The sequence below is a fragment of the Nipponia nippon genome, unplaced genomic scaffold, assembly GCF_047370975.1.
Source record: "Nipponia nippon isolate SJK-2023a ecotype South Korea unplaced genomic scaffold, ASM4737097v1 scaffold_8, whole genome shotgun sequence".
Classification (NCBI taxonomy): Eukaryota; Metazoa; Chordata; class Aves; order Pelecaniformes; family Threskiornithidae; genus Nipponia; species Nipponia nippon.
In genome coordinates, this window is record NW_028262402.1 from 23,550,159 (window position 1) to 23,693,493 (window position 143,335).

A 143,335-nucleotide genomic window follows, 5' to 3' on the forward strand; every position below is an offset into this window, starting at 1 on the left:
GACACCAAAATTAATGACCTTTGGACCAATCAGTGTTAAATACATGCATATGTAGGAAGGTGTTGCTAATAGCCTGTAGTAAGAAGCAAGACTGAATTATACTGCCTGGGAGCAGGTTGTTAGTCAGAGTCATGAGCTTACTTTATTTTTCCCCACATTCACCCCAGGGGAAAAAAATGATCAGCTTTTGCCCCTATTCTGGCTCTTGCTCATTTGCTTCTTCTCTTCTAAGCTGGCTCTGCTGAGCTGCCTGCAGCACTGGCGATCACGAAATCACATTTCTCTCCCCTCTTCATCCTATTGCCTACAGGACTGCCAGGTTCTGGCTGACAGGCTGCTCTGCCTGGGTACTTGTGAAACAGAGAGGCTATGCCAAGGAATAAGCAATCTGTCTGAAAACTGAGCACGTGGATTAGTGTTTGGCCCTAAATAAGGACATAAAATATATTATGATGTGTGAGTGTTAGAGCTGATCCAAGTTTTCACATTCTGAAATCCTGAAGGGAATTACTAATCTAATTTCAAGGAAAAAAAAAAAGCGGGGAGAACTGTTCTTCAAAAACATTAACAATTTCTTGCCCCTTTACGCGCACCCTGTTTAAGATGCTGTACAGATGAGAAGACTGGGGTACTCTGCAAACCTCAGGCTGGGCCTGGATTAGGTGTAGGTGATGATTCTGGTGTTAGACTGAGACCAAAGCAAGATGAGGGGTCATGTTCACAGTCATCAGCCACGAGTTTTACAAGCTGCTCTCAGAAGCAGCTGCCGGCAGGAAGCTCTAAGGGCTGTTTGATCTCATAAGATTTTCTCTACCTTGTATGCTGGCAGTTCTGCAAGATAACACTTTGCTAACCTCTTGGAAGACTTTCAGGAATTTCCACAGGAAAAAAAGAAAAACAAACAGGAGGCCAGGCCCTGGAGCTGCACTGCAGCAAAAATGACAGAGGCAAGTTCAGAGGATTCACATCTGGAATTCAAAGAGGTGTCCTGACAGCAGCAGCACTGGCCTGCAGAGGTGATGTGGCCTCATCTGCACGGCTTTGGGCAAGCCACTTCCTCCTTGGGCAAGCGGCATTGGCATAAAGGTCTGTGTGCAGGAGCTCTCTCTTACCAGATGCTCGTGTGGCAACTGGCACAAGTAGTAGCTCTGTGGCTACTCTAACACATATAATAAGGCTCTGGTGCAGAGCCCTGTCCTTCCCAGTTAGAGTTTATTACCAAAACCTTTTAAGCACCCTGGCTGAACTGGAAGGAGAGCTATTGAGGAGTTCACCAATAGCTGCCAAGGTTGCAATCCCAGTGAAAGGTTGGGATCTACAAGGGTACAAAACTGAAAACATCATTAAGACAGTGAAGAGATCATTAAGACAGCTTCACTTAAAAAAGCTTTCTGGAACTCCACAAAGGGTCCTTTGCCTGAAATTGCTATATTCAGCTGCTTCCTTTTTACAGCCACTGAAAAGAAGAAATCGATTGCAAAAATAGCATGGCTAAACATCATGAGGAGGCACAGGGCGAGAGGCTAGAATGAATTTTCTTGGAGCACAGTACATCCTATGAACGAGTCTCCTACCAAAAATAAGTACAGGACATCCAGTACATGAGAACATCACCATGCTATGACCTAGGGGCGTAAGTGTATCCCAGGACGTTTGTTCCAGCCACTGGTGCCTATAAAGCTGGGAATGGCTTAGGGAAGGCCTCTGCTTTACCTCACTGGGGGGGGACAGTCCAACTGATTGTTAGCAGCAAAGGAAAATTGAAGTATGATTTACATGGGAGGTGAGACAAAACAAGTGCAGTGTTTTTTTCTGACATTGCTTTCCATGGTGCGGATTTCATCAGAAGGTTTTGAGCAACAAAACTGCTGAATGGGTATAAGAACAATCTGAAGTTATTGCTCCTGAGCTGGAAGGTGCCATCTCCCATAGAGCAGCACTGTCTGGTGCTCTGTGGCAGAGTTAGCTAAGAGTAAAATTCCTGCAAAATCTATACCAGTCAAGTAAGATACATCCAGGCATTTCCACACTGAGTGTGGCTCTATCAGACACAGCAGAGAATCAAATCGTACTTCAACTTGAGAATTAAGTGGGTAGTATTTTGTGGAAAAAAGTAAACAAATAGGAAAAGCAAAAGGGATAGTTAGGTTATCCCATGCTGATTCATGAACATTCACTCTTTCATGACTCAGGGATCAAGACTCCAAAAATCTGGGGCCTGGCAGCTTCTGTTTTGACTTCAAGACACCACAAGTGCTAGGGTGTAGAGCACAGGTTCTCTGTCTGTGTGAGATGGGGAAAGAGAGGAGCTCTTACTAAGCAAGGGAAAGAAGACTGTGCATGGCACAACATTTATAGTTCTATTCCTTATAGCTCTCTTCCTAGAGAAATGGTGTGCCAGATTCCTGCTTGTGTTCCAGGAAGAAAAGCATGCAGGAATCAGACATATGATAGCACGGGGCCCACCTAGATGCTAAGCAACTCTCTTGTACTCCATCTTTATTCAGACCTTCAACAACTGTAACTGTCTAAAATAGGAGACATCTTTTTTTATGGTGAGCCAGCTTTACTACATACCAAACCAAATCCAGCAGAGATTCTAAACTCATTAAGATTTTCAGAATGTGATTTTTTTTTTTTTTAAATGCAGGCTCATGAGATTGTCAACATTGGCCATACAATGGTTATCATACATCTGCTACTCTGCACCAGCTGTCAGTATGTGTGCTCTTTCCATGGCATTTTGCACCAAATGAAATTGCTCACTTTTCTTCTGATGTAGGGTACTTTGTATTACCTTGCATTTACTGCAGGTAAAAGCATCCAAACAGGCCATCAACACAGAGCATGGCAACTTGTGACCCTTTGGCAACTGGTAGCTTCGGGCTATTACACCGCTGAATAAATGGAAATTAATCTTAATTCCCTGTCTTAGGACCTCTGGCAGGTGAAGCAGGCATTGTTGTATTGATTAATGTCTCCTTCGTGTCTCAGAGAATTTCTCCATAACTGAAAGGGCTGGAATTTGATTTCTCTACAAGAGGTTACTGCCCACATTATGGGAGAAGGAGACCAGAGCATATGTCTGTGCCTCCGCTGTTCTGTTCTCGGTCAGGGTTTTAGCTTTGCCTGCCAGGAAACCCGCTGGGCTGTGAACGGTGGCAGCTGAGACAAAGACACGTGCCCCCTCCTACTGCCCCTTCCACTGAAGCAAAAAACCTTTGGTAGCAGGGGATTGGAAGTAAGCAGCACCTCAACCCCTGCCCAGCAAGGCTGGAGACGGGGCACCAGTCAGAGCCCCGACAGTTTCTGAATAAGAGACCAGTGTCAGGCAACAACAGCACAGAGGACTAGAGAAGAAATTGCAGGTCGTGGGTTCGATTATGCAGGTACTGCACATTAAGCAAAGTGTATTGATGCCGTGGAGAGCCCACTGACTTCCCCCATAGTGGTTTTGTACTTGTAAAAAGCAGCTGAATGTGCACTACTGGCTACTGTTCAAGAAGTGTTTTGCTCTAAATAGACAATCTCTGATGCCTATGAAAAGTTCTGCTGAACGTGTTACTTTGACAAATATTGTGAAATATGATTCCATTACCACTGACATGTGGTTAGAAAGTAATACCACACAATCTATTCTGGGGTGCTTCAGCTTAATCTGCAGCCACATTTTGCTAGACAGATGCAACTTCCAGATTTGCACCTGCAGAAGTGAAACCAGAGTTCAGTCCAAGTCAGTCACTAGAACAGTTGTGCTGCGTAGTTAAACCTGCACTTGCTGCATGGTGAAACCAGCATTTCAGTGCATTTCTGGATGCTGCGGAGTATGAAAGCCAGCACAATCCAAATGAAGAAGGACAGGATCAGATCTTAGAACATGCTATTTGTCCAATGCTGTTTTATTAAAAATAGTTTATTTTTATTATAGAAAAGAATGCATAGCAGACAGAGAAGTCAGCAGGTTTGGGACCAGAATTATGATCAAAAGAGCCTGCTCTTTGGAAAACCAGTACCCTGGGTAGAAGCAGACACTTTTTTCTTTCAAGATTGGGAATTCTGCCCTCCCCAAACTGCACAGCATACTCAGAGATCTACACTGGACCACGTCTAAAATGTCATTAGTTTTTTGCTATCTGCTCACCTGAACATCTGCTGGAATATAAATAGACTTGCTGTCTCTTGCCCTGAACAACCTCACTGTCGATTTGTTTACTTATTCCCAAGGGCAGAATGAAAGAACAACTCCTGCTTGATTCAATGCCACCTCGTAAGAAGAGCTCCCTGCCCTACAGGACAAGACAAAAGCTGACCTGTACCTAACCCTCATCAGCCTGACAAGAGTCACTGCTCTTTCAGCAATGGGCTTTCTAAGACTTCGAGCCTTACAGCTCTGGGACAGTGGAATCTATTTTCGGCAAGTTATAATACACTAGATCAGAAGAAAAAAGAACTCCATATCAAAATGTTGCACCTTTGCTCTGAATTTCATTTCTTTCCTGCTTCATTTGGATCCAAACCACTTTCAACCAATAAGCCTCGCAAGTGAAATGGCTGAAGAAAATATGCAGAACTCAGTTAAACCTGGAGGAAGTAAAACGTTACTGAGGAAGAGGAAACCACAAAGGAAACCTGCACGTACAGTGCAAATGAAGGATGCTGCCAAGACTTTCAGGTGGTAGGACCCCTTGTTTTCTGCGGGGGCAGTTCTTCATTGGCTGTATTGATAGCACAGTGCCCTCTGAAGGCACCACCCCAGACGATCTTTCAACAGCAGTGTCCCCTCCCTTGTACACTGCAGCAGCTCTGTCATCCAGAACAGGGGTTATCTGCATGGGTGTGTCGTGTCCCATCCTATTCCTGCCTGCAAGCTCATCTTTGTGCAGTCTGCGGGCTTTGCTTGTACTTCTCTGATGATTATTTCAAGCAGAGTGGGGTGCTCCTTTGTGGGTTTTCAGAGAACAGACTAGAACTAGAGGAGTTCACAGACCAGCTGTGGCTCAGGCCTTTATCTCTTCCAGAGCTTGCACCAAACCACTGCCACTTTGGTCAAGGGGTCAAGCGCACCCGTCACATCTGTGGACAGGAGCAGGGCTCTCAGTGGGTGGGAGGAGCAGGGTGCTGAGCATGGTGGCTTTGGCCATGTGAGCCTGGTCCTAGGCATCCCTGGAGGTCCTCCACAGCCAGGTGTCTCCCAAGGCAGAGTTATGCCGTTCCACACTTTTGGCAGAGGTGGAGTAGGTTGATAAGGAGCAGAGTACCTTCCAGGCCATTGGATCTTTACCAGCCCGTGGACTGCTCCGAGCTTTTGCTCATTGATTCTCATAGCAAGATGCTGAGAAAATATCTGCAGGTAAGTTTAGTTCCATTACTTCTATCAGTTACACATTTTTTTCATCACACCTGCCCAATTGTCCTTCATCTAACAAAAATTACATCCCTAACAACAACACAGCAACATACAGAAAGTCAAAATGTGGGCCTCCTTTGTCTACTGAAGTACTTGACCAATGCCAGCTCTGTCGGCGAGGACTTAGCAGCATAGACAAGAACATACAAACCAGTCAGAAATGCTGGCAGAAATGACCATGAAACAATGGTTGCTATCTATCCAGCTTAGCCTTTCTTGTCTATTAACATCTGCTAGACAAGATCTCAGATCTCATATGCTGCCAGTTTCCATTTAAAAGGAGCACTGAATTTTGCTCTGCTGATTCTTGTCTAGTATATCTGGTAGGGCACACCTTTCTCTTCAGTGTTCTCTAGTTCTAATTTGTTATATTCCAGAGTTTTCAAATTCCACACTCACTCGGCACTCTGTAGATGTAAATCAGATTTTTCACTGATTCTAGGTCATTACAACATCTGAGGGTCTGTCCTTTTAAGCTGACCATCTCAGTATTGCCCTTCTATGTCTATCTGTTGGTTTCTGTTCTAAAAACACTCCTGGGATAGACAAGATTATTTCATATTGGTAAGATGTGGCTTTTCCCTAACGACCAAATTAAGATGTGATATCTGATGAAATGCAAGGCCTGATATTGGCTACATGAGAACGATACCTATTTTAAATGTCAATTCATAACATCTTGACTATAAATCACTTGGACAACTGCAATTGCTTGGTTTTGTTCCCATATAAAGGTCAAAGTGTCCTAGTGAACACAAGTTCTCTACAAATAGTAGGAGCTAATACTCTGCATGACTAAATGCCTGATAGAGACAACACATCACTTAGAGCAGATCTGGACATAGCAGCAGAGTTTATAAAAATCTTGGATCAGATTTTCTGATACGCCTGTCTGCAGGCAGCATGCCTGAAGGGCAGCAGAAGTGGCATAAATGGCTTTTTGCCATCATCTCACACTATATCTTCCCCACGGCTTTATCTCAGACCTCATCTTATCTGAAAAGCAATAGCACTTATGACATTGAAAGCATGTGTGTTTGTATCTCAGTTTAGTCTTGAGCTCCCAAACAGTTGCTGCTTTTAAAAAAAATCATCTTAGACTGTTGAATGGTCACACAAATGACAAAACAAAAAGAAAGGCCCAGTTTTGATCTCACATTTTTTTTATTTTAATCATCACGAAATTCATGGTTCTGAAGAGACACAGGGGAAACCAGAATTAGGACTATTGGGGTGTTTGTTGTTTTATGGCACTATTTAGACCAGCTTTATCAGGAAAGCTGAACACCAAATTGTATTACAGAACGCTTCCAAGAGCATTTTTTTGTTTTAAGACCGTAAAAGGCAAAAATAAACTGCCTTTTTCTGTGTGATCAAAGACCCAGCATAAAAAGTGTCAGGAGGACTTTAAATGCCAGTTCCTGTACTCCCAATGTGTGTATCTTGGACTTCTTCCAACATGGGAGCAAGATGGACTTTTATTTTTATTTTCTTTTTTAATGGAAGAAAGCTGCCAAAATACATAAGGAGAAGGATTAGAGCCAGTTGCTTTTTGTTGGTTCTTGTGTGGGAACAATGCCAGGCAAAGCCACATGCTGAATTCCCAGGGAATTTCACTCTCAAAAGCCAGCTTCTGGATTTCCCTCATTTGGGAAGCTCTCCCTGAAAGGGATATTCATATCTAGGAATCAGCTCAATGCAGAATTGTTGTGCTGGCAAATTGGCTGTTGGCTCTTCAAATGCTGCTCTGCATAGCAGACTTTGCTTTTTTTTTTTCCCTAGGTTGGGATGACTGGTGAGCCGGGCATGTTTCAAAAGCAAGATTGCAGAGCACTCTGGGTAATCCAAAGCATACTCTTACAAAAGCAGGAAGAGAGCGTTGCTCTTGGTATCAATAGCTCCTAACACTGAATCTCCAGGGTCCTTTGCCAAGGCTGAACAATTGACCACAGACACATTATTTCTGTCTTCTTGGAGCTTGTGACAGTATTGCAGCTGTTATCCTATAAAGAGACAGAGGGCTATCTCTTGCTACTAATCTACCTTGTGACAATCATTTTCACTGTCCTGTATCTCTCCTTTCCTCTCTTAGGTGGCCACATTAGCAGGGGAGAAAGGGATGTTTTTAAAGGAAGCTGCACCTTCACAAAATCTTGCTGTCTGCATAAGCAGAAGCAAATGGTGTGAAAAATCAGACAAAAGATGCAATTCTGAGAACTGTTTTGAGATGGCAATGGTTTTTTCAACTCAAAAAAATAATCTTGGCAGGAATCACACTTCATATTTTTCATACGTCAAGGAGACATTAGAGATCTTGACAGAGTTCCTTGAGGCTTTGCAATAAAATTCTGTACTGTAGAAAGGCTAGACCCGTGATTAAAGTATTAGACAGGGCCTCTGGATTTCTCTTCCTAGAAGAGTAACATATTTTTTACATGTCTATGGATCACTTCAGGCCTCTATATTTCTGCCTGCAAAATGGGTGCAATAACATCTATGTACCATGGGTAAATTCTTAAGCTGTTTTGAGACATTCAGAGGCTACAGTGATGAGAACAACAAAAAAAAAAGTGCAAAGAAATAACAGTGTATACTACAGATATTGCACAGAAAAACTAAGCAACTTGTCAGACATTTCAGTTGGCTTCAGCAGATAGCAGAGAAAGAAAGCAAGAGCATGCATCATTAGCCAAGCATGAAAGCCACATAATTCACCTTTAACCTACAAACTTCTGTGATTTTGAAATAAATTATTTCACTGTTCATTAGTACGAGGCATTATTTAACTTTGTAATAAAGTCCAAATGTTCTTATTATTGCTGAGCCCCGATGCTGAAATGTAGCTCTTTTAAAGTTAGCAGTAATCATTTGCAATACACTAAGCAGATGGAGACCCCATCAGAAATCAATGTCCCATTGTAATAGGTCCTGTGCGTCTAGACAGTCAGAGACAGTCCCAGCCTTTGAAAAGATTACAGGCTGAATAGACAAGAGAAACAAAAAATGTGGAGAAGAAGCCAGCAGACCACAAATGAAGTGTTGTGCTCAGGTTCCCAGTGCTGGTCCCCGGTGAAACAGAGATGAGGATATGCCTGGGGGTGCTGTGGCTGAGAGCCTTGCACATTACCTCCCACTTAGGGCCCAATGTAAGGACTGCTGAAGGGTTTCTGCTGCCAGTGAGAATAACAATGAAAGAAAGATAACAGGATCAGCCAGAGATTCTGCAGCTGAGGAGAGCTGACATGATATTTATCAGCTGTCTGCAGGAGGGAATCATATTTCTTTTGCACAGATGGATGTGCACATAATCAACTTCTGAAGATGCAAACAACAGTTTCTGATTCCCACCCAGGTTTACCTAGTGATTACATTAAATCCAAGGATGTTTGTACCTGCATCTGAATAATTATAATTAGCAAAAATGAATTAGTTCATGTACACAGAAATACCTGCAGGTGTAGCAGACCTGCTTCAACTAGGTCTTGTTAGTATTAAGCTTCTGTGAAAACAGTCTGTATGACCTCCAAAACTGTATGCCAATTTCATCCAAACTTGGTAATGGTGTTCCCGTGAGATCTGTGAAAATATGTGGGTTGATAGGGCAGACAGAAACAGTGTTAGTATCTCTCCAGCTGCATGACTTTATCCCACTGGATATTGGAGCTTCCATGCAGGCAAATACAATAGGAACTGGGGTTTTGTTTTTTCATGTTATGACTTGTCTGTAAATGCACCCATTGTACCTCATTTCAATGCTTCGTTACCTAGCTTTCTTCTCTTTAAGGTCAATAGGATTGAACATTGGCTAAATCAAATTTGTTTTTTTTATATGTGTGTTTTGACTGTGAGGGGGGGTTTTATAGAGATTTTTTTTTCTTCTTAGCATCTTATCCTGAAGCCTTGAGAAAACCCCAAAGTCCAGAAACAGTCCTGTCAATCCTGGTAAAGTCACTTATGAACCAACAAAAATCAGTCATGATCTGAAAATGCATGGCTTGGGCTTACCTCGCTGGTTCCAGGACCTTCACAGTGAGTAAGTACCTAATGAGCACACTCTAAAAAATCTGTCCTTTGAACTGGGAACATTCCAGGGCAAGGAACACGCCATTACATGCATGGGCAGTACCTACCTATTGCAGATGCCAGAAGAATGTGATGAATGATAGCATCTTTTTCTTCATTAATCTGAACATAGAAGGTCTTCAATGATTCAGTTTTCTCATAAAGAGGACTTTGGTTTGATGAATCATTGCTTGGCTGTTTGCAATATCAAGGAATGCAGGAGGGACTGCTTTGCATGCACATGATTGATTTAATAGATCAGATCTACACTCCAACTGTAAAAGTCACATCAGCGCTGTTGCTGATCATCCACAAACATCTGCTGAAAGCTTTGCTTAACAGATTGTGCTATAGGGACATCGTGATTTCTTTTCTAAACAAGACACTGAACCATCGACATCCTTTCCTGATGTGCTCAAATGTGCTGGTCCAGACTGTAGATTAATTGCCCACAATGTTTCAGTCCAAGACTTAAAAAAAAAAAATCTTCAATTTTATAACAGTTTCAACAGCTGAGTTACATACATATAAAACAAAACGTGGTATAGACACATTAAAAACAGACTATGCCTTTTTTAATGAGGCTTTTTGGGGGGGTAAGTTACAAATAGATAACAAATGTCTACGTTATGGGAGATGGATTTGGGGAAACAAACACTTTTTCTTATAAGAATCTTAGTCATAGATGAAGAATCCATTTTCCTGAGCATATAACTTTGTATTTAAGAGTTTGCATCAATCCAACTGGATTGTATACTAAATAAGAGGGGCTTCTTAATTAGGAAAGACGACACAGTTCTTACAAGCAAGTCCATTTTGCAGTTTTCTGATTTGTGTGTTTGTGTGTGTGTGCAAAACAACCTGTTAGCCACTCTGCTTGTAAACTTTGTTTGATATTAGGGACTGTCTATACTATTCTATATCACATTGCAAGTTCTGTTCTCATTGTTGTGCCTGCTTGTCTCCTCTGTGACCTTTTGTCTCCAGATTCAGCTGAAGTCCCCTGGGAGGTGACAGAAAGAAAAAAATCGTTAACTTGGCTAGATATAACAGTGGAGGGTCATTAAATCCTGGTGATCAGCTATTCAATTACAGCCCATTTAATCATACAGCAGCAAAATAATTGGCAACGGCTCAAGGCAAACTAATTGTTCCAATCTGAAACTCGGCAGGGTGACAAGTGAGCTGCGGATGAGGCGGTGATGGATTTTGAACATCTGACAGGTCTGATCTGGGAGGCTCCTGACAAGGAGACTACTGACAATCTGGGAAGGGTTCTCTCTTCAGTCATATCAAAAAATGAGGAAAGACTAGGGGGAACAAAACAGCTGCTGGAAGGAGAGGAAAAGAGCACTTTCAGGAGGAACAGGGGAGAGGAAGAAGGGTGGACTCTTTAAAAGCCTCTAATCTAAAACTTAAGGTTGCTTTGCAACAAGGGCACAGAGGCAGGCCAATGTGCACCCTTTTTTTATTGGTGTTTTTTCCCCCTCTGTATTTCTTGCATCAGCCAAAAAGTAATTAGGCTTGCTGGAACTCACGTGTGTCCTGGGAGAACATGTGGTGAGCTCAGAGAGCTCCTGGGCTTGCAGCTGCGGGAAGGAATTAGCTGGAGCACACCGGGTATCAGCACCAGTCCTGGAGGCTGGCCTGTGAAACTCTTGCCACAAAGGTTGTAGCATGTCCAAGAGACAGAGGCAGAGCCTGAAATCGCACCAGTATTGACTCATCCCATGGGGACTCAAAACACAACAACCGGTGAGTATCTGCAGGTTGGTGACAGCACAGCCTTTTCCTATAAGGAAGGCAGGCACACCAGTGCTGTCAGGTGAGACCCTCATTGGCTCCAATGTGCCTTAGAGAAGCACACGTTATTCACTACTGGAAAAACATAGAGGTTAGCTGGATATTGTTCTTGTTCAGGCTGGAAATTCAGATGTTCCTCACAAAGACCTCAAAAGTCAGGAGACATGCCAAAATGTTTGAGGGAGAGTTTTGAGGACTGAATTTCCTGGAACAGAGGTACAAATGCTTGCTTCGCTCTTTCCATGTGGTAGCACAAAAGCTTTCCAAAACGCAGAGATGGATGTACCCAAACAACAGAGTGATAAAGTAGAAATTATTCAAGTGAGAGCTATGAAGAAGTTATCACATCTTGTTCTATAAGGCATAACCCGGTGAGTAGCTGCAAATACCAGAAATTAAAACAAATTTTTACTATTAAGAAAAGATGTTTTTTGACTGACCCCGAAACAGAAGGCAATAGCCATTGCCAGAAGCCAAATGTTGGACATTATGAGTAAATCATTCAGAATAAAAATTTCAGTGTTTTGGGGGACAAACTCTCTCTCTTTACAGCATCTACTGTGATTTTTAGTGGAGGGGCAGAGGACTGGGAGGGATGCAATAAAAGTGAAATAAAGTGTAAGCCGAAGGCATGAGTTATGTATGCGTGTTTATTAACGTGGTCGCTAGAGATTGAGGACAGTTTTGTAATCAGATCACTTGTTTCTCATTCACTCTAATCCTGCTCCAGAAACCTGAGAGGATCATAAAAATGACAGAAAGGTCCAGGTTGGAAGGGAACTCCAACCTTCTGTGGAAAGCAGCGCCTGAGATTAGGCTATCCAGACTGTATTGAACTGTCTTGAATACTTTCATCAAGGCGAAGTCCACCACTTTTCTGCTCCCATGTCTAATTGTTCTTATGGTGAATTTTTTTTTCGTATATCCAGACAGAATTTCCCCTGAAATTGGGGAAGGTGTCTATAAGTATATAATTTGTGGAGATGGTCCCTAATTCAACTTTCCTCCAGTATTGGTAGTTGGATGTTTGTATGTCATTGCTTCTCAGTGTAGAGACTTGGGAGGCTGATCTCACCCATGATGACTGAGGCAAAGAAGGCACTGAGTACTTTGGCTTTTCTGTGGGCATTTTTAATTAACTTTCCAGCCCCATTCAGCAGCACACCTACAGCTTCCTTGTACTTCTACTTGGTAACATAGCGATAATAGCCCTTTTTGCTAGGTTTGACAGCTTTTAATGCTCTCGCTTGAGCTCTGGCTGAGTTTTTGCTTTCCTAACTACATTTCTGCATGCAGGAGTAATACTTGTATATTTCTTTGTGGGATTCTCACCTCTTCCATCTCTCTCATATTTCTCTTCTGTATTTGAGCTCCCTCAGTCACTTTTTAACCAGGCTGTTTTCTTATTATGACTGTTCCTTTTTCTGATGAAGGGTGTAGACTGCTTTTATGCTTTGAGAAGGCTGTCTCTGAAAATCTCGTGGTACTCCTGAGCTCCTTTTGCCCTCCAAGGCAGTCTCCCATGGGATCTCTCCTAACACTTCCATGAGGAAGCTAACATCTGCCCTTCTTGGATTCAGGGTCTTTATTCTGCTACTTGTCTTCCTCAACCCCTTAGGACCTTACACTTCACAATCTTACAGTCACTGTAGGCAAAGCTGCCAAAAAGCCTTCATTACTGGTAAAGAGTAGGTCCAGAAGGGCACCATTCCTGCCTAATTGTATGCAGCAATTGCCTTAGGACACACCATGACCTCAGGACAGAAATGTAGATTGCTTGTGTACCACGGTGTTGCTTTCCCAGCAAATATCAGGGTAGCTAAGGATGGATAGCTGCTTGCATGTGTCACTTGAGTGAACTGCTGATAATCAGATGAAGCCTCTTCCAACAAAGGGATGTTTTTCTTGCAAAAGGGATGGGAACAGAGCCTGTCCTGGATGTCTGTGCAGGGTTTGCTGTGAGTCTATATGCTATTTCTCTAGTAAGCTGAGGTAGAGAGACAAAGAATTAGTCAGGTGTTTTTGAGAGCCGATCATTAATACAGAAGATAGACCTAATCCAAATTTTATGGCTGCAGGTGAACACCTGAGACTTCAAAATGTGCAGGAGAAAAAGATCCTTTTCACTGACAATTAGGGTAGGAATAGGAGGACACCGAACTAAAGCTACCAGCTGAAGGAACAGACAAGGCCTTTTAATTGTCATTTACTTTGTACAGCTGACATTGAAAGAGACAATGAAAGCTGACTGAACCTTGCCTTCTAAGCTTAGTCATAGTCAGGCTGCACTGCCTCCATGACAAAGAAAGAAGCTGGGGACATAAGTACAATTTGGCTGCAAGCAGGCCTCACCTCTGTTTGACCCTCCCTACCATTTCAGTGACTTTGATGATGGCAAAGAAAGAGCCCGCAGCTAAAATGTGCTCGCAAACTCAACTTGTTCTCCTGAAGCAGAATTGGCAATCTGGGTATTATCACCCTCCATTTTGTAAAAATGTGAGCTTTAGGAGATCCATCTGAGCAGGAATTCTGCTGAACAATCGAAAGCCCATTGTTATTTGTACTGCAGCAGCAACTAAGGGCTCAGATGGAGCTCTCTGCCCATTCTCAGATGGTAAAATCCATGTCCCAGGGAGCCCGCCATTCAGAGCGAGCAAGCAGACCGTGCGAGCGGTGTTGGAGGGGAGCTGCCCTGCCACAGGGGCTCACACACTTGGAGCTCTGAGAAGGTTTCAGACAGACCAGTGGCCCTGGTCTGGGCCACTCGCAGTGACTGCAAGCAGTGAGACCTTGTCCAGCAGCCTGAACCAAAACATGATTCTGATGCATGTCCCCACTTGTCATTCCTTCTTTTTCAGAACTGCGTGTTGTTCTGAGAATAAACTTTGGCTTCCAGTAGCAAACTACTGAATCAGTCACATGATCACTTACACTGATAATTTTCAGTACTTACTAAATATTTAACAAGCAGCATTTCGCATTATGCTTTCTACAGCTGTTAGTTTTACTTACCTCAGTGGTGGAGTATCAATGAAATGAATACATCTGTTAAATCAGTAATTAAAAAATTTAAAATATTTTAGAAGCATCTTTTAAGAATGAGTATTATTAATCTTCTTGGGAAAGTTATGCAAGTATGCAACCATCTAGATATATATTAAAGGAATATTAACAACACCTGACATATTATTGATTTACTAAGAATGTGATAAATTCTGTCATACTACATATCTGAAAAAAACCTGTTGTTAACTAGCATGGATAATCTCAGTGAAACAGAATTACGCATAGAGAATTAGAAAAAGTATAAAGAGTAGAGTTAAGAATAAACAGAATTAGAATTAATATTAGATGTAACTCTTAATGGTGTGGAAAACAATCGCAGAGGAAGACACTTGAATTGAAGAATGTGCTATATAACCTCTGCCCAAAACCTAAGCAATACTTCAAGAAATGCTTAAAGAGATACATTGATTAGAATGCATGCCACTGAGGGATATAAAAAGTTGTTGATTCGGACGTTGATGTTTTATCAACATCAGTAAATGAATTTATAATGGATAAACAGAGAACAGGCAAAAATGACTTATCCAATGTTTGGGTACAGCTTGAGCAACCTATGATTAAGAAAGTCAGGTAAAATCCCATTGCCAGAAAAGGTAGCTTGCTATCTTATTTATGGAGAAAATGGACTTCACTTCTTAAATTTCTGTTGTCTACTTAATTGTTCATTGTTACTATCAGGACAACACAAAAAGATATTTGAGTACCACAGACAGACTTGTTTAAATAGCATAGATGATTCAACGTTAAGGTTAACTCCAATCAAAGCTGAAGATATTTTACCTTTGAGTCTTCAGATTTGAAATTGAGGGGTGAGCTATAATTGCATATCCATGACTTCATCTGTACATGAGGATAAATACCTTAATACTTTTTTGCTAAAGGACTATTTGAATTGCATATTCTGGGGTTCAGAGAAAAATCTTCTACCAAACAAGACTTCCAATGAACTGAAAGAATTATTTTGACCCCCCTCATATTTAATTTAGTATTCCTATGGTTGGCAGCGTTAAAATGATTTTGTTAAAAAGAAGAACAACGGGAAAAACCCACTCATTTATCACTCATTTTATTATTATTATTATCTTGTTGTCTTCGCACCCATTAGAAGTGTTTGCTAGGAAAGAAACTGGCACAAGAGACTTTCTATGAAGATTAGCGTGTGTGGGATTAGACACAGATAGTCAGCTGTCTTTTGCCATCCTGGAAATGAAAGAGTAAAGGGATTATATCTTACTTCTTGTAAGAATTGAAGTGATAATTACAAATTCCTTTCTCCTAACAAAGTATAGAAATTGGGGTCAACTAAATAAACTTATGACTGTGCAACTGAATTTATTAGACCTTATATAGTCATAATAGTCTTCTGTATTAGCTTTTTTATTAATGCATATAAGCAATAGTTTTGAACTGAGTATTCTTAAGTTATTGAATGCTATACATAAACTGGGCCACCACTGTGAAATCGAACATCAGGAAGCAATATGATTTAGAAGTAATATTATTTCAACACATTTGATTAATGTTTGCTACGTTACCTATGCAATATTCACAATAGCCAGAACACTGCATATATTTGGAATACAGACATTAATGAACTTGAGAAATCAGACTCAAACTGAGAAATAAAACATTACCTCACTTGAAAGCAGTATAAGATAAATTCTTCTTAAATTTACTATAAGTAGACTGAAGAAGAAAATTAAAATTTCCAGACTGTTAGGCTTCAGGAAATCACCAACTTTTACAAATATATACATAAACTACCATAAGTTTTCTAAGTTAATAGTAAACTAAATTGAAGTCTCCTAAAATAATCCGGTTGGCATCATTATCTTTTAAATCGAAAATGTCAAAGAATCTTTGCAGGACCCGACAGTACGATGAAGGATGAACTTTTCTAGAGCTTCGATGCCATCTGCTGGATGGGTAAAAAGAATGCAATGAGCCTGACACATCTCAGTGTTACTTCTGTCACATGGATGTCTGAGGATGGGCTGTCCCCAGAACCGCTGGTACCTAACAAGATAACTTCAGAATTAGGAAACAAATCCTTTTTGGGACTGGGCAGCTCTCCAGCGAACGGAAGAAAGATGAATAAAAGAAGATGTAAAACAGTAAACTGACATCTCGATTCCATGCAAAGAGGGAACAATCATTTCAGGAAAGAGAAAAGTGGACACCAACTTCACATCTTTTGAAAAAGTTTCTCCACAAAGGCTCCTTTCAAGAGAGTAACCTCTCACTTTGGGCCCTAAACGTAGCATGTACATCTAGCTTTATGCAAGAGGACTTACTCTTCAAAGATGAGAGACAGAAGAAGAAACTACAACAAAACTACAAGGGCAGATGGTTTAAGATTTACATCTTGGTTGTAAACCACAGAAGACTGACAACTCAAACTCCAGGGATAAAAGGTTCCTGAAGGACTTTATGTCCTTTGAAGACCCACAAGAGTGAGATTTTTAGTCTAATTAACTGGACTCCAGATTTCTGCTCCGCAACTTTGGACTTTCACATGGACAAGCTTTAAATACTGTAACATATGCAAAACAGTAAGCCTTCTGGGATACTCCCACTTCAGAGAGCAAATAGCAATGTCACCTGGGAGAGAAAAATGAGACGGTGTAATAAGTGAGCAGTAAGATTTGGGAATCTTTTCCCTGAAGCACCAATCAGATACCTGAGGAATTTATGTTAAGGTACAACCTAACTATTTTTCCAAACCAAACACAGTCAATATTTGCATATTAAGATTGATAAAATCATCACTTATGATATTAAAATTACATTCTTACTGCAGGGGTGATCAACATTGACTTTTATCATTGTGTTCTGTGGGGAATGCAGACACGAATCTTCTAGCTAAGCCAGTTCATCTCCATTTCAGTCCTGGTTGTGGAGCTTTCTGGATCTTTTGGATGGTCCTTTGCTCTCTCCTTTTTCAACAGATGGAAATAAAGACTGTCTTCTGCATTGCTGGAAATCTCTGATGACAGCACAGCATTGCCTGAGCCATGGCAACCAACTGCAGCTATCATAGAATCATAGAATCATTAAGGTTGGAAAAGACCCTTAAGATCATCGAGTCCAACCGTTAACCTAGCACTGCCAAGTCCACCACTAAACCATGTCCTCAAGCACCACATCTACCTGACTTTTAAATACCTCCAGGGATGGAGACTGTCCTGGTTTCAGCTGGGATAGAGTTAGTTTTCTTCTTAGTAGCTGGTAGAGTGCTGTGTTTTGGATTTAAGATGAGAATAATGTTGATAACACACTGATGTTTTGGTTCTTGCTGAGCAGAGTTTACATTAGTCAAGGACTTTTCAGCTTCTTGTGCTCTGCCAGGTGCATAAGAAGCTGAGAGGGACAATAGCTAGGACAGCTGACCCAGACTGGCCAAAGGGTTATTCCATACCATATGACATCACACTCAGTATATAAGCTGGGGGAAGAAGAAGGAAGGGGGGGGGGGACATTTGGAGTGATGGTGTTTGTCTTCCCAAGTAACCGTTACGTGTGATGGAGCCCTGCTTTCCTGAGGATGGCTGAACACCTGCCTGCCGATGGGAAGTAGTGAATGAATTCCTTGCTTTGTTTTGCTTGTGCGCGCGGCTTTTGCTTTACCCATTAAATTGTCTTTATCTCAACCCATGAGTTTTCTCACTTTTACTCTTCCGATTCTCTCCCCCATCCCACCGGGGGGGGCGTGAGCGAGCGGCTGTGTGGTGCTTAGTTACTGGCTGGGGTTAAACCACGACAGAGACTCAACCACTTCCCTGGGCAGCCAGTTCCAATGCCTGACCACCCTTTCGAGGAAGAAGTTTTTCATAATATCCAACCTAAACCTCCCCTGGAGCAGCTTGAGGCTGTTTCCTCTCATCCTATCGCTTGTTACTAGGGAGAAGAGACCGACCCCCACCTCACTACAACCTCCTTTCAGGTAGTTGTAGAGAGCAATAAGGTCTCCCCTCAGCCTCCTCTTCTCCACACTAAACAACCCCAGCTCCCTCAGCCACTCCTCATAAGAGCTGTGCTCTAGACCCTTCACCAACTTCGTTGACCTTCTCTGGACACGCTCCAGCACCTCAATGTCCTTCTTGTAGTGAGGGGCCCAAAACTGAACACAGTAGTCAAGGGGCGGCCTCACCAGTGCCGAGTACAGGGGCACTGTCACCTCCCTGGTCCTGCTGGCCACACTATTCCTGATACAAGCCAGGATGCCATTGGCCTTCTTGGCCACCTGAGCACACTGCTGGCTCATGTTCAGGCGGCTGTCGACCAACACCCCCAGGTCCTTTTCCACCAGGCAGCTCTCCAGCCACTCCTCCCCAAGCCTGCAGCATTGCATGGGGTTGTTGTGACCCAAGTGCAGGACCCGGCATTGAGCCTTGTTGAACCTCATACAGCTGGCCCTGGCCCAGCGATCCAGCCCGTCCAGGTCCCTCTTTAGGGCCTTCCTACCCTCCAGCAGATCAACACATCCACCCAACTTGGTGTCATGCCTGGTTGCTGTGCTGAATAGCTGTGGCTAAAAACTGTTGGGCTTCCATACACAGCACACATACTCTGTCCTGTCTTCTCAGCAGGTATAAGCAATTTGCTGCATCTTGAGTGCACTGGGTGGCATGTATACATGCAAAAGCATGTAATTCACATGAACTGTCTGTCTCTGGTACCTCAGCTAGAAACAAGAAAGCCTTGTCTCTTATAAGAAGCAGCACACTGCTGAGGGTTATGGCCAATTTTACTTTTCTGCCTCCCAATGTGAAGTGTTATTGATCATGTACTGGTATTGCTCCACTATCATCAGCTTTGCTCCATTTACCCTTATGACCCCTCCACTGCTCGTTTTTGTAAGTGTGCACATCTATGGAAGCAGAATCCTTTCAGTCTCTCCTCTTACAGCAGCCATGCAACAGCAGTAAGCAGGAGAACAAATAATTCATAACTCCTGATAACTCCTTTCTCTCCTCAGCGCAGATTAACTTGGACAGCACAACCTCTCCATTGCATCTCACTGAAGCTTGGTTAAAGTCTGCTTGCTTTCCCTGATTTGATGTTTGCCCTTTATGCTCAACTTGAATGAGTTTATGCTCAGCTTTGCAGTTTAAAGTCCTTCTCACCTCAAACAAATTATCCCTTTCAGGCCTTTTGCATGCCTAATAATCTTATTTGTATGTGACAACTGTAGCAGAAAGTAAGTGTTACTGTAATCATCAATATTTGTAACCAGACATTCATGTGAACACTGCATAAATCCTGAAATGGAATTGCTGCTTGTTCAGTCTTCTCCTTGATCTCAGAAAACACCATTTAGCCAAGAAAGTATAAAGACAAACCCAGCAATACATGCCTAATTTGATTTTCTCCTTCACTGAACCTGTCTTCCGACAAACAATTAGTGGATGACTGTTATTTCTTGTTCTCACTGCTGGTAATTTAATTTGCTTCTTCATTTTAATTAAAAAAATATTATGAAGCTAATTTTTAAGTCATTGCACTTTGCAGATCTGTTGAGTCTTCCCCACAGAGAGGACAGAACTGCATACAGCTAAAATCAAAATCGTTAGCTGATCGGTTACTTTGGGCAGGATTAGTAGGCAGGCCTCTTTACTCACAGTCAGGCACCCTCCCCACTGCTCTGAACTACCTCTTAAACTTGCAGTAGGAAGCCTAGGAACACAGTGGTAGAAGAAAAACCAATCGGTTGGGAGTGAAGAAGGAAAAGCATGCTATTATATCTCAAGAAAATCAGCCCTCCATTTTATCCATATTTCATTTTACTGGTAGCCATGTGAAATCAGAGCCAAACTTGGTATCCTCATGCATGCTGAAATCCCTTACTACAGTGCAGACAGAGCCAGAAAAGCTGTAATGGAAAGGGGTATATGAATTAAAGGTGACATATCCCTGCTTAAGTTAGCACTAGAAAAGGCTTTACCTGAGGAGTTCGGTAGTGACCCAGTCCTAAATGTGAAATAGTCAGTTGAACAGGCAAGTACATCCATGGACTTGATGGACTCTGCAGAGCTCAGTTTGGTAACAGTACCCTTGGACATGGTATTTTGCAGGCACCCGGTATTTGCAGCGGCTACCGTGAGCACAGGAATCCTGATGATAAGCGGGATATCAGAAATGTGCAACATGCTAACTGAAAATTTGATGCTGAAGTGTGCAATGCAATCTGTTACACTGGATTGTCATTCATGGGTTTGGGAGGGAGGGAGGGTCCCTTCGAGCTAAGAGAGTTTGCTGTTATCTAGAAGCTGAATTTTTTTCTCCCCAAGGCTGGCAGGTGGAGGCAACAATCTGTTCATCTGTTTTACATTTCAGCCTTTCACAACTCTGTAATTATTCCTTCTGCCCTAGTTGAATTGCTTGCTGAACCTTGAAATTTGGCTGGTAAGTAATGCTCAACTGGAATGTGTACTACAGCCAGCTAAGAATCTGTACAGATCTTTTATAAAACATAGGACCCAGCACGCTTCTCAGTCACCTAATGAAGCAAGGCACGTTCCCAGTGAGTCTGCTGCCCCATTAGCACTCAAACACTTGCTGTGGCAGTTCGCATGCAAGTATCTGTGAATGCCTTGCTAAAAAATGACAATGACAATGTACAAGGGAAGGCAGAAGTACAGAGCAGGAATGCGTGTGTGCCTCTGTGTGTGTATCCACCTGTGTGTCAGGGAGTGTCTAGACACAACAGTATCATTCAGCCCAAGTCCTCTGAAGCAATCCAAAACCTGTGCTTGCTAGCACAGTCTAGCCTGTACCACCTTCCGTCATAGTCATATAAAAACAGCCTTGAGTGCCAAGTGCCATCAAAAAATATTGGATGTCCTGCTGATGCCCTTTGCACAGCAGAAACAGTATCCATTTGACTTGATGTCATCTTAGAAATAATTAGTGGCAGTGGCAAAAATGGGGATTAGTACCGTTGGTATAGCAGGTAAGAAGCTGATTATAGGAAGAAGCAGCTCAGAGGGATCTGTAATGACAGCAGGGGACCATTAGCTTGGAAGTAGGTTATTTGAGAAATTCTTCAGGGGCTGCTCTCCGGACTCACCTTACTGGAAATTTCCTTTAATGACCGTGTTGCAAAAAGTGGAAACACGATGCAGAAACTTAGTTATTAGCTCAAAGTTTACAGGCACTGACCATGTGGAAAAAGATATGATGCTGAGAACTGGAAGAAGGTATATAAATGTAAGCAGTATAGACTCCAAAGTCATCCCTTCAGCAACAATAGCAAGAATTTCTGCTCTAAGGTGGAGATCAGTGCTTGAAAACTGCCAAGACAGCCAGGCAAGTGTGCGTAACTGGTCCTAATGTATCTACATGTCACCAAGAAGACAGTGCTGTGAGGAGGGCAACTGCTTTCGCAGGTCAGGTGCAAAGCAAGATCCGTAAGCACAAATCGTACTAGTGAGATGTTGTGTAGGGTCCAGTTCAAGTCCAAGAAAGATTAAATCAATTTGGAACAGGTGCAGGTAATCATAGGAAAGAAGGCAAAACTACAGAAGATTGGCATATTTAGTCTCACGAAATGAAAGCCAAGAGGAGTACAATTACTGTACATGATTACAGTATGAATGCTGAAATGCTAAATGGCCATGCTGGCCCAAGACCAAATAGGTTTAAACTGAGTGCAAATACATCTATGCTGGAGACGGGAAGACATTCCGTTTCAGAAGAGGGAGTTTCTAACCCATCATACTTTATTGCTAGAGTCATAAGGACAAAAAACCCTGAAGCGAACAACAACAACAAAAAAACCCAACCTTAATTTGTTTTAAGATGTTTCTAGGAAATAAGGAGTCATATTTGATCTGCTGGCCCTGTCTCATATTCCTGGTTTCTACGTTTGAGCTAGAGCACAATGTGTGGACACAGAACTACAGTGTTCCTGGCGTGGCTGAGTTTCTTGTCACTGGCACTGGTTGGAAAGGAAAGTATATGCCTGCTTGCCAAATGGGTTGAGTGATACAGTAACAGCAAATGCAGGCAAAGCAGAGGTACTCGGTGCCTTCTTCATCTCAGTTTTCACTGACACTGTTCCCAGGCGTTTTAGCCCTGAAGTAGGGATCAAGGAGCAGAAGAATTCAAGAATCAGGTGACATTCAACTCAGGGGTCTCCTAAGAAATCTTGTCCCTTAACAGTCCATCAACCCTGATGCGATTTGTCTGAGGGTGTTGAGTGAGCTGGCTGATGCCATTATGAGGCTGCTCTCTGCCATCTTTGAAAGGTTGTGGAGCTTGGGGGAGGCACCAAAGACTAGAAAGCGCCAAATGTTGCACCCCATCTTTAAAAAGGGATGATCTGAGTAACTCCAGGACAGTCATCCTTGTTTCTGCCCCTGGGGAAAGGATGGACCAAGTCCTCTTGGTAGCCATTTCTGGCCACATGAGAAACCAACACGGATGGGGATAGCAACGGCAACTGCATTGTTAGAAATACGAAGACTATTTCTGTAGTTTTCTTAGATTTATTGTATTATTTGATCATTAGAGCTAGACTAATAATGACAGTTTCCCGGTCCCCTTGGGGGATGGTGGGTGCCCCAGCTGCTGGCCTGGCCCTGGTTTTGCCAGCTCCTGGGGCACCCTCCTACTGTCCCCAATGCAATGGCCTCTTGCTCAGAGGTGAAGTGGCCTCAGGGCTGCCGGCCCTCCTCTTTGGGGCTCGCCGGGGCCCTCCGGGAGAGCGTTCGCTGCCCTGGCTGGGAGCAGAGGGCCCGGGCACAGCCTCCTCTGGGTCCTGCTGCAGCTCTTCTTGCTCCCCGCGGGTGGGAATGGGGGCAGAGCAGGGGCTGCCGGGACCCCCACGTAGGGCAGCCGATGAGGTGCTGGGGAGATCTTCTGCCTCAGATCTCTCAGGGCTGCTGGAGGGGGCTGGACTGGGGGCAGGAGACCCCCTTGGGGAGGCAGTGGGGCCGGGGGCAGCTGCGGGGCTACCCTCCCGCTCCTCGGCACCACGGCCGTCCTCCAGGCCCATCCGACGTCGGGCCTCCCCGCTGCACTGGCGCACGATGTTATCAATCAGCTGGCGCACAAAGCTCCTGGTGTGCCCACCCAGGGCAGGCCACAGCATCCGGAAGAGGATTTCCTCATCCAGGCCAAAGAGCTGCAGGACGGAGAGGACGAGCCTCTGCGCTGAGGATGTTTCCCAGCGGCCACCTGCGAAGATCAGCCGCAGCTCCTGTCGCAGCCAGAGCTTCACGGGCCGGAGTAGAGCTGGGTCCTCTCGCAAGAGCAATGCCCAGATGTGGGGTTGCAGGCTGCCCACAGGAGCCCCGGGCACCAGCCCCGCAGCTGATGGCTGGGATGCTGCAGGGCGATGGAGATCGTGGGCGCCTGGGTGTCCAGGAGCTCCTCCTGTCAGGTCGACGACCGCTGGTGGTGCTGCAGGTGGTGGGATGACATGCTCCTCAAAATCGTTGTCCCCGCGCACCGAGTGCATGATGGATTGCACTCTTCTCTTGCAGAGCGGGCACTCGGGCTTGCTCTCAGCCCACCGCAAGATACATGGGTAGCAGAATTGGTGGAGGCATGGCAGGATGTAGCTGGCCTCCTCCCAGCTGTCCAGGCATATGGGACAGCGGTTCTCCAGCTCCGTGGCCATGCTCTCCACGTGCTGCGGTGGGCTGGGGAGAGCTGGCGATGTCGAGCCGCTGCCTCTCACCGGCGCTGCAGCAGCCGGTGTCACGCTAGAAAGGGAGGAGAGGCCATGGTCATCGGCTGAAGCAGGGAGGGCTGCAAGAAATGCCCAGCTCCCTCAAGAAGGAAACCCTCCCACCTCCCCACCCCGCGCTGGCCTTTCCCCGCACAGCTCACCTCTGCTGCTGCGAGCGCGCCTCCTGGCTGTCCCGGCTGCCCGAGCCTGGCAGGGCCGGGGAGAATCCTTTGACGGCTCTGGGGTCGGGCACCAAGAGCTGCAGTGAACCGCTGCCTGAGCACGACACCAGCACCAGCACCAGCCTTGCACGACACTCCAAACCTTGCGAACTCGCTCAGCTGGAGCGTGGGCACAAGCCGGCTCGGTGAGACTCCGCGCCCGAATATAAGCACTGAGGGACGCCTGGTCACAATCCGTTGCTCGGGGACGTCATAGTCCGTCGCTAGCTGACATCACAGTCCATCGCTCGGTGACCTCAGAACCCATTGCTTAGGGACATCACGACAGGCCCTCTTCGCCCACGGTGCTCGCCCCGGCAGCGCTGCGGCCCTGGCACAGGCGTCTGGGGTTACCCCAACGCTACTGCCCTCTCCATGCCCCTGTCTCTGGTCTTGTGCTCGCCATCGGTGTTTCACGGCAGTCAGCGAGGCCTCAGCCGTGTCTTCCCAGGGCCCTGTCAGCTCGCCCTGGCCGTGGCAGATGTCTCCAGGCACACGTGGCAAGAGGGTTCGTTTGATAACACCTTGTGTCTCCCTGGGAGGCTGTGGGACAAAGTCCCACAGGCTCTCCCCACACGCCAGCGCTGCTGGCCAGCTCTGGGCTCCCCTGCTTCCTCCCACACGGGGTCACAGGCAGCACTCAGCTCGTTCCCCTGTTTTCTCTCCTGTTCAGGGTGGGGGGAGGCTGGCAGGGGTGATCCCCTCTGCTCAGCACCCATCAGGCCTCATCTGGGCACTACGTCCTGTTTGGGGTCCCAGACAGGACACGATACACTGGCAAACCAAAAAACAAATAACACAAACAAACTGACAAAGAGGGGCTTGGGGAGGGCACTGGGACTGTGGGACTGAAGTACTCGCCCTGAGAGGAGGGGCTGTGGGGCTGAGGCTGGTTCAGCATGGAGCAGAGAAGGGTTTGGGGCTCCTCACAGCACACCCTGGTGCCGATGGGGATGAGATTAAGGGGATGGGAACAGGCTCTTCCCAATGTTGCCTGGCAGGAGGGCAACAGACAGTGACATCAGCCGAAATTAGAGAGGTTCAGCATGGTTAGAAGAGGAAAAAAAGAGAATAATTAAGCACTGTAGCAGGAGGCAGAGAGGCTGTGAGATGTCTCTCCTTGGAGGTTTTCAAAGTCCAGCTGGACAAAGCTCTGAGCACCAGGGTCTGAATTCATTCTTGACTTCATTCCAAGTAGAAGTTTGGACTAGAAGCTACAAAAGTCCCTGCAAATTACAATACTTCTGTGGTCTCTGTGACCTAGGAGTTACTATTGTTTTACATACAGCTTTACGTGGACAGAGTAGCTACACATACAAGTGAATTCCTGATGAATCCAGAGGGCTCACAGTCTCCAGCTGTCAGGTTATGCATATCCTAGGAAAGCAATGTACTGCAGCAGCTACATTACTCCACAGCAGATGGCCTGTACAAGTGATGAACACTGTGACAAAAGCCTCAGAGCATAGCATATTGTTCTCTTTTATCTGGCAATCAGGATAAAAAGCAAAGTGTTGGAAAATGCGTGCTCAAAATCAAGTAATGCATAAATCCATAGTCATGTCTCTATAGAAAGATCTATTTTGGTGTCTTAAGTCCCCACACCATGCTGGAAAAGATTAGTCTGTGTGTGGGGCAGTACAATTGAAGCCGAATTTGTTTAAATGAATTTTAACTGCATTTTGATTAAATTAAAATACTTTCAGATAACCACAATGGTGACTGTAATATGATTAATGACTCATACAAAAATAAACTGATCTAATTTATTCATAGTAGGCCCAGTTAGACCTGTAGGATTTGATTCATTATTTTTCAGATAAATATTATTCTTGGAATCAATGTTCCAGATTAATTGCTGCCAATTTCTGATGTCATTTCCCTAGGAGCTTTTCATAGTACACTCAGCAATCCATTCTGCAACTGCTCAGTCCAGCCCTGAAGTTGGGAAGACCCTTACTGTGACACTGTCAAATCGCAGAAATAGCAATGGGCTTCCCTGGCTGACCGCATTATTTGCCATTCTAACATCTCATGCAATAATTGGCCTTGCTTTGGTAATATTCAGGTGTCTGGCCTTTCCATAGCAGCGCTGCAGAACTACAGAAGGCCAATATGCAGCTTCTGGCTTCCATTTGTTCTTGTTATTACAGGACAGGCAGGGACAAAGACAGGACAGAAGCTCTAACAAAGCCTAAATATTAAAATAGCTGGCAAAGACTCTGCACTCTGAAACACTGTAAAATCCCCCTACAGCAACAACAGCCCTTCCTGATAACAGACCCAGCCATCAGATAACTGTCCTCAGAGATACACGTTGGCAATTGTCAAACCCAAATCATTTTTATTCTCTTCCCTTTCAACTGTCTAGCACTCCAAAGAAAGCAGTGATTAAATAATGGAACTTTTCATGGCTAAAAAGATTTGCACGTCATTTCCAAATAAACTCTCTTGAAGCATACAGAATTCAATACCTTCCCCTCCTCACTGACAAGTAGTCTTTGTGCACACACAGTTTTGCAGAGTTTAATTCCGATGCCCAGTCAATAGCCTCTTCCCGGCATTGACGCTGATGGGCTAAGCTTCCAGAGTCACTAGCCATGACTGCTACAAGCTGGGAAGATGACCTCTACTTTAAAATGCTTTGGGCAACATGCAGTATGCAGCCTGGTATTCAACAGTAAGCTCCCATATGGCCTTTCTTGGCAAACCTCATATCCTGGGCTAGCAAAATGACACAGATATGACTGCAAGGGAGACTATAAACAAACAAACAAAAATATATATGAAGGGGTTAGATTCTAACTGTAGGCACAGCGCTGTCATGAGGCTGGACTGTCAGAAGCAATGCTCTAGGAATAGCTCATAGAGGCAGCATGCCTTGCAGCCACTCCCTGAATTGCGATTCCTCTCCCCACCCTTTGTCCCTTGCTTCCTTAATAAATGGGGTAAAATGAATTAAGAGTGATTTCAAATTTGGAAGGTCATGTACTTACTATAGTTACTGCACCTAAATCTCTGCATGGAGCGGGGGTGGGGGGTGGGGGGGTGGGATTCAGAGGTTTTGCTACTGGATGAGAAAATTTATGATATGTTTCAGGAAAATTTGCGGATTAAAATCAGCCGAGAAACCTTTTGTGGGTTTCCCCGTGCCTGATACTGATTTTACAGATGGGAAATATCATCGAGATATTCCTAATACAATTAGTACACCCACATAATTAGTGTAATAAATACATAAACCTGTCAAGATTATAGTCTAATGCACTTGCCACATTGTTATTTTACAGTGAATTCCCAGTATTCTTGGCAGCTGTTTGAGTGCCAATCAAGCTAAAAGGTTAATAACAAAAAAGGAATCGCTCTCAAATAAGACTCCAAGTGTGAATCCCTGCTTAAAAGAACTTTCAGTCCCCTTTTATCACTAAAGTCTGGGTTTCATTTTGATCTCATACTAACTTTATGTCAGTGTGTATGAACTACAGGTGCTTCTGTGCAGATTCCAGTCCTAACATCCACGGTGTCCAAGTGCTGATGGAAACTCTAATGGGAATTTCCATGCTTCTGGGTGTGGTGCTGAAAATGCACACAATGATTTCCCTCATCCAAGGGAGTACCACTGCTTTGGAGTGGGATTTCTGCAAGTCTGAAGGCTCCAGTCCCTTTTGAAGACTTTTTTCAGACCTTGAGGCATGCAGACGTGAAAGGTCAATGATAAAGCCAACAAAAAGTAACATCCAGGCTCTCTTCTGCCTGCAGCTGGTAGTGGCTGAAGTGGTTACAACTACCTTGCAGCAAGTTACCACTGCTCCCATGGTCACTGCCTAATACCTCACGGTCTAGTAAGCTGATTAACCTGAGCAGCTGCTCTTTGCTATCATGAAAAACACAGTGTGAAGCTGCTTCAGTGTTGCCTTGCAGAATAAATGAGAATGACCATGGAAGGTTGGTAGCAGTTTCATACCTCAAGTAAACCTCCAAATTATTCCTGTAGTGAAAGAAATAATGCTGCCAACAGGAGACAGATAAAGCTCCTGAGTGCATGCAGAATTAGATTAAGGATGAATTAATTTGTATCAATTACTGCAAACTGGAATCTAAGTACCGGTTCACCTACTCCAGGGACGTGCTTACAGCTGGTTCAGCCTTCCCAAAAGGTGCACTGGCGTCCTCTGCTAATACGTGTTGCAGAGAAAGCTCATGGGAGCTCTGCATAAAGGTGTGTGGAACGGAAACCAGTCAACTCAAGGGAAAATCTCACCCTAATGGAAAAATAAACACTACATCCTAGGACACCCCACACTAGTTCATGCCCGTTTAATGTCAACAGCCAGTGAAAAATGCCTGCTTTCAAAACATTTTTCTGGGATAGGTCACTCGTTGTGGAAGGTGTAAATGCTGCCTTTCATTAAGGGTACGGTGGGAGCTCTTCATGTTACCACCTGCCAATCACTCTGCTACTTTCCCTCACCTCTCCATTACCAGTGCGTGCTCCGTTTGATCCAAAGCCCCTCCAGACTGTGCTGCCCTTCTGGTGTCCTCCTACACATCTACCCAAGTAACAGCTCTTCCTAACCACCGTCACAAGCTCAAAATCTTGCCTCTTCCTCCCATATCTCTGCTGCTGCTCATCTGGTGGTATCCAGCCTCACAGGCATCCACCTGGAGTACTGCCCCCTGCATACCTCCCCCTGGTTCAGCACGGCCAAAACAAGCTGCTTTCCCCACCTTCAGGGCCTTGTGGAGGCCATGCTACTGTTCCTATTGCTTCTCACTTGGTTTTGAAAAGTCACTTCTAAAATATCTGAAACATAACTTCTGCTATGGATGTGCTGCTTTCTTGTAAGCACCGTTTCATTCCTTCCTTCCTTTGGTCAGTTCTTCGGGGTGAGAAGTACCTTCGTATTCTGTATTTGACATCAGTCCTAATATCTGGGTAGGACTTGTAAAAACTATGGTAATGCTAATAGTGATTGGCAGCCTTAATAACATACAGATACCTAAGACAGTGAGATGACCGAGGCAACAGGGTGTAGGCTCTTACTCCAAGTTAGTGCAGAGATTGAATGCACTGACTTACCGCGAGCACTGACTGATGCAAGTATTTGCCTTGACATTTGCCAGAGAAACCACAGAGCCTTTCACCAAGAGTAACTAGACAAACTGTAGTAACATGCAACAGGGATTTTTTTCGTGGCTGAAGAGGTGAAAACACACACATATGTACACACTGATCTTGTTATGCACAGCCCTGGACAATGCTGCCGAGCCTAGGAGGCCATAACAGTCAGGGTCCTTGAAGCCAGGAGCACGCTCACAGCTTTGAACTGGTATGTCTAGTGAGAAAATTCACTCAGTGGTGACATCGTACCCTAATGTCTCTCTAAGCAGAGTCTTAGCCTTAGGCCTCTGGCTGATGGACTTCACACAGTGCGAGGCTTGAAGGTGTTACTTTTCCAGGTTGTCAGGCATGTTATCCTGCTGCTCAACATTTTTCTTGCTTAGCTGCTGCTTCTTTTTCGTCTTTATGATACGGTTTTTCTAAGGTCTCAAGGCTGTACTTCTTCCGTGACCAGTAACTGACTACTAGTGAATTTTTTATAGCCTTGGGGGTGGTTTTTTAGCACACACCCATGTTTTCAAGGCCTTTGCTATTACCATACTTGAACTGCACACTGTAACATGGAACATCATTACAAAGCTTCTTTTCACAAAGTTCGTTCTCACAAGTCAACAAGTACAATAGTCCCTGGTCCTCTGGCCTCACAAAGTTAGCATAAGGACTGTGGTCTGTTACCAACATCAGCAAAACTGCTTTTACTGGGCCACCAGCAGCTGAGAGAATCAGGTCCTTGTGCATTGGCTGTAAATAAGCAGGCTTGCATCAGACCTGGTTAGTGTCTTGGCTGTCAGACTCTCTTTCCATTAAATGTAACATCACTGAGAGAGACCTATGAGGTCACAGACTCCAGCTGCTGGCTACTGTGGGCTCCACAGCACGTATACGCACTCTGATAAACTACCAGCAAGGCCCTAAGCTTTGGATCACTCTTTTGGTCAGAAAGGGGACAGCGCTGACTCCGTGTCCCTGTCTTTGTGTGGTTCAAATGGGCGCATCTTTCCAACTTCCCGAAGCACTAGGGTTACGTAAGGAAACCTGGCTGCAGGGAAAGGTGCACCGCAGGGACAAACACTTCCCTGTTATCTTCCCTACCACGTTTTGGTTCCACTGTGTTTTCCTCCCCCTCTGCAAGGGCCAGCTGTAATTAATGGCTTTGCCTAGTAACTTGTAAGACACGAGAACATAGACCTGCATTTGGGAGACAGCAGTTACTGGGGAATCACGGACAACCGAGAAGAGCTGAGCAGGACGAAGCCGTGGTGGCATGAAGTTGGAGTAATTGTGCCAGGGAGATTAAGTTACTTGGAAACTGAAATCCAGGAGTTCTGAAAAACAAAAAGTAATTGCTGTATGCGTTTGCCACCAAAATATCTTTCTAACTTTCGTGCTTCATCTCACATCTCTTTCAAATCAATGTAAGTTTTTCTGTTTGCATAGAAGAGGTTTGTGCACTTACTTGAGTCGGCATACAAACTGTTGTAAATGAAGTCAGTAAGTGTGATACTCCAGACTGAACACAGGGTAATTACCCAAAATACTTCAGACAAAACGAGAAAAACCCAAGCACTGGCTGTCAAGGAGATGCACTATGAGACTAAAAGACAAAGAGTACTCTGGGAAAAAAACCAGCCCTCAATTCTGCAACTGATGGGAAGCATCCTGAAGAAAGACCTGGAAAGTCAAGCTCTGCCATAACCTGTTTTATGGAGCTGAACGGGCTGAGCTAGAGGAGACACCAAGAACTTGTTTATTTAATTTAGGCCCCATACAGTGAGTCATCCTAAGTTCCTGTACCACTCAGTGGGGGGGGGGGGGAATCACAGCTTTTTTTTTTTTATTTGCTTAAAGTTTAAATAAACAGTCAGGAAAAACTTCATCCTTAGCAGTTCACAGCCTTTCGAGTTGTTTCCCAGTTATGCTGAGGCTTTTACAAGCCCTCACAGCAGAGCGAAACAGCTACCACATACATGAACCCTCACCCCACGACAAACTGGGCAAAACTGTTTCATACTATAATCAGCAACCACAAAAATCAGAACCAGTAGTTTACATTTCACATATTGGGAGCAGAAAAGAGTAGGGAAACTGACACAACCCTTCAGCATGAGGTACTTTCATTTGCATGTGAAGCTCAGCACTTATATATGCTGGACTGCTGAATGAAAAGTTTAAAAAATTCCATTTTAATTTATCTGCAAAGTATGGAATTATTTCTTGTATCAGGCAATAGTGAAAGTGAGCAAGCAGCATATTTTAAATTGTAACCACCCATGCAAAAAATAGCAAGCGATATTTTATCTCACGCTTTTTTTTTTTTTTTTTTTTTTTTAATGGCTCTCCATGCAATGCAAGCAAGTTATTCTGTGCTGCCAAGAATGCTGGATTCCTACTAGCAACAGTCAGCAGTTTCTTTTTGGTTGCGAAAGCCCTAAGAGGCTTTGGCTGTCTAGCAGCTGTGTGTCACAGCCTGAGGTGGATGATGACAGAAGCAGCACCACCAGCTGTATGTGCAACGCACGCACGTACGCACTCATGCGCTCCTGCAGGGAGAGGTGTCTCCCACTTTCCCAATGCAGCCTGCTGGCCCCTCCTCCACTGCGCTGCTGGTAAGAAATTGTTATGAAGCCAAGGTTACTGTAATAATGAGTTAAAAGATGCTTTTTGTTACAAACATTACGTTGACAATGTGGCAGAGTAGAACTTCTCAAGGCATTACACAATACTAAGAAATTTTGGGTTTAATTACATTACGGCATTAAATTGGCCTAACATGAGTGTCCTCTTTTGCAGAAAGACAGCCTCAGTTCCAAAAATGCACGGGGAGATCCCACACCTAGTGATAGAAGAGGCTGGAAGGCGCTGGGGCAGGGGTCTTTTTTATCAGTACAGCTGGCTCAGCTTTAAAGGTTATTTGTAGCAGGGCTCTCTCTGCACTGCCTAAGCAGTAGCAGGGAAAACAGAGGTTAAAAACTCACCAAAAGTAAGCACAAACTATTGAAACAAGCACTGGCGGAATTGAGGCAGTACCTTGTCCCATCCACTGCACCAGTTTCTGTGATACGTGAGTAACCTTCTGGGCTCTGTGTTTGTATGCACAGGATCAAAGTGAGGTGGAAGTGATAATGCAGAAAAGATACAGACGTTAGGAAAAGCGGACCAACAACTTCTGAATGTTAGTTACAAAGCTTAGGATGACTATGGCAGAGAACTAGCCTAAACTTTTCCAGTATGCGCATTGTAAGGCTTGTCACAGTTTTGAAAAGGCATTCGGTCTTCACGAAGCTTGTGCTCGGCGCAACAGTACGTCGCTATCAACCTCTTGGAAGAAAGTCTTTCACCATGCTGAACGGGAGATTTCCTGCGGTGACAGGGAAGCTCCCTTTCCCGACGCGCCAGCTGAGGCCTCTGCTCATCAGCCAATGCTGCTCACGAACGGCGCCCGCGCTGAACGGGCCCGCCGCCTCCCAACACGGCTGGGGGAAGGAGCCCTCCTGCCCGCCGTGCGCCCGCGGGCCGGCAGAGCGGCCTGCGCCCCGCTGCGGCACCGAGCCGGCCGGCCCCGCGGCACGGCCAGCCCGCCACACCCGTGCCGGCCAGGGGATGCCGAGCAACCCCAGCGCCCAGCCGCCGCAGACCCGCCGGATGGACAGACGGACACGCAGCCTCAACGGCCCGGCACTACCCACGGCCACCCTGCAGGAGAGGGCTGCAGCCTTCAGGCCCCTATAAACACGTACGTACGTACGTATCAACAGACCCGCAGCACTGCCTTATAAGCGGTGTGTGTACCCGCACGCACCCCCAGCGGCATTACCCCCTCACGAGCACCCTCCCCCCCAGGCGCGCTCAGCTCCCCCCCTCCCGTGCGCCCGCCGCGCCTGCGCAGTGACTCCGCCGCCGGCGGCGCAGCGGGCGGGAGGCGGCTGGGGCGGTGACGAGGCCTCTCTCCCCCGCGCCGCCACCGGCTCTCGGCGGGCGGGAGCGGCGGGGGCGAGCCCGCGCAGGCGCCCGCCGCCTGCACCGCCCCCTCCCGCCGAGCGGCGACTTGCGCCCGCCGTGTCCCCACCCCCCCCCGCTTCCCTCGGCTGGGCCCGGGGGCTGAGCGCCGCCCCCCGCCCGCCCGCCGCCGCGCGGGGGGTGTGACTGGTGCCGCGCGGCACCGGGCGGGCCGTTGCTCCGCCTCCGCCGTTGCCGCCGCCTGCTCCTCCTCTTCTTCCTCCCTCGCCTCTTCCCCGCCTGTCCCGCTGCGCTGCGGGGGACGCGGGGCAGGAGCGCGGTCGCGCGGGGCGGCCTGCAGCCGCCGCCATGCAGATCACCCTGAAAACGCTGCAGCAGCAGACCTTCCGGATCGACATCGACCCTGAGGAGACGGTGCGGGCCCGCGCGGGGGCGGGAGGCGGTGGGAGGGCCGCGCTCCGTCCCCTCCCGGGCTCGGGCCTCGCTCCCTCTTCCCGGAGGAGAGAGCGCGGCCCGGGCCGCGGCCCTGGGGAGGGCGGCGGGGGCCTTTCCCCCCTACCCAGGGGAGGGGGGAGGACGGACCCCTGCGCTGGGGGAGGGGAGGAGGCGTGTGCGGGGGAGGGGTCGCCGGAGCCTCCGAGAGGGCTGAGGGGCTGGGGCTGTGTGGGGGTGATGCGGTGACCGACCGGGAGGAGTTTGGGGCTGCGGGGGGCGGGGTGTGAGTGGGTGATGCGGGCCCCTTCCCGGGGAGCGCGGGCGGTCGTGGGGTGAGCCCTTCTCGGGGTGCAGAGGTCTCCTGCTGGGCGAGGGTGACTTGTAAGAGCTGGGGGAAAGGGGCTGTCGTGGCCAGTCCCCCAGCGGGTGGACGTTCCTGGTTGTTTTGGACAAGAATGCCCAGAAGGTGGAAGGGAGACCAGCTCACCTCGTGTTCTGGGGGAGAGGAGCCGGAGGACTATAGGAAGCTAAAGTTTTTCCTGTCAGGAATATACGTGCCCACACCCGTGGATTAGTGGGTGATGGGGCAAAGTAGTGATCTCTGCTGTTTTATATAGGGAGTACTGGGAGCGGGTCACAGCCTTCTGTGGGGGGGTGGTGCAGCAGAAGGAAAATGCCGTGCTTGCTCTCCACAGATTCACGCCTAGAAAAGAAATGTCGGGAGAGTTGTAGGGCTCTTCTCTGCAGGAGTGTGTACCGGAGAGGAGCTCCTGAGTGTTTGCTCTTGGATGCATCCCTCTACGCTTAGGCAAGTGTATACTGTGTTTGATGCAGGTGGGTGATTGCGGGGAGGCCTTGTTCTTTTGCCCACAGTGTGAGCTGCAGTGATTAACCTGTGCTTACGAGGTGAGGGAGCGCACGTGAGGTTCTGCTGACCACTGTAGGGTGAACGTGGGTGTCTCCTGCAGAGCAGGCGTTTGGGTGTGCAGTGAGGTTTGTAATAAGAGTTATTCTCCCTTATTGGCAGGTTGCAGTGACTGTGTATCTCTGTACTTACATGACTGGGAGGGGGAAGAGGACGCATTTTGGTTGCAGGTGAATGTTTTCTGTTGGCACATGGGAGTCTGCTGGAAAATCCCCAGGGAAACAGAGCATTCTGAGATGAGAGGAAGGGCCTTCAGTGAGTTTGCAGGGTTGGAAGTTGCCTTTTCACTTGCCTGAGCATGGATATTTGCCTCTGAAAGCCGAATGCAGACATCCTTGTGGCCTGCTTTTGAAAGATTTGGGGAGTTTAGCGTCTGAAGGTGTGTCTGCAGCCGCCTTTCACATGACTTCTGGGCAGTGAAACTCTGGAAACTACAGAACGTTGCATCTGCTTTTATGGAGTCTTTCGGTTTACCCTCTTCCATTTCCATCTTAAGAACAATAGAGGACAACACTTAAAGTTGGACTAAGAGTTCATTTGGTTGAACAGTGTGGCAGAGATGGCAAATGTCTAGCTGAAGCATGTGTTGGAAACCTTCAAGGATTTAAAACGTTAGTCTTTACTTGTTACTGAGAAAAGCTCTCTTCACATCTTTTCTCCTGTTCTCTGTATTCAGTAAGGTCCTGGGAAATAAAATCAAGGAGAGGGCTGAAGGAATGTCGCCAGTCAAAACCCTCACCAGCTTATGAGACAGCAAAATGCATTAGCCAGAAGTTGGAGTAGGGGAAATTAGACTGTACTTTCAGTTTCTAAATGTAGTTGCTACAGTAGCTCAGTGGCTGAAACAAGAATGCTTCTCATGAGCATAATACTTCAGGTTTTAGCTAGGAATGGATGATAAGATAGCGGAAATGTGGGTAGGATTTGAGGAGAACTTTGTTTTGAAGTGAGCAAGGTGCAGCCTTGATCTTACTAGCTGTGGAGGTGAAAAAATGTATTCAAATTTCCTTCGTCTACTTTTAGAAAATTACGAAGAAATTCTTGTTGAAAGCGTTGTAAATCATAGAACTTAATGAAGAGAACACCACTTTGAGCCTTCAGTTAGAAACCAAATCTGTTAAAATTGGGAAGTGCTTCAAAATGTAATCTGTTAAGCAAGTGTTTCACAAGTATATGTTTGAAAGTTCTCAGTCTGATTTTGAAAAATACTAATTTTAGCTAAGTGCACTGGTTTCTTAGATTATCTTCTAACATCTTGAAACAAATATGTTTGTTTTGCGGAGTTCAGGTAACATTACTTTTAGTCTTTGAACTATATGTGTGTGGTTCGCTGCTAGAGGTAGGCTTGTTTACTTGGAGCTGTGCCCTATACTGTGACAAGGCCAAAAATTATCTAGTTGTGATAGGCCCAGGAAACTTGTTGCTCTAATATTGAATTCTTGTTCTCTAAAATTGCTTTCTGGTTCTAGCAATTTCTCCCCTTATTCTCAATACAAAATTAATCTGTAGAGACTTGATGTTACAGTGCAAGGTAGTGTTCTAAGAAGAGGTTATGCTTGTAACTGAAAGCTGTCATTAATAGTAAGGAATATTTAAACAAACCTTCCAGTGAGAATTTGGAGCAACAGACTTTGTAATAGCTAATTAGGCTTCTTACAGCTTTTACACAAGCAACTGATTTTTTTTTTTCCCCTGCTTAACCAGACAGCTGAATTTTAAAGTTCAAAACATGCTTTTAATAATGTGACTTTAGTTTTGGTTTAGTTGTGTTTTAAAGTATTGGGCCACTGAGTATTTTGACTGAATAAAAGTTAGAATTGAAGCATGGAGTATTTTTGTTTGTGGAAGTGCTAGATGAAGCTTGTCAAATATTTGGAACTGACTAAAATAGTTGAAAAGATTTAGCCTCAGGTCCTATTATTTGAGAAGGCTTATTATCAAATGGAGAAATTTTTGCAGGTTTTGTGGGAAAAACGTCTGGAGCGCGTGGGAATCAATGTTGTACTCATCGTGCTCTGTAGAGGGGTGGATTTACCCGCTGTAATCATTCTAGTGTTCTGAGCGTGGCAGTTCAGTACTTGAGCATGCAGACTTAATCAGGATAAATGAAAGCGTGGGTTTATCTACACAAGCTGCTTCTTGTGTTTGTTGACTGTCTGTGAGAGAGTAAACACATTAAGGGTTGTGATAGGAGCAAAAAGTAAGCCTTGTCTGAAATTGATGCAGACCCGCGTAGCCGCATCTCTTGTCAGAGGTGACAGTGATCACATTGTAGGCTTCTAAATTTAGTGCTTCTGTTGTAGTTATCACTACGTAGACAAGAAATAGGCTTTTAAAAAAGCTTAACCAACATTCTTAACTTTCTTTGAAAGTGAAATACCAGTTGAAGGTAAGTCTGTCCTGTTTCTTTTTAGCTTCCCTGTGCTGTTAACCTAAAAACCCGATTGTCAAAATACAGAGAAGTGCAAGGAATATTCAGGATGTCAGTAGTCTTTTGGCTGCAGTTTCTGTGTCACATAATATGGGCTTTCACATCTCGCTGTTCTGCCACAACGTTTGAACACCCAAGAAATGTCTGCTTGTTTAACACTGTGTCAACAGCGCACTTAGCTGTGGAATTTTGAACTTCTGTATGTTCTGGTGCATCCTTAATGTATTTATGCTTTATTGTTAAACATGTGTACGGGGATTTTTGGATGCTAACGTTATGCTCCTTTGATGCTGGAAGCTCCTGGTTTTTAAGTTTAGAAATTTAGGCTACATAACTAACCGAGCTGTATTAAATGTGTGGGGAGTGCACTCCAGCAAAAAGGAAGCAGGATCCAAAGGGTCTGTAATACGGAAAAAGTGAGGTTTGGCATATATTTCATTTTTCCAGATAAAACAGGTATACTGCAGGGAAAAAAAGATACTGCTCTCATTTTTTCAAAAGACAATGTCATAGCGAAGAATTTGTACTTTCTGATTTTTACGGGGTATGAAAAACATTTTGGCTTTGTAACAACAATGAGGTGGTACATAGAAGGGAGGTACTTTTTAATATGTACATGGGGGCTGTCTGTGATAAAATGACAAGCTGCTTTAATTCTCTTCAGAGAGTGCAGTGATAAATTTCTGAATTAGTTCAGACTATCGTCTGAATGGATAGCGTATGATTTCTGAACCCATATGAAAACGAATACTATTCGTGAACCCACAAAATTTTATTAGTTACATCTGTTCGTATCTATTCAGTATATCAAGAAAGCTGTATATACTAAAGCACTAATAAAAAAAGGAGATGAGTATTGAAAGCCTATCTAATTTTAAAGCATACTTTGCATCAATTCTTATTCTGTCTGGGGCTAGGAAAGATGCATGGAAACAAATAATGGGTTGTTGTAAAAGGTATCAATCATATTTCTTAGAACTCTCCTAGTAAAGTGGGCTTCCGTTGGGAAAGCACCTCCTGATCTAGCAGCGTTAGCGAAGAATAAGGGTTAACGCAATTCAATATATAAGTGAACAAATTGTAAGCAGTAGTATCTGTATCTCATAAGATTTTTTTTTTTTGTGTGATATAAGAAGGTATAAAAGTAATAGATTGAGTTTTTGTCAGTTTTGCCGAATTTGTAGTTTATTGTATTTGCCAGAAGAATTAACTTTAGAAACAGTTCTGCAAAAGCCAGAGACTATCTTTGAGGCTTGTAACCTACGAGGAACCTTCCCACATGTGTTTCAGTGTAGGTGAATCCTGCAGCAGTTGCTGATAAGAGGGTTGTTTTCATATTTCCCTTAGAGTTCATAATCTTAGTGGTTAGAGTAAAAGTGCTCTCATGATTCTGTTCAATATCCAGAAATACCCTTCTAAGTTAAAGATGTCTTTCTGTCTCAAGCCGTGGTATTTTTCTCTAATTCTTCTTGATTTTACAGCAGGTTTCTCCTCTTCTAGAGGATTGCTACATTGCTCTTGCATTTCCTAGGATTTTATTGGTGAGTGTATGTACTTGTGCAGTCAGAGGAGGTGTGAATTTGAAGGGCTTGTACTTGCTACTTGAGGTTTGAAGGATGACTGTGCAAAAATGGTAGCTTTGGAGATTACCAGAATAAGAGTGTCAGGGCGCATTTGCATTTTTTTCATTATTTCTGTGCTTTCTTTGCAGACTGTAGCACTTTCCAGTAATGTTCTCTGATAATTCACGTTTATTTTATGAACTGTCTTCTTTGGTAGCTAGTCTTTTTCCCTGTTTCCTGGCTAGAGTGAGAATTTTCAAGCAAGGAAAGTTGTTCTAATTCTTGGCTGAAGAAGGCTAGGCTTTCACATATTCAGGAATATTTTCCTTAAATTCTAGTGAGTGTTCTAATATAATTTCCAAAGAATTTTGGGGAGGATGACACATTCTTTAAAATTTAATAAAGGAAAGGTTAAGATAGCATAACTTAGGAATACAACTAATTTTATTAATATTAACATATGTTTTTACATGTTAGCTGTTTTTCAAATGCGTTGGCTCTATGACCATAATTTTACAACTGTTTTATTTGGACTGTTCTTATCCGGTTTAGCTGTCAGCAAGAAAAAGTTACTTTTTTACTTTTAATAATTTGCCAGTATTGCGTGCTGTTTTTCTCAACAGTCCAAACTTTCTTGGGCCATGATACTCAAGGTGGCCAGTAAACTGACAAGTTAAATATACAGGTCGTATGCAGTTATGGATAGCTCTGTACATAATTGTGTTTTACATTTAAAGTCTATTTTGCAGGTGTGATTGGTAAGCAAAGATATCTGTCCTTGGTATGGATAACAACAGGCTGGAAGGTGTTCCCTTTGAAACTTACGGGGAGTGGAGAGTACATGTTAATTAACAAATAATATGAGCAGATGACCGTGCCACTGTCTGCAGTCTCATTGCATACAAGGGCATGTTTACTGACAAACCTTTTGAAAGTTACATTGTTGTTGTATTTCTGAAACATAGGAAAATACTTTCCTGAAAGGAAATTTATAGGGCTATGTAAACTTACAGGACTGAAGGACAGGGCTGCCAACGTCTTCTCCTACGAAGGTTTGTATCTTTGATCGCTGTTCCAGGCAGGATACTTGGATGGAGTGGACTCACTGAAACAAATCAATTTTTATTTTACAGGATATGGTGAAGCGCAGCATGTCTTATCTAGGCCCTGTATAGGCCAGACAGGAGGCCTCAGCAGCTCTCCTCTGCATGCTGCCCTGCAGGGAGCATAAAATGAACGTGAAAAGAAGAGGAAGGGGCTTGTGACTGCTATAAGCATATGGAGTCTGAGTGTGGTCTGAAGGCTAACTGAGTCTAGTTCTCCCTGTCGCTGTCATTGCCTGTGTTTTTGTATCAGAGGCACGTTAAACTCAGGGAAAGGAACAGAACTGGGGCTGAAATCCTTATTCTTGTCCCCACAGCTTGAATGTCTGAGCTTCACACCTTGCATTTCTAACTTGTTTTTTATTTGATTATCTAAATGAAGTCCATTAATGCATATGTAATAAAACTTGTTTTATCCCTCCATCTGGTTTGTCAGTATGCAGTATTGGGAAAGTTTGTTTTGGTTTTTTTTAAGTGTCTTTCTATAATTACTTAAAATGTCTCGTCAATTTTGTTCATACTCAAACCACTCTATTGCTTTTACACTTGTTGTAGAGCAGTTTGTGGAGAATATCCTTATTGTAAAAATTGTCTGCTTAAAGGTACTGGAGGATGGTTTGTGCTAATGAGCATGACCATGGAAGAGTCACCACTCAGAGAATGTAAGGTTTCCCCCTAAAACAAGCCCTTGTGGGTTCATAGGAAGCACTCAAGAGCTGTCAAGAGCCATATCTTTCTGCTTTTTTTGAAATGTGCAGGTAGCTGAGCTTTTTTTTTCCTGTTGCTTAAAGCTCTGCTTTATGTTGAAATCTATGTGTTCATGAGTTAGTACAAAGCTGCATGTATGCAGCTTTTTTAGTCACTGTTTAGCATCAGAAAACTGGCCCTAGTGTCTCCTCTTTTAAACAGGGCTTAGATCAGTTTTGAAATGCAGGGTAGAAGTGTGTAGAGACCAACTTTGAGATCAGAAATTCATTTTGTTGATCTCTGGGCAATGTATAACAGCAACTACTAGACTGATAAACTTCACCTAGGTGTAGATGAGCTCAGTTTTGAAAAGAAAATTAGAAAGGCGCAGAGGTAATTACTCAGGAAGTAAATGTCAGAGCTAAATTTGGATTTGTACCTTGCCAATTCCAGACTATTTATCTTCCACACCATGCTGCTGCTTTCTTTGTATACAAACTTCAGCACAGTAAATACAAATAGTAAATACAGAAGTTTAGGAATGCTTCATGCTGTCTGTGAGGCTGTTTTTAAATATTGGAATAATTTTAGATGCCTTGTTTAGTTGAGCAGAATTTTCCCCCCCCGCCAATCACTAACCTTGTAAACCTGACTGGACTCACAAGACTCTTCCTCTCCTATGGTTCTTCTCAATTACTGTATCTGTTATGCCTTTGGCACCCAAAGTAGGGCAGTAGTCTGTTCATGCAACTGTCGAAATGGTCTCCTGACTAAATACGAGTGTCCTGTTTAGGAAGACAATATAAGAGATTACTGGAAATGTAGGTTTGTGTCAGCAAAATCTGCTTTTATTATTTGCAGAAGGAAGTAGCTAGAACCAAATGTGTTCTTATCAGTAAAGCTATTATAAAGCATTTACTTATGAGCTAAGTAGTTTCTTATCCTCTGGACATTTTAGTAGTAGGCAGAATATATGCCATTAATCTGTTGCTGATCATGGAGTTTGATTAAGGGTAGTAAAACCTGTTGCACTGGTCAGTTTGTTGCTTCGTTAGCTGATTTATTGTCTGATACAACTGCATCATCCTCACCTGACTTTGAGCAGTGTCTATATGGCAGTATAATGTTGGTAAATATGTTTTCAAGGGCAGTGGGAGGCAAAACTTTGGAATAATAAGCCTCAATTCTGAACACTAAGAAGTGTTTAGACGAGCATGTCCTCCCTCAGGGAGGAGGAGAGCAAAGCCCTTTGGACTGAAAGCTTTTGTCCTTGTCTAAATGATGACTTTTCCTAAAGTCTGGGAGAAACCTGTTAGTCTATTACAGAAAAGATGGAGATTGGTAGAGAATTATAAGGTGGATTAAAAAACCCCTCTCCTTGGCGTCTCTTCTTAAAAAGAGAAACAGTTCAACTGTAGGTAGGTTGGTAGTGAAGGTCTTTCAGGGTTAGTCTTGGGATCCATCTCTTCATAGTCCTTTCATTAATTTGATAAGAATTTGGTGATTTTGAGTACAAATCAATAGAAACATGATGGAATTGAAGAACACAAAGTTTAATGTTTGTACTTGGCTGCCTGATTGGGTGTCAGTCTTTTGGAGATGGCTGTCAAATGAGCAGCGTAGATTAATGAGTTGGATTCACTAAAAGATGAAGCCCTGAAGCTCACAGATCCTGGAACTTCCAGTAAGAGTAGTGATGCCACTCTACTACATATGTGCTGGCCACCTGTTCCTAAGTGGAATGAATTTCCAAGAGAGCCAGTGGAGGAAAGAGGTGCTAGGAGGGTATGGAAGACTGAGACTCCTACGTGAAAGGAAACTAAAGGGCCCTGGCTAGCTTAGCTCACACTCTGGGAGAAAGATTTGATAATGCTGTATAAATATTTTACAGTGGTAAGCACCATGGGAGGTGGGAAGGCTATTCATGCTTGAATTATAACATCAGCATAAGAACAAATGAGTATTAGTAGTCTATGAATTAATTTGGGCCGGAAATTAGGAAAAGGCTTCCAACATCAGAATAAACTTTGTAGTAGCCTTGTGGTAGAAGTAGTAGCAAATGACCTTACTTGTCTTTAGGTGAAGGTGGATCAGATTCGTGATGACGATTGTGGTGTGGTATGGTGTGTATTGTGATGATGAAGGCAGGTATGTGGATTGATGTCAGAAGGGGCTCTTTTCAGTTTTATAGTTAGCTTCTCTGTAGATCCCAAAAAATTCAGAAATTTATCTTGCCTGTGTTACACAGCCTGTTTAATTATAAATTAAAATTGATGGAAGTATACTGTTTGCTTTTTATTAGGAGTTATGAAATGTGTCTTTGAATCAACTGATGTTTTTCCTCTTCTGTTTTAGCATAGTGTATAAGGTAGGAGAAACGGAAATTGGTGTGTGAGAGGGAAGGGAGGGAATTTGCTCAATGTACTAAGCTATGGGAACTACTTGCCTAGCTGGAACCCAGCTTGCCCTGCTTGCTTAGCTGGTTAAAATAACTGTAGGGAACAACTGGGCAATTTAGCACTGGCAGTTTCATGTAACCCGTTGTGCTGGTTTTTGCTGGGATAGAGTTAGATTTCTTCATAATAGCTGGTATGGGGCTATGTTCTGGATTTATTCTGGAAACAGTGTTGATACCACAGGGATGTTTTACTTATTGCTGAGCAGTGCTTACACAGAGACAAGGCCTTCTCTACCTCTCACCCCACCCCACCAGCGAGCAGGCTGGGGGTGCACAAGAAGCTGGGAGGGGACACAGCTGGGACAGCTGACCCCAACTGACCAAAGGGATATTCTGCATCATATGACATCAGGCTCAGCATATATAGCTGGAGGAAGAAGGAAGGGAGGGACATTTGGAGTGATGGCATTTGTCTTCCTAAGTAACTGTTACACATGGTGGAGCCCTGCTTTGCTGGAGATGGCTGAACGTCTGCCTGCCGATGGGAAGTAGCGAATGAATTCCTTGCTTTGCTTTGCTTAGGTGCACATTTGCTTTACCTATTAAACTGTCTGTATCTCAACCCATGAGTTTTCTCACTTTTACCCTTCCGATTCTTTCCCCATCCCACTGCGGGGGGGAGAGCGCAAGCAGCTGTGCGGTGCTCAGTTGCCAGCTGGGGTTAAACCATTACACCCATTTTTAGGATGCCCAGCTGGGATGCAGTCAGGGACTGGTGTTTCTTTGGAAGACTTTTTGGAAGACTTCAGTTAGGAGTCAATCAGCTCTGACTCTTAATTAAACAGGTTGCATGGCATCTATTCTTGAGGACATTGTATTCAGTGCAGCCTTGCGTAGCAGGGAGAGTTTCGCATCTAAATTCATAGGGGGCAGAAGAATATTGTCTTGTCTTGTAGGTTGACCACTGTAGTGTGATGTGTGCTGTTTCTGAATCGTTAGGGTGTTTGCAGATGAATTGATACTCATTCTGAAAGGTCTTGCCATAAAGTATGTGTTCCCTTTATTCTACTGCAAAATTTATTAGGGCAGAAGAAAAATGGGATTCTCTGAGGACTGAAATGTATTTTGAACTCTGCTCAGGTGCAATAAAGCTAGGTAGCCTGAAGGTTTGGTTTATGGATCTGTATTTTTGAGAAAAATGTCATAATGGTATAAATGCAGAGGTTGACTGTATATCTTAAATCTGCTTTCTTAAGTTTGACAGATCAGTGTGTGCTTTCCTGAAATTAATTTTCACTTAATAACCCTGAAATGATGGTGATGCTGAAGTCTAGATTCTCAGCAACCTAATTTGCTAGAGGCTGAGTTTAGGGTCTTGCTCTTTTCAGCAGCAAACTGTACTGCTAGCTGGAAGATGCAGATGCCTTTATGAAGAGCAGTGAGAGGGCGGGTTCTCTTTTTTTTTTTTTTTTTTTTTTTCTCCTTCCCTTCCCTCCTTGAAGAAGCAGCATTTACAGTTTAAATCTAAATGAAGGTGGTTCAGACTTCTGTGTCTGACGACACACAGGTTGTTTAGGGAGCACTCTCATGTATTGTTTTCTGTTGGCAGAATTAAGGGCGTGGATATCTTCTCATTAGTGGGTGCTAAGTCTTCAGTCATTCCAGTTAGAACTACAAGAGGAAATTTTACACCACTAGCATGTTACTGTTAAATTGGATGTATCTGATGTTACCTATTCCTTTTTTACAGTGAGAATTAGTATTGTATCCTCTGCAAATGAAGTGTTTCTGGCCTCTTAGGCTAGGCAGTGATGAAAGCCAAAAGAACAGGCAGGCAGTGTTTACAAAAACTTATTTTAGCCTGAGTGTTTCTTGAACTTCTGCTTCTTACAGGAGAATGCTGATGTCTGCAGCTGACTGCATTCTCTTGCAGATTCAAGCTATAGTAGTTAAGACCTGGCTTAAGCAGAAGTCCTTTTCATTTGCTCCTTTGAATAGGTATGATCACTTAAGTGAATTCATTTGAGATATGAGATTCCCGTATGTTAATTACTATTCTGTATAAAACAGTTAAACAATGTTCTGAAATGTATTTTCTGGAAGTTACTTGACTATTTTGTATATTTTCAGTTTTATAGGAACAACTTGAACTATGTTACAGAATTTTTAATTTGGAGCTCATGATGTGTTAAGTTACTGTCAGTCACCATAACACATGAGAGATCTTTGGCAAAAGTTCACAGTAGAGTGAATGTCCATTTAAATGAGAGGCCTGTGTTAATGATCTTTGCCTTTGCAAATGGCAGTGCGTCTATGGATATAGTTAGCAAAATACTGTAAATCAGCTGAGCTATGTTAAGCTTAAATTTGTTTTAGATTTTTGTAAACTGTCAGCTAGAAAAATGTGTCTGAGAACTGAAGTAGTTTGTGTTTGAATTTAATATATGATCTATTCTTAAACTGATTGACATGTATGGCAAGTACAGAGAATAAAGAAGATGCGTACTGAAAACTGTAATGGCCTTCTCTTCCACATTTCCATTTTTTTCTAATTCCTTTAAGAAGCTAGTCATGGCTGCTGTATTGGCAGGCTTTAGCCAAAGATTGCTTCTGTTCTTTGAGGAGCAAATGTGTAGTTTGTTCCTGTGTTCGGTACCACTGTGGTTTGTGACACCTGGCTGTGGAGGACCTCTAGGGATGCCTGGAACCAAGCTTGCACAGCTGGAGTCACCATGTTCCAAGCAAAGGCAGCCGGCACCACCAACTCAGCACACTGCTCCTCCTGACTGCTTGCAGCCCTGCTCCTGTCAGAAAGCAAAGGGGAAGCAGAGACGACTGCTTTCATGTAACTTCGTAGTGTTCTTTGCATTAATAAAAACTACTTCTACCAAGGCAATAAATACCAAACTCCTTCACATGGATCCAATTACTGTGTAGTAATTAATATATGCGTTTAGTCTGTCCTGACCTAAACCACAACATTAATAAAAATGATGTCAGGAGTGGGATCCAAAGCGGGTTTTTGTACTGTGGCAGGGGTTTCTACAGCTGAAGTGCAGTCTCTTGAATGTCCCTGAGGCTGAGACTGCCTGTGGCTGCCGAGTTAGTTTTCCCAGGTGTAATCTTGTGGAACCTGAGGGTTCATGCTCAGTGTGGGAGTCTAGCAGGCAGTGCATGGAATACTCCTACTGGAGCTTGTGTATTAATAGTGTGTATAGTTAACATTAACTCCTACTCTATATAGGCCAGCAGAAGCTCCATGTAGTAGAAGCTGGATTCAGCCTCACTAAAGGAAACTGTAAAGCTCATCATGTTGTAATGGGATTTACCTTTGCATCTTGGGCACTGACTTTGTTGAGAAACGGATATTTTAAGGATCCACAAGGACACTGAGTATTTAGCATTGCTACTATGGAAATGAGTAATGATACCCCTTTGATACCTCAACTGCTTGACCTCTTAGAAGAAGCGTTAGTCGTAGAACTACAGGTATCACTTTGATTAGTGCTGGCTGCCACTCAAGTGGAGCACTGATTACAATACTGGACCAACAGAGATTCACTTTGTCCCATACATGGTCATATCAAAGAACTGGAAAGTTAAGGGGTGGTTGCATGAATTCATTCAACCTTCAACAACCGCGTCTAACTTGTGTGAAAACCCAATGGGGATCGGGGATTAACTGTATACTATTGAGGTCTGAATATGGGGTAACACAACCCTCAAGTGCTGGCAGTACCAGATGGGCTAGAACTACAGTATAAACTTGAAGCTGAGGGGAGCTGCTCTGGAGCCGGCCCGATCTGCAGCGGAGCAGCAGATCTTGATACACAGGTGGGTTTCCTGAGACAGGGATATGCCAGGGCAGTGGAGAGACCTACCAGCTCTCGCAGGAGACTCTGACGATGCCTGGGCATTGCCAGAGCAATGGCGACCACCCCCACACCTAGAAAAAACAGCCTGGGGAGCACGAGTGAGAAGGAGTGCTGCCAACAGAGTGGGCAAACACAGCACGGAGCATCAGTTTGCACAGCAGTTCACGCGGAAGGGCGCACAGGAAGGGCGTCATCACCCTACCAGCTCAAGAGTGAGTTCAGTTGATGGTCACCACCCTCTCAGAAGGAGCTTAGCTATGGTACCCATCCAGCAGAAAGCCACGTCCTCTGCACTTGCCAGAAAGGATGTGGGAACCCAGACGGAGCTGCCATGAAAACATGCAGCCACCCAGGTCTCAGGCTGCAGGGTGTGCCAGAGCCTTTCACTGGTAATGGGTGGCAGTGGTGAGAGCAGCTGTGTGAGGTGGGGCCAAGTGGACAATCTGCTCAGCCTGGTGGCAAAGCTACAAGTGGAAGCAGAAAGGTTAAGGAGCATCAGGGAGTCTGAGAAAGAGATAGACTGGTGGAACCATGCTCTGCCCTCTCTGAGACAGAAACAGGAACAGCCACCAGAAAAAAAACCAAGATCAAGGGGATCCTGTATCCTTCCCCCACCAGGCTGAAGGCAGTAACTTAAAGGAAAGGAGTGAAAGGAGGCAAGTCTACGCTTGGGGCAGCAGGTGAGCCCCCTCCTTGCCCACCTCGCCTTCCCAGGTGCCTCTGTACAACACATATGGGGCCCTGGATGTGGAAGGCCAGTCAATGGATGATGGTCCATCTACACCAGAGATGTCTCCACGGTCAGAAAGGCCTACCCCCCATATCATGGCCACCTCCACGAGGAAGAAAAGACGGGTTATAGTTGTAGGTGACTCCCTTCTGAGGGGATCAGAGGGGCTCATATGCTGGACAGACCTTCCTCTTAGGGAAGTCTTCTGCCTCCCTGGGGCCTGGGTTAAGGACTTCACTAGGAAACTTCCTAGCGTGCTATGGACCTGTGGGTTCCATGTGGGTGGTGATGAAACCACAATGTGTAGTCCAAGGGCAATCAAAAGAGACTTCAGAGCTCAACTGGCAGATCCCCTAGTGTTGACTAACCAGGTGGCCTTTGCTAAATGTGTATCCCAATGTTTAAATGTCCCACCATCCATTGGTCTCAGTGTGATATAACCAATCTGCCAGGTCTCCCCATATTTATATTTCAGCCATGGTCCTCCGTACCAGAGAGGCTTTAACCACTTGGCTTGCTTGATTGCAGTGCATGTTTCACATTCATGGATAACCTGTGCAGTAGTGTCTATGGTCAAGTCCACCCCTTGATCATGAGTCCATCCATATGTTGCATCTCTTCCTTGATGGCCTGAGGTGTCATGGGCCCACCGAGCTAGAAATAATTCACCCTTATGTTGCCAGTCCAGATCCACTTAAGCCACTTAAGTCTTAGCAGCCTGATCTGCCTGCTGATTGTTTCGATGTTCGTCAGTGGCCCAGCTCTTGGGTACATGAGCATCTGTGTGATGTCATTTTACAACCAGGTTCTCCACCCGGGCAGCAATATCTTGCCACAATGCGGCAGCCCAGATGGGTTTGCCTCTGTGCTGCCAGTTGCTCTGCTTCCATTGCTGTAACCACCCCCACAGGGCATTTGCCACCATCCGTGAGTCAGTATAGAGATACAGCACTGGCCACTTTTCTCATTCAGCAATATCTAAAGCCAGCTGGATGGCTTTCACCTCTGCAAACTGACTCGATTCACCTTCTCCTTCAGCCGTTTCTGCAACTCCTCATTCCAGGTCTCCATATAGCAGCTTTCCACCTCCGACGCTTCCCCACAAGATGACAGGACCTATCAGTGAACAGGGCATATTGCTTCTCGCTTTCTGGTGGTTTATTATACGGTGGGGCCTCCTCAGCATGCGTCACCTCCTCCTCCGGCAGTATTCCGAAATCTTTGCCTTCTGGCCAGTCCATGACCACTTCCAAGATTCCTGGGTGACTGGGGTTTCGTATTAGAGCCCGTTGTGTGATCAGTGTGACCCACTTACTCCATGTAGCATCAGTTGCATGATGTGTTCAGGGAATCCTCCCTTTGAACATCCAGCCCAGCACCGGCGGTCGGGGTGCCAGGAGGGGCTGTGCTTCAGTACCAACCACTTCTGAAGCAGCTCAGGCTGCTTCATATGCTGCCACTCATAACTGTCCAGCCTTGGGGAAGATCTCTGGATAATATTTTAAACTGCTTATTAATTTTGGACAAAACTAAAACAATATTCCCAAGAAATAGCAATAGATGTATCTTAACTACCCAAGGATGTTCAAGATGCTGAAAGACTGTTGTAATGAAGGAGGAAATATCATACAAGAAAGCAACGAAGGTGCCATTCTGTATTTCCTCCATTAAAAAACCTGTCAGAGGAAGAGGTATAATTGCTAATTGTCTCCATGAGGTGGTACCCAAAGTACCGTAATGGCTTCAGTACAAAACCCAGATACCAGATAATGCTCAAGGCCAGTGTTTTAATAACAAATCTCCCAGGCAAAGCATCACTAGTCACTGCAGAGCACAGCAAACTGCAAAAACCAACACCGATCTCTAACACGTACAGCAAAAACGAGCATGGTGCAGATCAGGTAGACTAATGTCGACAACAGATGAATCAATATTGTGACCAGCAACTATTAACAGATACAAATTCCTTAATACACTCTGCTTAATCTGTTATTATCTCAAACCCTTCTTGCCCCACATTGTGCCCCAAAAAGGACTGTTGTGGTTTAACCCCAGCCAGCAACTAAGCACCACACAGCTGCTTGCTCACCCCCCCACCCTGGTGGGATGGGGCAGAGAACTGGAAGGGTAAAAGTGAGAAAACTCATGGGTTGAGATAAGAACAGTTTAATAATTGAAATAAAATAAAATAAAATAGTAGTAATAGTAGTAATAATAATAACAACAATAATATAATAGTAATAAACAAAGCAAATGTTGCACGATACAGTTGCTCATCACCAGCCAACCAATGCCCAGCCTGTCCCCAAGCAGCAATCGCTGTTCCTTGGCCAACTCCCCCCAGTTTATATACTAAGCATGACGTCATATAGTATGGAGTAGCTCTTTGGCCAGTCTGAATCAGGTGTCCTGGCTGTGCTCCCTCCCAGCTTCTACAGGTATGTCAGCCAGAAAATGAAAGTCAAAGAAAGTGTACACCCCCTCCCCACCCGCCCTGCCCTGAACACTACTGGCAAACTGGTAGCAACGGGCAAGGAGAAGGCTGAGGTACTCAACAACTCTTGCCTCATTCTTCACTGGCAACCTGTCTTCTCACACCTCTCAAGTGGATGGACCACAAGATGGGGACTGGAGGAGCAAAGTCCCTCCCACTGTAAGAGAAGATCAGATTCATGACGACCAGAGGAACCTGCACATACATAAGTCTGTGGGACCTGATGAGATGCATGCCGGAGTCCCGAGGGAGGTGGCTGATGTAGTTGCCAAGCCACTCTCCATGATATTTGAAAAGTCATGGCAGTGAGGAGAAGTCCCTGGTGACTGGAAAAAGGGAAGCATTGCACCCATTTTTAAGAAGGGTAGAAAGGAGGACCCTGGGAACTACTGACCTGTCAGCTGCACCTCTGTGCCCGGGAAGATCATGGAACAGATCCTTCTAGAAGCTATGCTAAGGCACATGGAGGACAGGGAAGTGATTTGAGACAGCCAGCATGGCTTCACCAAGGGCAAGTCTTGCCTGACCAACCTAGTGGCCTTCTATGATGGAGTGACTACATCAGTGGACAAGGGAAGAGCTACGGATGTCATGTATCTCGACTTCTGTAAGGCCTTTGACACGGTCCCCCACAATATCCTTCTCTCTAAATTGGAGAGATGTGGATTTGATGGGTAGAGTGTTTGGTGGATAAGGAATTGGTTGGATGGTCGCATCCAGAGAGTGGATGGCTCAATGTCCAGATGGAGATCACTGATAAGTGGTGTCCTTCAGGGGTGTGTATTGGGACTAGTGCTGTTCAGTATCTTCATCAATGACATAGCGGGATCAAGTGCATGCTCAGCAAGTTTGCAGATGACACCAAGCTGAGCGGTGCAGTAGACACGCCTGAGGGACAGGATGGCATCCAGAGGGACCTGGACAAGCTTGAGAAGTGGGCCCATGTGAGCCTCATGAGTTTCAGCAACGCCAAGTGCAAGGCCCTGCACCCAGGTCAGGGCAAACCCTGGTATCAACACAGGCTAGGGGATGAAGGGGTTGAGAGCAGCCCTGCAGAGAAGGATTTGGGGGTCCTGGTGGATGAAAAGCTGGACATGAGCCGACAATGTGCGCTTGCAGCCCAGAAGGCCAACCATATCCTGGGCTGCATCAAAAGAAGCGTGGCCAGCAGGTGGAGGGAGGTGAGTGACTTCCAGCCTTAAATAGTAATTGGGGAGGAATTCATGTTACACCTTCATCAGGTGTAAGCTTAGAGAAGGCGTTTGATTCTGCTGGCCTCCTTTGCTGGGTCATGAAGCCTGGTAAAACAAACAGTCCTTTTTATGTGTACTGGTGAAAAGATGCAGCTCCTTTGTGAGGGTTCAAGTTTGGTTTGTCTGTTTTGGACCAAACATCCAAACTGAAAGGATTAGCTTGGTAAAGAGATGGATGAGGAAACATGGAAATAAAATCTGAGCAGAAGAAGGAGAAGAAATGAGTGGACCAATGAGGGGAAAGGTTACACAAAGGTCTAAGACATCATTAACAGAAGAATAAAGTGACGCCAGGAAGCATGACTGGCATGTGAAGTGGATGACAGATTTTAATTATGCTGAGAATCACAAAGCTCAACCTCTCAGTAAATACTTAGCAGCTGAAACTACTGTTGCGGTTTATTTACTACTTGAACAACCCTGACAGTGAGCTACAGCTTTAAAAATGAACAAAAAAATAGTATTACTACAGCTACCTGTGGCACAAGTAGTTGCCAGTCCAGTTAAGCTGTCGAGATAAACACATTTTCACATGCTTAGTCGTTAAATAGGTAGGTATATGCATCTCAATTGCAGCATTTCATGAAAAAAGCTTACAAATATTAAGGAAAAAAAACTTCAGAAGATGGGGTTAGTTCATAGTAATAAATTCGTAACAGATTGGTTGTCCTTTTTTACATATATTGGGAGTGTCTGTCAGGAAGCAAGAAGAATGAATGTTTGTATCCAAGCAGTTTGTCTTAAAACATGATTTCAAATGTATCAGTACAGAAATGCTTCTACAGGATCATCCTTTATCTCCTCAGGATAGCGTTATGCAGTCTTTCTGGAGAATACGAGCATTCTGATACATGACATCTAACACAGTGTCACTTGAGCTGTTTTATGTGGTGCTCTGAAAGTGTGGACTGCATAAGCAAGTAAATAAGGCAAAATGCTTCCATGTGTAGGCTTAAAATTGCTACGCAAAGATCCAAAAATTATGGGGGAGGGGAAAGAGTTGAAAACTGCATCTATAAAATGAACAACTGGACAGTTTGCACAAGTCTTTGCATATCAAGGCTTCAAGTCATGTTGGTGAGTTAAATCAAATCTCATGGTGACCTTACCAAAAACACAGGCATTCTCTGAAGAGTCATTATGATGAAGAAAGCCATCAGCTATATATAGCATGTGTACCCTCTGCATTCAGAGAAGGAACAGGGAGGTGAAATGGGTCAGTAGATGAAAGCATTTTTTGCCCAAATTTCTCAATTTTTTGCTGTGTTGTAAACTTGTACTTAAAGACTTTTCATGGAGAAATTACTTATCTAGTTTGATTAAGCACGAGAGATTATTTGGGAAGGGAATACATTGCTCTGCAAGTGGTTACAATGACATCTTTGAAAGACTGATGTACTTGACATGGTCAAGATGTGACAAAACTACTTTTTAGTATTTAAAACTTAGAACAAAGTGTACTTAATTGGGTTTGTATTATGAAACTTCTTTTTTTTTCATTAAAACTGTTTCTGTGCTTTAGGTGAAGGCACTGAAAGAGAAGATTGAATCAGAAAGGGGGAAAGATGCTTTTCCAGTAGCTGGCCAAAAACTAATTTATGCAGGTAATGGGTATTCTGAAGATACTGTATCTGAAGCTATGTTATTTTTTATGTTCTTCTTTGACTTTGATGTGAATGTTAAGTCTTCTAAAGATTATAAGTACTGAAATGCAAACAGGTTAAAAAAAAAACAAACACAAAACCAAACCAACGACAAACCTCATTGTCAAAGGGAACTCTTAATTTTGAATCAGAATTTTTCAGGTTTTAATACATGGGTGTCTGGTTTTATCTTTGCTCTTATAGCATGATACGCTAACAGCTTTAGTCTGGGGTGGGGTATGCTAGGTGAAGTAAAAATAGCTTTTTGTACAAGAAATCAGGATTTAAGCAGATCACAATGCATCTTCTGGATTAATTCTTGTCTTTTGTTCAGTTTATGCTGTGTATAGCTGAAGCACTCCTGTATCACTCAGAGAATTAAAAATCAGATTCTTTTGTATTAACAAAAGAAACCCACCACCAAATCCTTGCTATACAAAGGTAATTTCAATACTTTTAAGCTTTGTCATTAGAAACATGTATTATGTGCTAGCAAAAAGTAGGCTAATGTCAGATAAAGACATGAAGTTACTTTATTTGAACTAACATAGTTTAAATTTTTTTTGGCAATATTTTTTTACTGTTTTCTACCTGGCTGGTTCATTCTGGCATTAATACACAGATTCTCACTTCATGTCAGAACTTAAAAATTTCTATTCCAATACCCCTTCTAGTGCTTTTTCTTCTCAAACCATGCTTGAAAGAAACTTTGGTCTTTTTACTTCTTCAGTGTACTGCTTTGTAAACAGTATTGTTTTTTCACCTCTAATAAGCTAAAGCCACTGATCACAATAGAAAGATGCTATTGGAAGAGTAGTTGGGAGTCTCTTCATGTTTGTACAGACTCCTCAGGACTATGTTTCTTAGCAAGTTTTATGTCCCTTGTACTTCAGTGAATGGAATGCACATCAAGAACATGAAGGTGAGTCACATGTATAATAAAGAAATATGAACAAGGTAGAAGGCTTTGTGCGATATGTATAATTGCATGACATGCTTAATATGTTTCTGTGATTAAAAAAAATCAAGGGTTGTGGAAGATTATGTGATGTGGCTGGAGAATTTTCAGAAGCCAGAGTTTATCTGCAGCATTGTATAATCCTCACAAGCACTAGGAAATGTAGGAAAAAAGATGCAGAATAGGAGACCATCCAAAGATTGATTGTATATTTTTCTTGGACAAGAGATACAACAAGGGCGTATTGATGACATTTTTACTTTGATTAAAATGAGCTTTAGAATTTTCATAGTTTGGTAAAGCAAAGTGATATCCTAACTGAACCTGATTAAAGGTATACCATTTATTATTAAAAATGCTTGCAATTTTTTAAAAAAAAAAGGTTATGGTAATCAGCAGTGAGGTAGATCTGTTGTGTTGTCATCTCTATTAGGGTAAAGTCTAGAAACCCTGAGAGTGGTGTGTCCTGAGAAGAGAGGATGTCTGCACATATATGTTGTGCAAGCTCCTTCCCCAAAGTGCCTATAAACCAGAAAATTTTAAGTAAACCTATGTAGGTTCAGAGTCAGATGCTGCACCATCTGCTACAGGTATTATTACTACTACAGTACATATAATAAGTTCTTGAGTATTTGACCTGCAAGACTGCCGAACCAGTAGAGAGTAGGACAGTGCCACCTCGTTTGTGTGCCAAGTGCCATAGCGCATATGCGTTGCTTGATTTCCTTGCAATCACCAGGAGAAGGAGGTGTCCTGCTAGTTGCAGTTAAGTGGTATATTCTACTAGCACTGAGAATGGTTATGAAAATGTGTATTTTCCTCTTGAAATAGGGAAGCAGTCCTTGGCATATCTTCAGAAAATGAATCGATTAAAATCAAAAAATATTTCCTGAAAATTCTGTAGTAGAAGTAGGTGCTATAAAACTCACTGAAATACAGACTTAATTTTCTGATTTGTGGTACTGCCTCTAAATCAGCTTATCCTAAAAAAAAAACCTATGTGATTTAGTATGTTTCTGAGTTCTTGTACATGTGAGGTAGATCTACTTTGCCACAGTACCATCTCTGCTATGTGAGGTAGATCTACTTTGCCACAGTGCCATCTCTGCTTATGAAACATCAAAAGTGGTAGTATAACAAACAAATATTTCTGGTTTTGTCTGTTGATTTTTCTTTTTCCCATCCTCCTGTCAAGGTAGCAGGATATGGAATAGTTCTAGGTTTTTCTCATGCTTTAGCCTTCATTTAAGAACAAATTGTTAAAGTTGCAAAGTCACAAACTTATCTAATGCATATAAACTTAGTCTGTGGCAGGGAACTGTAGATAGTTCATGACATCTGAAGTGCAAACAGAAGATAAGCAGGAAGTAATTTTCTTACTGTGTCTGGAGTGTGTAAGCAGGCATAAGTTATTCAGTTAAGCTTATTGTATGCTAAAAATTCCTCTACATTACTTGTGTATTTGTTAAAGGTCCAGTAAATCTTTCTTTAGATTTAACGCTTCTGTTTTAAATGATTTGAAGCATCTTCAACACTTATGGCAACACCCTTCAAGCTAACTAGGACTGTGAACATCATGGGAGGAAGATTACTTGTAGCTCTACTGCCAAAGCTTAATAGCCAAAACACTTTTTGTAGAGTTATTAATGTTTATAAATCTGCATAAAATGTGTTTTTATGGGGTTTTTTGGAATTGTGTTTATATGAGGGAATCCCAAGATCATCTAATGATCTGTTAAATAACTTCTTAATTTGTATCTGTTTAATTTGCCAGGTAAAATCCTTAATGACGATACTGCTCTTAAAGAATACAAAATAGATGAGAAGAACTTTGTGGTGGTTATGGTGACAAAAGTGAGTAGTCATTATTTTTGAAAAGGAAATTGCATTCATTTCATTCTTTTTTTCATTGTGATGAGTGATTTTATGTGCCTATCCTTAAAACCAGTGGAATTTGATCATGTGAAAGTTTTGGTCAACAGTAAAAATAAATGCTTGTGGAAATAAATACAAAATACTGCTTTCACAGTCCTAGTTTGCCTATGCTGATCATTGTGGATGTTATGTGCTGACTGTTTACATCAAAGAAAAAATTTGCCAGTGGCTGATTTTGCTGTTTCTTCTTTCTTGTCTCTCTGTGTTGTTTTTCCAGTAATACTATTAGAAGGAAGAAGGGAACCTAGATAGTTTGTTACTAAATCCTCTGTACAGAGCTCTTCCAGTCTTGCTGTGTTGCTTTTCAAAACTCATGGCTGTTTCTTTTGTCAAGCTCAACAGCTTAAATCAGTAGAGAAGGGATACATATGCCAATCAACAAACCTGTGAGTTTTGAATGACTGCAAGGACAAATTAAAGGGAATGACTGTGACATGCATTTGAAGTATCTCTCCTCTTAACCAGTTGCCAGATTGCTTCCGGGAATGAAGCCACTGATTTTTCTAGGCATTCCAGACAGACCCTTGAGATCTCGATAAAACTGACTTCATCTCTGTCTTGACATATGAAGTTAATTTTGGAGTTAGAGGTCCTCCTTCTGACAAAGAAAACCTACATTTAGTTGCCTTTCACTTCTGTCTGGTATTGGCTCATTAGATTCTCTGTTTGAAAATAACTGTTACTGCTGTTTTCCTGAACAAACAGTGTTCTAGTCTGTGGTTTGCTTGGAGAAGAGGCATTTATCAGTAAAAAAAAAAATGGGTGCGGATGGGATTTCAGAGTACAGCTTTCATTTTCTTTATAGCAGAAGAAACACAGACCTCCATGGAGAACTGCTAAATGCATGGAGAACTGCTAAATGTAATACCTTCTTATATTAAAGGACCTATGTTTTCGAGTTGGGCAGTTCTTCAGTGTTACGGTCTTTTCGCTAGGTCTTTAAGCTCAGTTTCCCTTTCCTTGATTCTTTTCTGGGTAAGACATGCCCTGCCACTTAAGCATAACCAGTAACTTTGTCTGATGCTCAGACGTGTTTCAGCATTTTTCTTTGAATGCTTCTTAAAATTTCCTTGTTCTGCCCGTCATGTTGGAAGCTATTCATTCTCAACCTCTCCTTTCCTTTCAGACAAGAGAAGGAAATACATTTTTCCTAGTTTAAGCAAACATTGTCTGAAAGTGATTCACCTTGAATAAGTAGCTATGTTTTGTTAAAGTTCAACTATTTCTCTTGGTAAAGCAGAGGTGAGGGTCAGCCTTTTCAGTCCTTAAGGATATTCGTGGGTAAGGGACTATAGTGATACAGCTTTCAAAAACGTAATTGGGTACCTTAGCTGGAAGTTACATGCATTCTGAGAAGTGTAATTTCTATTTAATGGGATTAATACTGCATCCAAGCAAAATTAATTTTTCCAATAGAGATGTGAAGATTAAATCACAATTACAGGCAGGTATTACCCACTCTAAATTTGTTGCTGTAGATTTGGTAGTCCTTGATTCTGCTGGATTTTTGGTGCTCACTACAGAACTCAAGTATGTGAAATGTTATTTATGTAGTGCTTTGAATGTGTAGAGTGCGTAAGTAAAACTTGTTGCAGGTTAAGTTTAAATTTTGTAGCATCTCATTTTCCAGCAAATAGCATTTATAATGAAATGTGATTTCTGTCTTTATCACTTTTTTCCAAATTTGAGTGGTGAGAAAACCTTATGCTTGTTATGCTTGTCAGATGTCTTTTGACAACTGTTTTAGTTTCTTCTGAAAAATGCACTTTTGTAAAATAGAAGATTAGTTTCACGTTTAGGGTATTGCAGTCTATAAATATTTAGATCCTATCTTTGCATTTCACTTCAATACTCAAATAGGGAGACCACTTAGGTGTCTAAATAAGTACTTTAGTGACACTATCAGCGGCCTGTTTAAACACAATAAAAGGCTTTATAGATTTAATGTCTTGCAATGTTTTAATGTTATGCTTGATGTAAATGTCAAACACAAATGGTCTTAACAGAACTTAATCAATGTGTTGACTATAGAAGGCATGGGTTTAGGAGCTTCGTGCTGTGTCTGAATTCTGTTGTCCTCCTACAGCCCAAAGCAGCAGCTGGAGCGACTCAGCAGTCAAATGCTACTACCACTATTAGCTCGACAACTGCAGCTGCCACACCAGTCACTGCACCAATCCCTGCTGCTGCCCCTGTGCCAGCTCCTGTCCCTCCACCACCAGCACCAGATGCAGTTGCTTGTGAATCTGCACCTGTGAGTGCTCCTAAAGAAGAGAAGCCACCAGAAAAACCACCTGAGGCACCAGCTGCTGTCAGCCCACCATCAACTGACAGGTATGAATGACCCTCCAAAAACGGCTTCCCCATCCATTTTTGTTGCTTCTAGTTTTGATTTTAAGTTGAATTTTCCATTACAGTGTTAGTCCAATCATTCTTCTCTGTTCTACATAATTTTTCTTCTTTCTTAACTGTAACTTCAGTCTCTGGCTCAAATAGAACACTACTGATGGTAAGAAGTGCCCCTCCCCGTTTACACCTTCTCCTGTGGGAAGTGTGGTCTTGGGACTAAACCTGTAGAGTGGAGAGTTAAATGACATAGGACTTGTGCTCCCATTAGGCATTTCAGAGTTACTGTGGCACAAGTTTCTTTTCAGACTGAGGATATTCGCCTGCGTGGGGATCCACTGTTCACAAAGCTCTTAAAGACTTCAGAGCGGTGTCCTGTCCTGTTCATAGACCTCTGATTGTATTTTGAATCATGTTGGTTAGATTTGAACCGTAAGTTCTTTATTGCTGTAAGAGTCTCTTAATATCTGGAAAGAGCTTTTTCTTCCAAAATGTAGAATATAGTATTTCTGTTAATCATGTAATGTTTTAAAGCTACAAGCTTATTTGTTCTGAATGCTTCTTGGCCCATCTGCAGGTAGTTGTGGGAGTTGGGATAGCTTTTAACCTCAATTCTCTACGTTTAAGAAAATCAAATGGAAGTTAGAGTTTTCATCCCTGTTGTATACCGTAGACTTTTTTTGCTCATTTTAAGTTGCTTAAGTATTGCATGGGATAAAAATGTTGTTAACTGTAATTTAATGGCCCTTGAAGCGCTGCATAGCATCAAGTCTTCATTTTTCATACACTGGTTTTCAATTATTTGTGTGTTACTTATGTGAATACTGGTGCACAAGACATTAATTTTTGAAGTGGTTGTATTTAAACACCATCAAATATTAATTTGATGATAAGGAAAGAAAACTTGCAATTGCCTAATATCTTGAAAATATCATCACAAATTTCTTGCACTAAATACCCTAATTGATGATTTAATTTTGCAATTCTGAGAAATGGACATCTTTTTAAAATGGAATACAAATGAAGCTTCATTTGTCAGTCGAATAACTTGGAATTTTTTTTTAATGTTAATGCGTGGGGTTTTTTGCTGCTCAGTTTGTCCAGCAGGTCCAAAGATTAGATTAAATCTTTGATACTGAAACAGTGCTTTCCAGATTTTCCATGTACAGATTACAGTGTTGTAAAACTGCAATAAGGGACCCTCAGTGTACATACTTAACAGGAAGCAACAGAATAATTTAACAAATACATTGTAGTTACCACCTGCCTTGATTTCAGTGAGTACTGCTTGTTTCTGATTTTCTTTAGAAGTTAAATTACTAAGGCTGGTGAAGATTTATTGAGCCATGGCCAGGCAAGCTGGTGTCCTGTTTCGCCTTTGATCTTTTTTAGTTGTAAATCTTACTAGTGATAGATACTAGTGAAGCATTCTTGTTGGAACAAATTTTTTCTTACATAAAAAGATGCATTTCTGTAAATTCCTTGTTAGATTTTTAGTGGCATCTTCTGAAAACTGAATCAGATTAATCTGATGATCTTTCACTTGCTGATAGGAGTTGGTGACTCTGGTAGCCTGATAGATGTGAGGCTGCTGCAGCTCCATGTCCTTAGGTCTATCAAGCATCAAGATTGAACATGTATTCCCAGTACATGCATGCAATATGTATATATCTATATATGTGGCTGGCTGCATAGGTCAACACAGGCAGGAAAAAACCAGCACTCAAGCAAGTATACAACACCAGCAGTCGCATCCTGTTCCCCTCTGGCTACTTGGGGCAAAGCCCACTAGCACAAAATACGTATGTACAAACATACAAATGAACAATAAGAATTTCTCCAGTAGCTGACCTTAGACAGTCTGTTCCGATAGCTGGCCCCTGGATCTCCCAGCCTCCCAAGTTTTTGGTACCTGGGCATGTGACTGCCTGAGCCCTGCAACCCTGCTCCAGTCTCTGACACACAGATTCCATTTGCACACATACGCACGCGCACTCACACAGAGGATCCATCCAGGAACTGGCTGTAGACATGCACTGAACCTGGTAGCTAGTCCGTAGATCCCCTGGTCTCCCAGTTGCCTCATTCACGGACACGCGAACAGGTCTCTTCACTAGCCGGTTGAGGCCTATGACCTTACCACTAGCTGACTCCCAGACGTTACAGTCGTTCAGCAGCTCCTCTTTCAGATCCTCCGGTCTCTCTAGCAGCCGCCTCTGACTTACAGCCATTCAATACACAGCACTCAAGCGTCTTACCCTACTCACTGTAGTCAAGCTTGATGCTTGCTGGTGATTACACACACACCAACATATGCATCCACGCAGAATACGCATGCACTCTAGTATCTTCAGTTGCCCCAGTCACATGGACCCCTGTGGCCCTTTCTCCAGTTGCTGGTGCTGAGACCTCTGCAGTGTCTGATCTTTGCAGTTGCTGGCTCCACAGATGTGTGGATCCCTGTGACTTATGATTCCCTGTCCAGTGGTGGGCACGTAGACGTCCATACAGACACATGCATGTAGGTTAGAGACACCCCCCCCCCCCGCGTGAAAAATAGTTAGAAATGGAATTTAATTAGAAGGCAGGATGGACTGGTGATCAGGGGCAGGACATGGTCAGGCAAGTGCTGTTAACATGTGACTGGCCCTTTTTCTTCTCTTTTCACTCTGTTTGCTCATGTTTTTCATCTGTAGGGTGCCTTGATGCTTCCCTTCCGTGCCTTTGGTTCTTCCCCTAGATATCCCATAATAAGTCTTGCACAATCCCCAGATGCTTTTTTCCTGGCACCCTGTGGTGAGCCGCACCACCCTGTAGGCAGTAATGCCCTTGGATCTGTAAGGAGACCTGGAGAGCCTCTCCTGTTGACTCATCAGGGGTGTCACCGTGAGACCAAGGGGCTGATGCTTGTAAGTTGCAGCCCTGGAAGGAGCCAGGAAAGGGGCACCCTTGGCTCTGACTGAGTTAACTGGGGTTCCTCTGCCTGGCAGTGTGCCTCTGTGTTCCTTGGTGTTCATGGAGATGAGCCTTAAATCCTGTAATTTCACAGCTTTGATAACTTGAGATGGAGTAATTGCAAATGTTAACAGTTTATATTCCTGGGAAAGTAGGATACTGAGATTTTAGTAAGTGCTTGCTACTGACCTCCTTGGGTCCTCATTGAGGTGAAGCCTGTGACTATGGGGAAGCAGTTAGTGAGACTGCTGTGTGCTTTTGAAAATCCACCTTTTTCTCCCACCCTTTAAAGTATTCAAGCAAGCAGATGGCTAATCCCTGAGCAGATGGGCAAGAGACAAACTATTGGGGGGTAGGGGGGAAGGTTGGCCTTGTGTTAAAAATGGTAGCATTGTAAGTTTGTAGAATCTGGTCTCACCATAAGACCGAAAGAGAGCTCGTTGGCAAGCTTTGTTGGTTTTTTAGAAAAAAAAGGGGCTATTAGAGTTACGGCTGCTGCTGCTTTTTTTGAAAAACAGGAAGTTTTCCAAAGTTTTGTAATTACCATTGCACTTGTCTTCATCTTACAGTACAACAGGTGATACATCTCGATCAAATCTTTTTGAGGATGCTATAAGTGCACTTGGTAAGTGGAGTGTTTTTTTAATGTAGACGTTATTTTGGTGCAGCAGAAACAAATGACGGATTAGCAGATGTTGACATTCTCTTCTGTATCTGTCATTGTTAAAGTTATAATCAAAGTACTCTTCTCCAAGACCTGAAGTTGGTGTCTTAGAACCAGCATCAAGAACTTCTTTACTGAAGAATATTTCACTTCATATATTTTTATTGTGTAAAAGGAAGATCTTTATCATTCCTGGTTTTTTCCCCGTTTGCCTTAATTTCTCTTGAATAGAAGACTGGACGTAAATATGTATACGCTTTTCTTTTCACCTTTGCTTCCCAGTGTGCAGGTCTGATAAAATGGCTGCCTTTATTAGTCACTTGTTCCAGCTTTGACAGTACTGTCTTTTGACACATTTAGATTAGATAAATTCACCAAATCTAATGCTATCTGGGTTGAGGAATGAATGCTGCCATATACTTATAGTCAATTCCCTTTTCTTTTGACAGTTTAAGTGTCTTATTTCTCAGTGGAATAAACAGGGTGAAAACCAATAGGAAGTTCTGCCCCTAATTTATGCCGACTCTGGTAGCTAGGAAATTACTAGGCAAACCCACGACTCCTTACTCCTACTTAAATTTTTTGGAGGGGATTTTTTTTTTTTCAGAGTGTAGCAAATTAAGGCACAGAAATAAGGGGGAGGTAGGTTTTTTATTTTGTCGTATCTCTGTAAACATTAAGCTGCAACTTGGTATAAAAAGTTAAACTAATTGAAGAGTTTCACTTACATTTTTGTCTGGGGGTGTGTGGATATGTTGGAGGCAGGTGTTGTGATTAAACAGCCCAAGGTGATTTAGGAGCAGTAGTAATGTTTTATGTGTATTGGTGGTAGCCACCAGGTTTAGTCTGTCTAACTGCAGCTTCGGTGTCATGATATGACATACTGTTGTAGGCTGAAGAAATTAATGAGCTCAAATAGCTGATAGGTACTGTAGGAGACAACCAGTCAAGTTCTGTTACATTTTTAAAGTGACTGCTGCTACCAAAGGTGCTGCAGGCTTCATTAGCCATTCATTACACACTAGTGGCCGAGATGTGGTCATCACAAATACTCATGTTAACAATAATGACCAACAAGTTTAATTAAGGTGGTGGTCTTGATTCAGTTATCTTCAGAATTGAAAAAAAAAAAAAATCTCCTTTCAATGTAACAGGGGAGCATCACCTCACTATCCATTTTATATGAAAGTTCTTTCATTGGTATATGATACAGTAAACCCATGTGTCCCTAACAGTTTGGAAATAACAGGCATTGAGTGTAACTTCCTGGGTAAGCATACTGCAAGGGTTATATGCTAAAAAAATTTCAATGGCAATAGGCATGAACTCTGTGGATTTTTTTCTTTTGAAACTGTCTTAAAAGGAATTTGCTTGCACAAATTCATGTCGTTTGTTTTTACCCCCTAAGTAGGATCCTAGGTGTGTTCTTACTGTGGCTTCCCAATTACATTGTCTGAAGATAATTGACTTCACTTCAAAAACAGGGATTGGTTTCTACTGAATTGCTTTTGTTTTCAGTTAGATACGCTGACTGAAAACCGATGTGGCTTTGTGTGCTACATGAAGATCTGCATGTCTTGCAGTTCCTGTGCAACCATATCTTTCACCAGAGCATCCTAAGCTTTCTTTAGGGCATGCGACAAGAATTATTGTGGGGAGTGTGATGAACTGGATTTGAAAGTTAATCCAGCTTTAAAATGATATTTGAAAGACAAAAGCAAAGAGCAGAATCAGTTCAGCATTGACCTTACACACATTCCCAGTAGCAGTATGTAGAGATAGTCCTGACTCTACATCATTGCTGGTGTGCAATTCCTGAGTTATTATTCTTGGTCTTACTTTTGGACAACTTGTGTAAGTAGTGTGTATATGGAGTACATGTGCCTAAAATCGCAGTAATTGTTTCCTCCTTTGGCTTTTAATTATGGCTTCGGTAGCAGTCTGTCCAGAGCAAGTCAATCTTCTTGCATCTTTTTTTTTTTCTGTACCAAATCTCATACTGTTCTAGTCTCTACCTAGCTTATATTGAAAGAGCACTACAGAAATGTTCACATAGTAACTAATTAGATCAAAAAGCGTTCTGTCTGCTGTTTACCTTGATTAGTTTGTTAGCAATAGTAGTAAACTAGTGCTGTGTAAGAAGAACATGAGTAGTAAGTTCAGCAAAATAACTGTACTGGGACAATTGTTGGCTTGGCTTTTTTGCTTCTCTGAAGATATGTACAGAAATATGTATCTTTAGAGTGAAGTTTAGGTGATTTTTTTTTTTAATGTCTTTGAAAAAATAAAGGTAGATGTAAAATGATTGATCTTGTAGTTGTATGTGAACAACTTACCATTCCTTAAACTCAGGTTTGGCACAATTATTTTGAATTATGAATGATAAATACTCAAATTAGTCAAGGGTTGTAAATCCATTATTTATATTTATGGATAATGCACAAGTATCCTTGGGCTAGGGCTGTTTTATTATTTGTTCTTGAGTATATTGCCCTCAGCCCACTGATTATTTAGAAGTGTTCTTTAAAAATCAAGCAATGTGATTGTGTTAGTGTTGGCTTAAGTTAAACACCTTCTTCCTATGGGAATAAAACTTGTTGTTTTCTTTGGTTCTTTTAATTGTGACTTACTTTTCTTAACAGAGTAGCTCTAGCAGTATTTGTTTCCTCTATATTTTTTAATCTGTTGTTTTTTATGGTGACTGTCAATTATTTAACTTTTCTGCCACTAAGTTACTAGTATTACAGAGTCAGTAGTAGGGTTCCGCTGAGATCAGGAATACCTTTATCCAAGGAAGGAGATGGTATTTTAATGCCTGGGTTTGTTTTTGTTTTTTTTTTTTTCCTGTTTTTGCTTGGGAAGATAACCTTTAAGATGTTGCTTAATTACAATTTATAATAGAATAGTTATTTCTTTGAATTGTTAAACCTGCTGTCTGCTTTTAAGGAGGGGAAATAAAATGAATTATGAAAAGAGATAATAATTTTCCATACGATACCATTAGTGTAGTGATCAGTTATCCTTAAATTTTTCCATATGTAGTGTATATACCCTTTTGTCTTGATGGCTGCAGGTTTGGGCCAGTTTTAGTCCATTTATGCTGTAAGAGGTGGGGGATTTGATGTGATGAATGTCTAGTCAAATATACATGAATTAAATGCGATAACTTGTTCTCACAAACCCTCATTGAGGTCTTGAGTGACCTTCCTAGGTATAACTTTAAGTCTTCTGCCTGACTTGAGTTGGTCCATGTTAAGTTGATTAAATTACTTTGATCATCATCACCAGCATGTAGCAATATACAGTTGTAATTTGGTCATAACTATTTGTCATCTGTCTAACCACAGCATAGTGTAAAGTCTTTATTTGGAAAAAACTCAATGGCTAACAGTTTGACAGGCAGATTTCTGCCTAGAAAGTTTAATTTCCAAGCCTACACTGCAGGAGACTTCCCTTGATTACATCAGGAATTGAATATTGGGTGTGAGGATGCCCTTGACCTTAGGTGTAAGCATAGAGAGGGAATATTATTTCAATTATGACGAAGTATCACAAATGCTGCTTTTTTCAATAGAAGTTTGCATTGTGTTCATTACCCTCTATTATTCCAATCAAATGCATAATGAAACAAGCAGAATATATTTGGAGTTAAAGCAACAGAGCCATGGCAAGTTTAATATGAGTTATTCTTTACTCTTCAATGAACGACTCAAATTTGGGTGGAAATGAAATTTATCCATTGAAACTTTTTTGTGCCTTTTTTGCCTTATTCCTTAAAATGGTGGTCATGTTACTTCTAGTGACAGGTCAGTCCTATGAGAATATGGTGACTGAGATCATGTCAATGGGCTATGAACGAGAGCAAGTAATTGCGGCGCTGAGGGCCAGCTTCAACAATCCTGACAGAGCGGTGGAATACCTTTTAATGGTGAGCAGTTCATTTTACCTAGACCTTGTTCTTTCACGTTTTATTGTGTTCTTACTAAAGAATAATTTAAACTTTGATTTACTTGTTATTTTGAATATTATTCAATCAGTGAGAGTAATACATGTTCATAGCGGAACAGTACCTCTAAGCAGAGCATCTGGAAGCAGATGCAGATTTTGAGGATTATAACGTGTTGCAGGAAATACTGAAGTCATCCCCGAATACCTCTATCACTTCTTTATTTTTATTCTTTGTTGATTTGTATGAATATGTGTGTAAAGTATGTCCAGTTAGAGTGGTAGTTTCAACTGCCAGTGGCTGGCTCAAGGAATGATCTTGTTTCACATCTTAGTGATAGCATTGGCTCTATTTTTGTATTAGTATCTATAACGTCACAAAGGCATTTTTTTAAGTTCCAGTTCATTGCTTTTACTAATAATGCACAGTGTTCTTAATAATATACTTTCCAAACAGAAAGGTTTGAGAGTTTTTTGAAGTGTATTTAATTTAACTGGTGTTTTAATTTAAGCAGTGTTTTGGAGAAGAAACAGTTTCTCATTTGATAAATATAATTTGAAGGGTGAAACAAACTTCATTGGTGTGAGAGGAAATAGAAGAGTAGCTTCACTTTAATGGAAATCTCCTGAGTTGTTTTAGGGGCTTTTTGGATTACTTCTCATTGTATACCTTAATCTGACAGTTGAATTGTAACCACCAGAGAATCTGCCTGGGAGCTTGTTGCTTAATCAGTATTCCTGGTGTGTTTAGTTTTCACTCTAGCATACCATTTTTTCCCTTATGTGGTTTTTCCTTGTTCCAAATCTGAACTTTATTAAAATCTTGAAGCCAGGTATCTTGAACCAGTCCTTGCAAAATACATGCAGATTGAATTTCTGATAGATTGATAAGAAAACTGGCATATTTACCTCCGGTTACAAAACTTTCCTTTTGTTAATGAAGTTTTTCTTCAGTAGTTACAACTACAAGTCATGGCCATGCTTGCTACTTATATTAATGATCCCAAGACTTTGTAACCTGCGGTTTTTAAATAGACCACAAATGTTTTGGGTACAGAAATATAAAAAGTTCAGTTCTCATCTCCTATTAGGCCAACAAAAAGTGACGAATATTGTCTTGCCCTAAGGGCGAATGCGGTAGCTCCCATCTGTCTGCTCTAAGTCTGGAATCTCAAACGTTTTGTTTTTCATGCCTTAAAAATGTTGATTTTACTGTTCATTTAGTCTGTACATATGCCATAAATCCGGTGCCTCCTTTAAGTGTTGGGCTTGCTGTGCGTGTGCCAGTGTGGCACGTACAATGTACATGTACAATGTGCAGTGCTTGTGTACTCAGTCGGGTATTTCCCTGCTCTAGCTTATTTCTGTTCAGGAATGGAGCATCCCTACGACGGAGTTCAACACACGGCATGTCTGCCAAATAGACCTGACTGGTCTGAGCAGTTCGTTTCTACTCCTTCAGTAGGTCCTGTGTTTGAAATGGGTCCTTCTGTTATATAAGCTGGTCCCTTTCTGTTTCATGTTATCCTTTACTGAGAATATCTTTTCTTTGTTCTTCTTCCTGCTGGAAAAGGGAGCAGGGAGGAACAGTCTTGCTCTTAGAGACCATATTAGCTGGCAGACTTGTATTGTCCTAGAAGAATTGTGTTGCTGCAAATGGTCTTTCTAACTGTCCTTGGTTTGCTGCTGTCTAAATATGTTCCTTACCATCCTTCTGCATCAAAAAAGCTTCTCTTTAGTTAATACTCGTTCACTGATGACACTGTTCTTTGACCCTCTACTTTAGTTGCCTCCAAACCATTGTCAGTGTCATCTTTTATATAATCTGCAGGGTAGGGTTAAGGTGTTGAGAGCTGTGAGTGTACCACTGTCCTGGTTTAAAGAATCAGTACACTGAAGTAAAGAGTTGGAAAGAAAATGTCAGGAGAATATCTATGCTTAAAGCATAGCTGTTACTTAAATGAGTCCTGAAGATTCCACTTGTTGTCCATGGTTCAGATGACAAGCTGTTCAGTTTTCATGGCTTCATGACTGAGGATCTAAATGTAATTATAGGTCCTTGAGCTGTGGTCATGGTCAGAGGTCTCAATTCCAAAAGATTCTGTTTGTTTTTCTATGCCCCAGACTCATCTTTGGAGGCATTTAGATTCAGATCTCTTTTTGACCCAAGGATTTCTAACCCTTAATTAGGAAGGAGTTCTGTCTTTTCTCCAACAACCAGACCATTGGTTGCAGCCTCTTTGAAGGGAATGAGACATGGACTCCGCATATGAGTTCAGGCGAAGACAAGCGAAGACCCTTTGTTTTTACAATCTATCCCTTTTATAACATGATCTAGTGTTCACGAGCAAGCAAAACTTATTTCATTGGTTACTGTCTTACGTCCACGCGTCTCTTCAGTGTTACTTATTGGTTCTTCAAGTTGGTGCACGCGAATTCCTCTTTCAGGGATGTATCCAATCTCATCCTTATTTTTCTGCCTCTAAGTTTCACAAACTTGTTTGTAACAAGCCTCAAGGCCACAGCTGCATTCCTGCGAACCTGTAACAAGCCTCAAGGGCACAGCTGTATCTCGTCAAAGTAAAACACAATCTCATTTATTCCCACACCTCTTAGTTTGGAAATTTTTAGGAAACATTTCTTTACCGCGAGGGTAGTCAAACACTGAACAGGCTTCCGAAAGAGGTGGTTGATGCCCTATGACTGTCAGTGTTTGAGGCATTTGAACAACGCCCTTAATAACATGCTTTTAACTTCTGGTCAGCCCTGGAGTGGTCAGGCAGTTGGACTATATGATCGTTGTAGGTCCCTTCCAACTGGAACTGTTCTGTTCTAGATGTGTACATTCCTTGGGCTGGGCCTGATGTGATTGTTACCCTGTGGAGAACAGTGTCAGCTAAAAACTGCTCTGGTGCTCAGTTAAACAGTAAACAATTGTTTAATCCACCATAAGGCAAAAATGGCCTTTTTGCTGTCCAAGCAATGTTTACATTCAAAATTAATGGTATGTGAATTGGTATCAAGCTTTATTCTGTTGGATAGCTGTGTGAACAAGGTGCATACACCTCACTAGTCTCTTCTAATTATAGTTGTACACAGTCTCGGTTATTTGGAGACTGATATTTCAGGGTTGTATTTAAGAGTTAAAATGATGTTCAAGATGACAAGCCATCTCTAAGTAAACTTGGTTGGACTAGTTTCCATACGGCTTCCATTCAAGAGCAAACTTAAGGTTTAAACAAGCATATGCTGTTTCATCAGGGCAGAGATTTCAGTGACAACATATGCCTGTGAACAGGTGAAATCAACCAGTAATTTCATAAGATCAACCCAAGTTCCTACATTATACTTAGATTCCCAGAAATGGCTGATTTGATGGGAAAAGGTATCCAACCAGTGCTCTGTAAGGCACTGATAAGAGAGAGTTACCTCAGAATTATGTCATGAATGGAATTTTCCTTGACAAGCCGTATAATGGTAATGGAGCGCGTGACCGGGAAAACTCGCATTTATTCCTCTGAGTGGCTTAAACGTGGACTTGATGATTAGGTGATTTATACCTTGATATGCTTATCTCACAGGTAAGGCAAACTTTTGCCTGGAGCACTGTCCAGTTCTCCCTTTCTAGATGTGGCCTTTATATTAGCTGTGTATTTGTCCTTTTTGTTCAGCTATAGTAATAAACGTATCATGTGAAGAACATGTTATAGCAGGACTTTTAATCTACATTACTACCAGTGATTTCTATGGTAGGTTTGCCAAACCTCTTTATTGTCTGGTTACACTGAAGTTCTGTGATGATTTCCACCCACCCTGTTCCTTATGTTTTTTGGTTCCCAAACTGAAGGGTGCCTTCTTCATTTGAGGCAGGTGAAATAGGTTCAGTTATACTAGTGCTGCTGCCTTCTCAGACTTATCTGGATTGAATATGCTGGAAGACTGTAGAAGAATGGAATTTTTTGATGCCCTGGAAAATGAGGGTTGTGAGATAGAGGATCTTGCATAGTCTTGCCCCTTTGGGGCTGGGTTTAACATAGCTCCCCCCACCGTTTCCTTGTGTATATCAGGAGGTTTACTGCTTTGTGGAGTCTGCCTCTTTTGGGTTCCCTTGCCAGCACTGGCAGGGCTTGTAGTCATATAGGAGTCTTTCTTGGTGTCTGTCCCGTGCCAGGCTGCCTAAGTTTCTAGGCTTCAGGGAGGAGGATGGAAAGGACAGATTTGGTGCAGGAGTTCAGTGACAGTGGGGAAAGCATGGTTAGGGTGGGAATTTTCAAGGATTCCCATGCAGGAGAAAGGTAATAGAGTAAGGTCTGTCTCGGTTGTATAACCCACATTTTAATTTACTATAATTGCTCTTTTTGAGATTTGTCAGTTCCATCCCCCTGAGCAATTAGTTCCTATGTAAAGTTGCCTGCACATGGAAAATAAACAAAATGCACATTAACTGGTTTTTTTTAACTGCTAAAATTTGATAACATACAGGCCTTTTCACACTTAAGATACAGTAAATGACAGTTGTCACACTGTTGCGTTGAGGGAAGGGGTCCAAGGAGCCATGTTCTTATATCTCTTCTTAATTTCTTGCCAGATTGTACGGCATCTATAATCTCACTGTTAGGACTGTGTACTACAGTTCTGTTACTGTAATGTAACTTTATTTTCATAACACTACAACATATTGTAACAGTACATTTAGTTTAACTTTTTCACTCATATCAAATATCTTAGAATAGGATTCAAAGCAAGTATTTGTTTATCGAGTAAAATATATTTTAAACTGATGCAGTGCATGCTTTACTACCTCGCTATACAAACCCCATATTTTTCTTGTAAAAAAGAAAAATTATCTTTTCACAGTATTCTCTTCCAGTTGTAAATGCATACCTATCAGAGCATCTTGCTTTGTATTTGCAGTGAAAGCATTAGTGTTTTTTCCTTTGTTCTGAAAACTAAATAATACATGCAGTAAAACAAGTATCTTTTAGCATTCTGTAGGTAATTATGTGAACTGTGGCTTTAGGGTATACCCGGAGAAAATCAGGCTGTGGCTGAACCCCCTCAAGCAGCAAGCACTGGTGCCTCTCAGTCTTCAGCAGTGGCAGCAGCAGTAGCAACTATACCTACGACTACTAGTTCATTAGGAGGTAAGAAAGGTTATATTTGAGAGGATGTGGTAAACACACACACTTAAGCATTCTCTGCTTCAGTGAATTTCAAGTTCCTGGTGCTTGTGAGCTGATCAAAATGAATTGGATGAGAGCTGTAACATGGAAATTCCAAGTGTGGTACTTGCTTGGAACAAATGGCTTGTTGTATGTGGATATATCTGGAATAAAGCATGACGTTTCTAAAAATGCTGTGAGCTTGCACAATTCCTTTGATTTGGTATTCTGGATTTAAATGTAATGCCACAAATGTGGAGGGGGTTGTGTTTTCTCTCACTTAAACGCTGGCTTCCTACTTCTGTGGCTAACTGTGCACTGTTGACTGTGGCTATACTAATGCATTTACTGCTTGGAAGTTGGAATATCAAGGGAGAAACCTGCAATAAGGCTGTGAGGTGTAGCACCTGGGAGACCTATCAATGACCTAGGACTCCTCACTCAGCAGTGCAGCACATGGACAGAGAGGTTGGTGCCTTCTGAAAAGAACTCTGTCTAAAAGGGAAATAAATAAATGAAAGGAGCATAATCAAGGAGTAGGAAAGGTCTGTCTAAGGCTGTGGCAGAGATGGTGTTCAAGATGTAAGCCTTGACAGAGGACGGAGTGTTAAACTTACAGGCAGTAGTGACAGGCACACATGACATCATCCATAAAGAGAGAATGGGGGGAATGGGATATTTCAGAGCGCGTCAGACACTGCTGCGTTCAAGGCGGTACCTAACAGTATAGGATATATGGGAAGGCAAGACTCGCTTGAGAAGGACAGAACTGAGGTATTGCAGGAGTCAGAGAACTCTGTTGTAGGCATAGAGACAAGACAGTAGGCTGGGTACATGTCTCTGAATGATGTTACTGAGAGATGAGACATAAAGAGAAAAGTGCTGGAGATCAAGGACCGAAGGCTGTTGGATCTTGAGAGAAGGCTGGGTGAAAAGAAAATGCATTGTTTAACCTTAGTATAAAGAATTCTTCCTTAAAGCTAGGGTAAGTTAGTGTGAGGAAGCAAGCTCTTCTGTTCTTCAACGAGGGGTGCATTGTCCACTTTCATGTCCTGTTTCTGTCTACAGTTATAGTGTAGGTTTGTATTTTATTAAGAATCTTGGTAACTTTTTAAAAAACATGTTAACTTATTGATTTTCAGGACATCCACTTGAGTTTTTACGAAATCAGCCTCAGTTCCAGCAGATGAGACAAATTATTCAGCAAAATCCTTCTCTGTTACCGGCACTGCTGCAGCAGATTGGACGGGAGAACCCTCAACTACTGCAGGTGAATCTTAAACCAACAAAATAATGCTGCTAATTTTCATCTAGCTTTACAAGAAAGGGATATGTTGCTGTTAACTGGGATAGTGTGTTAATAGTAGTTACAACATTCTGTTGTTGGCTTTTCGGCAGTTGTTGCTGTACAGAACATATTTTCTATGATGTTAGAAATCAGTCTGAGTCTCTTTATAAGAGGTGCAAAGGGTATCAGGAAGAGGGCAGGGTCACTGCAATTGAACTGAAACATGAAATTGCATTTCTTATGGTTAGATTTTAATAATTTTTCTCTATGCACTTTTTACACATTCTTTTGACTACTTAATTCACTGAAGATAAATATTCTTAGTTGCCTGTTGGCAGGCTTAAACACGCTTTATTTCAATATATTTCTTTTATTCTCCCATGCATCACAGCAAATAAGCCAACACCAGGAACATTTTATTCATATGTTGAATGAGCCAGTTCTAGAGTCCCGCCAAGGTTTAAGTGGCAGTGATGATGGTGCCAGCACTGGAGGAGTAGCAGAAGCTGGAAATGGTCATATGAACTACATTCAAGTAACACCTCAGGAAAAAGAAGCTATAGAAAGGGTGAGCCTTTCTTCTTTGAAATGTTGCTTGGTTGTTGTTGTAGGGTGTTGACTCTGGTGCATGCTTAAGACACGCATTAACTTAAACTTTGTTTCTGCTCAGTAGTTCTGCATCATTTTTGATATTTTATATTTGATATTTCATGGCTGTTGTAGTCTTGTTTCACATCACATCTCTTCTTGCTTTATAGCAATTGAGTCGAAAATGTCTTGAATCTGTCCTACTGAGAAGGTGCAGAGCCCCTTTTAAGGGATCAGAGGCTGCCTGTTATAATTAATGATTGAATAGGTTTCCCTCAGGAATGGGAACTCAGGCGGTAATTCCTCTTTCAAAAGCCTCAGACGGTACAGTTCTAGATCATGCTGTGACAGGTTTCCAGGTACAAAGGTGTGTCTGCATGAGCACTCTTTGCAAAGTACTTGGATACTAAGAGCTCTCATAGTTAAGTAGATCAGTTGAAGTCACTACTTAACCCAGTTATTTGTCTATCCATGAGAATTAGTTAATTATAGCTTTCTAAAAATACAGGTTAACATGTCTATAAAAATATACTTGGGGGCAGTATATTGCATTCATAAATACTGTGTGTAACACTGACTAAATATGGATTTGCATAGATGGCAATGCCTCAGAGATTTTTCTTAGAACAAATTGCAAAGACTTATGTCATACTGTGGTAGTGTTTTTGTATACCAAAGACAGTGTTTTTCAACTGGCAAAGCAAAAGGTTATGTAGGAATCATCAGCAAAGAACAATTTTAATATAGGTGTCAATTCTCTAGATCTCCAGGAAATTGACAATTAATAAAATTAGTCTAATAAAACTGTTTGTCCATGTACTTCTTCACAGATCATTCTCTCTAGTCTGCTGCATTTGCTTTTAAAACCATTTTATGCAGGAGAGCATTACCTCTACAAGCTGTTCCAAAACCCAACAGAGACCTGCATGCTTCTTGCCCTTTCCATGAAAGACACACCTCAGAATTCAGGTGTCTTAGTATTACATCTGACACACTCATGCTGCTTGTAAGCATGAAATTAAATCTAAGAATGGTTGATAAGGGATAATAGGACATGGTTTCTCACAGAGATTTGATCTGCCCTGTATGTAAAATGCCGTGCAGGTGCTGTAAGGATTTTAAGAAAATCTCCAAATGGTTGTATGTACTTGCCTTTGGCTAAAACAAAGATTGGTTTGCTGAATGCCTTTAAGTGCAGCCTAAACCCATTTCCCTTGGCACAGTAATAAGCTCTTCTCTAGTATTCTCATCCCCTGTTGTCGCTGTGTCCCAGACATTAATTATTTCTTTGACTTCTGGAAGACAGATTGCTCTCAACTTCTCATGTTTGCAATGTGTAGTCAATTTTTTAAAAAGTTAAAGTCCAGTTGGAACAATTGAAAGTATGGCTTAATGTGATGTGTTGGGCTAGTTATTAGTGATCACAGGCTGGGGAGAGCTTTGTTTCCGGACAACTTTTATTAAAAATCCTGAGCTTTGTATAATTAATAGTTTAAAATGGGCACTGTTGAAGTTTTTTTCTGCAGCAGTGCAATGTGCCATTACTTCCAGACATTGCTGTGACCCAAGTCTGGTTTACTGACTTACTGTGGCAGCAAAAGAAAAGTGACATGTTTTATTTTGCTTCATTAGACTCATTCAAATCACTTTTTCAAGTGAAAATTCTGTTTACTAAAGACAGAGGCAACACCTTCTTCTTCTTCGCTCACTAAAGGCTGTATTGAGCTAGGCAGCAATGTTTGTTTCAAGAAGGCAGTAATTGCTTAAGTGGCATCTCAAGATACTAGACATACAAAGAAGCTTTATATACAAAATGAACTTTCTAAATGTGTTTCTTTTCTTCAGTTAAAGGCATTAGGATTTCCTGAAGGACTTGTGATACAGGCATATTTTGCTTGTGAGAAGAATGAAAACTTGGCTGCCAACTTTCTTCTACAACAGAACTTTGATGAAGACTGAGAGACGTTTTTTTATTTCACACCTCACACCAGTGCATTACACTAACTTTGTTCACTGGATTGTCTGGGATATTTGGGCTTATATTCATAATGCTTGGTGTATGGTATATGGGGAGGGAGGGAGAAGAGAATACAGGAAACAAAGCAAAGACAGCAGCAAGTATGTCTGCTTTAAATCAGCAGATGCAGAAAACCACACAGTGTAAAATAATATACAACCAAAAATCAGCTTCTGCAGAGAATTAGTTCCTTCTATAAACTGTAGATTAACTTTTTCTAGGTTTTCACTCTTACTGTACTAGTTCCAGAAATGTAGTGTAATGCCCTGCTTCATGTTCCTTTCTACTTAGTATCAGTATTGGAAGTAGCCTGTGCTACCTAGATTCTACAGTCTGTATTTCATGGCAACACTGGATAGCAGCTTTGTGAAATCTAAAAGATCTGAGCAAATGTAAACATGAATGCCAAAATATGGGTAGTTATTTTGCTTTTTCAGATGTGTTAAAGTAATGCAAGAAGCACAGTATTTTGTTTAATGCTGGATTAAAACGAGGTTGGCTTTTTTTTTTTTTCCAAATGAAAACCATTTCAGTTAAAAGTGTCTTGATCATTGAGAAACACCACCTCCTCCTTTGTCCCCTCAAATGATCTGAGAAGCTATATACATACAGGTAAAATTATTATCCTGTCGACATCTTTTCTTTTTGGGAAAAATAATAGATATCTAATTACTGTTCACTTCAATGTTATGTTGCAGTAAAAGTTTTAAAAGCAATAGATTGCATGTTTGGTTTTGTTATATGCGCTCTTGTGAATTGAATATTCTTCTGCCAGCAAACAAAATGCAAGCTTCATTTTTGCCTGCTACAATAAGACTTTATCAAATCAAATTTCACCTTCCTACCTTTGTTGAACCAGCTTTTACAATACAGCTGTAAGCATCTGAAGATACTGACATTCTGCTGCTCTTGAGTAGGTTGTAATGATAAAGCTATTGCTGTTCAGTAAGGACTTTTTTGGATTTATTCACTTTATGAGGAAGAAAAGTTCATAACTTGAGATACCAAGCAAACAATCAAGTTGTTCCAACCCAGAAGAATCTGCACGCATACCTTTCTATTGAAAATAAGCTCTGGTTAGAGAGTTTTGAATCTTCTTGGTACCTACTTGTAACTTATTTTGTTCAGTCATCATAAAATGTAACAGTCTTCCTTTTAATATACATTGACTTTTAGAGACAATTTCACCTGTCATTGCAATGCTAGCAATGAAAACAAATTCTAATTTAATCTAAAGCTACTATGTGCAACATTTCCTGAACACAGCTTGGGGATATTTTGAGTTTTCACTGTTGTATTCCAGTTACCTGGATTACAAATTTATCTCTACAGTAACCAAGAAAATAATATTGATGGTACAGCACTGAGCTGTTGTACCACTAATGATATTAACAATTTAGTGGTACAACTAAAAAATTATTTTCTGCTTAGGTTGTGTGTCAGTGGATTAACTACTTAACTACTACTTAAGCTCGAAGTACAAGTCAAGTGTCTTGAGAAAAGAGAGAGAGAAAGACTGAAATGTTTGTATTTTGTTTCTTTATTGGTTGGCTGTAGTCTGTTAAATAATTATCTGCACAAAATAGTGAAATGTATGTAAAGCATTTTACTTTTGCTTTCTATCCTTAGACTTCTGTGATGTTTTTCCAGATAGCGTGTATTTTAATTATTTGGATTTCATTATTCTAAAATTTCATACATGTATAATGTCTAAGTCGTCAGTAGCACAACCGAAATCTATCAGTAAGGAGGTATGGTATTGCTAAATAGAAAATAAGTGTTTCATAATACTTTCATTTTAGAAAAGTTAACATTAGTACCCGAGTCAGCCAGTAGACTTCAGCTAAATAGGATTCTCAGTATATTTATGGACTGGAAGAGATAGATTTTGATGTAACGCTCTGCAGGCAAAAAGGGGCTATTTGTTATCTGCAAAAGGACAAGCTGCCAGGTACTTGAAAAATGCCAAATTGATACAAGGACTTCTTGAGTGTACTTCACTACATAGCTAATATCTAATTAAGACAAAAGCTTTTAGTTTGTGGGAGTCTTCTGTACTGATCAAACCACTATCAGAAATAACCACTCCTTCTCTGGGAGGATGGCGAGTAAAGCAAGAATGTCTGTGGGTGTTTCAGTCTACTCCCTCCAATTTTGATTCTGAAATGTTTACTTATTATAAATGTATTTGAATTAAAGACTGTCAAGCTTGGTCTTCATAAAAAAGCTAGTAGCTTTGGTCATTTGTAACTTTGTATGCTGAGTGACTGAGGGGCTTATAGCTGCTGTGGTTGAAGCCTTACCAGTAATTCTGTTCCCATTTTTCAGCAGTGGAATGGTGTTCGTGTGACTTCTGATGAACAACAGGTGTCTGACCTTATATCCTAGCAAAAACTGTTATCTGTTCAATAGTGGGATACTTGCCAGGGAGAATCGTGTTTCTCTGTAGTTACTGCCAAAAGGGAAGACTCTATGAAACTCATGTGGTGTTGAGAAGGTAAGCGTGACCTGAACAAGTTGCGTAAGTCTCCTAGGTATGGTGTGCGTCGTTTTCAAGTACTACCAGGAGCTGTCTGCACAGAGTGCTTTTCAGCTTGTTTGTTGCAGATCTCTTAGGGATTTGAGGAGCAGTCTCCTCAGGGCTCTCTGAACAGTAGCTAAGAAAATAAAGTATTTCTTCCTAAGTTTTGGTACTGGAGTCCTTACCTTTGTTGTAAGACTTCTGAGTATCTGCTTAGTGAAAAGCTATTCATGATGCACTTTTAATTGGGATTAAAAAAATTACTCTGAAGTCATATTAATTCTATAGTTGTCTATTCTTATGTCCTCTATACAAGCTGCATTTTAATGCTATGGTGCTTTAACCTTGTCCAGAATCTTCTTACGAATCTAGCTAAACCCCAAGAGATTGGATTGATGATATGCTTTATTCTTACCACACTAAGAGAACTTTTTACGAATGTGAGATAATTGCTCATTAAGTCAAACTGTGGCTCTCATTTTGAAGTGTTGGATTGAGCTTTACTTCAAGAATACACATGAATGAATGAAACTGGGAGGTACAAAGCCAAGTCTTCAAATAATGTAAGTGGATCTGTCACCTGCGGTTTCATGGGATATTTCAGTTGGTTTTACAGAGATTTGGAAGCAGGCACGTTAATGCTTACATTTTTTTGCTGATTAGTTTCAAGCCCAGCTCTGTCTGTGCACAAAACTAACCTAGAGTTTCTGCACTTGAAAATACTAAATATTCAATGGAAGCAATGAGGTGGGAGTGATGAGAGAACATCTTTGTCAGTAACATTTTTAGTTCTTCTTCCCTGCCTGGTTTGGGATGCCAACAAAGTGTTCAACACACTATCTTTTGAAAGACACTATTTTGAAACTACAGCTATGTGGTTATGAAGCCACAAATTATAAAATTTTGTGACTTCACTAAACTATCCAGAAAAGTAGGCTTATTCCACCTGTGATGAAATGTTGTACAGGAATAATTTAATTATTAAATTGCCACAAAATAAATGACTGATCAGCAGTGCTGATGGTTGGAATTTATGGCTGCAGGCTGTAGCTGATACTGCTGACTTCTAATTGTAAGTGCCAGTGCTGTATTTATATATTTCCTCATAGAATATATGACCTGCGAGGAAAAAAAGGACATTAACCTTCTTGGTTCTTGGTAGCACTCAGCTTCTTTCCTCTTTCCTGAAAGTGAGAAATACTTATTGGCTAGGCAAGAAAAATAAATATTAATAACACACAATTTAACTCCAGTTCTAATCGAAGCACATTTTATGAAGACACTAGCATCTGTGGCATTTCCTGTGCCTCGGCTGCTGCTCAAAATCAGTGGCAAACTGACATTCCTAAAACACTGAACCTCAGTCTGCCGTGAACAGGAGTGATGATTTTGCTCACATGCAGGATAGCAGAATGGAGAGCTGTTATTGCTGAGTGCATGGCATGACTATCTGTAGGAGAGGCATGCAAATAGCATTTAATAGTGGCTTTGTCGACTGCTGCTAGCAATGAGGGTAGCCTTGTGTTCTGAATTCAGTTCAGAATTCACTTTGCTTCAGAGTTGTTGGACAGGATCTGTTGCTTTGCAAGCTTATTAAAGACTCAGCTTTGTCACTTGTGAATTGTATCTCCTATACTGCTTAAAGGGAAGGCCAGTTGAAAGCTAAGAATGCAAATAAGGAGAACTGAGCAGCTCACTGATGAAGTGAAGTGATAAGACCTTAGCCTTTTTTTGGGAAGAGTCACATTACTTGAGTATACTGATGCAAAGTGAGACTGAAGTTGGAGTCATGCATTTGGTACACTGTATCTGGTGTTCATGCTGTCAGGTGGCAGAGAGAAAGTGGTGTTTTTAATGAGAGAGAAATACCCTGTTGGAAGCTTAGTGTGGCAAGAAAAAGAGGTTTGACTAATAGGGCTTCTTCTAGTGCATAGGCAGAATTCTGCCATCTTCTGTGTATTTAGATTTTGGAATTGAAGACACTGATGCTGCAGTTTCTTTCCATTGCTGCGCTGCTGGAGTTCGTGGTGTCTTTAGAATGCTGTATTATGCCTTAATAAGCTTTAACGTGCCCTAATAATACCTTTCGAATGCCTTAGATATAAGTGATTAAGCCTGTGCTTACATAAATAGGTGCCATAGTGGTAAGATGCTGTTTGCGTGATTGTGGTTTTTAGGTGGAGAAACTGCAAGCTTGTCATCATATTACTCATTCTAGCTGAAAAAATTCTCTCTACTTGGTTGTCACATCATCTTCATAGCCTACGTGGAACAATTAGTGTATTTTAAAAGTGTCTGGAAGATTATTTTTGTCCCTCTTCTTATGTAGCTTCTCCTTGGGAGTTTTGCTTTATGGTGAGAAGAAAACAAGTAATTGAGAATGCTGAGACAAATGAAACAAAGTTTTCTATACGCTTACCTTTTACTAGATTCTGCTGACCTCCAGTCTTGTGTGTTTGTAGACACTGCAGTGCCCTGAAATGGCTGCCATTTTTTTCTTTAGTAGAAACAGTAGCAGGGTCATCATTATGAAGTGGCCTTTATCAGATGGAGGTATAGGTTGCTGAGTTTTAATCCTGCTCTCCACCTCTGACCTCAGCCACAGTGTTGCTTGTCTTCATGTTAACACTCAGATTTTGTAATTGTGGATTGAACTACACTTGGGAGATGAAAATGAAGAATGAACAGTTCAGCTGTCAAATTAAATTAACAGCTACAGAGGTGTAGATAGAGGTCACACAAAGCTGACCAGGCTTCTTGTATGGCTGCATTACAGGGTAACTGTGAGAAGAGGGTAGAAAGGGACAAAGTGATTAATTTTGCACTTGGGGCAAGGGAAGGTAAAATGTTTGCCAGGTTACTATAGCAGTCTGTGAATCTCTGCTGGGACTGTAGAGTTTAAGTCCTAGGTTAGAGGTCTAACAACATGCAAATGAGGTGGCTAGAGGGTAGATGCCAGAAGAAACCTCTCTGTTGTTTATGTGAGGGTTTTTATAGATGTGTGAAAGTATATGCAGCTTGCAGTGTCAGGGTTGGACTTAAGTTGTTATTTCTACTCAAAATTGCATCACTTTTGTCATGCTAACTGAGTGTAACCTCATGATGCCAGAATGTGCGCTACTTCTTGATGGTGTCTGTTATCCCAAATCTGAATATGTAACTCTGAGAGCAAATAAAACTTTGGAGATCCTGAGTGTAGAGGTGGGAAGTAGTCATTTGAGTTTTTCTGAGAGAATAGGCTAGGGTTTGATCCTGTGCTTGATCAGAGTACAGGCTTTTTGGCAGATCTGAGCAGCTTAAATAGTGTAAAGGACTAACAATTAACACTCAGAAAAAGTAGTGATTACAAAGGAGGTGGGATGAGTGTTTTGGAAATATTTGCCATTCTGGGACTTTTTAGAAAGCTAACTTCAGTAACTGAAACTCTGATTTACATCCTCTGTTCTAAGATCCTCTGAGAAGTTTTTTCTAACTTTTCAGCTTTAAATGATCTGGAAGGAAACTTTCCATGCTTGGTGTCTGCCTGTGACTGTCTCTTTTTTTTTTTTTTTTTTATGTTTCAGATAAAAAACAATTCTGCTGTTTTGGAAAATAATATTGTGGGTAAGGGGAATGCATTATTTTTTCAAATTTAAAATTTGTTTCACTGAGCAGAGATACTAGATATCTAGATGTTCTTGGATGTGGTCTCTTTTTTCCCACCTCTGGGCTTGGGGCCAGGGAGAGGAAAAATTGTGAGGGCTGAGTTTTTTCTTTGGCTTCCAATGTTCAGGGCCTAGGCAGAGCTTCTGTGATGCAAGAAGTCTGGAAGTCTTTGCGGTATCCATCATTTCCATGTCAACAAATTTGAGAGCTTGTATGTAGCAAGTTAATGTTTCTAGTCTGTCCATAAACAATTATCTGACCTGTTCTGAATATGCTGATTTTACCATTTATGCACAGACCACTTGTTCGTTGTAGGTATGGGAAGGTGGCTGTTCTTGACTGCTTTGAGAAGGTAGATCACTTGAAGTCTTGTAGGCTTGAAGTTTGGACAGGACCAGTGGAAAGGAAGAGAGCACAGGGAATCAGGCTTTGGTTAAAAGAGGCAGAGTTTTTGAGCCACTTGGACTGAAAACAAACAAAAGCAAATGAGACTATATTGTGCTGCTACAATAACTTTCATTTGCAAGTGTGTTAAACTTGAGCTCTCCATTGATGGTATTTTTATTAATTTCATTTTTTCCTCACTTTTTTCTCCTTGCTTATGTATTATTTTGAGATGTTCTGTTTCTGTTTGGCAGCAATTTGTGGGCCTGTTTGCAGATACTGTGCAGATCACAGGTTATGAATCACCAAGCTATGGCACATTCAACTCTGGAAATGAGTCCTGAGAATCTGGACCATCACCTGTCCTCTGATGTCAGCAGATATCTGTGAAGGCTACTAACAAAGTTTCTGTCATCTTGTTCTCATTGCTATTCTGCTTGAAGGATAATATCCTATAACAGTTATAAGCTGCTTCTTTAAATGGAGTGGAAAGGGTGTGTGGTTTTGACCACCATCTGTGAACCACGAAGGGATGAAATTTGAATCGGTGTTTCATATGGGCAACCTTAACTTTATGGTCAGGATGGCAGATGGATGTGCTGTTCACACAGGATCATTTTAGATTTCAGGATCATTTGTGTCTAAGCTTATTTGAATAATGGAGGACATTGTTCGTAATATAATGAAGTAAGATTCAAGTCAAATGTTGGAACAGGTTGCCCGTAGCGGTTTTGCTGTCTCCACCTTTGGAGGTTTTCAAGTCCAGACTGGTTGAAGCCCTGAGCATTCTGGTATGATCCTGTGGCTGACCCTGTTTTGAGCAGGAGGTTGGGCCACGGATCTCCCAAGGTCCCTGACTGATCCAGTGTCTCAAATTTAAGTACTTTTGTCATGCAACCTTGCCATTCTGGTGGGGACATAACTTCTGTGAAGGCTTGTCCTCAGTTTCCATATCCTGTCCTTTCTTTTGTTCGTTTTTTTTTGTTTGTTTGTTTGTTTTTTTAAGTGTAGAGGCTGACTAAAGAGCATTTGAATACTCAATTCTGCCACCTTCATCCCGTGTCTCTTCATATTTTAAGCAGACCTGTAGAAATTAACAAAGCAAGCTTGGCTGACACCGTTAGTTCTTTAAAAATTAATCAGTGATGTCAACACAAGTTAGATAAGGCTTAAATTTCTTTTTTTCTTAGGTTCTGATGTGTGAGGAAAACAAGTTGCAGAATCAGGTAGAGTTAGTCGACGATTCTTATCTGATGATGTGTGACATGACCATAAATTGAAAAAAAAAAAGGATTTTTTAATGGCATATAATATAAATGCCCTATGCATCTCTGTATTATTTACTGTAAAATTGTCTGGCCTCCTTTACCTGGTATGGAAACAACTGCCTATTTGTTTATTTCAAAAACACTGCTTCTACAATGGGCTTACTTTCCCATCTCTCCTCTTCCAGCTAAAAGCATCTATTAGTGTTTGTGAAAAATCTTTTCAAGAGGCAAAAGCCCTCCCAAAAAGCTTAATTGTGTGGTGTTTTCTTTAAACAGATCATGCAGATGTGTAAGAACATGAATCTTCTAAAAGTGTAGACTAAAGTAATTTTAGAAAATGTTATGAGAAAGCCGTTACTGTTTTCAGATCAGCCATACAGCCCAACGATCTTGTTCACCCTGTCTGCGTTGGGAAGAAATGAGTAGAATAAACCATAAACTTCATACAGATTTCAGTGACCTAGACTCCCAGGCTTGCCTCGAGGAGAAAACCAGTTGAGTCCCTTGGGTGAGTTGTCAGATGATGGGAGAAACAGCATAGCGGAGTCCCTGTAGGCTGTAACAGGGTATGCTTTAAAATTATGTGCCAAGATTGTTCTGTTGGAGGAAACAGGGTAATCTTCACAGTGTGCCAGTGTGTTGCGTTTTCAGACCATTCTGGTGACCGTGGAAGAAAGATGGACAAGCTAGTGCTTGCTGTTCTTGTTTTCTGCTCTGGGTGGATGTCCTGCTAGATGTCCCTTCCTTTGATATTCTCTGACCGTGGAACTGCCATGATGGATTGCCAAGATGGGTTCATTTACTCTGTTGGGATATCTTTAAGTTCAGCTAGTAACATTGATGATTAAGGGGGAAGTTAGCACAGTGGCATTTCTAAACAGAATTAATTTTCTTTGCCAACAAGTTATTTCTTTGGGTGGAAGTTGGGAAGAGGTGGAAATCTGTCCTACTTGTAACAGCTGGTACTCAAAATTTAGAAACAAAACCAGTCTTTCTTCACTTACATTGTGCAGTGAGTACTTCTGTCACATCTTCTCAGGTTTTTATGCTTTGGAGCTTGCACATTCCAGCTGTCTACAATGAAAAATGAGGCTCTAGTTATCCTGAATCAGTCTGTCAATCCACGAGGTGTAAAACGGCATGTTTATCAGGACTTTTAGGAGCCAGAAGGTCAAAGCTCCCTTTAATCCATGAAAGGATTAACGCATTTGCTTCTTGGGAGATACTTGCTAAAGTGTCTCCTGATCCTTTAAGGTTGAACTGCTTTGGTCTCCATGCCGCTAAAGCACTTTGTTAAATGAAAAATGACAATATGAAAAGGAATGGCCATGTGGAAGCTTCTCGGAGGATTTGTCACCTGATAATCTCTGAACAATTAAGAGCAGATGGGGTTGGGAGGAGGAGTTCCCGTTCTGGAATGACAGGGCAGGAGACAGCACCAAATGAGGAGCTGTAACTGCCTGCTGTTTCACTTCAAAGGACCCTCTCGTTATCAGTCCTGAAGTTACCAGCACCTTTCTAGCTGTGAGAAAACGCAGGGATGGAAGAAAGCATTTGCTTCTAAGTGTCTTGACAAATGAACGAACTGAACTTTCCGCAGTGGATGTGGAAAGAAGCATTCAGGCTAAGAGGGTACTCCACTGTGTTCCTGAAGGAAAGTCTGCATTTTCAGTGCCTGCCTGCCTGGCCTCTGTCCAAATTCGAGCCTGAGTAGACTGAGAAGGAGGCAGTAACTGAAGGAAACAAGCCACCCACTGGACGGGTGCTCAGTACAAACAGAAGAGCCATCTGCTGACCAGACAGTATCCTATTGTACAGCATTTTCTGACAGAAAACAGAGTGATACTGCTGCTGTTTGTGTGAGAACAATGTACTTGGTGCTGTGAAGGACTCCAGATACACTCTGACAGTATAGGAATAAATCTTTCACACCATTAGGTTACTCCTTGATTCCAGTCTGAGAGCCTGAAAATAGTCTTATCTGCTTTTTAGACTTTTATATGCTATAAAGCAGTGGCTTGTTTGCATGGTGCCTGTTTTCTGTACATCTCTTTGACTATATTAGCAAATTAAAAAACTTGTAACTGCTTTCCTTTTTTCCACCTGTTCTGGACCCAATTTTGGAGATTGCCTTTGAGACAATCACACTGACAATACATGGAGACTCTGTGGTGACTTGAAGGTGTAACTGATGTAATGAGGGAAGAAGGAAGTTTTTCTTAACCTCCCAGTCCAAAATAACCCTGGTGCCCCCCAGATCACCTCTCTTTTGCGTCTTGGTCTTGCCTTATGAAAAAGATGGTGGCACCTAAATAAAAATGGAAGCGTGATTTACATTAGTTGGCCCGAGGCTGTATTGCACTACAGTGTATAGTAAAGGATCCTGTTAAGTTACATCTCCTCTTGTCCCTGCAAGTCTCCTGTAATCATTGTGGAAATCTTGCTCACATGAGGAACAAGCTGATCCATAGGTGTTCTTGCTTATGGCAGTTGTCAACCTGAGAGGGGATTGCCTGTGTGATACTAAGCGAGGTGGGGCTCTGTATGAGGCACTTGAGTTACACCTCAGTTTGAGTGTAAGTTTGAGTTGCATGGTTCATACAAAGTGGAGGGCTTGCAGTGCCCAAATGAGCTCAGCCTTCATGGGGATTTTGGTGAGAGTTTGGTTTCTTCAGAAAGACTTCAGCTCTCTGGAAAACTTTTTTGAAAGTGGATATTTTTGTTAACTTTTCCAGGTCTGCCATTAACTCCTCTGCAGGTTTTGGCAGCATCCCACAAAAGCAGGATGTTACAAATATTCCAGTCTTCTTCACAATGGCATGCTGGCTGCTCTGTGAGTTTCAGAGGACACTGATTTTTTTTCCAGACCCTTTGCAGAACAGGAGGAACTGAAACAAAGGCTGTGAGGTTCCCTCTTGGAAATTCCACTTCTCTTGGAGGCCTCTTTCCAAAGCCAGAGTGCTGTAAGAAAGGCTAAGAGTAAAGAATGATCAGACACTGGGTAGGGTGCACAGGGCTGACAAACAGAGCCATTAATTTTCTTTTTGCAATACAGCAGCAATGGATATTGCAAGGGCCAGAGCATCTGCTGATGTGAATTATCATAGTTTTACGCATTGGGGGATTCATATCTCTTCATCGCAGCTGGGAATGTGTCACTGAGAGAGAGTTTAGTGATTTACATCATCAACATTGAGGGAGACAAGAAGGCAACACTGAAAAAAACAATCTGCTTAGGTCGATATATGGGGCATTAAAGGCCTACTTTAAAACAAAATAGAAGAAGCCTATACTTTGTAGTTAATTTGGAAATGGGGTTCTAGTCACTGTTCATACAAGTAGTGTGATTTTGTGGGCGGGTGGTCTGGTTAAATATGAGGCTTTTTGTTTGTAATTACTAGCTTTACAGATTAAATAATATTAAGAAAGTGCAAATTAGTGCCCTGCTCTTGCAAATGCTCAAGTATTCATATAAGTAGGTCATTAGACTTCAAAGGGGTTACTCACATGAGCAAAATGAAATGCAGAACTGTTCTGTTTTCATTCTCTTCTAGGTTGGTGTCTCCTAGTGTAACTTTTGGTGCTTCATTCTGAAAACCAGACTAAGGTCCTCTGGAAATTGCTAGTGTAATCTCATTACCTGCTAATAAACAGCTCTCTTATTTTTCTCCCGCCCCCCCCCCCCGCCCCCCCAGTAGATTACTTTGCTGTGCATTGCTTCCTGGGTATTAATGAAAGGCTGAAATTAACTTCTGGCTGGTGATGCTCTTGCCAGAACATGCAGTCTGGTCAGTCATCAGTCAGAGATATGACGGATGTATTACTCATCTCATTCCAGGATGGCTGACTTCTATATGCGTAGGGGACATTCCCGGTCCTGGGCAGGTGTCTGAAGAAGGCCAGTCTAACACAGCCAAGTTTGCAAGAGGCAGCGTGTCTCACTGCTGCTGAATTTGATAGGGATCTGCCTTCTCTCTGGCTCTGCTGTTTTCCTCACAGTGATACTCCAGTCCAGTTGCATGGGCCTGGGGCAGGCGAGTGGAAGGAGGAGAGGTCAATAAAATTGTCCCGTGGGCTGACAGCTAACCAAACCTGTCTAACACTCCCGCTTGTTTGTACAGCATATTTACTGGTGCATTTTATATTCAGAAGACTCAAGTGACTTGGTTTACAGATACGGCTCTGAGAGTAGGCACATGTGACCCAACCAAGGGGCATTATAGCTTGGCTAATTCAGCCTAATTAGTCCTGAATTCCAAATGCAGTAGATTCCACCAAAGTTGTGAGATGGGTGTTGCTTCCATTACTTCCCACTGAAGTTTTGTATGTAACTTTGTATGCTCCGTTGGGGGTGTAGCGTTTTGCTTTTTAACCAGATTAGAAATCCTGTTCTTGCCCCCTCCATCTGCAGTGAACCCTCTCTATGTCTGATTCTGACACTTCCCAGGCCTGTCTGCAGGTTTCCATCCATGCCTCTTGCTTCACAAAGGTAAACACAAACAAGTCCTTCATCTGACTTCCATTAAAGTCGATGAGAGTCTTTCCTCTCACTTCAATGGCAGTCGGAATGAGTCTTTAATCTTTCCTTCCTAGAAACTGGTTGGTCCAGTCCTGTTTTGTTGTTCTTGTTCTGGCCTTTGTCCCCGTCATGTCTGAGCACTTCAGTCGGCAGTAGATTACTCTGTCTTGTTGTGGTGCTCTTACTCTCTGTTGCGTGATGAGGCTGGGGAATAATAGTGTCTCCAATATTCTGGATGTCCCCATCTTTAACTGAGGATAAGTGGCAAAGATGAAAGGCTGCATTTTCAAGATGTGAATGACAGTCTAGTGTGATTTTTCAAAGGTATTTAGAAGCTTCAGAAACCACCACTTTGTTCCTGTTTCTTTAAGCCCATAACTATCCTGAAAAGACCCAGCATTAAATAGCTTGAAAAAGGTCTGGGGAAAGTCTGTTGCAGAGGAGGCTTGAAGAGGCATCAGTTCCACATCTGCTTCTGAATGCTCGTCTTCTGAAATACAACTCTTAGCCTTGGGCTTCACCCTGCACTGGCTCTACAGGCAAAATGTCAGCAGCAAACACCTGAAAGGAACCCTGTATGGACAAGCCTCTCTTCTGCAGTACGTGATGGTGGCTGTGGCCATGTTTAAGCGTTTGAGGGCTTCTCTCCCTTTCCTTAGTTACCAGTTTTCATTTCAGGGAGCTGGTTGCATGATTTAACAGAAGTCTGAACAGACTAATGTTTGCAAGGCTCAAACCTCACAGAGTTAAGACCGTTACATGAGTATGAGTAAGCTTTCAGAGATAAAGAGAAGCCCAGTGACTTGTTCCTTTCCTATAGCAATGATACAGGAAACATAGGGATGTGACAGATGAGAGATCTGCAAAACACTCATTCTAAATCCTGCTGCCTGTTGACATAAAACAGCTCAACCCTCCAGCTCTCAGCTTACGTAGAAGATTTTGCCTGGTTTATGGCTGCTCTGAGGTGCTTAGATATGCACGCTATAGCAATTAGTTATGCTAGCAATTAGTTGTACCTCCAAAAATTGAGTCCCTCATTAAAGCCTGGCCCAAGATGTGAAGACCTAGGATTTCACCTGGAATCTTTGAAGTCTCTGAATGTTGAAAGTCTAATAGTAATAATAATAATTATATATAAACACATTAACATTTCCTGAGTGTGTCACAACCACATGAAGGACAGACTAAAGCGTGTTGGTAAGAATGCAAGAAGCAGCAGAACAAAAGTTTGAAGATACTGTGACTGCATATCTTCATAATGAACATCACTGCTTTAATAGAAAATGTGTCCCTTTGACCAGATTTTCTTCTCAGTCACACTGGTACATGTTCAGGGCACTTTGTAGCATAACTGAGTCACTAAAAGAGAAGGACCGGTGTTTTCTGAGGTGAGCATGTGACTGGTCAGCTAATGGTAGCCATCATATGGAAGTGTTGCTGAATGAGTGCTTGAAAGGTTCATGGAAGTATATCCTTGCTACCTTGACTGACAGGTAGGAGGAGATCATTAGAATAATCTCTGGAGTATGGCAATGACCAAGCTTTGCTCCAGAAACTGCTGTGTTAGGGAAGAGACTGAAGCTGTAAAAAATAGGAACTGCCATCGTTGGTTAAGGAACGTTCACGGCCCATAGGCTCAAGAATATTGTGAGCCAACAGACAGTATAAATGGTGGGAACCCTGCTATTCGAAAGACCTTGTCCAGTTGACGGTAGACAGCTATTTCTTCCTGAGCCTTAATAAAGCCATCTGCAAAAGATATTATGTCCTTTGTCAAACGATACAAATGTGGCACTGTATGGAAAGAGAAAGTTTTGAGCCTTCCCAAAGGAAACCCTTCTAAGCTACCAATCAGACATCACAAGGACTACTAGCTGGCTAATTTACTGTTTTAATAGCCCTCCAAGATGGGGGCAATATCGTTGCTATACAGAGATGAGACCAAAATGACACTCACAACCTGTGGGAAGCAGCAGTGGCGTGATTTCTTTTCCATGTGCCTCTTGTTTGTTGGATTTGATGGACGGGGGGGGTAGAGGGGAGGGAAGGGAGAATAGGGCCTTAATGCTAGATAACGAAGTCTTTTCAGAAGGAACATCAGATCAGAAAAGAGTTTTCATCCGACAAGGCTCTTTTTCCTCCCACGAAAGCTGAGAAGCTGAGGGAACGAAGCACGCATGTGAATGTAGTCTTAATTGCTCTCTCCTGTGGCCTGTGCACAGAGGAGGGCAGGATTCACACGTACTTCAGGTGCTGCAGTTGGGCGCTGAGGGCAGGAGCAGAGCACCACTCTGCTCCCTGGAGCTGGGATTTAGGATTCAGCCCTTACATGAACCTCCCTAGTGAGGCAGGTTTGGCTGTCCTCCCCTTCTCAGAGCTGTTGTCATGTGTGAAATGAAACATCTCCATGCACTGCTGGACTCGCAGCCCGCGGCTGTAGCCTGTACGAGGTAACGAGCAAGACTCCTTTAGATGCATCAGTGGAGTTTGAAGCTAATTTGAGCATACTGGTGAATACACAGCATTCAAGGAGCTGTTGGGTTTAGAAGGTAGGCTATTGGTTCAGTGCAGGGGAAATATCAATGCTTACCTTTCGGTACATTTTGGTGTAAGTCCTTCACCTTCTTAGCACACAGACTGATGTTGTCGTGTTTCCAAGCCTGGGGTGAATGCTTTTTAAGTGAAAGCTGTGTTACTTTAATTTTGTTGCATGGATGAGGTAAAATTCTCAAATGAATGAACAGTCCTGTGCTTATTGCCCAATGGCTGTTAAGGTCTCAAAATAATTACAAAAGCATGTAGTGCTGAGTAGAAGATGAAATCTGTGAGTTGTTTGGGTTCCAGAGCTGAATGGGTGAAACATTTCCAGGTGGCCTGAGATTTCTTTCCAATAGCCTGTGCAATGTAGGGGGTCAGACTGAATGGCATAATGAATTAGTCTGACCACAGAAATCTAAGCATATGTGACCTGTTTTCTGGATAGAAGTTTTTGGGAGGATTGCACGTCCTATGAAAGTCTAAAAGCTTTTTTCCAAAAAAGAGACATCCTAGATACATTAGTTTGTAATCCATAGGTGGGGATTACAATTTAAAACATATGAAGGAAAAGGAGACAGCATTTTGCATGTCATAGAGTGGAGTCTGTGAGTAAGAGTGCAGTAGGCCGTATTTTCAGGAAGGAGCAGTGCATTTAAAAAATTGTTTGGATGCACTTTACCAGGATGTACCAGGCACACTTACAGAAAATCTGAGGCCTTGTGTATTTAACTTCCTGGAAATCATGCATTACTTTTGAAAGTGTAAGTCCTTTGGGCTTCTGGGCTGTTCTGACTCCCCAGATCCACCCAACTGTCCTGTCACTCAGGCTCTGTCACAAAGATCTTCAGAGCTGGAAACCAGGGAAACTGAGCAGCATTACAATAAAATACCTCCTGCTCTCCTGCCAAGAGTTTTAGGCTGAACAAAGGTATTACCCTTTTTAGGAGATTAAATTATGCCAAGCACAGAAGATGAAGTCCCAGGGATTTGATTTCTGAGACTTAGCCACATGATCCTTGCTGGCAATCCGTGTAATTTATTGCAGAGGTCAAACAGCCCGCTTGCTGTGTCCATGCCAACCTGACCTGCTGTAGGGAAGTAATTTCTTCTTCACATCTATCAACAGTTGGGGGGGGGGGGGGGGGTTGACGTCTCAAAGTGTAATGAGGGCATGTTTCTTCTCAGCACCAAGTCCTGGCTGGTGTTAATGTCCTCTGTGCTTCCCCTACCTGAAGTCAAGCGCTAAACGCTTGTTAAAAAATTGGGGGATATATGGGGAAAAAAAGGAAATTTGTGGTGTTTTTCAGACTTCCAGGGTAAAATAGGCCAGTATTGATAGCTGGCAACATGCAGACTTATAGCCCGTATCTTAAGAATTGCCTAGTTTCAACTGCTAGCTGCTTCACCTAGCATCTAATGCCTTTTCCATGTGCCAGCATCTGGGCTGAGCTGTGTCTCAGTCACAGTGGTTCCCCTTCTCCCTCTGCACCTTTTTTTGGTAGTCCTCTTTGCTGATCTTTGTCTTTTGAGCTCCTTGGAGTGGGGATGGACATGGATTAGCTACGACGAGGCACAGGACAGTGTCCCACCCTGTTTGTATGACTTCTGCTCTGTGCCCAGAGACGGTACCTAGTTTTTAGCTCTACAAAAATATGTTTTTGTTGTCTTGTGACGATTAACCAGTCGTTTCAGATCACTCTGTAAAGATGGCCCATCCTCCTTACGTTTTACTATCCTATAGCCTCTGAGTCATCCACTAAGTTTGCCTGCAAAGATTTGGCATCGTTGTCTAGCTAGTGGGTAGTCAAACAAAACAATATTGCAGCAAGGATTGCATCTGGGAGTGTTGGTAAAACAGACCCACACATTTCTCATGATCTCAATAGCAACCACGGAACTTGGAAGACCTGTCAATGGAGAGAGTGTTTATTCATATCATGTCTATCCTCTTAAACTTCCATAATGCAAGATCTTACAACAGACTGTAAGGTAAACCACCTTGGAAAATTCAAGTATATCAAGTCAACACAGTAATCTCATTGAAATAAAATGTTTATTCCATAAGGCATGCTGGCTGGTATTAATTACGTCAGTTAGACTCTGTCAGTATATCCCAGAAGCAGTTGTCATTTTGCTCCCTGAAGGAGGCATTGGTCTGAAGCTAGTGTACCAGAAATGAGGTGGTGCTTTATGGACAGATTCTTCCAGAATTGGAAAATGTTCGTAATTCCTTGCAAGCACAAACATTCTTACACCAGGCACTCCTTTCTGCTGCAGATGTCCTTGGATCAACTACAGTTAAGTGGGGGCGTACCGTTGTTAATCCCCCCCCACGTAGCAGTCTGTTTGGCTGGAGGTCACTAATGCCAGCTCTGTATCAGCTCGCTCAGAGCTCTTACGGCTCAAGCGCCTTGCTTGTTTCAGTGAGCAGGGAGTGGGCGTGTGTGTGTGCATTCTGCACATATGGAATGCGTAGGATTATCTGTGAAAGGCTCTGTGGTTGTGAAGCGCTCTTCTGTGTGTCCTGAGGGTGGCTGAAGGGGTTGACTGGGTGACTGCAGTCCGCAGGCTCACAGTAGGGTGTATCTGCGTGTGTGTATGCAAGGTCACAACAGGTGCTAAACCCTGCTTAATGCTGTCAGTGTTGCCACATTTAAAATTCACAGAGCAGACAGACTTCGGGCTCCTCTGCTGCATGCGTTGGACTGCTTTTGTGCTGCTTTGTTTTCCAGTTTCCCCCAGCAATTTTCTCTTGCCGGCTCCACTGTGGTGGAAAAAAGTTGAAATGCAATTCATAGCTAATGCTTACTGAACCTCTTTTAGAGTCCTGTGAGATATCTAAACATGACACACATCAATTAGCCAAACTACAGAGGGAGAAGACTGCATAATGTAAATGAGCACTTTCTGCGGACTTCTGTACTCATAATGATCCTGTATCAAGGAATGGGTGATGTAAAATACATAATTAAGGGCAAAGGTAGGTAGTGATACCCCAGGACTTCCAGAATATTCTTTCTGGCTGATTACAGAGATCAGCATTTTGCAGCACCTTGGGCCAAATTCTCCCAGGAGCTTAGCTCTTTGGAAAACCGAAGTACTTATTACATGCAAAGTTATTTTTAAACTGGTTTCCTAAGGAAATCAGGAATTAGGCATTCCCCCTGCTTGTCCCTCTCTGACCATCTCTGTCTTTGAGGGCTCACCCCTGAATACCTTCTGAATCCATTTGCTAACCACAGGTGACCCAGCAGCAAACAGCCTCAGAGCATGTGAACTCTGTATCATAACTGATTTTTCACATGAGGAGGTGGAAAGGCTGGTGAAACAGCCTCTTATCCTACTGGCAAGTGAATGAATCAACACAGCTGTTGTGAATCAGCTTCTGTTTGCTTAACCCGAGGGGTAAAGGGGTGTAAAAAAGAGGGTGGTTTCGTAGCAAAAGGGAGCTGGAGACAGGGAAACGATCCAGGGATACTTGGAGGGCTCAAAAAAGAAAGGGACAGGAGAATATTGGGTACAAAGTTGCAGGAAACCGCTTCAATGTGAGTGTTCCCATGGTGGCATCTTTGCTTGGGTTTCTGCTCCTGGGATGGCTCCATGAAGTGTGGGCCTGAGTTAACCTCTACCTCAGAAACAGCTGAGCTGAGCTGAGCTGAGAGGGATGTCGAGGTAATCTCTCATGCTCCTGTGGGGTCTGGGTAATGAAAGGTGTAATAAAATGAACTAAAATAGGTGGAGATCTTTTTCTCAGCAGGCACCCTCGTGATATCTACCAGCAGAGCAAGTCACCATGGTCAGAAGCCTGCCATGAAGACCAGTTCTGCCTCCCTCTGTTGCGGTGTGGGCTGGGTGGGTCACTGTGCTGCTCAGGAGCCTGCACCATCTCTGTAGCCACCTGGAGCAAGGAGGTGATGGGGCACTGGGATATCGCAGTGAGGACAGTGACGACGGCTGTCCTAGCACAAGCGGGGTTGGGGAAGGATGTCCCTAGGTGTCTGACTTGCGTCTCCTCATTCACCAGCTGGGGCAGGAGTGAGCTTTGTCCAGCATGTGGTTTAGGAAGGTGAAATTTATGTCAGCTCAGCCCGCGTCTTTGGTCTGGTCTTTGGTCCAAGACTAACTTGCTGGTAGGGTCTCTTAACACCCTCAGCAGTGAGGAGAACCTAGAGACAGTAGCCCACAATGGTAGAGGGATGTCTTTGGGACTCTTATATCTTTCCATGTAACAATGCATGTAGATACTCGTGCTGTGACACTGGAGCATGACCTACACTGGGAGGAACATGGGGAAACTGTATGGCAGTCAAACTGTAGGTCAAAGCTGCTGCAAAGCCCTGCTCCCTTAACTGAGATTGCTACTGTCCAAAGACCTTAGGCTTCACTGAGCATATATGTGGTTGAAGTATATATTTTAAGTTGAATAAACTTTATCCCATCCATATCTTTGTTACAGAAAGCAAGAATTTGGCCAAAGCTGTAAAGATACAAATGGACCATTTTTTTGAATATCTGAAAGATGAAACTGAGGAAAAGGAGATCTGAGTTCTGGTACCACGGCTGGTGCTCATGTGGTGTTTGATGTGTTTAGTGGTAATATGTCTGGTAATCCCCAAAGAGTGTCTTGCTGTAAGCCAAGGCTTAGCATAGTGAAGTAGCTTTACTCCAGTCCTCATACGCAGGTCTACTATCTCAGTCTCTGCTTATTTCACTACCATTACATTCCCTCTGCACCTTTCCCAAGTATCTGCCCCCATGTGATCCCAGGAGCATGCAGGAGACCAAATATGGTCACAGAAAAGAAAGCCATCTCATGTCAGAGCCAGACGGAGTGGTGAAGGACGGCTGCCCAGGCAGGTGGATATGTTGGCTTGCAAAGAATCCCAGTAGGCAACGTCTGGTGGCTGTGCAGCCTCTGCTTGAGTCTGTGCCAGGGCACCCAACTCACCTCCCAGCAGCCCTGTCTGCATCGCCTCATCAGTACTCCCCACAGCCAGGTGCTTCCAGCAGCCTCCAGCATTTAGCTAGATCATCAGTGAGCTCTAGGCTAAGCTCTCCCCCAGGGACGCAGCTTCTTCAGCCTTTGCTTCTGTGGGGACAGAGCTCATCCAAAACTGGTGGTGTACTGTCAGCCTGCTTATTTCCAAATTGGATGTGCTTGTCTGTACATGCTGGCTATTGAATAGACCAGCATAAATCTCATTAACACCATGTGTGAGGGGACCCCATGTCCTATGTGTAAACTCAAGGGCATTTTTAATGTTTTCTGAGGGGCAGGCTTCTTGTGCACCAGCATTGGGAATGTTACAAAGTGGGCAGGTAGCTCTACCAGCTCAACAAATAGCATTGCTCTCCATATTTTGCCATAAAAGAGCATTTCTTGACCTTATACTTTCTACATGCTCTCACAGGTCCTGTCACCCTGCCCCCATGCCAGCTTGAGTACATTGTCACTGACTTTCTTTGGGGTGGTGGCACGTGTGATCCATGGTAATATAAAAGTTGCTTGACCTGGTGTCCCTGACAAAATCCCAGAACATTGCAAATGGGTTGGGACCCCTAGAGGTCTCTAGTCCAACGTCCCACACTGGGCTCCATGTGCATGAAGAGTCACTTAAAATACATACATATCGGTCTTCCTATTTTTGCTGGAGTAGCCGTTCCAGGATGCAACCAGCAATGCTACTGTACTAACAGCATTCACTGGGGTAATAGGGAATAAAACCACTGCTTTTTGGAGCCTGTAGTTACACTGAGGCTTTACTATAACAGGAAGATTAAAAAAAACAGTAGAGGAAGAAGCTTATGGGGAAGGGACAAAGGTTATGTCTCTCAGGTTGTTCACCCACACAAACAACTGGCCTGAGCAAGTTGTCTTTCATGCTGGGTGACCTTACCCTAGCAACTGTGCTTACTGGTGGCAAAAGGCAGCCCCTGCTGTGTACAGCTGCAAGTCTGAAATCACAGGGCTACAAAGGGAACTGGACGATGTGATTTATACAAGCCACCTCACATCTTTAATTGCAGTTTCTCTACAGGAGTTGTTATCTTACCCCTGCAATGCCTCCAGCAGGTCTGCAGCCAAGTCAGAAATAGAGCCCCACCATTCTTGCTTGCCTCAATTTCAGCCGAGGTCATATGGTTAATGTCGTCTCACTCAGTGGTGGTGCACCTCACAGCTGATCAACAACATGTCTGGGATGAACATCATCTCATCAAATTATTGTTTGTGGCATTCAACTGCATTGCACGCCTTTCTGAAAAAGCAACACAAAGGAAAAGAGAGGTCTTCAAAGCTGCTGTGTCAGAAAGCTACAGGACAGGTTGCTGTCTGCACTCATGGTTCATGGCTTCCTCTGTGGATGTCCTGTCAGGTGGGGCTTATGGTCTCATGCATCACCTAAGCAGTCACCTAAGGTAGATGCTGGCTAACAATTGTTTCTAAATCTTATGGAAAAGTCTGCCGTAGCACAAATGTTGTCTTTGTTTGTACTGATTTGCTTTTGCATATCATCTTGGTTTGCTGGTTATTTGGGCTGTGGAGAAAAGCCAATGCCCCTGACAGTGCCTGACTGGGAAACATATGTGTTCTGTGGGTTCACCAGGGACTTTCACACTGAGGAGTTAACAGAGCTGAAGAACAAAGCCAAAGGACTAAATTCCCGTGTGGGACAAAAATAAATAAAAATGAAAAGTCACAGCAGCCAGCTGTGCCTTTGCATGGTCATAACAGCTGGGAGCGTGATCCAAGAGCTTGGTCCTGGTGGCAACTGTCCCATTACTGATGCCTAGGAAGAATCTGGATTAATTTTTTTCATAAATGTGTGAGAGGCAAAGGGATGTTCCCCCTGAGAAAGAACGGTGAAATAATTCTGTTGTTTTAATGCCGGTAGAGTACTCTACTTCAGGTAAATTTCACATACCAGGATCACTTCAAGTATGTAGTTCAGACTGCCAAATGGGGATGGCTGGGGGGGACATCTTATTTTACAGTGCTTGGGGATGAACACCACATCAGCGAATTTTCCCTCTGCCGTGCATAATCCAAATGTTTCAGGGGTTTCTAAAATATCTGTCCTGGATGCAGAAGTCTCACCTGCATCCCCGAGACCAGTAAGCCCAGCCCACCCAGTGACAGCTGACGCCTCTGAGCTGGCGGGGATCTCAGAAAAATCTGCTTTCCTCAGCTGCGCCATTAAAAGCAGTGATGAAGCACACAGTTAGACAACATGTTCTCACTGTCCACAAATGAGATCACAGGACAGCCAACATGCTGGGACCTTCTAGCTTTCTGCTATATGGCTGTCACTGTGTTAGCCCAAGTTGCCGTGTGCAGTCTCTGCAGCTCTGGGGACAGGCATGGAAATCCTCACCGTGGGCTGCTGTGGAGACTCCCTGTACCTTCTGCACTGATGTCCACTGGTGTGCTGGCACTTAACAGTCTTCATGCTTAGTCCAAGAGGGAAATGAAACTCTGAAAGCCTGTAATGAGAATCATTACACTTCCAGTGGGAATGGACCTCAGTGCTCCTGAGGGCAGAGCTCATCCTGAGCCTCCCTCGAGGGAACAATGTCATGCACAGCTCCAACCAGTGGTATGCAACACACACCATGCCCAGACCCTCTGAAGGCACGCCTGCTTCCTTTTCACGGAGAGCATGCACTGCAAAATAAAAGCATTACATAGATTGGGCAGCCAGCTGAAAGGTAAACAGCAAAAGTAAGGAGAGACAGGATGTGCTTTGAATACAGATAACCTTTTCATTGAATTTGAAACAGAGGACCAGCAGGTCTTCTGGCCCAGATCTTCATCACCAGCTATTATGCAGCTGCCAATATGTTGAGATCAATAACTAGTTTTAACTTGTACACATCTTCCTAGCCTGACATAACGTGGGAGCGTTAAGGGACAGGGACTCTGTGGCTTCCCTCTGCTGTTGGTTACAGTGTCATCAGTCCTTCCCGTTAAAAGAGTAGCCCTCATTCCTAATTTGAATATGTCCTCTTCCAGCTTTCAGCTCCTCTTAGTTCCTCTTAAGCCTTTCTCTGTTAGATGTTAAACACTGTAGGATGTGGCATGCCCTTCTTTTTAAAATGGATTATTTCTGCATTGTGCTGTAATGCAGAGATACCCAAAGACTCTAAATGAGCAAAGCTGGGCTTCAGAGAAGTCTCAATATAGCAACATATGCCTTTTTTTTTTTGAAGCAGATGGTGTTGGTCACAGTGGAAGAAAGCACATGCGCTTTTGGGCTGATTTATTCTTGTGTGTTGGGTTGTTTTTTCCAATCACTGCCTTGCTACGAAATTAATTGGTGCTTTTCTCTGCCTCAGTATCCTGTCTGTAGAACTGGATTCAGTGATTTTGCCTCAAAACATGGGAGTGCTGGGATATTTCAGTGACATCCTTAACCCCTTTTGCTCTGTATTTCCAAAAAAGTAACCTAAAATGCTGTAGCTTGCCATCACAGCAGTGACAAACCTGAAGTGCTTTGTTGCCTTTGCTTTAAATTATCATTATGCAATGTAAAATACATGGCTTGACTTTCCTCAGATTTGCATGGCCCCAGTTTCCACACCTTGTGCCAATTCTGAGCTGCCGTGACTCCACAGTGACTCCATCACTACCATGGAGCTGATGTTATACACTGGGGGAACGAGCTTGCTTTCTGTCTGGCCCACTAGTGAAGTGCTGTCTATAAGAGTGTCTCTCCAGCTTTGTGTCCTGCACTGCAAAAAAGAGCCCAGACTTCTAAGAATGCTTAGGCTTGTCTGGCTGTTGCATTTGTGTCGGTCCATGCTCTGCAGCCTCTTGATGGCTTCCTGTCTCATCCATACCGAGTATTTTGGTGATGGTGTCCTCTTGAAGATTTCCCACCCTTTCCAGGCATTGGATGGGTCCAATATTTATAGGAAGCTCATGCAAGTCTGTGTGAAATTGCCTCTCCAGTGAATGGGGATCTACACAGAAACAGACACTCAGACATCTTCCAGTGGGCTGAGACTTGGGAAAATCAGCTTGGGCCGTTTTCTTTTACTATAGTAGGGTGTCATGAACAAGCTCATCCCTGCACCTTGGCCTTAGAGAGGATGTAGGCACCACTTCTGTATTAACTGTGGCTATGTCAAGGGCTGATGGCTTTACAGTAGCTTTGCATTAGGCCACAACAGCTCTCCAAATCCACTGAGAGAGGCAAGTTTGAAGGTAAAAAAGATATAAGCCCTATGCTGAACCTCTGCTGAGCCAGAAGAGGAATAGCAAGTGTTATCAGCCCTGCTGGCCAAGTGACCTTCCTCGGGGCTTGTGGCGGCATGGTCTTGACGTCCAGGGAGGACACAGGGGATAAGCCTGATGCAGCACTTGCTTTAAGCTCCCTCTACAGAGACATTTCCCTCCACCCGCAAGCTGGAGGGGTAGCTGATCCAAGCCTGGGAAGCTCAAGAGTTGATCCTATATAAATAAAAATGGTTGTTTTAAAAAGCAAGTAGGAAACAGGCCCTTCTCCTTTTCCACTCACCTTTTATAGGATGGATCAGCAGCAAAGCATGGTGTGCCACCACTATGAAGACTTAGAACAGTGAACGTCATTTCAATACAGTGCGTCTACATAGGCTTTCTTGAGCAGAGGTTGATATGTGTGAGGATTTAATCAGTGTATAAATAATAACAGAACAGAGACAAAGAACAGCAAGTCAGCAGAGTGCTCTGCTCACCACTTAATGATTATCTGCCTGTGTTTATCTGTACTCACTGCTTATCGCTGAGTCTCAATGTACATTAGCTTTGCTGCTCATGCTGGTTTAGCACCCATCTGCCAGCTCCTCCATGAGGGCAGCACTAGCAGCCCAAGCTCACATGGTCATATGCCATATTTTATTGTGAAACACTCAACTTTTTTGTTTATAGATCCGAGATACAAGTTTCAGATAAGTATGAAATGTTTTGTTTTGCTGTGCTTTTCCCATATGCTAAACACCACACTGAAACATGCTCAAACACCTACTAAAAAGGAGCCATCTGGGAGGTGTTTAGTTTCACAGCCAAATATGGACCTCGGTTGAATCAAATTCCAGGATGCAGACATTCAGGATCAAATCTAGATCCAAAAGTCGAATTCCAAACTTTCGTAAGGTACATCGAAAGCAAACAGCTGAAGCCATTCACCATGATCATTGAGGAGAAATACTTTAAAATTTCTAGGTTTTTTGTAGAGCAGAGAAAAGTCAGCCTGACTTAGAGCAGTGGGTCCCATCTTTCCTGTCCTTGTCACACACAGCCATATTGCACTTGGAACAGAAAATGCTGCTGCAGCAGCAGCGTGAGCATCCTGCTAAACAAAGTGCTGGGGATCGGCAGCTGAGGTGTAGCGCTGCTGCACCCTGCCTCACAGAGGCCAGCAACAGGGCTGGGATCTGTTCCCAACCCCGCCACTAATTCAGCAGGCATCCTGGGTGAGCCATTCTACATCCCACCCTTTGTCTTTTCTCTGTGTCATAAAGTCTTCAGGACAGCGGCAGAGTCTCCCCGCAGTGCTACGCACAGGGGAAAGGTATGTCTGACGCCACTTGGCAACAGGTCGATTAGCATGACGATATGACACAGTGTTTAGGTTTTACAGGTTTTCATTCCCTCTTGATGTACCACAGCTGAGTGCACTCACCTGCTGGCCAGAGCTAATTGGCCCCGCAGCTGCTTGGCTTTGGGAATGCACCTGATGCCACGAATGCCCTTTGGGTGAGCAGATGCTGCACCTCTGCTGTCAGCACAAAACTCAAGACCAGCTCTGTCGCAGGACGGGGTTTTCACCTTCGGTCTTGACTCAAGGGTGGAAGAGCTGCTTCCCATCCACACTGCAAGGTGAAGAGCATCCTTCGTGGCCCTAAATTATTTTTTAATTTGTACTGAAATGGGAGACACCAGGGGTGAGGACAAATCCTCTGCTCCTACACAGGGTGCAGCGGAGGCAGGTGAGTGCATGTGCCAGGCTAATGTCAAAGCCATTCACGTGGGGCTTTGAGCCACATCGCTGCTTCTGATACAAAGTGCAGCAGTGTTTCAGGTGGTTCGCAGCTGGTGGCTCTCTGTTGATTTGGTGGTTGGTTGGGTTTTTCTTTTTCAAAGTGCCAAATTTGTTGCTGCATCAGACACACGCTGTAGCAGATGCCTTATAAAGCATATGTCTACTTGCTTTCATAAGCATGTGCTACAGCCTCAACAGTCATTATTACTTAAAGGAGGGGAAGGTTTGTGTGTAAACAAAGGTTTACGACGTGCATTAAAAACATGTCACATGCAGTGTGAAGCACAAACCTTCTTGTAAATGTGGCAATACAAACCCAAATATTCTAAGCAGGGCTTCCACACTGATGCTTTGGTTTCAATTTAGCTGTGGTCTGGAGAGAAAAATTTCTCTTTCAACTCTGGTGTGTCCTGTAGCTTTCCAAGAGAGGAGTATAAAGTGTTCTGATTATTTTAAGAGGGGGCAGGAGCGTTTGTGTTTGGGGTCTGCTCTGGCTGGTATAAATAGAAAGATAACTGCATAAAAGCAGAGATTGTTGGGCACAGGAATCTGTAATGACATTTTTCATTCTTATAAGGTGTGAATCTTAATTTCATAAGCTGGTTGTTCTTACTGCTTTGCTTTGAATGATGAGAAGAAGATTCACAACCAGCTTACCCTTAAGGGAGAAATGACAAGGATAAGTCACTGCTGCACAGGTGTTTTTTTGCCTTCCTAGAACAAGCAGGGGTAGGAAGGCAATGGGTTCTTAGATGTCTCTCTCCTGGATTGCTAGCCCAAATCTCAGCTAGTCACGCCAGTAATGAGAAGTATCAGACTGTCTTGTCCAGGAGCTGAGAAACTGAAGTCATCTTTCTGCACCTAAAACTATCTCTAGGTTGATGGGAATTTATTCCTTACACTTCTATATAAAAGCTGTTCATTCAAATGGCATGGGATTTGGGAATTTTGTTTGCCTGGTCTTCTTGAATCATCTCTTAAGAAGCAAGTGTGAGATTTGCTGATCTTTGCCACCCACTGCACTCTGACTGTGGCTGGCTGGGTGACTGTTTCACATGCCAGAGGATTTCCCAGAAGAGGTGAAACTTCCAGGATGTTTAGGCTCAGCAGCTCTTCCTGGCATGCTTTTTGCCAAATGCATTTGCAAACCTCACCAGGGTCCTGGCGAGCCTGCCCAGATCAGGCGTGTCCAATTATGCACACACAGCAGCATCCAAAATAGGCCGCCCCTTCTGGCATGCGGCTCTGCAGCACTGAAAGCACGCTGGAGCTGCTCCACTGCAGCCAGTGGACTAACACCGCTTTACTTTGATTAACAGCCCTCCTGTGGTTTTCCAATGGAAATCTCTGCAGCAGCAGGCACGAGGCGGTAATTTGGTGCAAGACCTCTGCTCTAGGGCATATTATGCATTAGCCTAACAGCTCTTTTCTAGAAGTGCTTTTGGATCACTGCACAATGCTTACAGTACAGCCTTTCTTGGCCAGTAGGTCCATGTTCCTGGAATAGCAAGGCATGCTCTGAAACAGCTATGTTTCTAGCAGGGCTGCTGCTTCGCGGCCAGCTGCAGGGTGCCTGAGACATTCTTGCCCTCCTGCACCTGTTGGTACCCCATCAATGGGTTATCAGGTTCTGGTGATGAGGTGCATTTTGCCTTCAAACCGGGTGGAGGTTCCCCAAGCAGGAGGCGAGGTAACCCACTTGTGATTCTGGCTGCCTCCAGAAGAGACGTGCCAGCTTAGCAGCTCTCTTGTCACTGAGGCTGTGTTTTAGCTAAGCCAGCAGAGAAAACAAAATTTGGGTGCTTTCTCCTCATTAATTCCCCTGTGTAATTGTGACAGGCAATGGCTGAGGCTGAGGCTTCTCCACAGTCACTGCCCCAGAAGCCTCAATCATGGAATCATAGAATCATTAAGGTTGGAAAGGACCTCTGAGATCATTGAGTCCAACCTAACTGCCAGGTCCACCTCTAAACCGTGTCCCTAAGCACCACATCCACACATTTTTTGAACACTTCCAGGGACTGTGATTGCACCGCTTCCCTGGGCAGTCTGTTCCAATGCCTAACCACTCTATCTGTGAAGACATTTTTCCTAATGTCTAATCTAAATCCCTCCTGGTACAACTTGAGGCCATTTCCTCTCGTCCTGTTGCTTGCTACCTGGGAGAAGAGACCAGCTCCCACCTTGCTACAACCTCCTTTCAGGTAGTTGTAGAGAGTGATAACGTCTCCCCTGAGCCACCTCTTCTCCAAACTAAACAACCCCAGTTCCCTCAGCCACGCCTCTTAAGACTTGTTCTCTAGACCCTTCACCAGCTTCGTTGACCTTCTCTGGACACGCTCCAGCACCTCGATGTCCTTCTTGCAGTGAGGGGCCCAAAACTGAACACAGTACTCGAGGTGCGGCCTCACCAGTGCCGAGCACAGGGGCACTATCACCTCCCTGGTCCTGCTGGCCACGCTATTTCTGATACAAGCCAGGATGTCATTGGCCCTCTTGGCCACCTGGGCACACTGCTGGCTCATACTCAGCCAGATGTCAACCAACACTTCCAGGTTCTTTTCCACCAGGCAGCTCTCCAGCCACTCTTCCCCAAGCCTGTAGCGTTGCATGGGGTTGTTGTGACCCAAGTGCAGGACCCTGCACTGAGCCTTGTTGAACCTCATACAGTTGGCCTCAGCCCATCAGTCCAATGCAGCAAGAGCTTTTAGTGGCACCTCCTGTAGACTGGCCAGGAGACCACTGTACACCGAGGTGTTAGTGATCCATGCAACAGTTAACTGGAGGAGGCACAGGCCTGTGCTGGGCGGTGTGGGGCTGCAGGCCCAGTGTGGCCTTCAGGCTCTGCTGTGCTGCAGCCATCCCACAGCTGTGGGGCAGCCCTCCCCAGCTCACTGTGATGGGGGAGCCTGTGGGGAGCTCCCACTTGGTACCGGCAATTACACCACCTGCATAGCCTTGCCTTTATCCAAAAGTGCACCACAAAGATCTTATTTGAACATCGTCTTCGTTTGACAGTAGGAATGATGAATAGAGTTATTTTCTTGTAAGAAAATTCTATAATGTCTCACATGACCAAAATGGGATAACTGTTCCGTGGACTGGATCTGCACAGCACGCTACCCATGGGTTGGATCATTAGATGCTGCACAAGTCAGGGTTGCCAGCATCTGAAGGGACGTAACATTATCTACAGTTCTCTCTTTCTTCATAGTGTTAGCTCTAATAAAAATCATGCAAAATGATACTTCACAAAGTCATAGTGCCTTTCTTACAGGGAACATGATGGACCAGCACCTCCTGGTGCAAAAGCACCTCCGTGCAGGCAAGAGTTTACCACTGTAAACAAGTAACAAATAGCTGGACAGAACAAGAAAGTTCACCTTGAACACTGAGTTCTGCAAAGAAGAATCTGATTTTGCTGAGGTGAGACTGCTGCTGGACTGTTTTAGCTTAGGCTTTTTTCATGACTGGCTCTAAATATCCTGTGGAAAGCCCAGACCCTTCAAACTGAATTCATGCAGTTACAGGCAAGCAAATAAAAAAAAATAGGCTTTTTAAAAAAATCCCTAAATTATATCCGATAGTGCGTTTGAACACAAAGATAGAATGATCAGGAGAGATCTGCTACAACTGTCATGGGGCTAGCTAAAGACACCCTGTCTCAGAAGGAGAAGAATTAGCAGCAGCCTCGGGTGTTTTGATTTCAGCTCTTGCAGTCAGGCTTGGAGACAGCTCGTGTGCATTTCCAGATGCTCTACCACCAACTCTCTGAAGGTGGTAGTGTTCTCTTCTCCAAACTTGCAGCTCTCACGCCAAATGAAAATGTTAAATGTCTGTGGGCTGTAGGGATGAGGAAGAGCCAAGCGGGTGGGAGGAAAGAAAGCCAACAGAGGGAAGCCCTTGCACAAGTTAATCTGCACTGTCCTGGTGAGCTGAAAACTGTCCTGTTCATCTCAGTGAAGAAGGATCTCTGCTGTGCCATGCTGAGGTCTCTTGCTCCCAGGGTGTTAACTCGTTTATCCCTTTTTGGAGCAAAGTGAGGGAAGGACACAAAGATGCACATGACACTGTGGTCACTGCCTCATTTTGTTGGTCCAAGGAGTGGTGGAAAATCCTTCTACTTGGGCAAGCCCATGTCCCAGGGAGGGGAAACTGAAAAATAAAGATGCAGTGCAAAGGCATTTAGACCATCTGCACTATCTATTCTCATTATGGTGACTTGTGTAGGGACAGATACACTGTATTTTGTGGAGGGAATTGAAAATGCATTCCACTTCATTCTGCATTTGCAAATGCCAGGTCTTGTTCAGAATAATCTCTGCTGGATCCAGTAGAATCCCACCAGCTGAGGTGTGGCAACCAGCAGTGTTGAGTTTTGCAAGCTGCCTTGTCCCTTTAGCGTCTTGGATGCAATTTGGGGAAAAAAAAAAAAAAAAAAAAGGAGACTTTACTGGCAAACCTATACGTAGGCAGGGACCCAAAGGTCTTAAGGAATCAAAGGTCCTAGTTCATAGCAGGGCAGTACTTAAACTTGGCTTTCGAGAATGTCAGTTTTGTACATATCCTGCCTCAGACAGGAAGAAAAGTTTCTGTGAGTTGGTAATACCCTGTGTGCAGTATTTTGTTGAAAAACATCCACAGTGACCCTTGAAGGCCATTTACCACGTTATGAAAACCAGATTGCAATGTGTATGGCATGAGACACGGTATCCATGCAGCAGGTGGCCTGGGATAACTTATTGTAAAACAATGAGGCACAGGACAGCTAAAGCTCTTAAATACCTGTTTGGTGGTTTGTGTCCATAACTAGTCATGAAGCCAGAAACAGCGACAGATCTGTGATGTGGGCAGTAGTGTGTCTTGCATGGTTGATGAACTCCTGGATACTCATGTTCTATGCTAATATTGGCAGAAAAATTACTTAATAGAGGAAGACTTTTCCAGATCTAAATTCTGCTTCTTCATATGCACAAAATTTTCCTTAAACTTTCCTTGTGTTGGCAGCACATGAAGTTACTTCTTACGTTTTACTAAGAAGTCTCCCACTGTGCATACTGGTCCATATTATCAGCTGCTGGTCAGAGACATGGTGACAGCAACATCCCCTCAAAGCATGGGGTTCTGTGGATACCAAGATGGCCAATAAAGCTGGGCTGCTGTCACTTGCATTTTGTTTCGGAAGAATCAGCAGGGCAGGAAAAAAACAAGTATCTTAACGCTAAAGTCCTTCAAACTGCTTCAGATGGGGCAGCCATGGCCTAAGACATTTTGAAAATCCCTGCCCTTGTGATGAGATGTGGGCTGAAAGTTTGCCAGTTGGAGTGATGTTTCCACTGCGAATTTTCCACCATTAAAGTATGTCAGTTTGTGAAAGGACAGCAAGCATTGCGAGGACAGCATATATTTTATTAACAATTATCCACTTGTCAACTTGTCATCTTAAGTAAAAGAAGACAAAATACAAAATTTAGCTGGAAGGTAGGTTGTTAGGGTAAGCCTAAGATATGCCAGATATAAAATAGGTTTTCATGTCTCTGCTCACCAGCTCAGACATTGATCTGAAATCAAACCAAACCAAACCAAGCCTTGTGGGGCTGGCCTCTAAGTGTCTCTCCAGGAAGCAGCTTGAGATCGAGACAGGAATTTAACTTAATCATATTCAGAAAACAAAGAAGCAGAAATTACAGCATCACTGGAGCCACTGAAGTATTTTGAGCTGCCTTCTCAGAGTCTTAATAAAAGATGGATAAACAGGTTCCAAAAATATGTGAAACCACCACGCCTAAACCCTAGCCCATTCCTAGCATTAAAATGTTAAATTAAACAGAATGTTTTCAAAGGCTTTGAAATGTTTGGTGATTATTTATGTGATGGCAATGCCTTCAAGCCCAGACAAAATCAAGGCCCCACTGACCATGCACAGCTCTTGCCACTTAGTTGGGGCTGCACTTCCAAAAATGCCAGTCTACTGCATCTTTAAAATGGAGCTGCTGGCTGCAGTGACTTGAGAAGGCTTCAGAGGACCATTTCTAAACACTGACTTTTAACTCCTTCCCCCATATCTTTTTTTTCCCTTGCTTTCTTTCTTAATTCATTTTCCTGTATGTTAAATGTGCTTCCAGGCCTGCAGTAGCGCGGCAGGAGAGGCAGCAGCAGCGTGGGGTCTCTGCTTGGTCCCTGCTGGTGTTGGCAGCACTGCTGGAGTTTTGGCACTGCTTCAGCCCATAGGACAGCCTGGGGCACCGGAGGTCATTTTGGCAGGTACCTGGAGCCTCTCCACTTCTAAGAAGCACCCATGATGATGGATAAAGATGGGTTATGCTTCCAGAGGCTGCAAGACCTCTGGTCTGTTTCTAAAAAGCAAGCTATCACCACGTCCCCAAGTCCTATAAACCAGGGCTGAATTTTTTGCATGCTCATCAGAGTATGCTGGGCCTGAAACTGTATTTGACTCCCCCACAAGTACTATCTGAAAGACAGTTTTCAGTTCATGTGCCTCTAACATCTGTTTGTTGTGGGGTGCCTGTGAATTAACACCTTACCAGGCTTTGCTAGCATGATTATGTATAAAATGTTGTCATCTGTGGGGAAAGGGAGTTGCATGCGTGCCTGAGTACCGGCTGATGAAATTTCAAGCTGTGCACCTGCGCAGGTAGTTTATTAGTGATTTGCCAAGGGGAGGGAAGGCTGTTTGCTGTTTTCCTTTGCATGCCACTCTGCAAGGGTGCCTGTCACAGCTGGCTGGATACGGCAGCTATGCAGGAGCAGAAGCATGGCCCTGGTGTCTCTATTACCCCACAGTCAACAAACACTGTGCTTTTTAAACCTTTGCACATCATCTACCTGTCTGACTTTCTCCATGAAGATAACCCTCAAACCACATTAAACATGGGGAAATTTTGCGCGAGTTCCCGGAAGTTTTATAGATGCAATAAGGGTAAAATAAACTGACTGATTAGATTAATTTTACCCACTTAGCTCAAATGTGGGGGCAAAGGTTATTTTACCACAAGTGTTTATCTTGCTGGTTATGATCCAGAATGCCAACTGTTGCCATATGACCAGAACAAATTTATTCTCATAACTAGAGAAGCATTAATAACCATTTTATCAGTCAGATGTCTACAAAATCTCATTTACTGTTCTGATGAACGTCCCCAGCAGGGAGGGCTGAATTGAATGTCCTGTTTGCTTTCTATTTCCCCCGTGGACTTTTTAACTTCCTCTTGAGAAGAGATGAACAAACTGCTTGACACCTTTAATGCTGAAATCAAAAACCTAGTGCGGAGGGTGAGTAGTTCGCTAAATGTCCTGGAGGGCCTCGGTTGTGCTTGTTGGCTTAATGTTGGCTGTAACCGTCAGGTTGGAGCCATGCATATGTACCTGAGGCTTAAATAATCCGAGTCTCACCATGGCTGTCTTTGGTTACTGCTTTGCATATTCAGGTTGTAAGTGGAGGCAGCTCAGAAGTCACTGCTGTGTGCTTGGCCAAGCCGAGCTGCCACTGGCGCATCAACTGTCCGGGCAAAAGGAGGACCTGGACCGGGACCTTGAGGAGGGACCTGCAAATGCCTCACTTTGACCCAGCGCTGCTCACAGCAGCCTGCGGAGGCCTGGCCATACTGCCTGTGCCTTAGTAAACATCAGCCCTGGCACAAGCAGCCTGGTGTGTCAGCAAGAGCCAAGATTTATTTTCATTTCAAACAGTCCCCTGAAATAAATAAATAAATAAAACTTGAAAGAAAATGTCATCAGAAACCATCCTGAAACAGATAGTGAAAAGTTTTCTTCCTGATGCATGCAAAGTCAATTAGCGTGTTACTAAATACATGCCGGGAGACATCATCATAATAGGAACAATCAGGTTATTTGAATAGCCAAATATGCTTTTATGCCGTATTTGTTTACCTTGTAGAGCATATCCGCGATATGCATGTAAATGCCAAAGTCTATTTCTTGTTAAGCGTAGTAATCCCTCCTCCCCTCAGCTATCAGTGTGGTTCCGTGTTTGTACCTGTCAAGGGTTGCTGAAGCTTACAGCTGTTGGTTTAAGCAAATGTGCAGTCCTTCGCCAACAGGAATATCCTGTTTAGGGGAGCGCTCTAAGGTGCCAGTTATATAAACTTAGCTGTATACTGTCACAACAGACCACTCCATGAAAAAATGAAGAGGCGTTAGAAGTCAGGGAGCCCCTTACGAGAAACCTAACCATTTGTCTAAGCAGAGACGCTGATTTTTCTCTGTTAACGTGGGCTGTGAATGATTGATTCCCAGTTCTCTGCTGGCGGTGGAGAAAGCCCCTCTCAGCATGAAGAGGCTGGTAAGGTACAACAGCATCTGAGTGCAAATGAGGACAGCCAAATGTGAGGCCTCCAAGAAGCCTGGTTCTTGCTTGAGCTGCAGTTTATCAGGGGAACAGGCCAGTGCCTAAGCAGAGTCCCAGTCATTATGCTCATTCCTATGCCAAACAGACTTCAGCCTAAGCATGCAAAGCAGGTGCGAATAGGGAAGTGATCTTTGTTCCTCTTCTAGGTGTAGGAAGCTGAAACGCAGGGAAGTTCTGGCACTAATTCAGCAAGGTGCTTAAGCCTGTATTTAATTTTCAAGCTCTGAAATGCGTGGGTGGGAGCTGGCTCCATGAAGTCAAAGGCAAAACTCACATGAAGTAGGATTTTGCTTTCTCTGACTATGAAAGTGTTTTGGGAGGGAAATAGCTTGCCTCAGGTCACACTGGGAGTCTGTGGCAAAGCTGGGAATTGATGCCAGGTCTCCGGAGTCCCAAACTAGTGCCTTAACCTGTTTTTAACTTACTGCATGCTTCCTCCCAAAACATCATTGGACATACTTAGATACAGCAGATATCCCTGAATGACTATAAGCCTGTCACTTGTTTTGGCCAGCTTTGGAGGGTAAGATGAAAAATATAGCTTTTATTTCATCCTCCGAGTGATGTTTAAATAAGATACAGGCAAACCTGAATGCATGCTCATGGAGGATCGTGTTATGTGATGTGCATCATTGCAGAATATCTGTTTTTACGTATCAGCGAAGCGTACAGCTAAAAGCCAAGAACTATGGCATGGCATTGGCTTATGTATGTAGCCTACTGCTGTATTGATCTTCTTTCCTAGGTTTCTAAAGCTGGAAGGCAGGGCTGTGCTGGCATTGCTCAGGGATTTCCTCCAGCACCAGCTGCACCATGTAGCCAGTTCCGTCCATTGATTTATTTCCTCAGATTGATTCTGGCCTAAAATGATGCTTCCAGCCTAAACTCCTGACAAAGCTCCCCCCCCTCAAATAAACAGGCTGTGGTCAGCTGGGGCTGACTGCACCTGCCTTGGCAAAGGGAAAGGTGCAGATCCTCATAAAATGCTTCAGCACAGCCGCTGTGGGGCTGCTGGTGGTGCTTGGGCAGGACGGCAGAGCTCACGCTGTGATGAAAACCCAGGCCGAGCTGTCCCACGGGAGCTGTGGTTGGGCAAAGTGAGCACCCCACCCCCCCCCCCACCCCCCCCGGTGCAGGCCTTTGCAGGGCCTGTCCCCACAGACACCAGGGCCATGGCAGCCGGGCCAGGCAGGTTCACCCACGGCGTCATGGCCGTCGCTCGGGTGCCACTGGTGAAGGCCGTGCTCTGCCCTGCCGGCACCCATCAGAAGCTCCCAAACTGCTGACGGCAGCCCAAGGCCAGCCTTAACCCCAGTGTGGTTTTGAGGTGTCGCCTCTTGTTATCCTCCAGCGTCTGCCGCCGTTTAATTATTACGACTTTGGAGCCAGCAGTCCTCATGGTGGCACTAGAAAACAATTAATCACGGCTCGACGATCCCATCTGCTGCTGCTACTGCTGCTGCTCTTGGGCTGCCGAGCCTCTGCAGCCTCGCTGGTACCTGCTCTGCCAGATCCTCGTTTGCACTCCGGTTGTATTGCCTTCCTCTATCAGCAGCAAGAGGCTTTTAGGGTGAAGTCTGCACCTACTCTAAAACCTTCTTATGCTTTCGGAATATCTCAATATTTCTAAGCTAGACAGCTGTGAATGCTGCCTGATCTGTTAATGCTTGCTAGAAGGCTTTCATCCAGCCTCCAGGTACCAGAAAGTAGAACCTCATATTAATGCCTTCTTTCATATTCTAGCAGCAGCACTTCATCTTGTTTGCCTTATATAAAACACTACCATTAAAAGGAAAGAAAAAAACCCAGGAACACACAACCCAACAACTCAAACATCTGGAAGCATGATTATTCTCAGCATTCAATTAGTATTGTGGTTATTCACTCCTGAAAAATCAGCATATGGGTTTTCCCACCCAGGAGAAAGGCAATAACTCTTTCTTGTTTGTTGCTGGAGCTTCAGATGAGCCAAATTCTGCTCATGTGGCCTTTAGAAACCAGGGACAGCTGTGACTCTGTAGGACCTGATTCAGCCAGGTAATAAAACACGTGAGCAGTACCTGAGGGGTGACGAACAAACCCTGGGTTACTTATGTGCCTGCCAAAAACACAGTGTGAGGAGGAACACAAACAGAGCCAAAGGTTTTCACAAGTGACTAATGGTGTTGGATGTCCTGGAGGCTGAGGATGCTATGAGGTATGTGCAGCAGTTATGAGGGCAGCTGATTACTCTGCCTCCGAGGATTCAGGGCTCTTTATGAGATGATCTTCAAGCACCAAAGCGGTGCAGCTATTGTTACTTTCTGAAACGGGAGAAAAAAACTGCTCTCAAAAAGGAAAGGGACAGATTTATTTCCTCCAACAGGAATGTTTAACATGTTCATGTTGGCTGCAGCAGGCACTGCCATGGGACTCAGACCACCACCCTCCAAATTCCTACCTAAGAGGTACATGAGCAGCTGGTTGCCGGTCAGCCCTGGGTGGGAAGATGACTTCTCTGCTGAAGGGAGGCCGTCTCCAAGAGCCAGCTCTTATTTCGAAGCACCATTCCCTGTTCATCTGAGTGTGAATATGGCCCCCAAGTACTGCCATGCCAGGCACCACTGCGCTGGTCGCCCACCTGAGCTAGGGGACATCTGCAGGACCATCGCCTTAGCTGGTGTGCAGCCTGCTCAGACCTCTTTGTGTATTTATACAAAAGCAGAATTTCCCTCAACTGATGCTGCAGAAGACACCTGTGCTGGCCTGAGCCCTGTCGAATTCAGGCTCCTGCTGGGACAGAACTGACTGGTGTGACTGGCAGACCTTTGCTCCAACTTCCAGTGCAAGTCTGTGCTTGACCTGTCGTCAGCTTCTCCTCACAGTCCTTCAGATGAGGTCTGCAGCACACCCACGACCATTGTACCCGATACCAGAAGGACATTTCACTGTGAAATACTCCTCAGAGGAGAAGGGTACAGGCACCTTCCTTTAGAGGATGGGACACGGGTCACACACGGAGGGGAGGTGACCAGTCCCAGCTCATGCTGCTGCCTCCTGAGAAAACTCCAGCCTCTCCCCAGCGCTTTCTGCTTCTCCTGCTGTAAACCCTGGAGTGAAGGGATGTGCTGGCCTTTCCAGGAGCCCTGGCCACACAAATATAATAAACATAGCAAGCTACCCTCTCGAAAAGAGTCTCATGGGGACTCTGTACTTCCCCATTTGGGTGTGGGTGGGTGGGTGGGTGTGTCAGTGCCCTTTCAGCCTACTGCTAGTTATGCACGAGGTGCCTGGATGAGCGAGGAAGGCAGAAGCATGCCTCAGGGTCCCCAGTCAGGTGTCAAATCCAACCATCCCAAAAGCGCCTGCCTCCCCGCTGCTACCCCTGCCACCCATGCACCAGGTGACGAGTCAGGCGCCGCAGCCCTGCGCACCAGGGTAGCGGGTGTGTGAGCATACAGCCTTAACAAGACTGTATGTTTCCCCACTCACGTGTACATGGAAAGATACAGCATTGCAAAAGCAATGTTTAATTGCAGGGCACAAATCCCTCCTAAAAGCAGAGCTTAACTTTTTTTTTTCCCCTTTCTGTGCCAAGAACATATGTATTTTGTATAGATTCAATTACATGATACAAGAAAGGAAAGAAGATTTGCCCAGATACTATGGTGATGAATGCCATAGAAATGCCTATAAATAAATAAAAACACAGAACAAACCCAGACATCTGCAACAGAGTATGGAAAAAAAACCCCGAAACACAAACCCAAACCAACCAATCAACGAACCAACCAAAAAAAAAAAAAACCTGCCTAGAGTTTTCTGCACAGTCCCTCATTTTAAAGAAAGAAAAGCTCACCACCACCTCTTTCTGACATAGCACCCAATGCTCATTTGGACTCACTCCGTCACCCTCAAGAATCACAAGGTGGGCACATCTTTATTTGCATTCTCCAGTCTCTCCTTCCTGCTGCTGCTGTGAATCCTCATCACCTGAGAACTTGTTTGTGCATACTAAATAATGAGGATTTGGAGTGCTGGGAACCTCATGAACTTTTATGTCATTTGAATATGGAGAAAAGATTGAGCTTTCACACACACCCCAAGTTGCAAATCTTGTCCATGTTATACGTTTTCTTCATTGCAACAAAGGAAATAAGATGAAGCCCTACAGGGGCTTGAATGGTGATGTGTGGCTTGAATGGTGATGTGTGGCTTGCTTTTTCATTGCATCCAATGGATGTGGAGAGCACCTTCCAAGCTGCTGACTTCCAAGCTGCCACTTGATTTCCAGTTCCTCTTGTCATGTTTTTGAGCCTTTAGTCTTAATTCCTCTGTCCAGCAATGTGTTCTGTTATTTCTCTTAAGCCATGGGACTCCAAAGGATGGATCTTCATGAGTAGCACCCAGCCATGAAGTGAGAGCTCTGTCTCCCAAACAAAACTATTAGCTTGGCTGCACAGCACAACTGCAAATTCCCTTGCACTAAATTGGTAAGGTTAAATGCTGTCATTGCAAAGTGCAGGGTGGGGTGGGGCAGAGAGAGAAAAAGAGAGGAAGAAAAACAGGGAAAGAAAGACAGAAAGAAGACAGAAAGACAGAAAGAAAGAAAGACAGAAAGAAAGAAAGAAAGAAAGAAAGAAAGAAACAAAGGGAAAGAAGGAAAGAAAGAAAGGGAAAGAAGGAAAGAAAGAAAGGGGAAGGAAGGGAAGGAAGGGAAAGAAAGAAAAGAAAGAGAAAGGAAGGAAGGAAGAAAAAGGAAAGAAGGAAGGAAGGAAGAAAAGGGAAGGAAGGAAGACAAGAAAGACAGAAAGAAAGGAAAGAAAAGAAAGAAAAAAGAAAGAAAGAAGAAGGAAAGAAGGAAGGACAGAAAAGGAAGGAAGGAAGGGAGGGAGGGAAGGAGGGAGGGAGGGGTGAAGGAAGGAGAAGAGAGCTGGAACAACAGCAGACCTAGTGTACTTCAAAGAATTATCATCTGCTCCAGCTCAAAACAGCTCTGGTTTTGATTCATTCATATATGAAGGGGGAGGAAATCAGAACAGCTGTCGCTCTATTATTCCCTCTAGCATTGCTGAGCCATTTTGGCTGTCTGCAAATTTTTCTCCTGCTAGCCTCTGTCCTGTTTTCACATCCCTGTCTCAGGAGCTGTGCAGACAGCAGCGGAGCGCACCCAGAGCCCTGCATGCCTCCAGCCACAAGCAGCTTGCTGAGTGCTTGCTGTTATTCCTACCTGGGAAAAGAGAGACACTGGCACTGGCGGAGCGTCACTGCATTCGTCCTGGGAGGTTTGTCTCTTCTGCTGTCACCTTGCTTCCAGTAGCCAGCCAGTGAAAAGCAGCAGGCAGTGAAAGACTGAAAAATGTGCAGAGTGACTTTCCTGGGCTAGAGGAAATTCATATATCAAGTTTTATATATGATGTACATCTGTAGAGGAAGAGATTTCTTTTCTGTCTAGTGCTGCTGTGCTCCCTAGTGGGATGCATTCACAGACAGTCAATATTTATTTAAATGACTAACTTGGGCAGAGTTATTAAATGTAAACTATGGCACCTTATGTTTAGCACAAAATACAATGCTGGGAGAAGCCAGTCAGAGAAAACCTCTGACTTACCCAGTGGTTTGGGCAATACTTAAATCATTCCTCTGCTCCGTATTCTCCCGTACCTTCCTTCCCCCTGCCCCCCCCCCCCCTTTGCCTCGTTCACACACGGCTTCCAGTTTTGGACCCTGAAGATTTAGATCTTAAACTTTTTCAAAGTGCTACCTATTTTTCTAATGCTTTGGATTTGCCTATGCGGTTCATTTGCGTAGCCCCAAATCAGCATAAGCCCTAACCTCATCTCACCAAGGGGATTTACCTGTAACCATCCGAATTTGGTTTGCTAATGAATTAGTCGGATTCCCAGACAGCTAAGATACACCTTGATCACTTCTTAGAAAGCGAATTCTCTCACCTGGAATGAATTTCAGTACCCAGTACAAAGGGACACTGTTTTTCTGACACTTGCTCTTCAAAACCTGGGACACAACAGGAAAAGACACGCAGTAGAAGGGTTTTGAAAGTGTAATCAAAGAGAAAAAGCTGGAGTAAATCTTGGAAATGTTAGATCTGGACCAAAAAACACTGCTGTGGTCAGTTTCCCTTTCCATGTAACAACAAACGTAACAATAGCAAATACACAAACCCAACAATTATTAACAATACCTTAGTAATAAATGTGTACAAATAAATAATGAGTAATTCCAACCCATGTGGATGTTTGGGTACGTGAGAGGGAAAACATTTTATTCAACACTGCTACATCTTGCTAAGATTCATGAATCCAAAGAAAATTCTGAAAAGTAGGGGGTTTTTTGTTTTGAATAAAATGTGAAGAAACACCCATCCTTAAACAAAAACATCGATGGGTGAGGGCTTCTCAGGTGTTTCGGTGATTAAAAAAACAGTAAGCCAAACCATCTTTTAAATATTGACTGAAATATCGTATTATGCTAAATTCACCTGGCATTCTTCCAGTGTACAGTAGACTAGATGAACTCATCCATATGTAAAAATGCACATATGTAAAAAGCTCATATTTACTTTCTCTTCCCAAATTCATTAAAAAATACAGCCGAAGTTGAATCTTTCTAGCCTTTGGCAGTAAACAAAAAAAATCAAGGCTGATTTAGAGCAGGTTAGATTCTTCCTTTCTCTGCAGTATGTAGGAAAGAGGAAATGGCAGGAATCTGGAAGGCAGCAGCCTTGGAAACTACAGAAAGGAAATACTTTCTTCTCCTCTCCCCCCACCTCTATTTTTAGGCTAGTTCATAATTAACCACGGAACTCCTTGCCACAATGTCTCTCTGAAGCCAGAAGCTCAGGAAGGCACCAAAGAGGATCAAATATTTATTGAGTAAGTGGAATCTGTAGAGCCACAGCGTAAAATAAACACAAGTTGGAAAGGCATCTGTGCTCCTCAAGCTTCTGCGCTTGAACAAACTTGTAATCACCAGGGCTCGGAAGGGAGTTTCCAGGGAGAGTGAGGTGGGATCACCCCAGAGATGCCCATGACAGGGCTACTTGTGCCTTACAGTTATGTTTATGGCCAGTGGCTGAGGCAGAATACCAGTGGCCGGACTAAACTGGCCACTGCTCTGCCCTGTGCTCCTCTGCTGCTCCACAGCAGAGTTAAAGGAAACCCAGTTGCCCCAACCATAACAAGTTGGTCTCTTTGCATACGAAGCCTTGCCAGTAAAGTTTTAGATTGTGAACATGGGAACTTTGTCAAAGCAAATGCTGGTTAGAAAGTGTTTACAGAAGGAAGGTAGTCAAACATCTTGTACAGGTGACAGCAGCATTATAATATTCTCTAAGGCTGAATAGAGCACGAACGGTTACTGGGAAGGCAGGAAGGCTGAAAGCAGTGGAGTGTTTTGCTTTCCACTGGAAAGCATTTTGATATTTTGAAACACAAATAATAATCTGTTGCGCAGCCAACAAATTCAGCCGTCCCTTGTCAGGCAGGGGAGCCTGCTGCTGAAATAGTGTGATGTGGGAACTGAGAAAGGACAGCCAAACCTAGTACATCCCAGTGCAAAGACAAACGCATCCCTTTGGGTAGCGTCCCTGAGTAGCTAACAGCATTATTGACTCAGTACGTTTGGAGCCTAAACACAGAATAAAACCTCGTCCAGAGCTTAGAAAGTAAATTACAGCATGCTTCAGTAATCACCGTCAATGTTGCCCCTAGTAGTTTATCAGCATATTACCGTACAATATTCATCAGAAAAGAGGAACATAACGACGATGGACGCTAAGCCCCCAGGAGACCCCTCGTGCTGGAAGACTCCAGCTGAGATCTGGACGTCAAACGGCGCTGACGCCGTGGCACCCTCCCAGAGGCCCGATGTGCAAATCAAGCTCACGCAGGCTCCTCGAGAAACATTTTTTTGTACGTGTGAGCAAAGCCCGCTCTGCAGTATTTCTACATGGCAGGAAGCACATGGTGGACTCAGGGAGGCTGGTGGCAAAAGCCCGAGGAGGCAAGTTTTTCCATGTGGCAACTGCAAGCCCGCTTCCCCAGGCCAGGAAAATCGGATAGCCTTCCCGTGCCTTTCTAGGGGCGGGAGGACAAAGCAGACCTAACACTTCGTTCCTGCCAACCATGAAGGCATCGATACTAGGACGTGCACAAACAGACATTGAAGAGCATCGAGGAGGCTCCCAGTAAATAAGCCCCTGTGTGCTGGTGGTGCAACGTTGCCCATTAGACCATTTCTAGCTGCTGTGGCAGCAGGGGAAATCATTCTGAATAACTACAGGCTATCTGTTTCTAAAATTAAGGGTCTTCAGCCAACCAATACAGGGAAGCTGCATCATTTTGTTGAATAAAGCCTGAAAGTTTAATAGCAGAGAACTTGAATGGCAAGATTTAAGCAAGCCTTAGCTTGTGCTTGATAAACAAGCACGCTGTACCCAAAGCAAAACCATGCAAAACTTTTCGGAGTTGCAGCAAGATGGCTATGGTGATAGCAGCACACAATTACCCTTGTGCTCACGCAGACTTCAGAGTGAAAGGAGCTTGGCCTGTTCCCTAAAACTTCTTGTTAATGAGCATGTCACAAGGCTGACCCCGAGCTGACCGGGCCCATGTGAAAACCACTGTCTCAGTTACAAAAGGAGTCACAGCTCCAAGTGTCCGGAAAGGCATCACCAAAGTGAAAAGGTCCAGCTGCCTCATACCTCTTGTGAGCAGCTACCAAGGCCGCCCGTCTTCTGTCAAACCCTGGGCACACATGCTCTAAATATGGAATAAACATTAATAAAGCACAAGCCGCTTTTTCCCCTCCTGTCTTTCACACCATTAAGGTTCTAGCCTTGAGGGCTCACAGGTAAGCATCTAAAGGTGAAAAGGAGACTAACAGATACCCATATGCAGACAGGGTGGAGAACAAGGTTGCGGAAACACCACCACCGCCCACTTCCATGCCGCAGAGACGACTTCTGCACTTGGTTGCAATGGCCTCAGCAGTAATGAAAACGTCCCCTGGTAAGTCACAGCAGGAGCGAAGGGCAGACAAAACGTGAGTCATCCAGGTGTACGGCAGACAGGGGAATGTGGGTGTGTTACCCTGTGGCTCCAAGCCAATGTGACCTCAATTAAATTTCGGTGAATGATGGGCCTTCCCCTCTTTTATGTACATACTCATCTCCTTGGTCTCCAAAGATAGATCCACTGAGCCTACACACAGCTATTTAATCTCGTGAGCTCTCCTGGCAAGTACGAGTCAACATGCGGCAGTGGCAGCGGCGGTGGTGGTGGCAGTGGCGTTCCTCTTCCTCTCCATGTGAGTTTTGCTCACCGTACCTTGGGTTTACTTTCTCCAGCTGGCACTCCTATCACATCCAGACCCTTGCCAGAGCCCTACGGTGTAACTACTGGTCTGTCCGTCCGCATTTGCAACCCATTCCTATTCTGCCACCTTAGAGCACGCAACCCAATCACGCTCAGGAAGGATGAAAACCCAGGGAGGAATGCAGTTTGCAAATCAGTTAATTTGGAAATTCTTGGACTTAAATGCCGTTAAAGTGTTTGCCAGGGACTTCAGTGGAAGCAGGCTAGCTCTAACGTCTAGCTCACTCCCATAGGAAACCTGTGTAAACTAATTCGGTTGAACCGTTAGCACTCGGGGTGATGAACCGCAGGAGTCTCTGATCTCCCCTTATTAAAGAGAAGGCGAATGATATTCACTGATTCATATCAGCTTAATATAAATCCTTGTGAGATTTGCAGTTGGCTTCAGCAGTGGCAGGATCTGGTAACCTCCACGGGGGAAGAGCAACTCTCTTGCAAGTACACCTTCATGCGACAGGGGAAAGCTGAAGGCATTTGTACTGGATTACAATCCACAACCAAGTCTGCAGCGTGCAAACTTCCAGCCTGGGGTGTGCAGCAGACAAGTGCACAGAAACGCTGCAGCTCTGAGAAGGTTTTTATTCCAATGCCGCTTTTGAATACTTGGCACTTGGTAGGCAGACATGTACCATCTTGTTTCTTAACAGCTCCCTCTTCACATGTTAAGTGTGCTTGAGGGAGATTTGGGCTAGGGTGAGAAGGATTAAGGATGGCTGTAGTTTGACTGCAGAGATCATTCTCTGCCATCAGAGCTTTTCCCTTCAGTAGCTACAATAGCGCTCTGAGGCAGCTCCGGAGGTGCTCACCCATGTCAGAGGCCACCCCTAATAACCTCAGACCCTGTTTTTAGATGCCCCAGCCTGAGCACAGTAGCGCATGAATATAGCTTTAGTAACGCTAAACAAATCTCGTTTTTCAAGACACCCTTACAAGATTGCTTGGTGTTTTACATATGTTTTACGAGATATGCTTTTTGATACCTGTGCTGTTCCACTGCATCCGTGTACAATCTTGCACCCAAGCGCAACTCCAGGACGCTAGACACAATGAAACAGGTGGGAACACAGCCTGCTGTTTCCAGCTCTACCTAACTCACCAGAGCACAACTGGTGCCACTGCTCATTTCACTATTTCCCCCAGAGACCTCCTTAAGAACAAGGACTGCCTCTCATGGGCTGCATGCTGTACGGCAAAAATCGAGTCTTGGCTCCCATCCCAAAGGTATAGGAGTAGCATGTTGGAAATGGTTAAAGGAACAGCAGCATTTCTTTTAAATACCAAGCTACAACCATGCCTGTTCAGGTCTGGAAAGAAAGTCGTATGTGAGGACAGCTTGGTTCAGATCAGGAAAAAAAGAAAAGAAGAAAAACAAAAAAATCAAGTGGGAGAAGAGAACAAAGCCCTGTTTCAAGAATGCCATTGTTCGTGTGACTATAAACCTAGGGTCTATAAAACCATCAAACAGAAACCGAAGTTGGCTGAAGCCGATAATGCATTACTAAATGCTGGAGCATCTTATAAAATTCTTAAGGCTGCATAATGACAGAACACTTGAAAAGCAAAAGAAACAAGTTTCTCAGATGAAATCTTCAGATTTCAGTGCTCGCAGATGCGTTAGGGCGTAGACCTTGCACAGACGTAAAAGGTTCTGAGTGGCAGCTGTACAGGCAGAGGTGATCCTGCCGCCACCCAAGCGTGCGCCGGCGTTATCGAGACAGGACAGCGTGCTTCAGGCACACAGTACGTGCCAGCTGCAACATCGACCTTGGATTTCTCATCCGGAATCCACAGGCAGAGCAACAGAGGAGGTAAAAAATGAGGGGTTTAATTGTAAAAAGTTTTCACACGAAAAATGCTTCAGATAAAGGATGACTCATAACTTTAATTTAGCCTTAAATACTTGCCATTTGCAAACCAAACAAGACATTCCCTGCTACCCATGTTACCTATAAACCAAACCAACAAAGATAGCTTTCAGTTGAGCAAAGCATGCCTAGTAGATAAGGGGTGAGAAATATTTTCTGCATCTTTATGTGACTTACAGGGACTTAGAAAGAAATGGCACCGGTCACCACACAAAGAACACATCAAAATGTGAAATTTAATACCATTCCTAAGGGGCATTTGGGAACAAAAAATTGATATTGCCACTCTTGTTTTAACTCCTGCAAAAATACGAATGGTTCTTGCCTGTAATTTGTTTTCCGTCCTCAGCTTTATTGTTGCATATACCCAAATTCCTAGCTGACTGACATTTTAAACCAGTGGAAGAATAATTTTTTCTTTTTACAAAGAGTAGTGAGGAAAACAGGTCCTATTCATCGGGCATTCATGTTGAAATCATCTCATTACTACACATTTGTAAAGAAACTAGAGCAATGAGGTCCCTAAGGACAACTACAACAAAAACGGTAACCACCTGAGGCATGCAGCAGGCTCACTGCATTTAACCGCAGCAGAGTGAGTGCAACTGAAGGTACGCCAGGGACCGCACAGCAACGCATCTTGAACGTACAGCTACGCGGTCCGCAGCCTCTGCATGGTCAGCCTTCCCAAGTTAGGTATGCATACCAGGATTCCTACAGGAATTTTGGCTCTTGACACTGCCGAATTACTGAATTCCCAGGACAGAGCAGGCTTCGAAAGAAACTCCATGTAGTTTATTGTTAAAAGGTGTTTTATGCACGCACCCTTCATTCCTTGAGTCAAGTTTATTCTTTGCGACATTACTCAGTTGATTTTCATTCACTCACATGAAAGAGGTTACACCAGCTCATCTGAGAAGCCCAAGAAAATGGAGCTTGAAATTTTTCATGCTGAAAAGACCACTCAAAATTATAGAATTCGTTGCCTTTGAACATGCCAAGTCTAATGTCCCCAACAGATGTATTTCCTCTAACAAATAATTCAAACTGAGTTACCTTAGAAGTGGTAAATTACATTTTCATCATGCAGGTGAGATAAGTGACAATTCAATATTCAGAGCAAAAATTTTCAGTACACTTTTTTCCCCTAAAAAGATGTGTTACATCAGCACTGCACTTACACAATCCTATCTTTCAGAGTCTTGAGACTACAAGCCTTCGCTGCTACCACTGCCACCCCCCCTTGCCTTGGGAAACTGAACTACTAACGAACACTTAATAACCTTTCTTTGGACATACACATGCACAGAAGAAAATCAGAGCAGCCATTCAGATAAAATATTATAGGTTTATTTAAAACTTATTTTCCACTTGAATATGCAAAATACAAATTCCAACAAAATGTTCATTTTTACTTTGTAGTTTACAAATATACAAAATAGAAGTTTGCTTAAATTTATATTACATATTTATTATGTAAAGAACTATATAGAAAACATTTGTTCTGCTTAAGGCATGTTTGGGAATAAACCATTGTACAAACTATTGCACATCGAAACCACAGTGCATTACAGACTGTCTGCATAAAGTTATTTTCTTTAAAAAAAGATAAACCAGGTTTATTTACCTGATTTAGGTCATAATCGGCGATCGGAAGACAAAAATATTTCCTTGTCAGATATGCAGCAGTTTGAGAACTTTGGCTTCCTGTTTTTGGTACCTCTAGAACCAACAGTCACTAAGCACCATGAAATAGGCTTTTAAAATATAATTTGTACCTGAATTTTTCCTCCTCTTTTAACATCGTTAATGGCTTTTAGAAGGAAAAAAAAAGGAAAGTACAAGATGACATTTACATCTAATATTGCATTGAAAGAAAATTAAGGGAATGTATTTTCCCTCCGTAATATCCCCACCCTCCGAACTACACACAGTCTGTTTAACCCTGATATCCGTGACTTCCAGTCACTCCTTGGCATTTTGTAGTCCGGAAATAATTCAAGTTGGATTTACAAATGGAATGATAGAAGATCCAGTCATTGACCCCAATGCTTTTGGTTCTCTTTTCTTTTAAATGCATATATATAAAAAAAAAAGTTGCAAAGTCTGTATGCAATTATCCCTCTTTTCCACTCTTTGGAAGACTTCACCTTGATTATCTGTAGTGCTTAAACGGTGTTCTCCCCATCTTGCGGAAGACAGTCCTTGTGCTGTAAATACTGAATCTCTAGGGCAGCTGGGGAAAGATCCATTGCTTCCAATTAAAAGTGCCTCTTCATGTGTAAGGCGAGGTGGTCCGACCTGGAAAATGCTCTGTCACACCGCTGGCACTGGAAAGGGCGGTGGCCTGTGTGTTTTCTGTAGTGACGAGTAAGTTCATCGGATCGGGCAAACTTCCATCCGCAGCCTTCCCAGTCACAGTGATAAGGTTTCTCACCTTTAAAAAAAGGTAGAAAATAAAACATGTCAGTTAGGTTTTTTTCACGGCTACCACTTCTAACACCTTTCTTTCAAGAAGTACTAACACACATTGTCCTGGGAAAGAAAAAGGGCCATGTCAAAGAAAATGTAACAAACTTCTCGAAGCAGTTGCAAGCAAACTACAAACGCTAACAGAGTGAGACTGTCTTTTCAAAACGTACAGGTACTATAAAATGTTGGCATCACCAAAATCCTCACTAAAATGCTCATTTCCACTGTTTGTCTTGCGCACAAGGCTTCAGAACACACAAGTTCAGATAATAATAGAGTGTGTTTTTGCCGGCTAGTGTTATTATACAATAAAACAGCAACCAGAAATAGCTCATCAGACATAATCTATTTAGATAATTGTAGGTCTCGAGAATTAAAAAACAGCTGGAAACTGTTTTCATTAGCTCAGCCTGATTAAGAACTCAATCTTACTGTCTTCACTATAACAAAACCACTGTTGACGGCAAGACAAGTTTCCCTGACAATTACAAACTCCCGGTCCTACACACACTGGAGACAGTGCTGACCGGCTCGGGGCAGATGGGAAGTACTGTTCACTTAACTGATTTTTTTTTTTCCCCACTGCCATTAGCTGAAGATGTAGCCCAACTATTGCCTGACCAGTAGTTTCTCCCTTTCCCGTCTCTTCAGAAGAAAGTTTTGAATGAAGTTCACAATCCAGGGATTTAAATTATGCAAATTCCCAGGTTATTTAATCACTGTTACGGAATGCCCGCACTGGCAAAACCGCACACGATGTACCTGCTTTCACAAGTTCAGTTACTGCAACATCACATTCAGCTGCAAGGTTAAAGTTTGAACTCTGGCTCAGACACACACTTTGGCAGATTTTATCCGAATTCTAGCAGTAGCCAATCAACTGTTAAACTCTCGCCTCTTCGGTGCTAGTGCAGAGGAAGATGTGCTCCCACGCGTGGGCGAGGCACCCCATCAGGGCTGCCGACACAGCCGAAAGCCCCACTCACAAGGGGCCCATCACGGTTTCCTCAGAAAGGGAACAGCGGCTTGCAGAGGTGCACGATCTCTTGCAGTAGAGCACGGCAAGACATGAGGGGTGCGTGTGCAAAGCATTTAACCACAAGCAAAGAAAGCAGCACATTAGAGAGACGTCTGTTCCCGTCTCAGGAGTGGGCCAACACCATCTAGAGCAACAAATCCCACTGACTTCCAACTACCTGCTAATTAGCTAGCCACATAGCAAGAGAGGAGCAACAAACTTTGCCTTGGCAAGAAACCCACCCGCTCCCACATCTGAGTCATTCTGAACCATTAAGCAAAATGCCGAACCAGTAAGCAAAGATTGCACAGGACTTCATGTAGCCAAGGGGGGAGGAAAAAAAAACCCAGAAAGCCAGCAGAGAAGGGTTACGACTTGCTACTTTCAGCCCTTCGCCTGTGCTTCCCGCTTTTCACTGTCCAAGGGGCTCACCCCGTTCCCCTCAGACCGGGGCATCCCACCAACGCTGCGCTGGGACTAACCTGTGTGGGTTCTGAGATGTGCCTTGAGATGAGAGCTCTTGGTGTAGGTTTTGCCGCAGCCTGCGTAGTCGCAGGTGTGCGTGGCAGTCCTTTTCCTAGGCCACGACCGGCGTCCCCTCTTGGGCTTGGTCTCCTCAGGCAGGCAGCTCCCCGGCGGCATCAGCTCTAGAGGCGGACAGGGAGGAGTGAGCAGCACCGCCGCGGCCAGCGCCAAAGCGGGCGCCCCAGCATGCCCGCTGCTGAGGCACAGGGACTCACCTTGGTACTGGAGTGTGCCGGGCGGCAGCTGCTCGGGCAGGAAGGCAGGGTAACCAGGGGCCGGGGGGTACCCCGGGGGCAGTGGCAGCGGCGGGTGGCTCAGCCCCGGAGCGGCGGGGAGACAGTCTCTGCCGCTCAGCATCTCCTCGGGCCCCAGCGAAGGCGTAGTCCGGGCGGGCAGCGGGTGGCCCAGGGAGAAGTCATGCTGGGGGGCTCCTCGGGGGCCGCTCCCGTGCGGCGGCGGTGGGGCCAGGGTGCACGGCGGGGCGGCCTCCTGCTTGATTTTGGGGCACATCCTCGGCAGGGGGCTGTAGGGGGCCCCAGGGCCCTCGGTGCCGGGCGGCGGGGCGGCAGCCGGGGGGCCGCTCTTGGGGCTGAGCCCCGCGTGGCTGTACTCGCCCACGGCCTTCACCACGAACTTGCCCTGCAGGCTGCCCAGGGGCGGCAGCGCCGCCGGCGCCGGCAGGTACACCGGGTCCAGGTCGGGCCGCATGAGCTCAGCCACGAAGCCTCCCGAGGGGGACACGTCGGTGATGTCGGCCAGGTTGAAGGGGGCGGCGGGGCCGGCAGCGGGGGCCCCGTCGCGGCTGCCGCTGCAACCGCCGCCGCCGCCGTAGAGCAGTCCGGCGGGCTCGGGCCGGGGCAGCTGGTAGGCGAAGGGCCCGGCGGGGCAGGGACTGGCGGTGGGGGCCGGGGTGGCGGCGGGGGCCACCACCACGGCGGCGGCGGGCTCCTGGTGCATCAGGGAGTTGGAGAGGATGAAGTCGAAGTCCAGCAGCTCGTTGAACTCCTCAGCGTCGCGGCGGGGCCCCAGGGCGGCGGCCTCCAGCTCCGACGGCGGCGCCTCCACGGGCCGCGCCGCCAGCGCCGGCGGCGGCCGCTTCAGCTGCGACAGCTCCTCCCGCCAGCGCTGCGGGGAGACGGGCACGGCTCAGCCCCCGGCCCGCCGCCGCGCCGCGCCCGCCCCGGCCGGCCCCCGGCCCGCCGCCGCCGCCACCGCCGCCCCCGCCCCGCTGCGACGCCGATACTCACGTTGCCGGGGCCCGCGGGCCGCGCCGCTTTCTCGCGGCCCGCGGCGCCCGCCGCGAAGGTGGCGATGGAGGGGAGGAGCGTGCCGCTGAGCGCCATCTCGCACTCGCCGGGGGGCTGCCTGCGGGCGGGAGAGCACAGCGGCGTCAGCGGCGGCGGCGGCGAGGGAGGGCCGGGCCCGGGGCCGCGCCCGGCACCCACCGCATCCGCGCCGGGGCGTCCCGCCGAGCTGCTGCCGTCGTCCCGGGCGGCGCCGAGGCGGAGAGGGAGGAGGGGTGGCACGGGCGCGCCGTCCGGCCGGGGGGAGCCGGCCCAGCGCCGCCGGGGAGGCGCGGCGGGAGCGCCCTTCCTCGCTGCTTCACCGGAGACGAAGGCGAGCGGGACGCGGGGCGCTAGCGGCGCCGCGGGGAGGCGGCCGCCGCCCGGCAACGCGGCACCGGCAGGGCGGCGGCGCGAGGCGCTTCCCAGGGAGCCGCGGCCATGGGGAAGCCGGGCGGGACGGACGGGGCGCGGTGCTGCCGGTGGGGAGGGAGGGGCCGGCCCGGCCCGCGCTCTGCCGCCGCCTGTCGCCGCCGCGCCCCGCTCGGCACTGCCCGCCGCCCGCCGCCGCCGCCCCTCTTATAACCTCACCTCGCGCCCGCCCCGCCCACCGTCGCCGGGGCGACGGCGAAAACAAACTGACACGTGGGGAGAGGGGGCGGTGCGCGCGCGACGGGCGGGGGGGGCGAAGAGGGAGGGGTCTCCCGCTCCGCGCCCCGCCCCGCCGCACCCCGCCGCGCCCCGCCCCGCCCTGCCCGCCGCTCGCGAGCTTCTTGCTGCCGCGCGCGCCGCGTGACGCAGGCAGGGCGCTGACGCCAGCGGGCAGAAGAGTGGGGGGAAGGTGGGGGATGCCCGCGCGCCGCGGGGTCTCGCGCACCTTCGGCGGCGGCGGCGGGGGGGGAGGGCGCCGCGCCCAGCCCCGCCCCGCGCCGCGCCACGCCCCGCCACGCCACGCCGCGTGTCCCGCCCCGCCCCGCGTGCCCCCCCCGCGCGCGCCCGCGTGCTCGGGAGCCCCGGTCCCGCGGGGAGCGCGGGCGGGTGCGGGGCTCGGCACCGCGGGAGCGGCGCGGGGTGCGGGGCTGCGCCTGCTGCCGCTTCCTCGGCTTTTACTTTCGCGTGTCTCTCCTCCCGTCCCTGCCGCTTTTTTCCTCAATTTCCTTCCTTTTAAGATTTTTCTTTCGTTTTTTCTTCTTTCTCTTGTTTTTTATTTTTTTTTTTCTTTTTCCCTTTTTTCCTCTCCCTGAGGCGGGGCCCGGCGGCGGCAGCCGTGTCGCGCCGGGGTCTGTGCCGGTACAGGACTGCTCCTGGCCAGTGGGCGTTTTCCTACCGGTGCGGGGAGCGGGGCGAGCGGCGCCGGGGCCCGCAGGACGGCGGCGGAGCAGCCCGGCGCCGGGGCCGGGGCCGGGCAGCTGCAGGCGGCGGCGGTCCCGGCGACGGTGCGGGGCCGGGGGCTCGGCCGGGCCCCCCAGGGGAGAGGGCGGCTGGCTGGCGGGGAAAAAAAAAAAAAAAGAGAAATTAAAGAAAATTTAAAAAGAACCCCAAATCCAAGCAAAACCCGGCAGAACCTCCAAGCAGGGAGCGGGCTCGCCGGCGGGAGCGAGCGGGGGCGCGGCGGCCCGCCTCCTCCAGAGGGCAATGGCGAGCCGGCGGCGGGGGGGCGCGGCGGCCCCGCACCGGCCCCGCGGCCGCCAATCGGCGGTGCCCGCCCCCCCCCCCCCCCCGCCGCGGCGGTGCCGGCCGCTCTCCAGAACTGGTCGGGCCGGCGGGGTGAAGTCCCGGCCCTGCGCAATTTGCAAACATGAGCCTGAGTAAGTTATGATGACTAAATTAAACCCTAAAATAATAATAAAGTGCCCGGCTTTATTTTAGCGAACTGGTTTTACCAGCTTTGTGCTACAAATGTTAATTATTAATAACTTTGGCACTATAATTTTTTTTCCTGCACAAAGTCCACGTCTTGGCAGAAGATGTGCCGGCAACCACCGGTACAAAAAGGATTAGTGTGGAGAGATGAAGGCTGGTGAAAGACTAGGAGGATGATGCCCAGAGAGCTCTCGCAAAGGGCGAGGAGGCACCTTCCCCACGCAGGGGGGATCACAACGCCGCTGCCAGTTCCCAACCGTGGTTTTTATCCAGGGCTTATGCACTCAAGCTCTTTGACCACCACTTCAGGAATTAGCGTCCAAACCTGGTTTTAGGTCTAAGCCTCCCTTCTAGCTTAGTCTCAGGAGAAAGCTCCTGATGTGGAAACCTGCAGGTCTCCGGCCAGGTTTCCCCCATCACTTGTTTTTCTTTCGTTTCCTGTTGGTGTAAATGTTAACTTACGGATCTCCTAAGCAATGCAGTACTTTCCAGGTCCAAATTTCAAGCTCAGAATCACTTGATGCCAACATCAAAATTCAAATTACATCCCTTATTAGAAACAGGAGAACAAGAAAGCTTCAAAAGCAGATAGGTGGTCTGATCTCTTTCAAATAAATGGCAGAACTTTGCCGGTTCCAGGAAGGGAAGGCTTGAATAACGTGGACTGAAATAGTACAGGTTGCTTTCACAATCTTCCATTAAAATAGACTTGGTCACAATGTTTCTGGGTAATTCAGATGGACACGTGCGAGGTACGTGTAAGTTCATGTTAAAAAGATGTGGCCCGCTTACATCGAGTCTTGATTTTGAAATGTGTGAATGTTGGCAGAGTGCTTAAAAAAGTGTATGTTTGCAGGCATCGATAAGTTCAGTGCCACCTGCTTTTGCACATCCCGCATAAACATTCTTTTTCACGAATTAAGCACAAGGCAAAAAGTTTTCTTTTCCTCCCTTAAATGAAAGGGAATGTGATTTAATGGTCCTGAGTGTGGAAATTAGATGCATTAAATTTGCAACTGCTCACAGCTGATTCTTTCTCAGCCTACGTAACAACATAGATGTTGTTTTCTTAAGGCAGATTTGTTTTAATATGCCTTCTCTCGCCAGCTGACCATTTCTCCAAGTCTCAGTTTTCTCCAAATTTCCCAATTTTCTCTGAAACTTTCCTTCCACTAACTCAGAACACAGCATGTTTCTGTGCTGTTCAAAGCTGATTTTAGGGATTGCTTAATTCAGATAGAAAATTGCACAGAATTTGTGTCCCTCTTGCCTTGGGACATGCAATGACATTTTTCCAGACTATGCTGTGCTTGGAGAGAAAGACGTCTGCTGCGGCACTCGCCATGCCGGACTGCTGTGGCCTCTGTGCGTTTCTCTCCCTCCCTGGGTAGAAGGAAGAGGTTTCTTCCACATCTACCACATCTTCTTGCAAGAGCAGGGTTGCCCTAGCCTTGCCACAGGTGCTCTTCACCTATTTTTGGGAAAAGAAGAATTATTACCCGATGCTCAAAACTCTTAAAAATGGCCAGTCCAAGCAGTAATTCACTGCAAGTGCAGGGCAGAGTAAAATGACTGCTTAAGAAGGCTGATCATGAGGAAGCCTTAGTGGCTAGCCTGAGCTGGTGCTAAACTGATCACCTGGGAGTATAAACCCCGAAAGACAGAAAAGAGCCAAGGTGATAAAAGAGCACAGGTTTTTGGAGCAGAGACAGTCATCAGGAAATGGCATCCCACATTAAAAACATTAAGAACATCAACAACAAGAAAAAAAAACAGCCGAGCTGATTGTGCCTGAAACAAAGACCAACCTGTTTATCTTGATATGTTTACTTTAAAGCCTAAGTTTGTAACTCGATTTTCAATGAACTGCCTCTCAGGAACCACAATGTGCAGCTTATCCCCTTTGATTTGGTTGTCTGTGACAGCCGCTGATGGAATCAGGGACTGCAGACTTTAGGAAAGATTGCGTCACGGCGTCGTTGGGGTCAGGCAACAGGATGCTTTCCTGGCATCTTTGGGATTGTGCTTTGTTATCTTCTCGGCGTGCCGCAGCAGATAGCCTACAGGGCCAGGAGCTGCCAGGCCCCTTGCTCCAGCGCTGGCGTAACATAACAGAAGGAGAACTGGGAAGAAACCCGTGATGCTGGGTTATATCTAATAGCATCCTTCTTGCTACTTAAAATCAAAAGCGGCGATTCCATAATCCTTGGTGCTGTGCTGGGTTTTACCCTAAGGAGGCTGCTGAAGGGCAGGTGCAGGTGGGTAGGTTCATGACAGGAGACTTGGCATCTGGAGGGTTTCTCACATCCCACGCAACCCAGATGAACTGACCTCAACTGCACTGCGGCTGAGAGCGGGGGAAAGTGGGAGAGGTCTCCCATATGCCTGCTGTGCAAGGCGCACTCTGGAGAGGTGCGGTGCTGAGGATTCACCCTCCTCCCGCAGGATCTCCGCACACCGAGGAAGGTGAGACAGCCCAGAGCCACAGCCACCAAACTGCCTTCCTGGGCTTTGCCCAGGGAGACCGGCCTTTTGGGGATCTGTTTCCTACCATGTATTGTATACTCTTCATAAAATGCAGCTGAGCTCAAGTTTTATTTACCTTTTCTTGCACGGGGTACTTTATTCTTTTTAAACAGAAACAAAACCCCGCTCGGTTGGCAGTTGTACTTGTGGGTTATTGGTGCAGTGCAAAGGGCACATTTCTGAAGATTGCGGGCAGTTCCAGGCAGGTTTCAAGCAGCAGCAAGTGCATACACACACAGATGGCACATGCAGACTTAAGATCATAAACGTTCATGCTGAGAATGTCAGCAGTGCCTGTGGTCAAATCTGTTTTCACCTGCTTTTTGAAAGCCCGACCCTATCTTGTTGAAAGTTATTTTACCTCCCTACATGAGCAAGGTCAGAAAGACCCAGTGATACATATTACAGAATCATAGAATGGTTTAGGTTGGAAAAGACCTTTAAGATCATCACGTCCAACCGTTAACCTAGCACTGCCAAGTCCACCCCTAAACCATGACCCTAAGCACCACATCTACACGTCTTTTAAATACCTTCAGGGATGGGGACTCAGCCACTTCCCTCGGCAGCCTGTTCCAGTGTCTGACCACCCTTTCAGTGAAGAAATTTTTCCTCATATCCAATCTAAACTTCCCCTGGTGCAACTTGAGGCCGTTTCCTCTTGTCCTGTTGTCACCATCCAAGAGTCTTGGGCTGGTTTAACTCAAACACCCTGTAGTGAAGTGCTACAGGTCTGTGCTGTTGGTCTTTCAGTCCCTTGTAAGAAGCAGTGTTGCTGAGGTTGTTATCAGTGCTGATGATGCCAGGGGGTCTCTGGACCATGAGCTGTTTTTTCTGGTGAGCAGCCAGCGTGCTTTCACACCCCAGAGGAAAAGGGTCTGCTTGCAGGGCAGAGCCCTGATGATGACTTTCACTGTACTTACAGCACATCAGCCCGGTTTTTCTTCCTTGAGAGCCTGTAACTAAGCAGGGCTTAACCTCAGGGATCCGATTCTCAACAGAGATTCAGGCTGTTGATTCCCACCGAGTCTCCCCCAGGGGAATAACTCCCTGTGGGATTCAGGCATCTCTTTCCAGAGGTGCTGATCCTCCTGTCAAGTACCATTCACTCAGACTCACCAGCCCCTGGCAGAGGCGGCCAGCACCCTCGCAAAATTTAGCACCACCCAGGATCTCTTGCATGCAGCAGCTCTACTTTCAAGCAATCCAAGGGGTGCTGTGTTTCTCTAAGGGCCAAAATACCTTGAATTGTTTATGGAAAAGAAAGAGCTTTATACTTTTTTTGTCGAGCTTAGGCATCCTTGCTTTAACGGGTTTGCCCCAACCATCATTGTTTTAATGGGTTTGCCCCATCTTTGAATTCAGATGTTGCCCAAACTTTAACAATGACTTATACAAGTGGCTCCCGCAGTGGGACTAGTGCAAACAAGAACTCCACAATAAGCATCCTTTTCAAAGTCCTGCATGTAATGTGGGGACACTCGCACACAGTGAAGACGAGGAAGTCTTGTTTGTTTGTTTGTTTGTTTGTGATTTTTTGCGTGCATGGGGCTGATTCATTGTATTTTTCCAGACCCAATGGAGGAGTCGCAGAAAAATAGAGAAAACTTGAAAAATTACCTGCTGTTAGCTAACCAGAGGATGGCCCCTATTGGGGGGTGATAGATTTGGTATATCTTGGAAGATGCAGGGAGATGCACAGATGAGAAACCAAGGTTGCTCTGTGGAGCTGGTTCTGAATAAGAAGCCAGGTACTGGGATTACTATTAATTCACCTTCCTGCACCGTCCTTTGGGGCCAGATTCTCTCATTATTATCTGTGTGAAATATTTAAGGCACTGCTGTCCAATAGCCTCTGGAAGGGAAAAGATACTTCTAACTTCTCTATTTCCCTGGAAGAATCTCTTTTCTGCTGCAAGAAAGTGTTTTGCTCTTTGGCCATCTCGCAGCTCCCTTGATCCCTGTGGAAAGACTATGTGGAAGAGATCTCTCCCGTCCTCCCCATGTCAGGCTCTTCTTTTTCAGTCTTCCTCACCTTTTAATTAGTAATCTTTAACTAATAATCTCTGTTAATAAAAATGAAGCATCTTACTAAAGATTTGGCTTCCAGAACATTCCCAAGCAGTGTCGATATAAAATCCATTTATTCCTTTCTTGTCTGCATCATTCTGAAATGGCGTGATGTTAATAACTGGTCTTGCTCCTTTCAGTTTTCTCATGGTTGCTGAAGCTGATGGCGGCAGTGAGACTTTGGCAGACCTGCCTGCAGACTTGGGAAAATGACACACTTGCGTCATTGTTTGATATTTCTTTTACACATACAAGAACCGCAACATTTTGCTCGTAAGGAAGCTCTAATACTGCAGAAATTCGTAAGTAGGTCTCAACACCTGCCAAGGAGAAGTCAGCTTTCACTGCTGGTGGCTTTTTCAAGCCCTTGCTCCCTGGCTAAGCTCTGAGTTTCTTTTATTTGAATAAAAGTGGTGCTTCTAAGGAATGTAATCTGAACCGATAACGTGCTTCCTAACAAAACATACATTAAGGTGCAAGATATAAGAAAACTAAAAAACACAAGATAGCCGTTTCTAGTGCATAATGCATTTGAATTTGCATGAGGAGAGAGTAAGAGAGAGCTTAGCAGTAAAGTGCTCCTGAGTTTAACCAGAAGTATTTGAAATTAAATTTGTGCTAATGAGCTAGGTAATCACGGGACAATAAACAACACCTCTGCCATCTTTCCATGGTTCCTCCCACACAATGTTGTGGATAAACTGACCTGGATAGCTGATTCACCCAAGATGTCTTTCTAAACTATTTGCCATGCTGAAGTCAAGAACATCTGTTGTTTCCCTGCACCAGCATCCAGCAGGGGAAATGATTAGATAAATATTCCCCTCATTTGAACAGGCATAAAGACATTGTAGGAGAACACTGGGAGAAAGGATCAATGCTGCCTGCTCTGAGAATAAATACCAGGCTTCCACATTGTTTCCATAAATGCCTCCAGCTCTGCTTCAACATTAATGGACCAGCAGGAGTGCATTACTCTATGATAACAGCCCCTTGCTCTCTTAATGAGAGCTGTATGGCAACTACTCTCAGATTTTTGACATAGATGCTACATAATGATGCTCCAATGGTATTGCTGAAGGCCAGTTTTGGTGGCTCCATTGCTTCCAGGGAAGCTTTGCCATGGACAGCAGTGCAAGCTGGGACCCTGCCCGGCAAGGGGCAGATGGATGGCTGGTGACACAAAATGTTAACTGCCCTGGGAAACACCTTGCCATGGATGCCCCACACCAGCAGAACAGTTCAGCTGCAGTCACTGCTGAACGGGAGATCCACTGCTCACTTCACAGGCTGCCACGAAGCACATTGTGTTTGCAGGGCACTGAGATGTGGGGACGAGGAATGCCATAGGAAATCAGTAATGAGGAAACATGAGGAAATTAATAATGCTGCATTCTGAGCAGGAATTGAATAGCGTGCAGTAATTGAGGCCTGGGGCCACACTCTGCACAATGAGGAAGAAACAAAATAAGGAATAGCTGCTCATTAGGCTCCAGATTCAGCCGGTCTAAATTCCACCTAAGTCTTTGTGCCAAGTGTTTCCTACTGGCAGGCTCTGGGCCTTTGGGGATGCCGAGCCAATGGGAAGCCCTAGGTGGAATCTAGGTTAGGGATAAATCTGTCTGCCACTGAGCAACACCTACCTTGAGCAATTGGTGAGGCAGAGCTGCTCTGGGAAGTAGTTTGTGATCTTGTAATGCAAGAAAGGGGCCAAAAGACGGAGGCATGGGTAACTTTAATTCTGGCACATCCAGTTTGTTAGCACGCAATGTTGTGTGTCTGATTTTGCAACATTAATGTTTTCACAACTGGTTGGTTTTTTTTTTTTTTTTCCCTCTTAAATGGGAGGCATAATACCATCCATTTGTGGAGAAATGATACAGCTAGACTTAAAAGAAGTATTTGTTTCTGAACTCTTTTAAAGTTTCCTTGAGTAAGTTAGCTAAACTCTTTGTAGTGCGGTTATGGTACTTACGAGAACCAATGCAGCCAAGGCTACGAATAAATGCCTAAGTAATTAAGATATAGTAGGGTATTTACACCAGTTAATAATTTTGGATGCTGGCATCCCATGAGCAAAGACACACTCATTGTCAGCTGAATCTATGATTTTATCCTCAGAAGTCTGATTGCCAAAGAGTGTTTCTATTGATAAAATCTACATTGCTTTACAATCCATTGTCTTACACAATAGATGGTAATGACTCAGTGGAGGGCACCTAGCCTACCAGCCGAATTAGGAGTGTAGATCTGTCTCCAGATGGAGGGAGAGAGAAAAAGCGAGCCTAGAAATCTTTTTAAAGCATTAAATTGCCTCTGTGTTCTGAGAACATAGGGTGAGCTTAAGGAGACTGGTGGGCTAAGGCTGGGGACTAGAAGAGTTTGCGTGGTCATTCCCCAAAGACTTCCCTGTGCCACAGGTCATATCACAATACTGGCAGCTCTGGTCTTCAGTGCCAGAAGTAATTTTAAAAGGTACACTAGATTTTGCTGTGATGAAAAGCTTCTCAACCAGACAGTGACACCTTCTCTATGACCAAATCCATGTGCGTGTAGCTGTGGCTCCACATTTCGTCACCTAAAAAGGAGCTGGTCCTGCTCCGTATTTTTTTGTGACTTTGGCCATCACAAAGGATGTTCACATAAGTCCCATGGCTCCTTCTCTGAATGCTCACATTTTTGTCATGGAGATATAGTGAGATCCTAAAACTCCCACTCTACTTTGGTTGTGAGCAAAGGAAATATTACGAGGTGACTGGACTGTAAAGCAAAGGAAGACACGTCTAAATATAATGGAGTCTTACTTCAGTTGGTGAGGTCCTAGCAAGACCCATCGCCTGGAAGCGAGAGGTAAGTGACTTCAAATCAGATTTCTTTTTTTTGGAAGGTGGATACGCAGCTGTTGGACCTGCTGTGGCGTCTGAGCAGTTCTCCATCACTGTAAGCCTGGGCAGAGATGATGTGGCTAAGTGGGATGCGGTGGGTGGGAGGCTTGTAGCGCAGCTCTGGGCCTGTCGGAGGCAGGAGGTCAGACCTGGCAGGTGGTAGAAGTCCTCTGAAAGGTTTTGAAAGACTGCAGTTCCTGGCTGCTATCTTTTAAATGGGCATGAGGTGCTGGTAGGTAGAGATCTCTTGGAAGTTAGTGTATGCAGTGTATTTGAGATTAGAGAGAGGAGAGATTCACTTAATCCTAGAGCCCCTTCTTTGAGACCTTCCTCTGTAGGTAAGGCCTGCCAAATTGCAGAAAACTCATCATTGCAAATCTGTTCGACAGAATATTTGCAGTTTCTCTGTGAGCTTTTTCTCCAGGCTACTTCCTTGTGTCTCTGAGCCTCCTATGCACTGCCTTTCCTTTGCAGATTTTACTTCATTCTTATTCTCCCAGCTTGTCCCAGGTCCACATTTTCTTTACACTCCCAGCCCCCCACCCCACCTTTTTCTCTAGTTTCCTCTTCTTTTGATAGCTAAACATATCTGTTTGAAGAAAGCACTTCCCCTCCTGTATCTCAAAGCTGTCACACTTCGGGTGAGAGGAGCCTCCTTGAATGCCTGGTGAAGCCATGGGTTGGGCAGAGCCCCTGATACCCTAACAGGTACCCTGCCAAGTAATGCGGACTGAGTTCACTCACATTTCCTTCCCTTTGGAAAAGACTGGCTTGACTCTCAGCAATCAGATTGCCATGCACAGCAAATGGGTGGTAAAATCTCTGTCCGTGCCCAAGTTTTTGGAAGCCAGGAGAAATTTTACAGTATGACTACAAAGACAGACCCGGTGTGTTTCAGGCATCCAGAAGGATGCACATGATGTTTCTTAAGAGCAGCCTGGAACACGGTTACATGGTCAGTTGTCTTCTTGATTACAGTGGAAGCATGATACGCAAAAAGCCTGCAGAATATAGAAGATGCATCAGGGCACACGAGCTCCCTCCCCATCCCAGTTCTTGGGTCTGTCTGCTTTGCAGTGACTCAGAAGCTGTGGGTTGCTAGAATTTCCTTTAGCCTAATAAATGACAAGACAAGGAGGTGTCTCCAGACAGTCATTCTGAACTTTTCTTGACTCAGTTTCCCTCTGTTGCTGTGTTATATCCTTTGCATCGTTCCAGCCCACTCCTCGGTTTTGGTATTCACAACCGTCTGGCTGCTGCAGGTGTTTATCACAGCAGTGTTGTTACTGCTAGTTAGCATGCCTGCTCTGTGTGTGCTCATCACTGCGGCCTTCAACGCAGCTGCCATCGAAGGGACATCATAGGCACAGAGCCCTTCCAGGGCTGTGGAGCACCAGACTGCTATCAAAGTCATTAACTCATTTCTCTCCTAAGCACTACTGTTTCACAGAAGGTTGTCTCAGCCATCTCTGACTCCGTCTGCACAGCCCATGTGAATACGGAAGATACTTACCTAACTTTTGTGTCCCACAGTGTTATGCGGAGCATCTTAAGGCACGCTGAAAACATTACCCTGAAGGACAAATGTTTAGTTTTTTGGCCAGAAAACGTGGCTGAAAACATGACCCTAAAGGACAAATGTTTAGTTTTCTGGCCAGATGCTTAGTAGCGGTTAAGGCCCCAGTGCGTTGGAAGCACCTGAAGCAGGCAGCTTCAGTAGTTCAACATGTCACACAGAAAATGGAAATGCTATGAATGAAATATTTAATTATTCGTATTTAATTTAAGGCAAGGGCAGGGTTAGTAATGTTGTTTGGGAATGGAGGATGATTTTAGTGCTGCTACGTTAGTTAAAATGTGGCTTGGATCAGTTCAGTGCTAACTGATTTTGCTTATTTTCTTAGCTTATGCCAAACTTGTGTTAACTTTGCTATACAAAAAGCATTTATTTAGCTGTCAGGAGCAGCCTCCATGCTGCTGGAGGGTTTATTCATCAGCGAACCCTTCGTCACAGACCTGTGGTGCACAAGAGAGAGCAGCACATGAGGGAAAGCCGTCCAGTTTCTGCAGCTCTGCATGGTCCTTCCCATCAGCTGCACAGGGATGAGCAGTTCCCACGTGCATTTACCGTTCTTGTGAGCTACAAAATGTCTGTCGATCTGCCACCATCTGCATTATTAGTCTGACCTGGTCTTGAACTAAATCTGTGTGAGGGTGTTTTCTTTTTTTCCTTTCAGGGTTAAGGCAGACTAAAGACCACGTGCACCATGTTACCATGGCTTGATAGACAGATGTTCATTTACCAACCTATAGTGAGCTTGTTACTTTAGACTCCATTTCTAGACCATTTCTAGACCATTTTTAGACTCCATTTCTTAATTGTCCCAGGATTCATTGTGCTAGGTGTAGTATTGTGAGGAAAAGAAGCAAGGTTTTATTGTTACAGGAAAGTGATTGCATGGCACTGCCTAGAGCAATTTTAAATGTGAGTAGACACAAGAATGAAATAGACAATGAAGAACGTACTACCTATGATGTGAATAAGTGCTTTTTACTGAAATTCTGGCGAAAAGGAAAACTTTCCAGCATATCATGCAGCAGTCAAGTCACAGTGTTGAACCTGTGAGTCACAGTCATCTCCATGTCAATAGACGATGGAGTAAGCACAGACTTATGACTTCACTCCAGGAGTGAGCCGTTTGTGGGGGGGAGCAAGGTTACTCAGATGCCAGCTTCCAACAGTGGCAGGCAAAGGCTGAAAAATGGGCTGTGAAGAAGGTCCAGCTTCTTTCTTCACCCACACATATCCTGTCTTGGAACGTCTTATCAAAGTCCTATCTCACAGCCTCACTCTCTGTTTTTTCTTGGAGCTGTACAGGGAACCCACAGGAACTGGGTTAAGCAAAAGACATGAGATGGTAATGCTTTGCCTGGTGGATCTTTGCCCGAGATAATCTGAAATCAGTGCAGCTGTACTGATTGGTAAGAGGAGATGGTCAGCCTGGTTGACGCTGGCTTCAATGGTGGTGCTATTTTTTTTGCTGAAAACAGAGCAGTGAAAAACTGAAGATGAGCAGTTGCTTTTCCTCTCCTGCAATCCGCAGGAATCCTGCAGGTTCTGCCAACTTTACCCCCATTCTGTGACAGACCTTCCTGCTCTCTCTGTGGATTGGCAGCGTATGAGAACTGATGCCAGAGTGAAGCTTGTAATATTTTGTTTCCACACTTTACCCTTTCAATGGAGTAACCAGTGCAAGAGCGAGTGTGAGGTGGTTATGTACATGGGACTATACAGAAACAAAACCATTACTTTGGTGGATGCTCCCCTGGAATAATTTCTTAACATTTATTGGGGATTGACTAATAATGACATTGTAAGTGTTAAGGTTCAAAGAAATCTGAGTGGATCTTACAGTACAATTTCTAGATCTTGCCTAGTAGGTAGTGTTAGAGTCCAGTTCACGTGTGTGAGCTTCTTGATAGCTGAGTCTTCTGACAACAGAAAACTGTAGAGCTGAAGTTGAACGGTAATGAGGTCTGGAGGAACAGAAGTCTGAGCTGGGCTCTGTCCTTGCTTCACAGGGTGACTTCCTACAAAGTGCTTGTGCCTAGCAATTCCTCCCTCTGAAAAGGGGATATTGGTACTCAGGTACCTCCCAGCCCTACTAGGGGCTGTTGCTTAGTGCTGCAGTCTGTGGGTATCAGTTGTGTACTCCCAGTACGACAACATTTTCTGCTGGCTCTGGGTTGGAAACAGGCCTGAGCTGCAAGTCCTGAGCAGAATCAAAAGCCACGGGATGTGTCGGTCCTGGGTTGCCTTGCCTAGCCTTGCCTTGTCTTCCCTCCCCTTGCCTTCCCTCCCCTTGCCTTCCCTCCCCTCCTCTTCCCTTCCCTCGAAGGCTAACTTTGAAAGCTGGAATTCGGTTTTCTATTTCCCCGAAGTGGAAGCATGTTTTAAGCAGTGCCCTTTTTTGTTAGTTTGCTACTGTATCTAATTATAAGCCTTGAAAAGAAAGCATCCTGCTAAATTAAATGCCTTGGCATTGCCCTTCTGAAATTGCTATAGCTGAGTTGGAATTTCTAGCCCATTACAGTGCAGTTGGCCAAACAGATGGTCTCTGCTTTCCTTCCCCAAGCTTTCTGCTTTACAATTTTTTTTTCTGGTTCTCTTAACAGAAGGCACCCAAAAGCTTCTTTATGGATATTTGCTGTCTTAGAGAAAGTGATCAACCCCCTTCCCTATGTCTGTATGTGCTGCAGTACTTGGGGATACTGCAGCTATGCTTCAATTACATCTGAAGTATTTCTCACTCCTTTCCCACTGAGATGTTATTTTAACCCAGATTAACTATTTGGGGTAACTGGCATGGAGTAAAGCCACACTGTTTTTTTGTTTGGTTGGGTTTTTTTAGACTAAATTAACTTTCTTGAGTTACTCATAGCATAGGTGTTTGCAAGATGAAGGCCCTTTACTGATGAAAAGGACACACCATACAAGTCTGATAGTTTTTCAAGAACAGATAGTTCAGCCCTAGTTAAATATACTTCTCTGGCAAAGCATATGTAGCCTTTATTGAAAACTGAGCATCATGCAAGTTTCAGTTGTTAAATATGAGTTTGGATTGTTCAAGGATAAAAGAAAGTAATACTTTTTCTTGGCATGCGAGTATATCAGAAACATCCATGCTAAATGTAATCAGACATGAAACAAAGAGAGAAGAAAAAAATGAGCCTGCAGAAAAAAATAGACTTCCCTCACTTGAAGAAGAAACACAGCAAGTTCCGGCATCAAAGAATTAGTAGTTCCAAGTTTGTTAACAATTAAAAATAGCAGAAATGCTGATTCCAGGTGAAAGGTCTTGTGCTATTTTTAACTCTGCCTTAAACAGACTGGTGTTAGATATGGTTAGTTAGGCCAGAGCCCTATTAAAATCAAAGTATTTACTGGATAACCGGAGTGGTGTTTCTCACTGTGTTAAAGAGCCTCTTCTCTATTAGCACATGTTGGTGGTTCCATGTTGAGGTGTTAGCAAAAGAAATAAGGGCAACATGAGCTTTTTTCCCCTTCAGTAACCAGAGAGCTGCCTGAGCCTGGGGAGCTCTGAAAGCAGCCTGTGGACACCTGCCCTCTGCTTTGTGTCTCAGTTTGTTCCCAGGGCTTTGGATTCCCCTAGCAGACAGCAACCCGTGAGCATACATCAGCCTCTGCAAGAAGATGGGCAGCCCAGCAGGACCGTGATCATCCCCAGACCCACCACAGCAGCAAGAAAGGCAACTCGCACAATATGCTTCTCTGGCATTTAAGCTGAACTTCTCACTTCCTTGTGTTTACTTGCTGTGCCTTTGTTTTCCAGTCTGGAAATGCTGTTTTCAATTCTTTTTGTGCCTATTTGTGCATTTAGCTGTGTTGGGATCAAATACAAAATGTAGCTCCAAGTGCAGTTTTGCACCCTCAAAGTCCATGGTAGGCCACAGCAGATAGAAAGCAAGACTGCAGAAAGTCTCCTTTAATCCAGTTTCTCCAGCATTTTTTGTGATTTCTTTACCTCACATAAAATGGGACTGCTACAGTGGGCTACGAAGCCTTATACCTTGTGTTAGAGGGAGGGTTTGCTTGCTCTTCATGTGCAGCTTGGTTGTGGCTGGGTGTTTGTATCAGCCTGAGCTCCTCAGGAAGACACACGAATCAGTCATGAGCCCGTGGTTTTGACAGTGCAGCCACCCAGGTTTCACCCCAACGCTACCTCCCTTGCAAGACAGACTCTTGGGACTGGTTTTGCCTCCTTGTGGACATCTGTGTTTTTGGAGTTGCTGCCCGTGTGTGGGCAGCAGTGCTGTTAAGGACTGACCTCACCACCATGGGTGATGTGTGTCCCTTGACCCCGAGATGGACCTTCATGTGGACACAGGGCTCCTGGTTATCTAGCTCTTATTTCGACTTCTGCACCTGGCTTTCCTGCTCGTGGTAAACACGGGCACAAGGAGTGAGGTGTGAGCCTGGTCTTGTCCTGCCACATGGTCAGGGGGCAGCTGGGGGTTGCACCTGGGAGCTGGGAAGCTGTTTAAACATAGACATCGTGTCACTGCTAAATGCAAAGTCAATCTGTATGGTTTTACCATTGTGGCCGCCCATGTCCTGGAGATCTGGAGAAGCTGGTTGAGATTTCCCTCAGAAGATAAAAACATGGGCCACTCTCTTTAAAGAAGTGGGAGTGATGCTGAGGTGGGAAACGAGTTGATTTCCTCCCTTGGCTGTAAACCTTTACAAATGCCAGCCAGACTTAGTTTTCTAATGTCACCAGATTTCTCCTGCTAGACATGAGTATTCTGCTGTTTGGCACAGCAATGTTCCTGTCAGATATCTAGTGAACCATCATTAAAAAAACAAAGAGTAATAGTTTGGTGAAAGTGCAGAGTTGATAGTGCTGAGTAATGTATTTGCATACTGGCATATGCACTATGAAAGTAAATAAGATTATGTCAAACTCATCTGGAAGAGAGTTAATTTAACATCCTGGCTAAAGTTATGCAACCAGAGGGAGGCGGGGGGGTGGGGGTGGTGGATGTAATAGACTGGCTGATGAAGCCTGGGGGACAAAATGTCCTAGTGGAAATTGTATGTAGCACAAAAGAATGTAACATAAGAACCCAGCAGAATAGCACTGATTCAAGGCTGCTTATATACACACACAACTGTTTTTCTGTTGGTTTTAGGAATGCACAGGATGACAGGAGAAAAAAAAAAAAAGTATCTGCAAGACAGATTAGCTGTCTCGCTCATATTGAGGTCTAAGTTGCTTCTTGGTCCTGATTCAGAAAAGCCCCTGCAGGACACACTAGGGCGTGAGCATGCTTCAGTGCATTTGATGGATAAAGGCCAGTCTGTATTTTAAACTACAGGACTGAACAAATGCTCAGGTCCTGTTTTCAAAAACTGACAGTGTTGCGAGAGATGATCCCCCCCCCCCCCCCCCCCCCCCGCAACATGTCATGGGTTGAAAAGTTGCAAGACTTCAGGGGTGTTTGGATTTGGACCCAACCTTCACGTTTGAGCTTTGATTTTTAATAATTCGTTTTAAGCACTTGTTTTGAACAACTCCAAATTTTTGGGCAGCTTTGCTCTGGACTTTCCACAGAAACTTTGTGTAGTTCATATTTCTCTCTCATTATTATAGGCTTGGAGCTAACTCTGCTATAGAGAAATGAATGTGATTCTTGCAATAAACAAAGCCTGAAATGAAGATCAGACCCTTACTTCTGAAGTTCTTTGCATTCAGTATTGCAGATCATAGCAGACAAAACTCTTTTCCTCTGTGCTGATAGTCACATGTCTCTAAATTCAATCTGACCCGCAACGCCCAGTCTAAGGAGTAAGTTATTAAAGCCTGGAGTTTGAGAACAATCTCTCTTCCAAGAAAATTTAAGCATAAGCTTGTCAAATATATAAAAATTTTTGGGCAGCTAGAGCAATGATACTATATCATAACATGGTGATCGGAGCGTTTTTGGGCTGTTTGATTCATGTGCTGCATCAAGCTGCAAGCACTTACGGAAGCAATGTCTTCAAGCGTAATTACAGTGCCAGGATGTGAAGTTTTAGAACATAGTTAATGTTTACAGTAAGGCTATCTTGAGCTTCACAGTGAGTATTGATGGCAAAACTACCTCCAAGAGCAATGGGCACAAGAAACTTGATGCTAAGTTTACTGATGTCACCGAATGCTCCTGCATGGATAATTTGAGAATGTCTTTTGCATGTAATTGGCATAGGGCTCAGAAGCTTGCTGGACTAAATCTTTACCCAGAAGCTCTGCAAAGACTCTGAGCCTGCTTCTCAAGCTGCAGTCCAAGCAACTGTTCCTGTGGCTATGTAACCATGTCTGTGCTGGATCCAGCTGCAGGGAAACAACAGAGTTGGCCTACACTCCAGGGGCAGGGATTTGCACCTTCTTGCTCTGGGCTAGGCAGATTTTGGGGGCTTGCAGTCAACAGGGGAGACAGATGCTTCCAGACAGTGTTGTAGAGTAAGGACTTAATCCTTTTCAGTGACTCCTCAGGGGGACCAGACTGCAAGTGTCAGCATCTAAGGTCAGGCAGAAGGAAAATTAAATTAAAGACTGTGGGATACTTGCAAAACTGGAGGAGTCCCAGGAGGAAAAAAGGCACTTCAGTATCAAGAAACTTAGCTGCAGCAAAGCTCAACGCACTCATTCTCAGCACCCAACTTTAAAGGGGTGTACTGAAGAAAGAGGCAGTGACTCTTGTGAGGAATGGTACTAGGATGGCACATCTATTCTGTTGAGAAGTCTAATTATGACCGAGTCACCTCTTCCTGGGAGCAAGTTTTACGTTATTGGCATGAGTGGTGTGCCATCAGCACTGAGGCCCCAGTAATACTCTCCTGACACTCAGTCATCTGGCACGTGAAGCTTGAAGCTTGAAGGAAAGATAGAGA

General features: G+C 44.2%; 3 protein-coding genes across 15 annotated transcripts; 1 reads left to right on the forward strand and 2 right to left on the reverse strand.

Annotated features, from left to right (window-relative positions):
- Positions 1–22,872: 22,872 nt before the first annotated feature.
- On the reverse strand, positions 22,873–25,746 carry LOC148050503 (uncharacterized). The gene is made up of 2 exons (XM_087742141.1): positions 24,176–25,746; positions 22,873–24,048 (listed from the first exon to the last, which is right to left on the reverse strand). The coding sequence occupies exon 2, from the start codon at positions 23,961–23,963 to the stop codon at positions 22,950–22,952; it is 1,014 nt and encodes a 337-aa protein (XP_087598267.1). The 5' UTR covers positions 23,964–24,048; positions 24,176–25,746; the 3' UTR covers positions 22,873–22,949.
- Positions 25,747–33,347: 7,601 nt separating this feature from the next.
- RAD23B (RAD23 nucleotide excision repair protein B) lies at positions 33,348–75,807 on the forward strand. 12 transcript variants are annotated; one of them, XM_087741225.1, is made up of 13 exons: positions 33,354–33,728; positions 34,445–34,557; positions 44,749–44,853; positions 52,730–52,811; positions 53,185–53,291; positions 55,583–55,662; positions 57,830–58,077; positions 61,614–61,669; positions 65,509–65,636; positions 70,674–70,797; positions 71,958–72,085; positions 72,495–72,671; positions 74,537–75,807. In XM_087741225.1, exons 6-13 carry the CDS (start codon positions 55,651–55,653, stop codon positions 74,648–74,650), a joined length of 987 nt encoding a protein of 328 aa, XP_087597351.1. In that variant the 5' UTR covers positions 33,354–33,728; positions 34,445–34,557; positions 44,749–44,853; positions 52,730–52,811; positions 53,185–53,291; positions 55,583–55,650; the 3' UTR covers positions 74,651–75,807. The 12 variants fall into 12 exon arrangements, with proteins under 12 accessions (XP_087597345.1, XP_087597354.1, XP_087597344.1 ...); XM_087741224.1 differs by lacking the exon at positions 44,749–44,853 and adding an exon at positions 53,624–53,772; XM_087741223.1 differs by lacking the exon at positions 44,749–44,853.
- A 45,807-nt stretch (positions 75,808–121,614) lies between these two features.
- On the reverse strand, positions 121,615–126,067 carry KLF4 (KLF transcription factor 4). Of its 2 annotated transcripts, XM_087741824.1 has the most exons (5): positions 125,699–126,067; positions 125,501–125,618; positions 124,469–125,378; positions 124,211–124,375; positions 121,615–122,675 (listed from the first exon to the last, which is right to left on the reverse strand). In XM_087741824.1, the coding sequence occupies exons 1-5, from the start codon at positions 125,701–125,703 to the stop codon at positions 122,500–122,502; spliced, it is 1,374 nt and encodes a 457-aa protein (XP_087597950.1). In that variant the 5' UTR covers positions 125,704–126,067; the 3' UTR covers positions 121,615–122,499. The 2 variants fall into 2 exon arrangements, with proteins under 2 accessions (XP_087597950.1, XP_087597949.1); XM_087741823.1 differs by having other exon boundaries at positions 124,211–125,378.
- Positions 126,068–143,335: the final 17,268 nt, after the last annotated feature.

What these genes read in the sequence shown, in the direction of transcription:
- RAD23B (XM_087741218.1), top strand. Translation starts at nt 33,663, where the DNA reads ATGCAGATCACCCTGAAAACGCTGCAGCAGCAGACCTTCCGGATCGAC. An exon ending in ACATCGACCCTGAGGAGACG is followed by an intron (nt 33,729 to 52,729) that starts GTGCGGGCCCGC and finishes TCTGTGCTTTAG; the next exon opens with GTGAAGGCACTGAAAGAGAA. An exon ending in TGGTGGTTATGGTGACAAAA is followed by an intron (nt 55,663 to 57,829) that starts GTGAGTAGTCAT and finishes GTCCTCCTACAG; the next exon opens with CCCAAAGCAGCAGCTGGAGC.
- LOC148050503 (XM_087742141.1), bottom strand. Translation starts at nt 23,963, where the DNA reads ATGGCCACGGAGCTGGAGAACCGCTGTCCCATATGCCTGGACAGCTGG.
- KLF4 (XM_087741823.1), bottom strand. An exon ending in GGCCCGCGGGCCCCGGCAAC is followed by an intron (nt 125,379 to 125,500) that starts GTGAGTATCGGC and finishes GTCTCCCCGCAG; the next exon opens with CGCTGGCGGGAGGAGCTGTC. An exon ending in ACATCTCAGAACCCACACAG is followed by an intron (nt 122,676 to 124,210) that starts GTTAGTCCCAGC and finishes CTTTTTTTAAAG; the next exon opens with GTGAGAAACCTTATCACTGT.